Source organism: Leptonotus elevatus, chromosome 8 (genome assembly GCF_054856555.1).
Source record: "Leptonotus elevatus isolate MCC_2025b chromosome 8, RoL_Lele_1.0, whole genome shotgun sequence".
Taxonomy (NCBI): Eukaryota; Metazoa; Chordata; class Actinopteri; order Syngnathiformes; family Syngnathidae; genus Leptonotus; species Leptonotus elevatus.
In genome coordinates, this window is record NC_141246.1 from 1308849 (window position 1) to 1449215 (window position 140367).

Here is a 140367-nt window from a genome sequence, read left to right on the forward strand (position 1 = left end):
AAAAAAAAAAAAAAAAAAAAGGAAGCCGCTCAGCTTGAGCAAATGACGAAGCAAAAGCGGCGGAAGAAGTCAAAAGAAAAAGCTCATCAAGACGTCCGCCAGTCTGCGGCGGAAGTCTTGATGGTGTCATGTGACCGCTCGGGTTGCAGTGATGATGATGAGCCCACCCCCCCCCCCCCCACCCCTCAAAGCTCCCCCCGGCCCTTGCCCCCAATTAATTTACTTGATTGAAGGAACAAAATCCTTCCAAGGCTCAACTCTGACCCGGATTGAATCAAGATAAAAATGAGGCAGTACCCAAGAAACTTTTCTTTTACGTGTGCTTCGTCCAGCGTTCTTTGTTAGATTATACAATTCGGGATTCTGAGAAAGTTGTGCAAAACTTCAGTCGATACATGAAGTCATTTTACAACTCACTTCAACTACCATATTTTGCTTACTCAAAGTTTTTTTTTTTTTTTTTTTTACATAGACAATTCCGTTTTTAACAGGCCCCTAAATTGACACCAATCAGTTTTCAAACTCAGCTCAGTTAAGCTTTTTTTTTTTTTTAATATGCACCAAAATTTCACATGCGCAAAAATGTTCGGTAGTTGAACTGAAGTCACACAACATCCAAGTTCAACAAGCATGCTTTGCTTTTTCTTTGACTTATGTGTTGAATAACTCAATAAATGTGGAATTTAATAACATTTAAGTGACATAAAATTGGGACTTCATGTCGTATCAGACCTCAGCTCAGCGAGCATCTTAATTGTCCTTGGACTTTTTGTGGACGAGTGATGGACAAATGAAGCTTCATGAAGCACTTGAGGATATTTTGGTTTCCTCGTCCTTCAAAATAAAGGTTTGCGTATATAATTGATTACAATTGAAGCCAAAAGTGCCTTCTAGAGTGTGTCATGAAACTACCCGGGATGTCCAAGGATTCCGAGTTTGGCATAATTTTCCACGGAAAAATCTCTCTATTCACGCTCAGCGTTCGCCTACGAACCAACCAAAATGAGAGAAACTTTTACCAGCATATTAGAAAAATAAATCCAAACTAATTGTGAGAAGCTTTGGTCTCGTGCATTGAGGGGGGGAAAAAACACACTCGGGGGGGGGGGGGAAAGTGGAAGAGTTAAGACTGGCCAAGCCAATCACCAGACCTTAACCCAACAGAGCATGCATTTGACCTCCTTAAGAGTAAACTGGAGGGAGAAACCTCCAGAAAGAAACAAGAACTGAAAGAGGCTGCAGTAAAGGCCTGGAAAAGCATTTTTTTTAATGAAGAATGCAAGATTCTGGTGAAGTCAATGAGTGGCGGCCTTCATGCGGTTTTTGCAAGCAACAAGACATCGTATTCACTTGAAGTCCCTTAAAAAGGGTCGCTTCCAATACGTTTGCCTTCAAACGAAAGCTGACCTGACCGAACTTCCGATATTGATTGCACGCCAGGATAATCAGCTGGTGAACAATACGCTGACGTTATCCTTGCGAGAATTAAAAAAAAAAAAAAAAATCCTGTCTGCACATTGTCGGCTTTCAACAGCAAGAGCGGCGCATTCTTTGGAAAGCTCAAGTGTGTTTTTGTTGCGGGGCAGATAAAAGGAGCGGCGGTGGCGCCGGTGGCGGCGGCGGCAATGGCGGCGGCAATGGCGGCCGTCTGCTTCCAGGCTGATAAGTGACCTCGCAGCGCTTTGAGTTAAGGACCAGCCGATCCGCACGCACGCCTCACTTTTCACCACTTGCTCGTTCCGCCGGGATGCTCGAGTGGCGCCTTGACGGCGTGCGTCTTTTGGACGCAATAATAGTTCGTTTGCATCTCGGACATGATGATTTTCGTTTTTCCTTTTTTTTGGTTGCAGTTCGGAGATTTGACCTCGTGACTTTCATTCACTGTCTTTGAGACGCTCTCGAGCGCCGCCCGTCGTGGAAAAAAAAGACCGTTTCTCATGATTTCCGATCCTGCGCGGGGGGGGGGGGGGGGGGGGATTCATCGCATCGCGTCAGCGTGAAGCTTCATGAGATTTGGCCAAAAAAAAGGTGTTCAATCAATGCGACGAGAGAACATCCTTGGAAATGCTCGAGCGCTCCGCAGAAAGCTTCTTTGGGGGACGCAGTTTGTTTATGATGATTTCAGAACTCCGCGGGAGATGCGACACTCGACGACATTGTGATACTTTAACATTTGACCAAAACAATCAACTCTCACATGGCAGATACATTTTTCTGTGAATAGAGAGCGTGGTTTTTTTTTTGGGGGGGGGGGGCTCGAGCACCGCCCACAGTGACAATTTCAATTCCACTGCTTAATGAATTTGACCAAAACAATCAACTCTCACATGGCAGATACATTTTCTGTGAACAGAGAGCGTGTTTTTTTTTTTTTTTTTGGAGGGGGGGGGGGGGGGCTCGAGCACCGCCCACAGTGACAATTTCAATTCCATTGGTGAATCAATACACAACATCAATGTGATGCTTAATGAATTTGACCAAAACAATCAACTTTCACATGACAGATACATTTTCTGTGAACAGAGAGCGTGTTTTTTTTTTTTTTTGGAGGGGGGGGGGGGGCTCGAGCACCGCCCACAGTGACAATTTCAATTCCACTGCTTAATGAATTTGACCAAAACAATCAACTCTCACATGACAGATACATTTTCTGTGAACAGAGAGCGCGGTTTTTTTTTTTTTTTTTTTTGGGGGGGGGGGGGCTCGAGCACCGCCCACAGTGACAATTTCAATTCCATTGGTGAATCAATACACAACATCAATGTGATGCTTAATGAATTTGACCAAAACAATCAACGTTTTCATTTCCCGCGCCCAGTGTGTCTTTGAGGACGCTCGAGCGCAGCAGAAAGCGTCTTAAGGACGCTCGAGCGCCGTCTTTTGTGGTGAAAAATAGTTTCAACTGTTCGGTGGCTTCTACTGTAAAAACCACATCACAATTGAAGGAAACTTTTTACCGGTAATGATCAGCTTTCAACTGACCGTCCCAAATCTCCGTGACTTTTTGGGCTGCCCGAGCGCCGCCTTTTGTGACTAAGACTGCTCCGGGCATCGACGGGGGAGCCTAACATAACAATGTCAAAGTCCATATTTAATAATAAAATAATAATAATAATAATAATAATAAAACAATCAATTATCTTTTACACGCTGTCCATAGCGCCAGTTTCATTTTCATGGTCTCTTTTTTGGCTGCCCGAGCGCCGCCTGGAATGAACAAAAACAGTCCAATCATCGCAGGCTTCCGTGGGGGGATTCCGTGCACGACAAAAACAAAAGGTGACATTTGGCCAAAATTCATCAGTCGCGTCGTCTGTCTTGTCGAAGCTCGAGCGCTGCCTCGACAGCCCCTTTGGGACGCTCGAGTGTCGTCGGTCACGACAAAAGCGTCTCCGATGAGTTTTGAGCCAAAACAATCAACCTTTGACACCAAACGGATTTCTTTCCGCGCCTTTGCGATGCCCGAGCGCCGCACAGATCGCCACTTTGGGACGTTCAAGCTCCGCCCCCTTTGCAACAAAGTTTGAGACGCTCGCTGGCTTTTTGGGGTTTAACAGATTAACATCCGCGTGGAACAACCAACGTCCATTTGCTGCTTACGCCGCCGGTTCTGGTCTCAGCGCATTTGGGCCGTTCCCCTCGCTTAATGATTTGTCTCATCGTCACATGCGCTGGACAGCCGAGTGCCTCGTCGTCCGTCACCCGAGTGCCTCGTCGTAGGGACGGCCTCTATCTCAGGCTCCATTCTCGGGGGGGTTATGACCCGAGGTTGTCATCATCGGTTGATTGTCCGTGTCTCACTCTCTCGTTTCATCTTTTGGGGTTCTCGAGTGCCGCATTGAGAAGGTCTTGGGGGGATTTATGCAACAAGTACCGCCTCCAATGATTGTTGGCTTCTGGCCAGAGAGCAAAACCTAATGACAAAATTCATCAGATTGGACCAAAGCAATCAACATTCACATGCTACACACAACGGCCGTTTCCAAGAATGTCTTTGGGCTTCGCGGACAGCATCTTTGGGATGCCGACTGCCGCCCGTCACCGTGACGACCGTTTCCGGGGTTTTTGGGAACGTCACGATTCGCTAATGATCAACACATGCGACGGACCGTCTGACTCCCGAATGCCTCCTCAGGGGGAGAGGATCAATTCCAGACTCCGTCCTGGGGGGTAAAGACCCAAAGTCGTCGTGGGCCGAGTGTCTCCGAGACGGCAGCAAGTCCAGCCGAAAGGGGCCGAGGGAAGGACGGCGTGCGGGATCGAACGTGCGCCACTGGCAGGGGAAAAGGGCGCCGTTATTTTCGCACACGCTCGGGCTCGACCGGCACCAGTCAGAGATGCTGTGGTCCGACCCGCCGCGGTTGTCCGAGACCCTCCGGCCGAGTCCCTTGGCTTGCAAGCTCAGCAGGCGAGGGACGGTCGCCACCGAGGCGGAGATGCCGACTGCCGCGGCCACGTGGTCCCGCTCTGCCGCGGCGGCGGCGGCGGCGGCGGACGGGGAAGCGTCCGCCCCCGAAGTGACGAAGGAGCCCCCGAAGAGGGCGGCCACCTTCTGGTAGTACCGGGTCCGTATCACCTTGGCGGAGCGGTAGAGGTCCCCGATGAAGCAGTAGCAGATGGGGTTGAGGCTGGAGTTGGTCAGGCCCAGCCACTGGGCGAACGGTCGGGTCTGGAGGAGCCAAGATGGCGGCCGGAGCTCGCGGTCGATCCACAGGTCGGCCACGTAAAGCGGCAGCCAGGAGGCGGCGAACAGCAGCACCAGGCACACCACCATCTTGGCGATCTTCTGCCGGGTTTTCAGGCGGGAGGCGTGCAGGGCCTGGCTGCGCGGGTCCAAGTCGGCGAAGGCCGCCCGGGTGCCGCCCCACAGGCGCCGGCCCGTCAGGAAGCCGATGGTCAGGTTGAAGGTGACCGGGAGGCAGTAGAGCATCGCAAACAGCAGCACGTTGTATCTGCGCGAGAGGAATCAGGCGGGTCAAACCTTGTGCAATTATTCACCACGGTACGACCAGCGATTCCATCGGAGGAGCTGGCTGAAGTGGCTAGGGAGAGGGAAGTCTGGGCTTCCCTGCTAAAGCTGCTGCCCCCGCGACCCGACCCCGGATAAGCGGAATTGAAGACGGAACGGAACGGAACGGTACGACCAGCGATTCATTGTTTATTCTGTCCCGGCACCTTGCAGATGTCATTGCTACGCGACGGGTCAAAAATGGACCAATCCTCTGCAAGGGTCGATTTGAACCAACTTTGAGTCAAGAAATGGCTCTTTCGGTGTAAAACTATTAGTCAGATCCTTTATTTGGGTCAAAAAATTGGGTGATTTTGTTTAAAACAACCCAGAAAGTCGGGTCAAATTGACCCATAAAAGATGGTGGATCACTCCATTTTTCATCCGTGTCCCAAAAACGTCAACAACAACAAAAAGTGTTATCGTGTGAAGTGAAGGTCCGTAATGCCCTGGCACGTGGGCAAGGAAAGCCGATGCCATTTACGTCACGAACACGTCAAACGCACAAAATGAAAACACCCGCAAAACACCCACACCGGCATCTGACCATCACTCACTAGGCCACACCCCTAAAAAGGAACACATCCAACAAATGGTCAGGATCTGTGACTGTTTTGGATGACTTTGTAATAGATTTTGTTTTGCTTCCTCTCACTCCATAATGTTCGCGTTTCCACCTGTTGTCAGACCTCCCGGCAACCAATCAGCTCGTACCTTGTCGTCTCCTCAGTTTGCCTGAATTTTGTTCCCTGGCTTTGGCACAGGTCTCAAACTCCGGTCCTCAAAGAGCCACGCATGTTTTAGAGCTTTCCCTTTCTCCAACACGCCTGATTCAAAGGATCGGGCTCATCAGCAAGCTCTGCAGGAATTCCACAATCATTTGATTCAAGTGTGTTGGAGAAAGAAAAAAGCTCTAAAGCATGCAGGAATGCGGCCCTCGAGGGCCTGAGTTTGAATTTTGTCGATTCATTGCAGAGGCGTCAAATTCAAGTCCAGAAAGTAAAAACCCTTTCTGGACCTGGATTTGACACCTCTGATTAATGTTGCTGTCATGTGTCAGGCTAATCTCGTCTTGTTATGTTTTCCTTTTTTTTTTGGGGTTATTCTGTGCATCGACTTTTTGGGACAATTTTTGACTCTTCCAAATTTCCTTGTTTGCTTTTTCTTTTCTTTTTCTTTTTTCTTTTTTGCTGTGTTTTTGTTTTGTCTGTGGTTCGGCTTACGTGATCTCAGCCGACAGAATTTCCATGCAACTAATTGCGGCATTTCCTCCAAGAACGGCCGGCGGGATTCATTTCCGCATCTTAAACCAAAAAACCCGGCGTCTTATTAAATGAACACGGAGCTCAGTGACGAGAACTCCCGTTAAAAGTCTCGTCACGGACGGAATGCTAACGAGCTTCGTGTTCGGAGCTTCCTCTCGGGGGGGGGTTTTCTCTGATGTTGCTCCTTTGTTAGCTTGACTTAGCCGCAGAGCAAATGCTAAAGGGCAGCCCGTGCCTTGCCCCCGGAGAATCGTGACTTGCCGTTCATTTCGGCTTTCGATTGCGCGTTGTGGTCATTAAAGACGTAGCGTTTATTTGTGAAACGAGATCGGCAGAGCGCAGGCCGCCATTTCGAGGAAAACGGATGAAGAAGCGTGTCCAAGTAAGTTCCCGTGTGGCTTTAGCCAGTTCATTGTTATTCCGCAGCAAAACAAGCCCTATATTAATTTTGAAAGAGGTGAAACTGTGAGTCAAAAGGTGATTTCTTTTTTTTTCTTTTTTTTTTTTAAAATAAAATAAAAAAATATATAAAAAAAAGCAAAAAAAAAAAATAATAATAATAATAAATAAAAAAAATTAAAAAAAGTAAAAAAAACAAAAGGTGATTTCTTTTTTTCTTTTTTCTTAAATAAAATAAAAAATATATTTAAAAAAAGTAAAAAATAATAATAATAATAATAAAAAATAAAAAAATAAAAAAAAAAGTTAAAAAAACAAAAGGTGATTTCTTTTTTTTTCTTTTTTTTTAAATAAAAAAAAAAAATATTTAAAAAAAGTAAAAAATAATAATAATAATAATAAAAAATAAAAAAATAAAAAAAAAAGTAAAAAAAACAAAAGGTGATTTCTTTTTTTCTTTTTTTCTTTTTTTAATAAAATAAAAAAAAATATTTAAAAAAAAGTAAAAAATAATAATAATAATAATAAAAAATAAAAAAATAAAAAAAGTAAAAAAAACAAAAGGTGATTTCTTAATCGTGATGAAAGAGGAAGAAGTCGTTAAAAAAAAGTTTTTTTTATGCTTCCAAAAAAAAAAAGACCACTGAGAGCAAAATGCAAATGGCCGCCAATCCCGAGAGACGTCGGCCATGAATTTTGATGAAGCAGTCTTCCTTTTTTTCTGCGCTGCTGCTTCTTCTCCTCTTCAGGGGTCACGCACGAGCTGCAGTCCATCCCGGCTAATCGTTGGCGAGAGAAGCAAAAGCCAACAACCCGGACTGGTCGGTCGGGAACGGCGGGTCCAGATCGGCAGAGGAATGAAACACGTCGCGTACGAGAAAAACGCAGCGTCCGCCAGCGTCCAATCTGTCAATATTTCAAGCCCAATCGCATCGTAATCAGCAACGATCCGTCATTCGTTAATTGCTCGGCAAAATGGGACGTCCGTCATTGACAGATTGTCAAATTTATTGACGGATTGACGATTATATTGACCGACAAAAAAAAACTTGCGGCAATGCTTAGATTGTCCATTTTTTCCCGGCAATCGGCAAATGTCAACAAAATGGGCATCCGACATTGACGGATTAAACGACCTTCCGTCAATATTGAAAGAAAGCCCAGCTCTGCCGATCACCCGAACCCTAACCGCAGCCCCTATTTCACACCCGCAAACAAAATGACATCCCTTTTCCCAGTCCGCACAGAATCGTTTCACCACGGCGGAGAAAACCAAATCTCAGATTTCAACATGGTTCTTACGTTTGGAACGTTGCCAAAAGCTTCCACGTTGACATGGAAACCGGGTTCGCTCAAGTCAGAAACAGAACGTGAGAAGAAATCAAACACGGCCACAGGGAGGACGACTCCATCAACACCTCCGTTTCTCAGAACGTCCTCCCCACAACCTTAATAAGACCCATCGCGGCATCCGGAGTCGCCGAAGCAAACAAGGTGCGACTTACAGGAAACGAGCGCAACGGGAATGAAATACAATTTGGAGTCTGAGCAACCTTTGTTGCATTTGTGGTGCAACGGATCACAAAATCAGATCACGGATCGGATCGTTTTTCGGATCAGCAAAAGAAAAATAATAAATGAAAGAAAAAAGATAAATGACACTTTGTCTTCATTTATTTTGTAAAATGCTTTTCACCGTTAAATAAATAAAAAATATTTTCAAAATGTCTGACAGCCATTTAGGATTTGGGAATAAAACTTCAAGTGCGATATGATGCAGAAACGTTCTTATTTTATGTGTAAACGACAAGGTACTAAAAGCTTAAAGTTGCGTTCCTAAAATCGAAACGGCCAAGTTTGACATTTTCAGTTGAATGTTTTTCTTTTTTTAACGGGCAAAAGTGTGCAATTCAAGGCTCATTCGCTTCCTTCCAACATGGAGAATGAATTACAAAGTAGTCTTGGTTCAGGATATTGAAAAATAATTCAAGTAAGACAGTTAGCAGCTGTCAAACGCTTTTTACAGCTACCGGCCACAGGCACTTGTTGCTAATGCTAACAGCTAGCTGCTAGCTACTAGCCACTTACCTCGGAGGCTTCGGCCATAGCATAAAATGACAGCGTAAGTAGTTCGTGGTTTCTTAGCGTCCTAAATTAGCAATTGAAGATGAGTTCGGGATAAAGTTGTGTTGATGTCGGCCGCAACTTTGATGTCAATCAAAAACTACGAAAGTCGCACGCACGCACGCACATACACACAAAAAAAATAAAATAAAATAAAAAAATAAAAAAATAAATAAAAGAGCAATGATGATGACATTTCCGAATGAACAATACTGAGCTCTTAGAAAAAAATAAAAAAAATAAAGAAAAAATAAATAAAAATAACTACGAAAGTCAAGCCAGCCATCACGCCACGACGTGGGCCGCTTTCAAAGTAAAAGTCGACTTGCCGCCGACGTGTTATTATTTTGGAGTTAGCCTGAACGTAAGCGCTGCGCTACGTCGAGCACGTTTCCGTTTCCGTGACGCGTCTGAACGCGCTCCGCTGGCAATGCGCGCTTTGTTGTTGTTTGTTGTTTTCCCACTAACCAATCGCGGATGTTACGCAATCCATCAATCAATGACGACCCGTTGCGCCACTACTGCGTATATATATTGGCCCTATTTGTAAGACGACGTCAATAAATATTTTTAGATGCAGCCGTGCCAATGTAGAGAATCGGCTCCGAATGCTGTCCCTCATCCTGACCTTAAGTCTCGATGAAAACCTACTTGGACTTTTTTCGTACGTAAGCTTGTTCAAGGCAAGGCTTGGGCCACCGACCCGAACATGAACCCTGAACCTCACCTTAACTGCCAGCCATTTACCGGATTTTGACTGATTTTGCAAGGCCCACAGAATATTATGTTCAATTGCTATAAAACATGGAACATACCAAAATAAAAGAAAATTTCCTCGGGAATAAAAGTATTCTGTATCTGTTAGCTGTTAGCATTAGAATATAGCTAAATTTCCTCATTATTCACAAACCGATTGAAAACAAAAAGAGCTTGTTTGCAACATGGCCCTGGTTGATCTCTTACACCCTGCTGCCCCCTGCTGGCCGTTTTTTTGTAATAACTATCATTGCTCTCTTCGGGTCCGAGGCTGCATCAAAGCCTTCTGTATGCGCTAGCATAAAAAAACAAACAAACTTATAAATACGTTTTTGGGACCGTGGTAATATTTAAAATAAAACCCGTTGACACATTTTTGGGCGCAAATGAGTTAAAATTTCCAAGCATACGTACCCTTGCTTTAGCCGAGGCTTGGGCCACTCCTCCTGACACACCAGGATGGAGAAGCTCTCGAAGCTGATCTCCTGCCGGCGGTTGACGACGGCGATGGGGGCGCACATGGCGGAGGAGGCGGCCCACACCGCCGCCACGGTGGCCAGGATGCGCCGGCGGGTGAACATGGACCGGGCCCTGAGCGGCGAGCGCACGCTGTAGTAGCGGTTGACGCTGATGACGGTGAGCGTCAGCACGCTGGCCGACACCGACACGGCCTGCGTGAAGGGGACGGCGCGGCACAGCAGGTCGCCGTAAACCCAAGCGGTGTAGATGCGGCTGGCCAGCGTGATGGGCATGCACACGCACACCACCGCCAGGTCGCACACCGCCAGGTTGACCAGCAGGCTGCGGGTGGCGCTGACGCCCGCCAGCCGCCGACCGCGCCGGCTGGCGAGCACCCGCAGGGACATCAGGTTGCCCACGAAGCCCAGCAGGAAGGACAGGACGTACATGAGCGTCAAGGCGATGGTGCTGGGTTCGTGCAGAGTCCACAGCAACATGCTCTCCAGGTCCGACGGGTCGTCGGGGGTGCCCGGGCCGGAACCCGGGCCGGATCCCGGGCCGGGCGTGCCGGGCGTGCCGTTCAGGCGGTCCTGCGGGGGAGGGAAGCTGGGCCGGGACGAGGTCCAGTCCAAGGGTCCGTTCTGGAGGGAATCCATGACGACCCCTTGCATCTAAAAAAAAAGTGCTTGCAACGCTAAAAAAACGTCAGGGAAATTTAGCAAGCATTAAAGAATCCAGAAGTGACGGCGACAAAAAAAAATCGGCATTTTTGGCTCCAAAATGTGTCCACTGTCCTGCGTCTTCTTGGGGAGACTTTTTTTTTGTGGGTCAACTCATTATTGCTAAGATGAAAACTGTCTTTGGGGGCTGATCACTTCTGAGCCAAAATGGCCGCTTTCACCCAAAATGGCGGACGTTCTGTCTCGTTTCAGGCTCGGCTTCTCGAGACTTTTTTTGCGGTTCTGCTCTTGATCGACGTGTCAAGCGAATTTCATGCTCTCAAGGGAAAATGACTCCCGGGCCTGATTATTATTTTTTATTTTGAAGTACGGAAAAAAGCGCCTCACAATTTTGAAGAGGAAGAAGACATAATGCCGGCTAATTAATTGGAAGGACGATAGCGATCAGGCTTGCTCGACACTTTTAAAGAAGTAATATCCTCTAATGAGGTTTTAATGAAGTGTTTCCATTTTCTGCACGCCGACACCCATTTTATGGTCTCACGAAGGCGTACGTGTGGGCAGGCGATCTTTCCGCCATCTTTGGAGTGGCAACGCAAACTAAAAAAAATAACGCTCGTAACAAATGCTCGTCGACTTTGCAACTTCTTACAAAGTGACGGAAAAAGTAAAAATCACAGCCGTCCGAGAGTTATCGGTTTTTGACAAATGTTTCCATTTTGCCAAACTGGGCTTAATGTGATTCTTTTAGGCTAGTTTGAAATGTTTTTTAAATGATTTAGGACGCTCGATGGTGCTTTGAAATGAGCCAAAATGGAATTTTACACACTCCAAATTTTTTTTACTGCGAACAATCACAATACACGATTTAAAAGGCCCGACAAGGCTTGAAACTGGTTCCGATGAAGTCTTCGAAATTGGTCTTATTAACAACGCAAATGTTTTCACGTGTTGCTTGAAACCGGTTTGAAATTGGCTCCAATTGAGTCAGCCATGATGAAATTGGGCTTGAAACCGGTTTAATTAGCTCAATGTTTTTAAATGTTTCTCTTTTCTTGCTATTTGGGACCGACAAATTACATGAGAGGACTTATGATGCTCAACTAGGCTTGAAACCCGGACTACGGAACTGGTTCAGTTTCCACACAATTTGGTTTGAAACCGGCTCAACTCATGACACTTTTTTTTTTCTTTTTTTTTTATCAACTGTTGCTTGTATGACTTTTCCACCGACATGAACGTTTTCTTTGCTGCAGGTTTTTCCGATGAATGCTTTAAAATGTTTTAGTTTCTTTTATGAAACTGCAAGTTGTGGAACGTCTAAATTCAATTGACGTTAAATCCGATGAGGAAACTTTCAAAGGAACCGCACAAATCTCCCCTGTTTAAAATCCATAAAGAGAACAAAAAATAAGGGGAAAAATGTTAAGCTCTCGTTTCCTGGGGGCGTCTTTAATCTTTTGAGCAAAATGGGTGAAAAAAAAAAAGAGACCCCCCCCCACCAAAAAAATGTCTGAGGTCCACCATATTGATTCCTGCGTTCCCGCGGGCGCGCGTCAGCGTGGGATGATCCAACATCTGCCTCTAATAGACTTTCTTACCTTCCAGGCAGGTGGACCTCATGTGAGAGACCCCCACAAACCCCCCCCACCACCGCCGCCGCCGCCGCCGCCGCCGCCGCCGCCGCCACACTGTGGAGAGAAAAACACACAAGATATGAAACACTTTTAATATGACCTTTAAACCTCATTCTTATTCTGCTGGTCTTATTACGGCATCCCCACTTGCAGTCAGTTATATTTAACACGGCAAAATGCAAGAATACACGAACAGAGAAATGCATTTTCAATGAGGAAGTAAAAACATGTCCAAAGCTGTCGTTTACTGACCAGCACCGGCTGATGACAAAAAAAAATTTAAAGACACGTCACGATATTCCTGGCTCGGAAGTCAGCGTTCCGAGCAACCGCCGAGCAACCGCCGAGCAACCGCCGAGCTCGCCTTCGACCGAGCGACTGAGTGTCAAGTCGGCGAGGGAGGGAGGGAGGGAGGGAACGGGGGAGGGAACGAGGGAGGCGCTCACAAACACGCACACACACGACTAAGCAGATGGAGCTGGAGTGAGCGAGCGTATGTTTGACGGTTCTGTTTGTTTTTAGCGTTAATGCAGATCGGACCAAGACCGGGAAGTTCAAATTTGACGCTTTGAATGACTTTTTTGCTGGCAATGTAGCCAACGTTGTTGCTATTCGCCACTCACGTTTATTGACAAAAAAGAAAACTAATGCTTCACAGTTTCGATCCATCGTCGACAAATGTTCCAAAGTGAAACCTCATTTGGGGGAGGAATTTTTAGATGCTTCTGTTCGCCGATACCCAGTCAAAATATCCACTTTCTGTATCTGTTGGGTTGTGGCTCCTTAAGATTTTTTTGTGGGTTTACAGATGACAGACACGTCGACCAAATTTGAAGTTGCCCAGTGAAATAGTCTTTGTGGTTTCAATCATTTTTGAAAAGTCTGGAGACTGTTGTTAAGCAGAAAAGGTCAGATTCAAACCAAAATGGCTGCCTGAGACTTTTTTTGTGGGTCTGTCACGATAGACATGTTTCAAAGTGAAACTGCCTTTGGGCGGGGCCACATTTTTTAATGTTACCCGAGGCCAAAATCCAGTCAACAAATCCACTTTAAACCAATAACGAAGACTTTCTGTATTTGTTGGCGTGTGGCTTCTTGATCTTTTTTTTTTTTTGTGGGTTTACAAATGACAGACATGTCGACCAAATTTGAAGTTGCTCAGTGAAAGTGTCTTCATTTTTTTTTTTTTTTTTTATTTGGAGGCTGTTGCCAAGCGGAAAGGTCAGATTCAAACCAAAATGGCACACTGCCTGTGTTTTTGTTTGGGCATGGCTTCTTCAGACTTTTTTTGTGGGTCTGTCACAATCGACATGTTTCAAAGCGAAACGGCTTCTGGGCGGGGCCACATTTTTTAATGTTACCCGAGGCCAAAATCCAGTCAACAAATCCACTTTAAACCAAAAAGGAAGACTTTCTGTATTTGTTGGGTTGTGGCTTCTTGATCTTTTTTTTTTTTTTTGTGGGTCTACAGATGACAGACATGTCGACCAAATTTGAAGTTGCCCAGTGAAAGAGTCTTTGTGGTTTCAATCATTTTTGAAAAGTCTGGAGACTGTTGTTAAGCAGAAAAGTCAGATTCAAACCAAAATGGCTGCCTGAGACTTTTTTTGTGGGTCTGTCACGATAGACATGTTTCAAAGTGAAACGGCCTCTGGGCGGGGCCACATTTTTTAATGTTACCCGAGGCCAAAATCCAGTCAACAAATCCACTTTAAACCAATAACGAAGACTTTCTGTATTTGTTGGGGTGTGGCTTCTTGATCTTTTTTTTTTTGTGGGTCTACAGATGACAGACATGTCGACCAAATTTGAAGTTGCTCAGTGAAAGAGTCTTTGTGGTTTCAATCATTTTTGAAAAGTCTGGAGAGTGTTGTTAAGCAGAAAAGGTCAGATTCAAACCAAAATGGCTGCCTGAGACTTTTTTTGTGGGTCTGTCACGATAGACATGTTTCAAAGCGAAACTGCCTCAGGGCGGGGCCACATTTTTTAATGTTACCCGAGGCCAAAATCCAGTCAACAAATCCACTTTAAACCAAAAAGGAAGACTTTCTGTATTTGTTGGGTTGTGGCTTCTTGATCTTTTTTTTTTTTTTTGTGGGTCTACAGATGACAGACATGTCGACCAAATTTGAAGTTGCCCAGTGAAAGAGTCTTTGTGGTTTCAATCATTTTTGAAAAGTCTGGAGACTGTTGTTAAGCAGAAAGGTCAGATTCAAACCAAAATGGCTGCCTGAGACTTTTTTTGTGGGTCTGTCACGATAGACATGCCTACCAAATGTCATGTTCCAAGCAGCGAAACTGCCCGTGGTGGCGCGTTACGCGAGGCCGATATCCAGTCAACATTTCCAATTTAAACCAAAGAGGGAGACTTTTATGTGTCCGTTACGACATTTTTGTGGGTTTGTTCATGAAAGACAAATCTCATGTTGTTAAGTCAAACGCTTTTCAGTGGCTTGATTTTGAAATACGGCAAATCGCATCAAACTTGACAAAAAATTGATAAAAAAAAACGCAATGCAGGCTCACTAACTTGCAATGCTGAAGGGAGCAGCCCGGCCCAGCATTTGTAAATTAATCATATCCTGTCATGCGACATATTAATCCAAATGTTTGATTTGTTGCCCCCTGCAGGCTGACGTCAGCACGTCACGCCGGCGCCGCCTTTTGTCTCTTGGCCTTCGTCATTCGAGGAACTCCAGGCGGGCGGCCAAGGAGCCAATCTGCACTCGGATGGCAAACCACCTAAATCAGGCCGCGCGCATCTTGGGCCACGCCTCAGCAAAGACGCTAATTCCCACTCGGGATGCCCCGCCGCCGCCGCCGCCGCCGCCGCCGCCGCCGCCGCCGCCGACGATCGATTGAAATAATTGCAATTTAATCAGCGCTCACGTGACCGATGGTGCGACGGCACATTGCCGTTCAGTTTCTGAAATGGGACAATGTGACCGCGTCGTGCGAAGCAACCACAATGTCACATTTTGAAAATAAATTACATTTTAAAAAAATCATCGTCAGGCGATGATATCGTCGGTGAGTCGCCTGCCAAACTATTTTTATCTATTATTGTATGTAATATTTATTTCCATTTTTATTAGATCCCCCACTGAGCGGCTTCCCACATTTCCCTTGTGGAGTTGATATCACAACACATTTTGCTCAAAAGGCCACTGTGTGTGCGTGTGCGTGTGCGTGCGCGTGCGCGTGTGCGTGTGTGCGTGTGTCATGCATTAATGCCCACGGTTCAGCCCTAGCGGGTGCACAGTATCCCCCCCCGCTGGGAGCTACTCATCTGCATTATTTATAGATCTTTTTTTCTATGTTTAGAAATGATAAACCCTCCAACACATAATTTCTCTTTATTATTAAAAAAAAATTACAAACCCCTGAAATATGGATTCTATTGCTATAAAAACGTGGAACCTTCCGCAATTAGCATGAGCGTATAGCTAAGTTTCATCATTATTCACAAATCTGTTTAAACCAGTGGGGGAAAGGAGCTTTTTTTTTTGCAACACGGCCCTGGTTGATCTCTTATACTCTGCTGCCACCTGCTGGCCGTTTTTTTTTTTTTTGTTATAACTTGCGCGAAAATGCTAACTCGGATGGCATTTTGAGCACACGTGAAGGGGGAAATAATTCCGGACTGCACAAACTTTTTGTACGATGAGATATGAAAGCGCGCGCCGGCACGAGAGGAGGTCACGCCGCGAACGAACGCACTCCTGACCCTTCGTCCTTGTCTCGCTCTTGGGGCGGAAAGTTGAGGGATAAACGCTAGCTTTAGCCCTCCTCGCCTCGTTCCTGCCGCTGGGGGGGGGGGGGGCGTGTCCGAGAAATAGTCACGTGACGTCCGGATCTCTAAAAGGGGAGCCGCTTGAAAACTTTTGAAACGATTTGATGTTTCACCTTGGATTCTAATTTGCTTTTTTTGTTTTTAAACTTGAATTGCGTCTTCATGGGCAAGGATGGTCTTCGTTTGTGTTTTTTTTTTTCATTCCAAAAAGCGATGGCGGGGGTGACAAACAAACACTGGGGCGATATTTAATGAGGCGAAGCCAGCGTGTTCTCTTCTTCCTCACACACGCGCGAATGCAAGGACCTCCGCGCGCGCACACACACTGATTCGGCGTCCCTTGTGCGTCGTCGCTTACTGCGAACCCGTGCGCATCTTTCATCAAGGTGAGCGAGCGCGTGCTGTTGTTGCGCCGGGAACGAATGTGGGTCACCGTCTGATAATTGGACATCCTAATGAAGAAATAAATCATTTGAATGTATTCCTCGCAGCGACATCATAAGCGTGGAGCGAACGCAGAGCGACTTAAGGTGATGAGCCACATGCTGCTTCACCACAGGCATTGGACACAAGTCAACTTAACGCGTCAAGGGGGGGAAAAAAAGTGCTTGAAGCTGCTATATGGAACTTTTTTCCTCAAAATATCTTGATAATAGCCTTTTTATTTGATCATTGATCAGATTGATACGTTCGTTGTTCCCAAGGCCAAAAGTTTTCAGACTGGATTCGGGTTTGAGTATCCCGCCGTCCGTCTCGCGGATGCGACGTCATTTGCGCATCGTGTACGTGTGAAGGAGGGTATGTGCCGTTTGATTTTTGGTCAACAGGTGGCAGTAGTGATTGATTTCAAATTCACACATTTGTTTCAAAATACATAAACATGTTTGAAAAAAGGTTTTCGTTATTTATGATTAGAACTTTGTAGTCACTTTTTTTTTTCCCAGACAAGAAAAACACAATCCAAGTACAAATGTGCATCATTTTACATTTTAAACACTTGCAACGAGAGGGAAAAAAGAAAAGTAAATAATAACAAAAACAAGTCTCAAATCGGGCAGATACATGCAACAGTATATATATAAATAAATAAATAAATAACGAGGTCACCAGATACGTTACATGATTGGTCGTGGCTATAAAGTGTTTTCAATTAAGGACTTCCATAGTCAGATCTGATTCCTCATATTATACTTTTGTCGACGACCAGTCAATTCACATTTGAAAGAGTAGACCAATTGTTAATTGTTTACATTTTTTTTTTTACTCAAATACAATTTGTGTCCATATTATTTGACAAAGTGACGTCTATAACAAAAACTGACATTATCTGAAGACAAAAAGATGACGTCTAATAAACCTTCAAAGGATCCACATTTTGCGAATGGCGCGATCTTCATAACGGTTCATTCACTGACTTTTGGAGATCACCCCGAGTCACGACAGTCACAGATTGACTCTGGCCGGGTACGAGTCCCATTTCAATCCAAATCCCGCGTGATTGCCCAAGAGTTGAAATGGAAGGCGCTCATTTTGCAAGCATTTGCTGCCGCAAGTGAATTTCCACAAAAAAGGTTACAGTTATTAAGAAAACTGATGTAAGAACGACTGAAAAATAACATTCAATAAAAATGAAAATGCTAAAAAAAAAAAAAACATAAATCTGAATACAAGTGACTGTCGTTGTAGCGAAAATGTGCTTTGTTTTATTTTCAGAAACTTGTGAGAAAGACACGTAGCGTAGCTTTAGCCTGGACAAGGAAGCTAACGTGAGGATCCGTTGGTGGTTAACGTTTCGGATCGAAAACTATTTCACATAAAAATGTTCTCATCTTTTTTTTGATGAAAATCCACTTGACACACAATTACAGGACAGAATATCAACATGTGGCTACATGCTAACTAATATTAGCTCGTATGTTAGCCAGCGCTCGGATTAGCATTCGTCTTGGAGCGCCGTTAGATTCATGTTACGTTATAACTATAATTGACTCTTTTTTTTTTTTAACCTTTAACCTTTAACCTTTAACCTTTAACCTTTGAATCCACCTTTTCTTCTACGCGTTTGCGGACGTTGCACTCGCTAGCTGCAGGTGTGTCACATGACAGATGAGCAGAGGCAGGATTTTACAAAATCATGTCATCTTCATCTCGTTTTTGTTTATGAACTCAAATGTCCATCGATGTGAGCCCAGTTTTTATAAAGTGAAATACATTTTCCTCTCGTTTTCATCAGTAGATGAAAAGTGCCAGTTATTGTATATTGACGGCGATTTGAGTCTCGTCTTAGTCCGGTGAAAAAGTGTGTGTTGACGAAATGATTTTTGGTTGAGTTTTCATCGACAGAACGAACACGACTGCGCCTTCGCATCGGGTTCGCCCGGCAACATAAATGTGAGCGATTAGCGGTGTTGATGGCGACGCCGTCCCTCTTTTCACGGGAGGTGCACTTTACATGCGAGCGAGATTGCTGGCGTGCGCGTTTGTGTGCGTTTGCGATTAGCCACCCTATACATCTGGTTTCCTTCGTGCTTCTCGTATCATCCCACTGAGTCGTCGCCCCCCCCCACTACCCCCCCCCCCCCCGGTATAAACCACGACAACAAAGAAACGGCGCTCAAGAGAAGAAGCAAAGCTGGCCTCTCAGCTCTAATTAGCACGTCACTGAGCTGCCGCTAAATTGTGTTTTTTTTGCCGTAACCGTTCATTTTGAACTCATTATTGTCAACTCTTGTTTACGAGGCCCGGCACACAAACGAGGAGTTTTCAAGTCTTAAAAGACGATCCGTTACAGGCTGGCAAATCCAGGACAAGAAATCTTCATTTCGTTGTAGTATTTTGGCTAAAATTAATGAAAAGTTTTAGTCATAATTTAGTCATCTGATTGTATTTTAGTTTTGACTCATTTGCTCCCAAAAATGTATAAATATGTTCTATTTTAAATATGGCCATGCTCCCAAAGACGTATTGATATGTTTTTTGTATGGGGGGGGGGGGGGGGGGTTATGCTAGAGCATACAGAAGGCTTTGATGCAGCCTCTGAACTGAAGAGAACGGCTGAAGCAATGGCCAGTAGGTGGCAGTAGAGTATAAGAGATCAACCAGGGCCATGTTGCAAAAAGCCCCACCTCTCCCCCACGGTTTTAAATAATTTGTGAATAATGATGAATAATGATGAAAGTTAGCTATATCCTAAAAAAAACAAAAAAACGTATAAATACGTTCTATTTTAAATATTACCATAGGCCCAAAAAGGTATTTTGTTTTGTTTGTTTGTTTTATGCTAGAGCATACAAAAAGCTCTGAAATGAAGAGAATGCTTGAAGTTATTACAAAAACAGCCAGCAGGTGGAAACAGAGTATAAGAGATCAACCAGGGCCATGTTGCAAAAAGCTCTTTTCCCCACTGTTTTAAACAGATTGGTGAATAATGATGACACGTAGCTATATTCTAATGCTAATTGCTGCAAAACGGAAACAGATCGAAATCTAACTTTTTTTCCTGATGAAAGAAGTGACTCAAATCTTTCTTTTGGTAGGTTCCATGTTTTTGTAGCAACAGAACACAATATTCTGTGGGCCTTGCAAAATCAAAAGTCAGAATCCAGTCAAACAGCTGTGAGCGAAGGTGGTTGCTTCAGGGAAAATGGCTGCGAGTGAACGCGTTAATTAGCGCTGTTAAAGTGCTAAATCATTTATTGGTCACAAAAAAAATGATTGCATTAATCACGTATTAACGCAGATAAATCTAATAATCGCACTATCCATTTTGACCACAGATGATCACAGCAAATGGTTACGTTCGAGGTCGCACAGGTTACGTTTGAGCAATAAACATAACGACACGCATTAAAGCCAAGCATAATAATAAATGCTTGCGTTTGACATTCAGAATATTTTTGTTCATGTCAAACTATTTGGGGTCATTTTTTTAAAAAACAGGAGGATGAGAAAATGTTGAAGACGTCCTTCGAACATTGAATGTCGAAAGAATTCACATTCTCCTCTGATGAAAAGCCTTTTTAATGAAGTGATTAATCATAATCATTTTTTTAAAGTGCATAATTGCTTGTGATTAATTTTACAGCTGCATGACGAATGTAAACATGTTTGAACATTTATTTTCTCCCACCCGCGTTTCATTCCGTCTGATTGGATTGTGTACATTTTCGGCACTTAAAAATCCGGATCAGGTAAAAAGGAGGGAAAACAATGACAAACAAGGTCGTCTAATGTATTTGTAAAACAAATTCATTCCCGTGAGTAGGGTTTAAATATGTGTCTGTGAAAAGTGTATCGTTACATTTTAAACGGAATAAACGAACATACAATATTTGCGTCAGCGCGTTAATTTGATCAAATATGAGACGTTGGCGCCAAATTTCCATCGCATTTTTATAATTACACTTTATAATTCATTTATTAAGAGCTAAGCTAGGCTAGTAACCCTCTAGCATCAGAGGCTAACTTCAAGAGTTAACTTATTTTAGTCGGCCTTTGTTGAAAACAACAATGACTCCAATAAAACGATCATCTTAAGACTGGTTTGCCCTCCGTGGTAAGCTAGGCTAGAAGCGGCCTGCTAAACTTATTTCAGCTAGCATCAAAGGCTAAATAATGCATTAGCTTAACTTAAAAAATAAAATAAAATAAAGTAAAAAAAGTCCTGGTTTAAAAAAATCTGTACGATACATTTGGCTCTTCTTTCTTCCTTCAACTGATTGGACATTCTTATTTAAGAGTTTTGATCTTGCTAACGGGGGGGGGGGGGGGGGGGATAGAGCTGGCCTTGACTGTAAGAGACATTTTTTTTAATGGTATCGGAATCCGTTATGCTGCCTTGTCACGCCATTCACCCGTCAATAGCAATAAATACGGCATTGATTGAAAGCATATTTCTTTCGGGCGGGGGGGGGGGGGTTGGTTTTTTTGTGGTGCGAACGACGCTCGCTCTGTCGAGGTTACCAATCAAAATAGTGGGGGAGGACGGCCCGCGATCAATACGCATTGATTTACAAATAGCAGCTAATTACACTTACAAACAGACCTAATGGCGCTTGCTAAACGTGCCCATTTATTGGCATTACGCATGGAAATGGACAAACTGACAAGACAAACAAGCTAAGTAGCTTGTTAAGCACGCCAGATGATTCGCATTATGTGTGTGAATGAGCAAACAGATGCGACAAGCCAAGCTCGTGTCGCTGGTTCGTATTCCAAAGTGTGGGAAAGGAGAAAACCCGTGCGACAAACAAAATGAAGCACAGCAATTTATCCTGCGCCTGGAAAGAAAAAGACAAAAAAGCACTGCGATAAAAAAATAAAAAAAAGCACACCAAGAGGCTAACAGTCAAGCTAATACAAATGCTACTGCGTAAACATTGTGTGTAAATGTTGTAGCTTATTAAATATCTACTGTACATTTTATACGCTACAGACTTGAAATGTTCAAATCGCCATTTGTGAGGAAAATTAGCATTTTCATCAAAACTCAATGAACAGCAAAACTGAGAATCAGACAGTCCCAAAACGTTTCGCTTAGCACGTGTAGCTCATCATAGCGCATCAGCTAGCTAATACTCGTAGCACTCATGTGGCTACGCTGCGATGAAGCATTTAGCTAACTTTTTTTTGTCTTTCTGAGCAGAAGGAGGAGGAGCCTCTCCGCTTCTCCGCTAGAAGTTGTTCCCGGTTGGAACCTGGCGGTAATCGTCGCCTCCGTAGATAAACTACGGCTCGTGCTAATTTCTAAGCTAACCAACGGGTTGACACGGCTAGCGAGTTTCACACCGAAGTGCTTGGGTACACTTTTGGCGTTATCCAACTTTGCACGGCAAAATAAGACGTCTGGATTGTGGACTGAAAATCTCAACGCTAAACTGAACTAGAAGTCGGAAATTAATGACTGTAAATTACGACCTAAGGTTAAAAAGTATCTTAGTATGAATATTTATGTTGTTTGCTTTCACAATTTGCACACATAAATGTCCTCAAATGTTGTTGTTTTAAAATCAGCTTAGCTTAGCGTCGAGACAAGAAAATAAACTCTAATTCAGTACATAAATACGAAAAAGAAAAACAATTGTTCATTCATGATATTGTCATATTTTCATTGTTTAATAAATGATTGTTATTCCCTAAATTAAAAAAAACATTTAATTCATAAAAGTAGCACGCATTGCACTTGATTTGTGTTAAACTTAAACCCGCCAATTTATACACAGAAAGTGTAGCTTGTAAATGTAAATAATGAAAAAGGTCAACTTGTATTGGCTAATGTGAGCAACTACGGTGGCCCACGAGGGACAAAAAGTCCACTGAAATAAATTGTGAAAAAGAACGTCTTTCCGTACGGATTTTCTTTTTTTTTTAATGATGAAGCGAATAGTATATTAAAACCATCCACAAATATTACATTACGCGAGGGGAGGCTCGCTGATATGGTTTATTGATATAAATATTAATTATGCGTCTCCTATGCATGATGCGGGGATTGGGAATGTGTTGCTATAATCCTTTGCGAATCAGCAGAAAATAACAGCGGCGCAATGTAAACACGCAAAATGAATGCGTGGTAATAAATATTCTATATTCGGCGTGTGGCATTTGTGTATGTGCGCAACGATATCTCCTTACATCTGGAACTGCATTTTGAAATACATAATGAACCTTTTTTTTATATCAGGAAGGGCGTATGGCAGATGTGCATGCGTGCAACTGCAGTCCGACAGCAAATACTTTGCGGAACACCGCAAGTGAGAGTGTCATTCCTCTTCCTCCACGGGTTGGCGTGTGATTTCCGCCGCCTTTCATGCAGCACGAACCAAATGGATCATATCGTCACAAAAAACGTCGCCGAACTGCGGCCAGCGCAACCTGCTGCTGTTTTTCACGATAAGGAAAAATGACGCATGCGGGATTTTTTAATGCACGCACACAAACGCACACCTGTGGGCCACTTCATTAGGTACGCTTGCAGCAGCCATCTCGTCTTACACGAGAGCGGCGTGCTGTTATGTGTGAGAGGGGGGAACATGTTACATGCATGTTATATGAACGCAGCCACATCGATACAGCGACATAGGACGGTTGCAATCACGTGATTTCGGCGAAGTCGTTTTTTATTTATTTTTTATTTATTTTTTATTTTAAGGCTATTGACGAACCTTCATCTGAACAAAAAAATTTTATTTGGCGACCAGTCTGCCGCTAATTGCCGGTGGAAAAGTCACCTGCGTTGGCCACTGTCATATAAGGACTATATGCACTGGACTTTACGACACTAGTCCCGACATGCCGTAAAGCGCTGCTACGGGGTTTACTATGGCAACTCCCGCACGCACGCTTCAGAGCCGTGAGTGACGTCACGTTACCGCTCGAAACTGGATTGTACTGTTTTTCTGCGCGACAATAAAAGTGTTCCCTGTTAACGACAAACACTTGCGCGGACATTGGATCACTTTACAGCCACAACTCATGCTGTTATGTTGGGGGGGGGAAATGTATATTTATAACTTGTGGAAAATGTAAAACTTTGTTGCTTCATTGAATTAAATGGTGTAAGCAAAGAACTTAGCACAAGATGGTGAGTTTTCAACAAAGACTTTTATGTTAAACGGCCTAAAAAAAAAATACAGAGTAGATTTCCCACCCCATGTAAGCAGTTCAGTTGTACACTCGTGTCGTGTGTCTCGTGTTGTGGCCAAAGCGCTTGTAAAAGATATTTAAGACGCGTTAGCGCCGCCACGTGGTGACAGGATGTTACAACGCAGCATCAGCAAAAGTTTGCATTGAAAGTGATGAGGAGTCAAGTCAGCCTTGCTGAGACCGACAACTTCTTCACGCCGCAGTTGAGCTGATGTCAGCATTGCAAGGAGAAAAAAGGGATCAACGGATGAAGTGCTTTTATCGACAGGGTCGGCGAAGGGGCAGGTAACAAAAAAAACAAAAAACAAAACCTGGCATTTTGACTTTGAGGCTGCTCACGACCCGCTTTGTTACGCAGAGGTCGTCGTTTGTCATTCATGAAATCAAATGAACACATTTACAGAACCTTATATATATATATATATATATTTATTTTTTAGCGCAGGGTCAAATCCCAAGAAAAAACCTTGCAAATTGGCGATTTTCGAAAGTGGCAAATTTGCAAGAAATGCACGTAGCGCACGCGTCGGATGTTTGTGCCAAAACTTTTTGGTCAGGTTTCCAAATAAGGAGATAGAAATTGCTTTCGTACTTTGAAGCGTTGGGTTCGGCCGGCGACAAACACGCCTCGCTCAAAAGCCAGCACTTTGTCCAGACTATTGCTACGCTACGTGCATTTCTCACAAGTCGAGTTTTTCTCTCTCGCAAATTAGCCCAATTTTGGACTTAATAAAGTTTTTCTTGGAATATTAACCCCTCCTCAAAAAAAAAAAAAAAAAAATTATACATGGTCTTAATACGCCATCGTATGTTTAAAACTAAAATCGCCATGTTCGTTCCAAAATTGCAGTCCTTTTTTTTTTTTTTTTCTAGCAAGCCAACTTTTTCTGAGCAAAATTCCACTGATTAGCTGTAGTAAGACTGTAGTAAGAAGAATGGATTGATCAGCTTGACAGCAACTCGCTCCTATCAGGTCCGTCCTACTCAACAGAAAGCTAGCATCGTTAGCAACTACAATGCTAGCTTTCAAGTTTGACTTCCTTGGATGTATTTTCTATGTTTTCGTTTTTTTTAAACTTGTAACTATTCCATCTTCGTGTTTTCTTTACGTACTAATATGCTAACGTTGTCATTTTTCATGTCGAATGAACGCCTTTAAAAACGCATTTTGCAACTTGCCGTCAACTGAAAATGAGGTCACGTGGACTCGGCTAACAACCAATCACGGCCCGGTTGGTCAACATCACATGACCAAAGCTGGACAACAGGTGAGCCCCGATTGGTCGTTACCCGAGCACCTGTGATGTCATTTTCAAATCGACAGCGAGCGCCAAATGTGTTTTAAAAATACAAAACAATCAAGTCATCAAATTAATTATAAACATGTTATTGTTGAAATTGGCTAAATGTCATTTTATTTGTTTTTGCTTTCTACTCGTGCATTTGCTAGCCAGAGATTTGCATATTACAATGGCCGCTAAACATTTTTTTTAAATTCTTCACAATTCTTAACCACGTTTTTGCTCCCGCTTGCATTGCGAACGTGTTGCGCAACATTCAGGATACGAGAATATTTGATGACACCAAATCAAAGGAGGACTTCGCAGTCGTCGTGGTGTGAAATGAACGCACGCGATTGACATGGAATGCAGCAATCAAACGTATTCCAGCCAATCAGGTCGCTTGGTTCAGTTTGCTGTCGGTATTTGGAAACGGGTTCGTGGGCTGCTCCCTCTAAATTGGTGGCAAATGGAGGGAAATAAACACCGCATGAGGAAAAAGAAATAAAGTTGAATTGTGTTCTGAAGTGTGCGAGCTCAACGTGGAGGAAAAACGCCGACCGGGTCCAAGAAGCAGGCGAGGAGGAGGCGGAGCCGGCAAAAGCGGGGGTTGAAGCATCTGCTCATCAAAATGAATGAGCGCGTCGCGCGCGGGGGCGCGCGCGGATCTTATTGCTGCGCTCCGTGGAAAGTGTTGCGAAGGCAGCCATGTTTGCCGCGCTCGGCGCGAAATAAAGCTCCGATGGCGCCGCCGCTGACGAGAACACGCGTCGCATCGCGAAGACCAGCTGAGAGTCAAACGAGGGTTTTCGTCGACGGCGGGCGTGTGTTAGCGAACACGCAAGTCACACAAGTGCGCGAAATGTTAACGTAATCGTTGAGCAACTTAATCAATCGACTTGTTTTGATAATCGATTAATCGTCTTGTTAGCTTGTTTCATTTAAAACTGCCCAAATCCTCGACATTTCATGCTCTCAAGTGAAAATTATTTTGTGTGCGTGTGTTTTCAAAAGAAGAAAACGTTTGCTTTAAAACAAAGAGCAACATTTTTTGCCCGTCTTCTGACATGTTGCAGACCAAATCAGTAACCGGATCGTAACCGCTTTGTTTACATTGACTTCCAATTGGAAATAATGTCACGATTTTTAATAAAGTTGCTTTTTTTTTGGTATCTGATTCATCAATCGATCGACAAAATAATCGACAAGACGAATCGAAGATCAGAATAATCGTTGGTTGCCGCCCCGCACAACACGTAAGACGCATGTGACAAACAATCTCTGAACACTCGGGGCGTGCAACGTTGCGCACATCGTGTTTGGCGAGAAAGTCACACGACGACGAAGCTGTAGCGAGCGCAGCGTCGCGGAGGTTTTGATGCGCGGGTGTCACATTGATGAGACGCCTCCACCAAGGCCGTGTTTCAAACCCGTGCCCTCCGCCCCCATCGATGAGGTCACGCACTCAGCTCCTTACATTCTTCACGCGCTGCCCTATTTGAGGCGGTAGCGTGTTCACAAACACACTGAACTCCACAACAAGGTTCTTCTAAAATTGAAAAAAACAAAAACATTTTTGTTACAAGACCGTATAAAAATGACGAATTGAACCAATATAGCAGCGGCAGTCTGGAGGTGAAACCGCTGCAGGGGAAATCTATCGGCCTCTAGTGGTGACGAATGGGACTGCAAGTCCTAAACAGACACTTGCCAGCGAATCCAACGTCATTGTAGGGAAATATACATTGCGTATCGTATTGTAATGGGAGCAAAGTCGATTGTAATCGTAGTCGAACTGAAGTTTATCGGATTGCGGTTGGAGAAAATTGTATCGTAAAAAGGAGTATCTCGTATTGATCATAAGGAGTCAATCTTATGATTGGAGTGAATCATATTGTGATCGGAGAAAATCGTATTTGAATTGGAGTGAATGAGGTCGTAAATGGAGAATCGTACCGTAATTGAAGTGAATCATGTATGAAAATATGAGCCAATCGTATTGTAATCGGAGTAAATCGCATCATTGGATTGCATCGTCATTGCTGTAACTAACAAAACGTGCTTTTCCTCTTTAACACACACAGATGACATCATCTTTGTCGCGCCATTTTTATTTATATTTCGACAATTTTCATCATGTGACCATTTCTACTTGCGCACACGCGCGCGCGCGGCACAAAGGAAGGTCCAACTTAATCCGATTATTGCACAAAGCTGGCAAGTCATCCAAAAATATTGAATACACTTTTCATTAATCCACATGATAGCCATTTTTACTGAAATCATTTAATTATAATTAAAGGAACACACACACACACGCAGCGTATTGCAGATATCAAAGTGACTCCTTTTATCCAAAACTATTTGAACGAGACGCGCGTGACCGCACACTCCTGCTTAAGACGACAAGACTCGTCCCCACAACTGCGCACACGCGCTTTTCCATCCAAATGTGTTTTGTTTTGTTTTTTTCCCAGGAGGAACTTTAAAAATGGACTTGCCTCCCAAAAGTTGTTCGTCTGCTACCAAATGTCAACCTTTTGTATGAGACAGATTAATAATAATAATAAAATAAAATAAATCATTGGTCAAGTCATGGCGTGTGATCGTAGCGTGGTGGACATGTTGAACTCATTTGCTTCTAAAAACATATAAATACGTTCTATTTGAAACGTTACCTTGCTCCCAAAGACGTATTTATACCTTTTTTTTTTATGTTTTTTTATGCTTTGGCATAAAGAAGGCTTTAATGCAGCCTCTCGACTGCACAGAACGGTTGAAGTGATGCTAGTTATTACAAAAGCGGCCAGCAAGTGGCAGCAGAGTATAAGAGATCAACCAGGGCCATGTTGAAAAAAAGCTCTTTCTCCACTGTTCTAAACAGATTTGTGAATAATGATGAAACTTAGCTATAATCGAATGCTAATTGCTGCAAAACGGACACAGACAGAAATATACTTTTTTTCCTGATGAATGAAGACACTCTCATCTTTCTTTTGGTGGGTTCCATGTTTTGATAGCGATAGAACACAATATTTTGTGGGCCTTGCAAAATCCAGTAAAACAGCCGGGAGCGAAGGGGGTTGCTTCAGTGAAAATGGCTGCCGGCCAATGAAAATTCAAGCCCAATTTGGTTAACGTGTCGAGTATCATGAGTTGACAGACAAAAAAAATTTGTTTAACGTTTGTTTGTTTTTCTCCCATTTTTTCATGGAAAATGAATTTTGAATGTTTATCAATGTTTTATTAATCAACTTGAACTTTTCTTTCCAATTCAATGGTGATATATTTGCGGATATTTGCCATTTCCTGGCTCCTAATTTATGTATTCGTTAATTAATTAATTAAAGGCGCAAAAACAAAAGATTCATCACTTCTTTTTTTTTTACTTACCAGAATGAAAATGTGATCCGGATCTCGCCAGCGTCAGAATGTTGCGGCAGGTTGCATGTTTTTGATGTTCCAGCGGTTTTCCAGAGTCTTCCGGAAACTCGGCTTCCATCTTTCTTCCGTCAAGCAGGAAAGCTTGAAGAGCTGCTGCATCCTGGACCACAAAAAAAATCCATTCCATTGCTATAAAAACATGAAACATACCAAAAGAAAGATTAGTCTCTTCTTTTGTGCTGTTAGGTGTAACGATACAAATGTCAGGAAAAGCCTACCAGAACATCTGAGCTTTATTTGGGGTTAACTTTAAATGGCAGCCAGCGTGTGCGGAACCCGGTTGAACACGAGTTTGAATGGAATCGTTTCATTCTTGACGCAGCCGCGTCCCTACTTAAGAGGGTGTGCACACTTGTGCAACTATGATTGCCATTGATTATTGTCATTTCCCCTCTCAAAATGTTTGCTTGACTTGTGCACGTATTCGATCACATTTCTGGTAAAAAATAAAAAATAAAAAAAAAGTTTGGAAATGATACCAAAAGCTGCCGTTTGAACAGGGGTGTGTAAACTTTTCCTATCAAGTCAAGTCTATACCACCAACGGTGTTACATGAGTTGTGTGTGTGATCTTTGACAAAGAATTAAAACACAAAATGTTGCTTTAAAAAAAAAAAAACACACACAACAGACCCATTGTGTCCATGTGCTTGTTTTGTTTTTTTGTAAAAAGACGCACATTGTGGCACTCGAACCCCCTGACAGCACCGCTGACGCCAGTGCGACCACAAGCCAAGCCCCCCCCCCCCCTCCCACCCCCTCCCACACACAGTGTGCCCAAACATGTAAGAAAGCCCCCTTTGTTCGTTTGTCTTCCTTCTGAGAAGAAGCTCAAAGCTAAGTTGAATTCAGGACTTTCGACAGGAAACACAAGGAGGGGAAAAAAAAGGAAGGGGGCGGGGCCAAAGCGAGGCTCGGAAAGCAGTGACCTTGCTGGCGCGGGGACAAAAAGGGGAGTCGCACAAAAACACATAAAGGAAACTTGCATGTCGCAAACATGAAATCTTGCTGGACTTTGTTTGAAGTCACGGGTTCGGGAAAAAAGCAGGGGTGGCCAAGTCCGGTCCCCCGCAGCCCCTTATCCAGCCTGCTGTTTTGCATGTTTCTCTCCGCCAACACACCTGATTCATGATCAGGATCGTTGTTAGGCTTCTGGCAAAGCTTGCCGACGAGCGGATGATTGGATTCAGGTGTGTTGGAGGAGGGAGACATGCATGGAAAACAGGCGGGATCGAGGATCTGGAGGAGCGCACCTCTGGGATGAAGTTGACAAAATGATGGAATCGTTGAAGACAAACGTGTCATGTGAAGGTCGTTCGTGTTTGGCACAAGATTTCAATCCGGTAAACCAATACAACAAAGACAAAAAAATTAAATAAATTAATATATGGGCTACAACTAACAATTATTTAAATAATGGACTAATTTGTCAATTAATCAAATCAGATTTAAAAAAAGTTTGTATTTCCAAATCTATTAAAAAAAAAACAGGACAACATTTCAAAACGTTAATTGGTGTTTTCCAAAGTAAAAGCAAAAAACAATCAGCTGCTCTCACGAAGTATAAAAATCCGGTATTTTCTGTTGAGAAATTGAAATTCTGAGGATTTAAAAAGGTACGTTATCTAAAAATGGTCAATTAACGAGTTGATTAATGCCCTGCTAACACAGGCCGCAAAAATGACGTTGTTTAATATGATATAACTTGCCATATTTTCATACAACACCCGACATGTACATTCTTTGTGATTTTGTCTTTTATTCATTTTGCATTGAAATTTGTATTTTTTGTATATTAATCCTGGTTCATTTAAGTTTTTCTTTTTAACTTGTAATTTATATTTAATTTATATTTATTATTTATATATAAATGTTATAATAATTGTATTGAACAATTTTTTTTTTGCAGTATATTTTGATTTAAACTTTTTTTTTTATTGTGCTTTGTGTGCATATTTCCTTTTACTTTTTTATACATGGTTTGGTTTTGTAATTAGGCTTATATTTCATGATCTTTTTCTATGTACTTTATTTGACTGTATCCCTTAAAAATGTTAAAAAGTATTTTTATTTTGTTTGTATTCATTTGAGTTGGATTTTGTGTCATTTTTTTAAAACTTATAGCATTGCTTTTTATTGACATATTTACTCAGCCCCGCCCTAAAAAGCGCTCACGCCCCCCATTGGTTGGTTAAACCATCCGGCACCGCCCACCGGCGGGGCTTCCTCGGCAAGAGCACACTTGAAAACGCAACCGCAGCGTGACCTGAACCCGAACCGAGCCGAGCCGAACAACACCAACCGTGGCGTTGCGCACTTCGGTTCGGCGCCAGATGAGAGAAGCGGCGAACTTCTTCACGCACTCGCCATGTGGAGGTCCGCGGGGGGGGAGGAGCGGAACCAGCGCCGCCGCGTCGCCGTCCTCGGTCTGCTGCTCGCCGGCGTGCTCGCCGTCGCGCACGCGCAGGAGGCGGCGGCGGCGGCGGCGGAGGGCGCTCCCGCGAGCCGCGCGCTTTTCACGGACTACTTCAAGCAGCTTCGCCGGGAGAGGAGAGCCATAAGCCGGCCGGCGCCGAGCGGCGTCCCGCCGGAAACGGCGGCGGAAGTCGTGAGCGCGCACGACGTGTTCGTGGCGGTCAAGACCACCAGAAAATACCACAGCAGCAGACTGGAGCTGCTTTTGGACACGTGGATCTCCAACAATATGCAACATGTGAGTTCATCGTTAAGAAGGCCTTTTTTTTTTTCTCTTTTGGACTTTTTAAAACGTTTTTTTGTACACAAACGAAGTCAACTTGTATCTCTAATAGTTCATATATTTATTTATTTATTTGCCTGATAATGTCATTAAACTACGACAAAAAGTGCATTAAAATGGTACACTCGAAAACAGTTAGGACAAAAAGTAACCCAACTTTGGGTAAAAAAATGGACCGATCCTCTACTTGGGTCGATTGGACTTAAGTTTGAGTCAAGAAATGGATCTTTTAATGTAAAACAACTCATAAAAAATATTGCTCAGATCCTTTACTTGGGTCAAAAATTTTCATTTTGTATAAAACAACCCAGAAAGTCAATCTGTCCCCTTTTGACACAACTGTTTTTAGAGTGTCGGCACATTCCAGGTGTGTCGTTTCACAACATGTCGTGTGCGGACCATTGGCGGTCCCCGAGATACCCGGTCCGCACATTAATCTCATTTTTGAAAATTTCCATATCAAGCGATGGGAAATTCAGATGAACGACCCCACCTGAAGCTCTCGGTCTGGTTTCATCACAAGCAGACCCTAAAAATTAGGGCTAGGGAACCCTGGTCCTCCAGAACAACCGTCCTGGTCCTGTTTTCAACGTCTCCCTCCACCAACACACCTGATTCGATGAACAGGATTGTTATCAGGCTTCTCCAGAGCTCGCTGGTGAGTTGATCGTTTGAGTCAGCTGTGTTGGTGGAGGGAGACATGGAAAACCGGCAGGACAGTGGCTCTCGGGGACCCCCCCCCCAAAGGGTTTTATATTGGCTCCAGTAGATTGGATCAAAAAGACGCAGGAGACATCTCCGCTACTTGTACGCGACAACGCTTGACCCACTCGAGACGACCACGTGACCACATCAGAGGTGGCAAATCCAGGTCCAGAAAGTAAAAATCGTGTTCATTTCTTATTTTTACTTGTTAAAAAAAATAGTGACCATCCGGCCACAATCCCCCCTAACCCCGCCCCCGGCCCTATACTAACGGTCTACGAGCTGTAGATGTCTCATCCTCATCTGTACGTATACTGTATCGTTTATACAATAGTCTCCTCGCGAGATGAGAGGAGCAAGATGGCCGCCCTGTGACTTCAACGGCTCGCGGCTATCCAGTCGTATATTCACATCAGCGATGCCGCCTCGCTGGTCCAAATACGGTATTTTAGTTAGCGGTTAGCAGTTATGCAGCAAAATGCAGCCGTTTTTATCCATCTCAGGGGGCGGCCATTTTGTAGAGTAAAAACGACATCGCAGTGGCTGAGGAATCAGGTAACGACCAATCACGGCTCCGTTTCAGAGAACAGGTGAGCTGCGATTGGCCGTTGCCTGAGCAACTGCGATGTCATCTTCCGTCGACGTCAAGTGCCAAAATGGCCGCCCCCCTGAGATGGATAAAAAACGGCTGGATTTTGCTGCTCAACTCGGGTTCCACGAACACAATATTAACTCGAATACTGTATTTAGACGAGTGAGGCTGCAGAGCACGAATTGTTGTCGAGAACTTCCCCTTTAAGACGAAAAGATTCCATCGGGGTACGTTCAACCCCGAAGAGGTCGCGCGATCGTTTCTCGTGCTGTCGGGGGTCAAATCGAACTCACTCTGTTCTGCTAAGTGGCTTGTTATTTATGAGGCTGGAGGGAGCGCACGGCAGGATTTCCTGAGTCGTTAAGTCTGCGGGAGGCCACGCGGGCGCGCTTTGAAGCAACTTGGCCTCCGCATTGGAAAACAACAGGGGGGCCTTTTGTCATGCGCCGGCGGCGGCGGAGCGGCGGCGGAGCGGCCGGCAAACGCCGCCGGGTCACAACCAACGGCTTCAAATGTCTTTTCTTAATAGCTCTGGTTTACACGCACGCACGCACGCAAAAAGGTTGTTATGCATTACGGCTTCAATTATGTAATTACCAAAGTGTTGTGATCCGCTTCACCTTTGATGTTCTGTAGAAAAAAAAAATACATTGTTTTTATTATTCATGGTGAACAAGTAAAAAAAAAAAAAAAAAGTTTAACAAGATGACTCTCAGCTACAGCAAAGACGAGAATAACACCATCCACCTCAAGGGACCGTTTTCAATACAACAAGATCCAACAAGGTAACCTTTATTGCAAAGTTAGCTTTTAGCTGTTAGCTTTCAAACTTGACCTTTCAGCCAAACTACATTTGAAGTTTGTCACATTGTGTGACGTTATCTCCTTGCCATCAACCTTGGATGGATCGGTAGTTAGTTAGTTAGTTAGTTAGTTAGTTAGTTAGTTAGTTAGTTAGTTAGTTTCTGTGGTGGTTTTTAATTTGTATCTGTCACTATTTATTCAGATATTGAAATATAGTTAGCGGTTTTGTTTGTTCGCTTAGAAAAAGTGAGTGACTTAGTTCTCATCATCTCATTTTATTTAGTTAGAGATTAAAAAATGGTGGATTATAAAAAAGTCGGTTTGTTCATTTTGGTATCACTTAACCATATTTTAGCAATAGTTCATTTCTTTGTTCACGACGCATTTGATGTTCTGTAGAAATTTTTTTTTACATTGTTTTTATTATTCATGGTGAACAAGTAAAAAAAAAAAAAAAGTTTAACAAGAATTTTTTTTTACAATAGTTTATTAATTGTTATGATTATTTTTGATCCATTTTGTAATGGACATCATTGATGAACGTTGATATTTCTCTCCAAAAAGAAATAGTTGGATACCAAAAATAACTTGACGACAAAAACAATTTCCAATCATCGATCGACTGTTTGTGAGCGGACGTCGCATTTTCTTCAAGCGAGCCTGCGAGATTTCGTCCCGACGTCTCGGAGGTCATTGGCGTGTGCGTTTGTGTGCAGTCAGCTGATTGTGTGTGTGAGAAATTCTCACGATCGAGCGTTACCTGTTTCCCACGCACACCTACATGCTTGAAGAATGCTGACTCGTGGAAATAATGCGCGCACGCGCGCACACGCGCGCACGCACACGCACGCACACCCTGGGAACCTCAGCTGATTTTTCATGGGAAGTGGCAACTGCGGCTCATCACACACACTTCAAGGTTATTTTAGTTCAGGAAAAAGTAACAAAACAAATCAAACTCAAATAAAAAACAAAAAAAACAAAAATTGCACGGGAAGAAGATTTTAAAATAAATGACGTATTTTTAATTGTAGTTAAATGCCAAACGAATAAAAAGACAACTTGAACTGCAATCTGTCTAAAGTCAGAGAAATTATAATGTATGTATGTCAAGGCATTACCGTACAATGATCTGACGCAAATGGTGCTAACGCTAATCTTCGCCAACTCCGCAGCTCTGCTTACCTTTTGTTGATGTTCTCGGTTCTCGTCAAAATGGCTCTTTTTGCGCCGGGGCGTCGGCCATTTTAGCCGATCGCGCCCTTGGTGGGGAAAGTGTGTGAGGGCAGGATTATGCAAATGAGTCAAACTGATTTAACCATTCAGTACAATTGAAGAGGATCGCCGAGAAGTGTCTTAAATTCATTTCTAAACTCCATTAGAGGCCTTTTTTTTTTTTTTGCGTTTGTATTTAATGCGCAAGAATTACGTGACAACAATTTATACGGAAACTAAAAAAAAAAAAAATCACTGCCAAATTTGACTTTCACTTGCCTGGCGTCCATTTTGTCCTTTAAAGTCAGTAACCCTGACAAACAATTGGGAACGCTCCACTAAATAGATATTTCGTTTGTATATTAGTAAACGCATGTTACAGCCTGCAGGTGTTCGTTCCGTTCACGCGGGACTGCGGCCATTAAGTGATTTATTGGCGTCTCGTGACGAGGCCTTTTTATGCGTGTCACATGACATCACATGACTTGAGGAATGTATTAAAACACACACACACGCACGCACGCACGAGACAAGATTTTAGCTGGACACGAGTAAAGGTTTGCGCTACTTCCTGTCAAGTCCGAAGACTCGGCTTGGTTTCCGGCATCCTCGCTGACCCCCTCAAATGTCACATAAACTAAACATAACACATTCATAAAATCACAAAAAACACAAAACGCAAAAAAAAACCACACACACACAAAACAAAAGCACACAAACACACTCAAGTAAACGCATACAAACAAACTCACATGCGCACAAACACTCAAAAATAAGTAACCATGTGAAAAAAATTCATGCACAAACAAAAACATGCACACAAAAAAAACAGACACAAAAGCATTCAAAAAAGAAACCGCAAATAAATAACATACACTTTTTTTCTCGTGCAGACATACGTGTTCACTGACGGCGAGGATGCAGCCCTGAGGAAGCGGATGGGTGAGTTTTACACACACACGCACACACACGCGCGCGCACGCACACACGCACACACACAACAGTGTTACGAGCATCCGGAAGCAGGACGCCGCCGCTGCTGCTGACATGTTTCCATGGCGAGCAGCTGACAGGAAGTGACTGTCATATCGAGTTTGCGGCAGCGTGGCCTGTGACCCAGAAAGGCCCGGAGGTTCGATTTTTTCAAACGTACCGCCTCAGTATGTAAGCAGGACGGTTAAGTACGGATCACCGGGCGTCACATGAATATTGCAATGAATGAATGAATGAATGAATTGCGGCCGCGGGGGAATCGCGTCCGAATCAAACATTTGGATGCTAACAGCAGAGGCAACGCCGGAAGCTAACGCTCAGGCTGACGTTAGCGCAAATGTCAGACGCTAGCTGTAGCGCTATCATTCGCAGTAATGAAAGCTAGCGCTGACGCAACATTGGAAGTGTTGGATTATTAACATTGTTTTTCTGTTTCAATTTATATTTTTCAAAGTGTTCCCCATATGTTAGTTAATCTACAGTCTTTGTTCTCTTCCCTGTCATAGTAAGGTTTCTTTCAATAAAGGGGGAGGGAACTGTTTTATGTATAAATGAGTGAGTGTATTTTGAGAACATTACAATTGTTGGACCAGGGCTATTTGAGCCGGGTTCTAGAGATGTCTTTCAGACTCTGAAATAAAGCTAGCAAAACTTCTCCACGAGACGTCAACTTTGAATTTTATTTGAACACGCAGAAATCAAAGAAATGATTTCCAACAGAAGCTAACATCAAGGCTAACGTTGACACAAATATGGGAAGCTAACGGAGGCGTAGACACTTAACAGTGACACGTTGAGTATGTTAGTCGTACCACGTTAGCCAAAGACGAGCGAGCTAGCGTTGGCCGCCAGGCTGTTGACGGCGATTCGCGACACGCGGTTCCGACGTCAACTTCGAACTCAACTGCAGTCAACAAGTTTTAAGATGCAATGTTTTTTGTGGTCATAAGGCGTCCACCTGATCAACACCAACTGCTCGGCAGCTCACAGCCGACAAGCACTCTCCTGCAAAATGGCCGCCGAGTACGACGCATTCCTCGCCTCAGATAGCAAGTAAGTCCCACGCGGTGTCGGTCGTGAAGGCGCTAACTCCAAGCGTGTGAAAGAGATTTGATGCTAGCGGATGAAAGTTCGAGTTGACGGAACGCTTTACTGATAACAAGTCATAAATACGCGACAGTGTTTCTTCTTAATTCTTGAATGTATTCTGATAAATGTGCGAGCAATTACATAAACAGAAATGTCCATTTATTTATTTTTATTTATTTTTATTTTTTTATTTTTTTAAGAGCTCAGTATTGTTCATTCGGTAATGTCATCATCATTGCTCTTTTTATTATTATTTTTTTTTTGTATGTGCGTGCGTGCGAGTGTGTGTGTATTTGTTAGCTCACCAAAAAGCTATTAGAAAAAAAAATGTCCATTTATAATCACTAGGCTAATGTCAGGCCACTTACTAATAATTGCTATAATAGCTCGATGAACTCCAACTACTATTTATAATATCATAACTACATAAGTGGTAACGTATTGCAACGACACTAACTCCTTATTAGTCATAATGACTTTGACAAAAAAACTACAAACGTGCTGACTGCTTTATGGCATTCGTCCCCATTCGTTACAAAGACGGATGTCAACTTGAATGTCGACGCACGATTACTACTTTCCTGGCAGAAGCGGCAAAACACCTGAAAAGTTTTGTCTGAGGAGACAAAAAAGAAAAATGGAAGCGACTCGCATAAAAGGACAGTCAAGGATCAACTTGACTTCCACTCGCTGGCGTGAGCTCAAAAAAAACGATGCAACGCGCTTGTCTTCATGACAATCGTGGTCTTCCTTCAGGCATAACATTATGGCTTTTGTCCATATGGCGGCGCCATAATCAACATAAATGAATGTTCTTTAGTGTTGCTTTTAACATTATTGTAACTACGCTAACTGCAAATGTGACATATTAAATAGGTCGATAAATTCCAGAAAAATGGAGACGAGTCGATTGGATTTGGCCAATTGCGGCCTCAAGGCGATCCAGGCAATTGTAAACAACAACAAAAAAAAGGCTGATTGCAATAAGTTGTTGTTTTGTTTCACTAAACACATTTTGCAAACCGGTCTGTTAACTAGTCCTTAATGATGCTAATATTGCTAATTGCTAACCCGTGCGGTTGTAGGTGGTTTTGTCACATGGACGACGACAACTACCTGAACATGGACGCCCTCCTGACGTTGTTGTCTCAGTACAGCCACGTGCAGGACGTCTACATGGGACGGCCCAGTCTGGAGCACCCCTTGGAGGCCATCGAGACGCTCCCCAATGCTGAAACGGTACGTTAGCAAATGTTAGCCATCGGACGCAGTGGCGATTAGCATATTCGCATCTTATTAACAACAGCTTGCGCATTTACAACGTAATAGCAGATAGCATATTTACAACAACAAAAAAAAGCGGCTAGCCTGTTAGCACAACACGCTGTCAACAGCATCAAGCACTTTTTCCGACAAGTAACGGTTATTTATTGAGGACGATGTTAGCACATTAGTGGCACGTTAGCTTACTTTTCAGCGCATTTCTAACACTAGCAATTAGCATATAGCTATTAGCTTTTTTTTTAGGGGGCTGGCATTTAGTGGAGCTAAGACACACTTAGCATGTATGATACTCAACACATTAGCATAGCATTTCAGAGAAAGCTAACCAGCGTGTGCGCGTGTGTGTGCGTGTATGCAAGCAGCGGAAGGTCGTTTTCTGGTTCGCCACAGGGGGCGCTGGATTCTGCCTGAGTCGCGGCCTGGCCGTTAAGATGCGCCCGTGGGCGAGGTACGACGTTTTGTTATCAGTACCAGCGAGTACGCTGGCGTTTTATGTGGGATGATTTCTAATTCTCAACTTATCTCTATTCGCTCGTCCATTGTAGCGACGGCGCCTTCTTGTCGACGGCCGAGCGTATCCGTCTGCCCGACGACTGCGCCGTGGGCTACATCGTGGGGGCGCTGCTGGGCGTGGGCCTCACCCGCTCGCCACTCTTCCACTCGCACCTGGAGAGCCTGGCACTGTTGACGCGGGTGCACGAGCAGGTAACACGCGCACACACACACGCACGCACGCACACACACACGCTGTGGAAAGAGTGGAGATATTTTTCAAAAGCAGACTGATGCTATTGCTAACTAACTTAGCGACTCTTTCATGCGACTCAAAAGTGAAATCTGTGATTGTATTGAGTTGAAGTTGATATCCGTTAGCGCTAACAATGACGCCATTGATGTTTTGATCAGGTGACTCTCAGCTACAGCAAAGACGAGAATAACACCATCCACCTCAAGGGACCGTTTTCAATACAACAAGATCCAACAAGGTAACCTTTATTACAAAGTTAGCTTTTAGCTGTTAGCTTTCAAACTTGACCTTTCAGCCAAACTCCATTTGAAGTTTGTCACATTTTGTGACGTTATCTCCTTGCCATCAACCTTGGATGGATCGGTAGTTAGTTAGTTAGTTAGTTAGTTAGTTAGTTAGTTAGTTAGTTAGTTAGTTAGTTAGTTTCTGTGGTGGTTTTTAATTTGTATCTGTCACTATTTATTCAGATATTGAAATATAGTTAGCGGTTTTGTTTGTTCGCTTAGAAAAAGTGAGTGACTTAGTTCTCATCATCTCATTTTATTTAGTTAGAGATTAAAAAATGGTGGATTATAAAAAAAAGTTGGTTTGTTCATTTTGGTATCACTTAACCATATTTTAGCAATAGTTCATTTCTTTGTTCACGACGCATTTGCCCAAGGTTCGTTTGTTACGCTTTGACCATCATTAGTTAGTTAGCAAGTGAGTTAGCACGCTAGGGACTTAATAGTTAGCTGCTGAGTGAGTGCGTGAGTTTAGTAAGCTTTGTTCTCGTTTGTTTCAGGTAGGAACGTATGCAAGCTAGTTAGTGAGCTGATTGATTAGCTAATGTGTTGAGTTATTTGGTTAGCTGGTTAGTGACTTTGCTGGTTGTTAGTTAGCAAGTGAGATGGTTGTTTTGTCAGACAGTCAGTTAGCTAGTGCTCAAGTTGGTCTGCTGTTTGTCGGTGAATAATTAGCTGGTCGAGTTAGTTAGCTGGTTGGTGGCTCAGTTACTTGCAAGTGTCCTTCACAATTTGCAAATACAAAGAAATGTTCCCATTCAAGTCGTGTTGCAGTACGATTTGTTCCTGCCTTTGGCCATTGTTGCTGTCGTCTTATTGTGAAATGACGCCTTCCAGGCATTGTGACACTCACGTTCTCCGTTTTCTTTGTGTGCGTGTTGATTTTAGGTTCAAGTGTGTGCATTGTGTGTTGCATCCACACACGCCCTGGTGCCAGCGCTGAAGGCAGTCAGACAATACAAAAAGAAAAAGTCCCATTTTCCATTTTGGGGGAATTAAAGTGCCGAAGGATCTGGGAAAAGACATGAAGGTCCAATTTGTGTCAAAAATGTTTTTTATCACGTATTCTTGGCAATGTTTGCGGTAACAAGCCACATCATACGTCATACGTGAAATGCGTTCACTTAACAGCGTTTTGTTTTCTTTTCTTTGTTATCCGAAGCCAATGAAAGTCATTTTTCTTGTTTTCTGAAATTATTTTACTGTATTTTAAGTACTTTTTCATGTTAATGTATAGTTTTCTTTTTGTACAACTCACCAAGAAATGTTTTGATTATTTTTCTCGAGAAAAGCTAAAAAATTATTTGCGTTTTTAAGTTCGTTTTCGTTGTAAAATCAACAAAATAGATTTTGTGAACGTTTTTTTTGTTTGTTTTTTTTCAAATTCACCAAGAACGGTTATTTTCAGGTTTTTTGTATAATTTTTTTTATCTGCATATTTTTTTCCCCCAGAGACAAAAATAATTGGATAACACAAAAAAACTAAACAAAAAAAGGCTACAAAGTGCCAGAGAAGCCATTTTTATATACAACGCAAACCTTTGTCATATTCTGAATTGACATCACTTTAAAAGACATACAGAAGCTTTAAGGTCGACTTTATTTTGTGTTATTTTTTACAATTGGCTTTGTGCTTAAACTGAACTGCAACTCCTGATGAATCCATCACACTTATTTAAAAATCAAAATATGAACGTAGAACTGCGGATTCTTCCAATGATCATGTGTTATCTGTGTCTTTTTAAAGAATGCAAAATCATTCTTTAGGAATTTTTGGAAGATTCCGAATAATGACTCACGTTGGGTCATCATGCATGAATAAAGTTTTGTTGAATTGTGCCTGTATGTGATCAACTGTTCCAGCATCTGGACTCGATTTTATGGATGACGATGATGATGATGATGAAATAAAACATTTTGCTGAAAAGTATGTTTTTGACGACATCTGGTGGATGAATGTGGTACTGCAACAAGCTTGATGGAATTGCACTGGACTTTGTGACTGATTCCAGAATCTATCGTGGACTCAAGTCTCAATGTGTGTGTAGGGAAGTATTTTATTATACAACGAACACTACAAATTCTCTGTTGGAGACTTGCCTAACCGTGTGTGTGTGTGTGGGGGTGGGGGGGGGGGGGTAAAACAACTTAAAAACCCTTCACAATAAATTCCATTTTAGTACTGCATTAAACACCAAATACAGTATATGACTGAAATACAACAAAACTGGTGATAAAAATACATTTATTACTAAACAGAATTGAAAATACTAACGCAAATGGAAAGTTTGAAGACTATATTAAACACTACAATTAAAACAATCAACATCACTTTAGCTTTACCTTTGCTATCAACCTCAGAATTTTTTTATTTTATTTTGGTGTCAAGTCCACCAATTAAAATACATGAAATTCTATGATCAAGATTACAATCAAAATATTTTGCAAGAACAAGACTTCACTTTGCTTGTTTGACAATTAAGATACAACAATAAATATTGGTAAATGTTAATAGGGGTTTTATTTAAAATTGAACAATTAAAATAGATTAAATAACAGAGTATTACAATTAAATTACTGCATTCAAATACTTACCAGTGAATTCTTGACAAAAGTAACTTAAGCGATTATTAGCCATCCATTTTCAATCATTCTGCTTAGGGTGACATCCTGAACTTGACCACTAGATGGTGATAGAAAGAAAGTCAAACCTGAGAACACATTTATGTTAAAGTTGTTTTAATGTCACATCTTTTGTTTTTCAACATTTATTTTCCAGCTTGAATTATATCGTCAACACAGTTTGGACATGTACATCTTTAATACTTGTTTTTTTTTTCTCTTAGTGGAATCATGGGGGGAAATGAAAACAGCCATTCTGTAGAAAAACATCTAACTAGCATTATTTTGTATATTAATATTTTTAACGTCCATTATGATAAAAGACTGGGAGATTATCTAAAAAAAAAAAACAGGTTGTGATATCAGGAGCATGGAACGACATTTTAAAAACATTATGAAAAGGCGGCAAATGCTCGTTGAACGTAGCACGACGCAGCTAAGAATAGTTAGCCTAAAAATGTAAGATTGTCTCGCTAGTACGAGAAGTGATGTTTAAACCCATGAATTCAAATGTGCTAATGCTGTACAGGGTCGGAAATTAGGCGACCTTCCGAGTTGACCTACGACGCTCACAATGCTAATTCTAACGCTAATAACCGGGCGATAAAACAAGGTGGTCGTGGCCCGTTTGCTGACGCCTGCAGATTTCTTTGAAAATGTTAGCATCCCCGTCCAAGCACTAAAAACTGTGATCTGTAAATGTACAAGTGTAACACAAACGTCCCTTCTCTGGCAAGGTGTGCGATTTAAGTGCATATTAACAGGATGTTAAGACAAGAAAAGCTCAAAACGAGCTTTTCAACGGCAAGTCTAAAAACGCAAATATTTGAAAAAAAAAAATGGCGACTAAACTCTGAAGGACAAAATCACTCTCGTAGCAATTTGTTGCTGGCAATGGCAATCGGACAAAAGTCAACATTTGCCATGTGCGTCGCCAACTTCAGTCATTGTTGTATGAGGTTGTTTTTTTTCATGTGAAACGTCAAAAACACACCCAAAAAAATTCAGTTGCCAGGTTGTTATGTAAACAAACATCAAGTGTGTGTGCGTGTGTGTGTGTGAGAAAGAGATCGTAAAAACATCCTTTCATTGAAACATAAAATGTAAATACATGGAAAAAGTGGGAGTTACAGTTCCCAACTATATGCTAAAAGACAAAATTGCGTGTTTATGCTAACGACACAATTGTGATGCGTATGTGCCTTTCTTCACGCAAAGTGACATCGCCAACTACTGGCCTGGCATGCATATTACACAGTCTCAGTTGTTTGTGTATATTTGTGTGGCGATTCTTTATCGTTTTACCTAAAACAGTACGTTTATGCTAGGTTGCTATCGTGTAAATGTACGCTTTGCATGTTTGCGTGGTGATCGCTCTCAACTAAAAGTGGGTATTAGTTGTTGTTTTCTTTAGTCGACAGGCTAAAGAAGAAAAAAAAAATTTAAATAGGAGGGTACTGTTCCCTAATAAGCAAAACAACAAAAACGACTGCATAATTGTTGCCACCTACTGGTCCGGCATGCATATTACAGCCGTTTTGGGGCATCTATGTGAACAGGGATCATTTGAACTTTTATCTAAAATCACCCTGCAAAAAAGATGCCATCGCTTAAAAAGTATGCTTAGAATGTGTATATGACATTGTTAATGACTAAAAACGGCTTTTTTGTTTTTGTTTTTACACCAACGTCCTAAAAACAATCATTTTTGAAAAGTGGACGTCACCGTTCCCGACTAAATGCTAAAAACCAAAAGCGCTATTCAAGTGTTTATGCTAACTGCGCTTTCCCCAACAAATCTACATATGACACAAACTGGCACTGCCACCTACTGGCCTGGCATGCATATTACAGCATGTTCTGTCTTTTTTTTCCCACATCTGTTTGACAATTGTTTAGCATTTTACACTGATTTACGCGATGGTTAACGGCTAAAAAAAAAGAAAGAAAAAAAAGCGGCCTTTCGTTTGGGAATACTTGGAAAATGTGTAAGTTACCGTTCCTGACTAAACGTTGACAAACAAACGTACACAAAAACTTAAGCATGTAAGTGTGCGTACGCGCGCACACACACGTTCACGACAATTGTCTTCACATACTGTACAGTAGCAGGAGCAACGTTGGCAGTGTCCCATTTAGCCGTCAGAAAGTCGCCGCCAAGAACAAAAATTGTGCTTCAGAAGATTCCAAAAAAATCATCACAGTATCACTTGTGGTAAAATACTTGGGGGGGGGGGGGGGGGGGGGTATCTATTAAAAACAGATTTTCCCCCCCCCCCTCGCCGGCTCATGTTAGCACCAAAACAATTTCCTGCTTTTCCCAGAGTCCGTCCTCGTCCTCCTCCTCCTCCTCCTCCTCCTCCTCCTCTTCTTCTTTTTCCTCCCACTGCAACTTTCATTCTTCGGATTTGTGTTTTGTTCTATTTACACGGAAAGCGAGCGTCTTCCTGGCATCATTTTCAGGCACCCTCGTTCATTTTGGCACGTGGTCGCCCTCGGTTGAAACCACCCCCGAGTGCTTGAATTCCAGAAAAAAAATGGGAGACGTATGGACGAGTCTGAGGTGTTTATGATGATGTTGACGTTAAGACTAAACAAGTGTGCGTGTAAGTGTGTGTGTGTGTGTGTGTGTGTGTGTGTGTGTGTGTGAGATACAGCAACATAAATAAGTGCACGGCACAGCACATCACCAGTTATTAAATCAGTGGCGGAGTTAAGATTCATATTTACAGCTTCTGTAATCTACACAATGTGTGTGTGTGTGCGTGCGTTTAAGTGTATTATGATTGGTCACTAGTGGACCGAAGACTGCGGCCGGGCGGTGGCGTGGGGCCGGCTGGCCGGGTCCAGCTGGTCGTTGGGGACGGAGCGGCGGTTCTGGTCGGGGCGGTTGGTGGCCAGGTACTTGGCTCTCATACTGGAGGTGTACTGAGGACCGCCAGAAAGGAGGGGGTGGGCAGAGGTCAAAGGGTAGAAAGGAAGAAGACCAAAAAAATTATAATAAAAAATTTATGGGATAAAGGCAGATGAGTTGTGTTTGGATAAATGCGATGAGTGCAGGTAGGCAGATTCGGAGGAAGATGGTAGAAGGTAGGTGAGTAAGTGGAAAACTGGTAAGTTGGTTGAACACAAGGGTAAGTGGGTAGATCGACAGGTTGGTAGAGGTTGGTCAGTCGGTCGTAATGTGGAGCACATAAGTTGGTTAACGGGGAGGCAGGCAAGTGGAAAAGTAAGAAGACCGGTTGGTCGATCAGTGGGTTGGTAAGTAGGTAGAGCCGGAGGTAGGCAAGTAGAGGAGATCAGTCGGTCATTCAGTCGGTGGAGATGGTAGGCAGATAGGTCGCTTGGTAGGTGAGGGGAACATACGGTAGTTAGGTGGGTAAGGAGGGCAGGCAGTCGTTCGGTTGTCTGGTTGGTTTCGTAGGTCGGGTGGAACATGTGGATGAGTTGGTAGGCAAGTAGAAAAGTGGGGAGAAGATCAGTTGGTCGATCGTGGGTAGGTGGAACATCACACCACCAGATGGTAGGTAGGTAGGTCGATTGGTCGAGTCGCGCCATAGGTAGGGTGGAACATGTGGGTAAGTTGGTAGAAAGGGAGATCGGCAGGAAGGTATGTCGAGATTGATCAAGGGGAGATCGGTCGGTCAGTAGGTCGATTGTCTGGTCATAGGTAGGGAGCAACACGTGGGTGTTGAAAGGGTGGTTGGTTGGCAGGGAGGTAGGGCAGGTGGGTTGGTCAGTGGTCAGGACTATTGGTTGGTTGCTCAGTCGGTTGGTATGTAGGTAGGTAGGTAGGTCTATTGGTCTGGTCGTGCCATAGGTAGGGTGGAACATGTGGGTAAGTTGGTAGAAAGGTATGTCGAGATTGGTCGGTCAGTAGGTGGGTGGAACACATGGGTAAGTTGCCAGACAGGGAGGTACGCAAGTAGATGGGTAGGGAGAAGATTGGTTGGTCGGTCTTTTAAAGGGTCGGCAGATAGTTGGAACACTTCGGTAAGATGGCAAGTAGGTTGGTCGGTTGTCTGGTTATAGGTAGGGTGCAACACATGGGTAAGTGTGTAGAAAGGGTGGTAGGTAGGCAGGTAAGTAGATGAGTCGGGGGGAGATAAGTCAGTCAGTGGGTAGGTAGGTATGTGGAACACAGGGCTAAGTTGGTTGGCAGGGAGGTAGGCAGGTAGTTGGTCAGTGGTCAGGAACATTGGTTGGTTGCTCAGTAAGTAGGCAGGTAGGTAACACATGGGTTAGTTAGTAGGTTGGTGGATGACATCATGACAGAAATATTTGGACCAGTCATTTGGACAGCCGGGGTTTGATTACATTGATTAATTAACAATCAATTAGGTGGAGATGATGTTATTGTCAATGACTCATTAATTAAATGGTTAGTGCTCTAATTCTGACGTTAGCCTGCTAACCAGTTAGCCGCAGACCACCTGCTACATCTATTGAGCATGTAGCAAGCGCACTCCAGGACAAGGACGCACACACCTCCACTCAAACGCACACAATGAAACACTGTGGAGCTGGGGGGGGGGGGGGGGCGAGGTGGGTTTGGGATGGTTGGAATCCAAGAGGAGGTAGGGTGGACGGGGTGGGTGGGGTTCGACTGAAAAAGTGGACTTGGACTCTCCCTAGTCAACCTGCAGACATCAGAAGTAGAGGACTCGTCTATTCCCGTTTCCCCAGGCTGCCAAAATGACCCTGATCCGGATTGTGGTGGTCTAACATGGGGGGGGGGGGGTGGGGGAGCTACCTTCCAATATCCGCGCTTTAACCACAGGTGACAAACATCCAATCGTTGGCGTGGCTTATTGGAAGGCAGCGGGCGTGCAGGGGGGGGGGGAGTGTTCTAGAAAGAGTGCACTTACAGAGGGTGGAGGGGACTCCCTGCCAATCAAGGGGGTGTTCTCACACCGGGGGGTCTGAAAGTTTGCGTTCTGGTTCCTGCGTTGTAGAATCAAAGGTTACTTGCGGGCGGCGGGCAAACGGCTCGCGGCTAGCGGCTAGCGGCTTGGCTTACTCAACTGCAGCGTGTCTAGGCTAGCAAGAAATAATCTAGATGTTCGTCTTTTGGATTGCGATTTGGTGCGAAGCAGGCGGGTCGCAAATTTGCCGAAAGACATCGAGGCACGTTTCCACCAAGCGGTACAAGTTTGAGGCGGGACGGAACTCGTCATAGAGAGTGACGTCTTAAAGTGTTACGTTACTTTGGTACCCGTACTACTGCGCCTCACGCGCCAATTTAGGGTACCAACCGATATTAGAATGTCAGAATGTGCTGCGCCGTAGGTTATCTATTTTCGTACCGCTCAACTGAAAGTGGGACCCCCAATATTGGCACGGAAATGTGAACTTATAGTTGGGTGTCAAAATGTGGTCTTCAGCCATTTTGGTTTTGTCACCTTTGAGTTTGGCACGCCAAAGTAGGGTGCCGAAAAGCGGTACGCTCCAATTGAGGGAGGCCAAATAGGGGTCTTCTACAGAAAGGTTAATTTGGTGCTGTGCAAATATAGGGCGCCAAAAAGTAGTACTTAGTCTGAGCACTGGACAATGGATACCAAAATGGGTAAGATATAGTTCAGTTATTTTCATATATTATATATAAATTAGTACTATAAAATAAAAATACACCATACAAGGCTGGCAACCAAAGTTAGGGTGCCAATTTTTTAAAATTATTTGGTAACTTATCACCAAAAAGTGGCAATTTGTTCGAGCCATTATTTTGACACCCTGATGATGGGTACCAAAAAGTGGTACACTAACACTGTGGGTGGCACCTAAATAAAATATATTATTTTGTTGCCGTATCACCGCAGAAGGCACCGTAATGATGGAAGCCAAAAAGTGGACTTCAACAGATCTATTTTTTATTTTTTTTTAACTGATGTTTGGTGCCCCAACACTGACTATAGGGTACCAAAAGGTGGAACTTTACAAATAAATCATTTTGGGTATCCTACCACAGCGGCAGGATGTCCGGCTCCAAAAAGCGGCACTCTTCAGCGCCATTATTTTTCATACAGGGCCACTATGAAAGGATCGGGGGTACCAAAGATTTTGGTGCCCTATCACTGCAGATTTAAGGTGCCAAAAATTGGTCATTGACATAGCAGAGGGTTTTTTTCTGTTTCCCGACCATAGGGTACCAAAAAGTGGTACTCTTGTTTGGCGGGGAAGGTGTTTAATTTATTTGTAAATACATTTTTGATACCTGAATGTGTGGTACTCTACAGGTCAGTTACTTTGGTACCCTTGGAGGACAGCGACTGGTACAAAAAGTACCCTAGCACTGCAGATGGCACCCACGTACTGGGGTGCCAAACGGTGGTAACATGCGGATCTGTTATTTGTATTTTATTATTATGCACGACCACCGCGGCGCCAATGTTGGATGCCAAAAAGTAGAAGGTTAGCAAAATCCGCCAGACCGTACCCAAATGTAGCGTACTTGATGGAAAAGCCTCTTTTTTTTTTTTTCCCTTGTTACGACTTGATGTCACTCTTGCCTATACTAACTTACTCCAGGCCGGCGCTAGCTAGCGCTTAGCTAGCGTGGTGCGCTAACTCACATGTACTCAGTGACGGGGGCATTGCTGACGGTGTGGGCGGTGGCGGGCAGGCTAGCTTCGCTACCGTAGCTGGAGCCGCAGCTGTAGAGGCTGGGCATGTGAACGCGGTACAGGTTATCGTGAACGCCGCCGCCCCGCGAGGCGCCCGACTCGTCCTCGCCGTCCTCCTCATCCGTCCTTTTGGGGAGGGGTTAGGGAGCGGCGGGGAGGGTGGGGGTGGGGTTTTCGGTGGTCAGGAGGGGGAGACAACAGATTGTAAACAAACAGCAAAGAGGAGAGGGGTCGAGGTCTACTTAGCTCGTCGCTAACATGCCTGCAAAAGCGGCAGGGCAGCTCGATGCTAACGCTAACGCTGTCATTCAGGAAAACATGCAGCCAATCGGCGGACATGCAGCCTTTTGTCCCTCGCTGCTGTTTATGAAGCGTGCTCTCCATGGAACGTCAAGAAAATAATAATAAATAAATAATAGTCATCATAATAAATCATAATAAATAATAATATGGGCTAGTTGAAGGGGCAAGCAAACCATTTTCGGGCACAAAAATTTAAAGCAGCCGTAAAAAAAGGAAATGAGAAATTTAAAGTAATGTTGGTGCTGATTCGGAAGGTGGATCTGGAACTGCGACAAAGCACAGGGCAAAATATATATATATCAATTTAAAAACATTGATTATACAGTAAATAGGGGGAAACAACTGCTATGAAATAAATTGTTTAACTTAAAAAAATATATATATTTTTTTTTAATCTAAATTTTACAATTCAGCGTTCCATGTACAAATTCAGATTTTTATGAAAATAAATACATAATATTAAGTGACAATTTTTATTCTGGTATTTTGAGTAAAAAACTTTAATATTCCAAGAAAATGAATCATCACTCAACCATAATAGATTTGAAATGCCAAGGAAATAAATTGTGCATTTTTTGACAATCTATACATACAAATATATCTCATGTATTGAGGAAACGTGGGTCCACCTTCCCATGGGCTCACCACCAGTGGGAGGGGCCAAAGGGGTCGGGTGCATAGTGGGCTGGGCAGCAGGTCCCCGCGACCTTGGCGGTCCGATCGCCAGCGACAGAAGCTAACTTTTGGGACATGCAATCTGGCGGGGGGGAGGAGCCTGAAGCTGGCGTGGGAGGTAGAGAAATTCAGACGACACATCGTGCCATCCTTGAATGCTTAAAAAGGTTTGATGCACTGCGGAAATGTTTTTACAGTATGTGGTTTTGTTTACTATTTTTGGGTTAGGATAGTCCATCTTTTATACATGCATTGGAAAATGTCATATGAAAAATTACATATATTAAGAGTGGGAATTTTGCACGTATGTACACGTTTTGTCCATATTTAAAATAGCATTTTTGTCATAAATTGCTGGATTAAAGTTGGTTTCCTTGCAGGAACCTAAATTATACTGATTGGCATCAAATTTACGAAACTCGAGTCTGTCAAGTCTGGAATTATTATATTTAGTTATATACAAAAACCTGATGAAAATGTAGTGAGAATAAGTCATCCAAAAAAAGATATAAATCTCGCAAACGTGATTGCATCATAAATCTAAATCACGCACGCGGGAAAAAAAAAAATATATAGTAGCTAGCCTACTCTAAAGTGGTCTCAGTGGCTGAATTAGCATTGCTGCTAACAACATTGAATCGATTGACCCCACAGGCTGGTCTTTTACGTGATCATACGCAGCATCTCGAAGCCCCGAGCTTTTCCAAATCAGGACGTTGGTTGTGGGGAGGGAGAAGAAGCAGGAGGAGGGAGGGAGGGAGGGAGGGAGGGAGGGAGGGAAGGAAGGAAGGAAAGAAGCAACAGAAGGAGGAAGAGGTGGGGGTGGAGGGGATAATAAAACACAATCTGGTGCGAGCAGAAAAGTCAACGTGGAGCGAATAAAGGCTGAAGATGGATGATGCAGGGAGACACAGCGCCCAAGGACAACATGCAACGACAAGCCAAGCCTCCTACGAGCGGCCCGTTTGCGCAGCAGGGCTTCCCAAACGGAAATGGCTTCACATTAGGCGCGGGCCCCGTTAACACTTTGACGCTTTACCGTGGCTTTTCAAAAGTCGAGGGTTCGATAACCGCTAAGGCGGAAAAATGAGGGGGACGTCGTCCAAGCAGGGCACACGATTGGCTGCTTGCAGAATTGAGTAAACAAGCCAACCTCTTCGTTAATTGCCTCCAGTTATTTATTTTTTATCTCCATCTGGCCAACAGTTAAGCATGGAGGAAGAGGAAAGAGGGAGCAAGATGAAAGAGACACCACAAACAGAGAGGCCTTTTTGCTCTGTGCACTGTCCTAATAAAAATAATAATAATAATAATAAATGGTGCCAGCGGGTACTATTTAGCCCCAAGGACAACATGATGAGCCCATGGGTCCATTCTAAAAATAGCTCACAAGTGTGGGACACTGTGACTTACGAATTATTAAAAGAGAAGAAGGATGTTAACGTGTATTTATTTAAACATGATACATATTATTCTGCAGCAAATATTTATTATTTTGTTAAATAAAGTGGAAAAATGCTGCCCTTTTTTTTGCACAAATATTTTTAAAAGGTCATTTTAGAGAATACAGAGATATCGCAATATTTTTGCTCAGTTGTCGTTCCGTCAGAAAGTAAGATCGGCCCAGGCCTAATTGCAAAATTTGCATCTTTTTCAAAAGGATTGAAGTCATAATACTGCGGGTGTAAATATAAACCTGTGACAAAGACAATTACCTGAAAATAAAATATGATAGCAACCATTCCCAAAAATTATTATGCAAGTATAAAGATAGAATTTTGCAGGATGGAAGAAACTACTGTAAAAAAAAAAAAATAATTATAATCTACATTTTGTAAGAATTAAGTTGTATTTCCTTCAGAACAAAGTCGTAATAGTGTGCAGATTATTTTATGGAAAAAAAACTTAAATAAAATACTGATTTTACAAGGTCATAACTGAAAAGTTGTAATACTACTAAAGTAAATGTAAACCCGTGTAAATGGGGGAATAAAGGCTAACATAAAACATTATTATTTTTTTTACTTCAAGTTGACATACTGAGGGAATAAAGTCAGGAAATCGCGAGAATACATTTAGGTGATGATATATAAAAAATAAAAAATAAAGGATAATGATATAATTTTACAAGGAAGGAGTTTGACATTTTACGAAACACAGTAACAAATCATAACAACTCCAATTAAAATATTGATTTTTACAAGGTTGTAATTTTCAAGTCGTAAATAAATGTAATCATTTTTGGAATAGCAGCAAAATGACGGAAAAAAATTAATCTAATTTTAATTTTGAAAAACAAAGTTGTATTTTCTTTGAGAATAAATTCATAATACAACAGAGAAGTAATATGAGGAAAAGAAATCTGGAATAGTTCCAAGAAATTAACATTAACAACGTCATCATTTTACAAGAACAAATATACGGTTAATGAAAGTTATTTTATATGTCGTGGGGTTTACAAGAACAAAGTATTGTGTTGTAAGTCGGAGTACGTTGTCGCCATTTTGCAAGAGATTTTATTTCTAATCTGAGTGTTGAGCCAAGAAAGTTGAGGAAACCCTGCATTGGTGGTTAGTAAGTAGCATGTTAGCTGTTAGCATAACCATTCATGACACACCGCGATGCAAGTGTGTGCGTGTGCAGGCTCGCATACGCGCCGGCGTGCGTTAATTACCTCTTGCCGGGCCAGGTGTGCGGGACGCTGCAGACGATGGAGGAGAACATGAGCGCCGTGACGAAGGAGAAGAGCACCAGGTAGATGACGCCCTCCACGCCGTCGTAGCACAGGCCCGTCAGCGCCTGCACGTAGTCCTGCAAGACGCATGTAGGGGGCGCCCATGAGAAAAGCGCACTCTGTGTACATTGTCACTCTTTTTTTTTTTTATTTAAGTGATGCCGATTTGGCAGAAAATTAAAAAAAAAAAATCTGATAAATGATTTGACTGTTCCCAAGTTAACTGTCACATGACCAAACCCAGAAAGCAGCTGAGCCATGATTGGTTGTTACCAAGCCCCGAGCATGTGACGTCATTTTCAGTCGACGACAAGTGGAAAAATGGTTGTAAAGGTTTTAAGTGTACATGAAAAATAATGAAGTTATCAAATTATAGAGAGAATATCAGGGGGGGGGGGGGTGGTGGGTGGGGGGGTTTCCTGCTGAAGATGGCTCAATAAGTAAAGTATTCCTTTAAAAGAAGACAACTGGCAGACAGTCTTCTAGTTTGTTGGAGACTGGTCATCGAGTCATCGTCCAAAAGACACATCTGACAAAAAAAAACCCAGAAGAGACTCCACAACTATAATTCAGGACTGAAGAAGCCTTTGGGATTAGCAACTAATGTTTTGCGGATGTCCGACGAGCGAGACGGCGACCGCTCACCATGTGCAGGCTGCGACAGTCCACCAGAGCCGTCAGCTGGTGCAGGCCCACCTCCGTGGAGTTCAGCACCGACTGGATCTGATCCAGACTGGCCTGAACGCCACACACAAGTCAACAGCAAAAGTGCTCCGTTTAGGACAAAAGACTCACAATAAAAACGGCATTTTATAGGCATAAAGTCCAAATATTGCAAAAATAAAGTTGGATTTTATGGGAAGAAATTGCATTGAATTTTATGACAGAAAAATATTACGCCTTTAAAAAAATATTAGTGATACAAAAATAAAGTCATTTATACAAAATTAAAAAGTGGAAACTATTTGTTAATTTTACACAAATAAAGTCTTCTTATTTTTTTTTTAAGAAAGTCTTTGTAATTTGCCCAGAATTCACAAGAAAAAAAAATGTATGGGGGGAATCCAAATTTTGATTTAAAAAAAATATCATTACAAAAATAATCATACAAGGAGAAAAACAATATTTTCACAAGAAGTTTAATTGTTTGAGGGGGAAGGAAATCATATTAAAACAATAATTGTGATTTTATGAGAATTAATGAGAAAAAGAGGTGAAATATTTTAATAAGCTTATTTAACAATAACTTGACAAAAAGGGCATGAGAAGAAAATATGGATTTTTTTTAAGGATTCCTAGAGTTTTACGATAATAATTAAATTTTAAAAAATTAAGCAGAATGAGGGAGAAGAACAAAGTCAAAATTGTACGCGGCCAAACTAATAATGAGGATGAGAAATAATCAGAAATCGTACAAGAACATAGAGCAGTCCTAATTTTAGGAAAAGAAAATAATGAGGACAAAAAAATAGCTGTAATGTTAGAAATTATATTTCGTGTTCCATTTGTCAATGATAAAAATCATTATTTTTGTGATCGCAGGAGAAAGAAAATGTGAATTTAACAAAATTAAAGTCAGAAATTCATGGGATAAAAGTAATACTCAGGGGGAACAAAATATTTAAATCTGAATTTTACAAAATTTAAGTGTCAACATGAGGGGAAAACATCCTGATTTTACAAAATGAAGTTTTCTAACAACAAAAGAAAAAACCTAATTAGTACATCAGGAAAAGTGGGACAAGCTGTCGTAATCCGACGAGAAGAAAGTAACATGGGGATAAAAATTTGGTAACCTCGCCTACGTGCGTGGGAAACGCCGATAGCTAACGCGCACGTACGCACACGCACGCACGCGCACGCACGCACCTTGGTGTTGGCGTATTCCCGCGTGGCCGACCGCAAAAGCTCGGCCACGTCGTCCTGCATCTCCACCAACGCTTTGTGACTCCCCGACAGCCTCTAAACACGCGTGCGCACACACACGCGGATATTTAAGACCAGATGGCATCTTTAATGCAGTGAAAGAATAAATATTCAGTTTTGCCTCAAAATGATAAAAGTCTCTAGAAGTGCACAAGGGCTTCACTTTTTTCTTTTCTTTTTTTTGCACATGAACTTAAAACGAGACAATGAAATTACATGTCGTGTCATTATAGCTGTGCTTATTATTGATACAATCTAAAGCATCTAATATATATACAAACATAAAAAATGCAATACAAAATATAAAATATTAACATCTTTTTGAAGACTTTTTGGTGTTCGATGGGCCAGCCAGATCAGCACCGGCAAATACGAATGCACTTACCTGCTGGAAAGGGTTGACTTGTCCCGGGCTGCACTTCAGGTAATACTGCAGAATATCTGAGAACGAAACACAAGCATGAATTAAGCGCGAGAATCTTTTGCCTATTCACACCACAAAAGGTTGTGACTGGGAGGCGAGTCACTTCGCATAAACAGCTCCATGCAACGTGTGTGCGTGTGCGCGTGTGTGTGTGTGTGTGTGTGTGTGTGTGTGTGTGTGTGTGTGTGTGTGTGTGTGTGTGTGTGTGTGGGTGTGTGTGTGTGTACAGTCAGCCAGAGCGGAAACAAATGCGAGACAACAGATCTCATTAAGACAAGAGGAAGCGAGGGGGAAACGGGGAGGCCGGCTCAAAATGGAGCGCGCTAAATGTAAACGTAATGTAATATGTGATCATTAAGAAATATCAGATGATGTTGCAAATGGATTAAAAGCACATATAACATTTGATTTGCTCCATCAGGGGCAGCCAGGGTGGCGACCAGCGCGGCAATCACGCACGCACGCACGCACGCACGCACGCACGCACGCACGCACGCACGCACGCACGCACGCACGCACGCACGCACGCACGCACGCACGCACGCACGCACGCACGCACGCACGCACGCACGCACGCACGCACGCACGCACGCACGCACGCACGCACGCACGCACGCACGGCCGTGCTCAAACAGAACTGAAGTGAGGTCGCGATCGGACGCGAGCGCCGCACGCCGGCTTTGGCGCTGCTACCTTGATTGATGACGGCGTTCTCCTTGGTGGCGCGAGCGACGTACGCGTCGGGAGAATCGCAGAAGTCGCTGGCCGACTGTTGAGCGCGCGCGCACAAACACAAGGAGGTTACATCACTGCGGCGTTGCCTCTGCGACGTTGCCGTGGCGACGCGCTTACCGCAGCCACCGCCAGTTCCAGGCCCAGAGACGCCCAGCTGATGACGAGCGTCAGCACGCCCAGCAGGCACACGCTGCGGACGGTCACACACACACACACACACACAACATGATTGATTGATTACTGCGCGTTCGTGACGGGGGAGGAAAACATCAACGCGCGGACTTTTGGCGCGGACCGCGCGTACCCGATCAGGGTTCCTCTGGAGTTGCGAATGAGGCCAAAGAGAACCAGGAGGCAAATGAGGACGTCGAACAAGAGCAGGCCGAGGTAGCCCAACCACCTGCAAGCACACGTTATTGACAACGCAATACCAAAAGAAAGAAGAAAAATCCAAATTGCTTCACAAACTTTTGAGCAGCGTGTAAATATATAAATAAATAAATATATTCTTGAATATTTTGCAATTTACAGTAGATTCCTTTTGAATCATTTGGGAAAAGTGGAAGGATAAAATTTGCTAAACTGTATCATTTACATGGGATTTGTTCTGTTGAGAAATTGAGGGAGGAGTTAAATCAAAATATGTAAAATACCTTTTTTATATGTGTGAAATTTAGGTAAAATTAGAAAGTGTTGTGAATGACGCAGTTGAACAGTTTGAAGCTGAAGCGCGAGTGCAGATTTTTATTTTTATTTTTGCCAAATGTCTCATTTACTTTTAGTGTTTTTTTTTGGAGTGCGGAAAATTCTGCAAAGAAACACAAAGGAATTTTTTAAAACGCTTGAAAGAGTCCCAAGATGTCCGGAATTTTATGAATGGTTTGAATTGCAGGACAAACGTGGGGAAAATTCTTTTTTTTTTTTTATCTAGATGTCTAAATTCCAGATTTTTGCGATTGTTGAAGTTGAAAAGGGAAATGTGAAAGGAGCAATTAAATACGTAAAACATTTTGGAGATTTTATAGCAGCCAATGTGGAATTCTGCCAATGTGGGAATTGCTCCACTGTGGAAAACGCTCGCTCAACATTGTCCTCAATTTTGTGAATATTTTCAAGATGGAACGCTTCGCATCAGTCTGGTAGTAATTGCAATAAATGTCCAAACTTGCGCTGAAGACCAAAACCCAAACTTCAGCATTCACACAATTAATAATATCGTGACCTGTAGAAATCGAAGGCCTCGGTTTGGCGGGCCAGGTCCTCCAGAGACACGTCCGCGTTGGACCAGAAGGGGACGTCCACCATGAGCTTGACCAGCTCGTCCAGCTGTCCCTGCAGCTTCTGAACGATGGACACGTAGTCCGTCTGCTCCTGGTAGGTCGTCTCCAGCTGGGCCAGGTTCTCCTCCACCGTCTGGTTCAGCGCCGTGGCGCTGTCCGACACCTGCGGCGAGGACACGGGGATTCGTCACGGCACAAATGATACCACGTACGGTGTGGCTCCCTCTAGTGGCATGCGGAGGAGTCACTCAAATATCGCAATGGCGAGTTGCAGTGCAAAGTTTGTCATCAGATCTTTTGCTTCGGGATGATTTGTTTTTTTTCTCACCAGTTTTTCGATCCCCGACACGGTGCGGTTGGCGTGTCGCAGGGAGTAGGCCAAGCGACTGGCGCCGTCGCTCGACTCGCCGTTCCCATAGAAGCCCACAGCGATGCCGGCGCTGTGAGGGAAGCAAACGGGTTCGGATGATTCGGAAAGCAACAGTCCTGGCTGACGTTTCTGTCATTCGTTCATTTATTAATTAGTTAACAAAAACAATAACAAAATAAAACATGAATGTAATAACAATATATCATGAGATAAAATAAAAATGCTTGCATTTATAACACTAATTACCAATAATTATAGCGAAAAACTATACTAAAATGAAGAGTTAAAAAGAGCAATAAAAACTAAAACCTGCTCTAAAATCCAATCCAAACTGAATTTAAAAATCAAAAGTCAAATGAAATAAAAATACCTTTCGTAAAAAATCCTGAACTTTTATAATCCTGACACGCACGCTCACACAAATCACTCAACAACTAAACATTTTGGAAAAAAAATAATAAAAACTAACAAAACTGCCCTGAAAACTAATCAAAATTACATTTGAAAAAACAAAACTCGAAATGAAATGAAATCTAACAATACTGAGAATGACTAACTCAACAACAACAAAATCGCGATCGGCAGGTCAGACTTTTTAAAAGATCAGTGATTGTGACCGGCGGGAATTGTGATCGGTGCACCCCTACTGAGAATATCTACTCAACAAAAATAGAAACGCAACACTTTGGTTTTTGCTCCCATTTTTCATGAGATGAACTCAAAGAAGTAAAACTTCGTCCACATACAAAAAATATCAGCATTTCTCTCAAATGTTGTTCACAAACCTGTCTAAATCGATGATAGTGAGCGCTTCTCCTTTGCCGAGATAATCCATATCCAGATGATGATTGGACACCATGAGTAGTGCACAGGTGTGCCTTAGACTGCCTTTGCACTAAATCACGGTTTCTAATCAGCATCTCGATATGGCACACCTGTGAGGTAGGATGGATCATCTCGGCAAAGGAGACGTGCTCACTGTCACGGCGAAATGGTGATATTGTGTATGGGGAAAAAAAAGTGTTGCGTTTATACGTTTGTTGAGTGTAAATAATAGCAAGTCGATTTCAAAAGGGGCTTTTTGAAACTAATGGGCAGGCCGGAGTCGCCTGAACGCCATTTTCAGAATTCCAAAGAATGTCCACATTACTCACACCGGGCCGGTCAGATCCAATTGAACAAATGTTCACGTGACTGCCTCGTGACCATCATTTCTTCCTAAATCTTGTCCTTTCAAGCGCCGTCGTCGAACCTGCGACGCCCATCATAAGTACGCAAGCCGCAAATAAAATAAATAAATAAAATAAAATAAAATAAAGAGCAATGATGATGACATTTCCGAATGAACAATACTGATCTCTTTAAGAAAAATAAAAAATAAAATAAAATAAAATAAAATAAGTACGCAAGCCCCCACCCGGGCGTGTACTTTGCTGTTTGTGCTGCTGTTGCTCGCAAAGGTAAATTAACGGCGACAGTTCAAGGAAATTTATTGTCGGCCGTTAGATTCTTCACACACGCACACACACACACACACGCACACACACGCGTGTGCGTGCGTTAGTACAGCTACGACATAAATCCTCATCTGCAGACGGAAACAAGAAGGAGTGGAAACGAGCATCGATTGTAGTTTATGGGATGAAATGATTTTTTTATGAGCGTCTTAATGTGGCTTCGCGCTCGCACTTCATCATCTCACCACTCTTCAGCCTTCAACCTCCATAACGTATACAAACGTCCATTTATGGCCTGGCAGGAAGTGACATTTATTCAGATAGTCATTCACTTGAATAAATAAACACCACCCCCCCCAAATACATATATGGGAAAAAAAATAAGGCTGCTCTCTGGGGGGTCTCGAGCCTACGAGCTGTGACATATGATTTCACTTAAATATGTTGAGTTAGCACCGAGCTAATAAACGCCTTACCCCCAATTAGACGTCTGGCACTCTCTGCAGTCGAATAAATAAACACGTCTGGCCACGACATGAGGAAATCTGCATTTATAAGCATGACTCGTGCTTCCCACATCAAACAAGGTCTCTCACATAATAAACGCCTTACCCCTAAGACACACGCCAGAAACAAACACCACCTGCCGCAATATGCATCGAGCACCACTTTGCCTTTATATTTAAATCCCCCACAAAAATGATCGTGAGTTTGGCCACCGGGTCACACAAGTCCTCTAATTAATATTCACCTTACCCCTAGTAGGCATGCGGGACTACGTGCAGTTGTGTAAACAAACAGCCCCTTGCCACATTTAGGACAATTCTGACATTTTATTGAAACCCCGATTTTATTTATCAGGTCTTGCGGCACTAAATCATACAAGCCCTCACCACTACTTCATGCCTTACCCCAACAATGATGCCATGCACTCTCTGAATCTGAGTTAATGAACATATACAGCCACTGTAAGAATTTCTAACCACTGCGAAACCCCCCCCCCCCCCCCGTACTTTAACGCCTTAGCCGTTAAGTCAATCACTGCTGTAAACACATATAGTCAGTAGATGTGTATATTGTGAGGAAAGTTAATCATAATAATAATCATAATCATAATGACAATGTCATGTTTCTGGACAGAAAATTGATACCCACAGTTATTTTAGCTAAAGATGAAATATTGAAACCTGCAAAACTCAAACTCATGCCAACACACACACGCACACGCACACGCAGCTTTCCTCGTGACGGTAAAATTCACTTCTGTTCTCCACATTCAATCTGCTTCTGTCGCCATGGCAACCTTTCTAGGCCAGCGAGAGGGCCAAATAGAGAGAGGACCAATGAACAGTAGAGCGCGGCCGACGAAAGGAGATGAAGAGAAAGGCAGCTGAGGAAGAGGAGGAGGAGGAGGAGGAGGAGGAGGATGAAGTGGGAAGCCAGAAAAAGAAGACCGGCGTTCATCTCGGTCATCTGCCAATCAGATTTCACACGTGCGGCTGGCAATAACAAGCAATCTGGTGCCGCCGCACGACCACTTCCTGTTACGCCGCACGACCACTTCCTGTTACGCCGCACGACCACTTCCTGTTACGCCGCACGACCACTTCCTGTCACGCCGCACGGCCACTTCCTGTTACGCCGCACGGCCACTTCCTGTTACGCCGCACGACCGCTTCCTGTTACGCCGCACGACCACTTCCTGTTACGCCGCACGACCACTTGTGGTTGCCCTCTGTGAGAATGATGGATGGCATTTGAAGGTCCCAATAAAAGTTTGTTGTTGTTGTCAAAGTACAGCTAAATTTGCTGCTTTCTGTGTAAAAGGCAAACAGAGGTCAATGCCAGAATTTTTTGACTGACTTTTTTTACAAAACAAGGCATTTTGGGCGCTTTTTTTGTTGTTGCTGTGTGGCCAAATTAGCTGGGTTCTCTTCCGTGTTAAAAGGCAAACACAAATAACATCAGATTTTTTTGCTACGGCTCACATTCACAAATTCTCTGTGAAGAAAAAACACACATTTGACAATTCCTATAAAATGCTGACATTTTGTTGTTGTGGCGATACGAGCAACCACAGATGCAATGCAAGAAATTGCAGAAACTCTCACCTGCACACCAGGGTGGCGATGATGACGCACCAGGCAGTGCAGCAGCAGTCGGCGCTGGGCCGCTGCGAGCGCGCGTGGTGCGACGACGCAGACGAAGACGACTCGTTGCTTTTGCGGCGGCGGCAGCAAAGCCAGAAGGAGTAAAAGAGGAGGAACAGGAGGTCCAGACCCAAACACAACAGAGCCACCGAGCCCAGCAGCAGCACGGACTGGGAAGACACAAATAAACAATCATGAAAAAAAAGGTGGAAACGCAGTCAAAATGGTTAACTTCTTGCGCTAGCTGCAGACCAGCTAGCCGCAACTGGACATTAAAAAAAATCCAATCAGCTGTGTTTGTGAATTGAGATTTTTTTTCAAAAATTTAAGAATTAAATAAATAGTATGATAACTAAACCACAGACATAAAAAAAAATAAGTAAACAGAGCACAGAATAAAAATGCACACTGCTCAGTTAGCTTCCAGCGCTAGCCACCGACTCACTAGCTACTATTGCTTGCCACTCAAAGTTTTAGTAAATAAAAGAGAAATGCACTAAAAAAATAACATTGAATTAACACCAGCGATTGTATAAAACAATTAAGTCAATGGACCACAGAGTAAAAACATGCGCCGCAAGTTTAGCTTCTAGCGCGAGCTGCCACGCTGGACATGAAAAAACAACTAATAGTAATTACTGCTAGGTTAGCTTCACATGCTAGCCAACAAGCGCTAGCTCAGCTGCCATATGCTTGCCACTGGATAAAAAAAAATTACAAAGCCACATAAAACAAATATGTAATCATAAACGGTAAAGACGCAATCTGCCGAATGCTTGCTGCTACAGATTTTGCATTATGTATTTATATATATATATTTTAAAAAACAAGTCAGAGACAACTGACATTCACACAGAAAGCTTCGTAATTGCTTAGATGCCACAAGATGGCAACAAAGCACATTTTTTAAACTCATTGCTGCATACAACGTGCTGTACACGGAACACAAATCAGTCATGTAGTAAAGATAAACAAGAATAACAAAACAAGCATTACAAATAAATAAAGTTTATTTCAATAAGTTAAAAAACAAGGTAAATAAATAAGCATCAAATTCATAACAGTGCTGTGTGGCAAACAAAAGAATACAAAGTATGAACAGGAATAAAATATGTTTAAATAATGGATTATAGGTTCCCTTCGAAAATGTGGCGACGGTCGGTGGCGAGCACATGTTCTGCCCGCCTAGCCGCGATGCTAGCACATTAGCACGCCAAAGAAGCGCTTCCGAAATCCACGACGACGGGACACAAACGCGCGACGCAAGCCACTAAAAGCTTTCATGTGTAAACCAGGGAGCAGGTGGCGGTAGGCGGGAGGAGGCGGGAGACCAAAAAAAGATGCTCCGTCTGAAAAGCGGTCGTCGCTCGTCATCGTGGACGCGACGACTCGCCACTGCAGGTGGGGAAAATTTATTCTGGACACTGTGCAATAATGTTCAACATTCAGTACCTATCGAGAGTCATCCATCTCTGATGGTTAGTCTGCCAACGACACGACACCCCCCCCCCCCCCCCCCCCGTAACCCCCTCCCCTGGGATGGCCTGGAAAAGTCATTGTGAGGCAGGAGCACACGAAGAACATTGCGCGCTTCCAGAATGCTTCCGGCTTCTCCAGCAGACAAAAGCAGCCGGAACATTCTCAGGACTCCATTTTGGATCGTCACCAAAACAGCCCCCCCCCCCGAAACAACGACTCCTCATGACCTCGTTTGGATCCAGCCAGGGTTTTTTTCACTCCGCACAACATATGCACGTGGTTAGTGGTCATTTGCATTAAAAAAAAGAAAAAGAAAAAAAGCCCCATTCCCACTGGGAAATTCAGAAAGTCAATAAATATATACATATATATGTGTGGCATTATGCAGCAATAGCACCAACCTTGAATATTAATGAGAGAACAATGATTCGATTCAAATGTATTACACATAAAGTAAAAGGCAAAAATGTTTTCAACTTAAAATTTTTAATACAACTGAATTGCACTTGGACGATGATTCCCTTGTGTACCACAAGAGGGAGCGTGATTATATAATTTGTTTTTTTTTTGTTATGTACGATTAAGCAGCATATCCATACATCTCATTACTGCCAAATCGTGAATGAGGGAGTCAACGGTACACATTTTATGTATTTGTTTACAACGAGAGTTGCACTGGTGGGAAATTGCGCAACATTTTCACCATCTTGCCGACGACATCAACTGTTAGCTTTTCCTTTCTAAGTGGAGGACGGGCAGAAATGGAAAGGAGGGGGGGGGGGGGTCGGGGGGGGATAAGCGGTGTCGATTCCCAGCCTGGTGGTTTTATCCCGTGCCTATTATCTATAGGCTTACCGCCGCAGACCTTGCGCATTCTGCACTAATGCGAATTGTTTCATCCGCTGAGGACTTTCAAATCAACGTCGAGGCTTAAATCGCATCACAGGCGATAAGCACGAGAATCCGGTGAGTTGCATGCCAGAAACACGGACTTATATGCACATGTACGAAATATGTGAAAAAGGAGAAGAAGAAGAAGAAGAAGAAGAAGAAGAAAACCGATGCACCTTTCAATCGAGGTATCCCGAATACTTTCGTACGAACAATAATTCCGGTTAAGAACCCGGGGGTCGTTTTCAGGTTTTAAAAACCCCGAGTATCATATTCAGGCGTCTTTACATGGCCTGGCGTTCAACACCAAATATTGCTCACGTTTGGGCTTTAAACGGTTTTCTGACTTCGTGTAAACGTACTCGGTCCAAATCACTTCAGCATACTTCCTTTGCACCAATTGCTAATTAGCCAAGGCTTTGGCGGCGTTTTTTGAACGCGGACAAAATACGCCAATTGGCTCGATTTCACAAAAGAAATCCGGGAACAGGAGAATTTGTGAAACGTGAACTGCCAATGAATTAATTTTGGTGCCTTTTCAGCCAAACGTTTTAATTACAATTGGTGAGAATTTACCGTATTGTCATTAGTAAAACATCACAACAATAACATATTGAGACGACAAAGACTGTTTGACCTATTTCATCAACCGTTGGACCCAAAATAACTACGCTTTTAAATGCATTTGCTCCCAAAAACGTGTAAATAAATTCTATTTTAAATGTTTTAAGTGTCCCAAAGACACATTTATACGTTTTTATGTTGTTGTTTTTATGCTCGGGCACATAGAAGGCTTTGTTGCAGCCTCTCAATTGCAAAGAACGATTGAAGAATTTTTTGTTATTACACAAACTACCAGCAGGTGGCAGCAGAGGAAAAAGAGAGATTAATAAATAAATAGATTTGTGAATAACGATGAAGTTTAGCTATATTTTTAATGCTAATTGATGCCAAACGGAAACGGATACAAATATACTTTTTTTTTCCAGATGAAAGAAGAGACTCATCTTTCTTCGAAGGGGGTTGTTTTGGTGAAAATGGCTAGGATTGAATGAGTTAACCACAAACACAACACATTCATCTCGCTGGTGCGACATGCACAAAAAAAAAGTGATGCCTGTTTAAAAAAAAAAAAAAAAAAATGCTGGCACGTCCAACCTGACAGAGTGAGATTAAAACGTGAAGCCGGCAAAGCGTCGACACAGATTAAGCGAGGACCAATTAGTTTGTAATTAGCCCACTCACTGGGCGCGTGCACGCGCGCATGTGTGTTAGAACGGCTTGCAGAGTGGAGGAGGGGATTTAGCGGTCAGACACTGTACCGTGATCTACTTTCAATCTGTGCTTTTCAAGCGTGCGCGTGCGTGCGTGTATTCTGACAGGATCAATCGCTTCCACTGCACTGACTCGCCCTTGCACCCTTGCACCCGCCAGCATTGCACGACGAGCCCGCGCCTGGCAGACAAACCGCAGGTCTTCTTCCCGAGGCGTTCACTGACCTCCAGTTCATCCCCCCCAAGTCAACGAGAGGCGGCCGTTGCACCCGTGAACGTGAACGCCCCGCGCTTTCAAAGGCCTCGAAAAAAAAAGGCTCACGAATGTGACCCGTTAAAACGCAAAGCCAGCCGAGGAGTTTGTGTGTAATTACGCGTCACGTGACTGCCGTGTAACGTTCTGCAGCTGTGCTACCGCAAAAAAGCTGACTCGGCGCTTCCGTCGTTGTACACTAAACACACACGCGCGAGTTCTATTCTGAGGCCCCGACAGAACCTCAGGACACAATCTCCAATTTCAGCTTTCTAAGGAGGAAAAAAAATACACGAGAGAGAGAATTACATTTAACGGATTTGAGCCCGTGTTTGAGCCAAAATGGCTGCCACAACGAGGCCACTTCCCCCGAAGAGGGAAAACAATCCTGAAACGATGTCCTTTGGGTCGCTTGTTTGTGTGAAAACGCAACCATTTTAGGCACAACTGAACTTGTTGACAATCTTAGCAACCATTTTGGCTGCTGGCATTTTCGCTATAATTCCAATTCGTTTTAGTTAGTTTTGTAAAAATAAAATGTAGTTTCGTTGTTTTGTTTTTTTAATTAAGTAATTTCATTTTTATTTTGTTAAAAAAAAAAAATTCAATTGTAGTTTGTTCTCAACCAAGCTTGTCAATGTACGTGCTGGTTGAAACAAAATGGCAGCCAGACTTTTTCCAATTGTAAATAAAAATGTGTGCAGTAAGCATGTGTCGTCGACGAGAAGGAACGACATCGAAACGTCGCCTTTTCCGGTCTCTCGATGCCAACGTATGCGTTTCAACGACGCTTGATGACGTTTCTGCTAACGTTTGAGCCAAAATGGCTGCCAACACCAGGTTATGCTAAGGGGGTCGGCATATTTGTTCCTGAAAAATGCGTATGTGTGCGTGTGTGTGTATGTGGTGGACGCATGAAAGCGCCCCCCCCCCCCCCCCAGACGGACATAGCGAGCCAATCGAAAGAGGGCTCGCTGTGAAAAAGTGAAAGAAAAGAGAGAGAGCGGTCTTTTCACAAAACACACTCTCTCTCTCTCCATCTAATTCAACCTCCTCGTCATTCTCACCCACTTTGCCTCCATCTCCCCATCGAGCCGCAATTAATGATTGCACCCTGAATGGAACCCCTATATTCCCACCCACCCCTCACACAAACGCACGCGCACGCACGCACGCACGCACGCACAGCGAGACACGCATACCCAAAAGCCCCTGAGGGAGGTTTGTGACCTCACCTCTTCAAACCACCGCTAAGTGCTAAATACGCACTGACACAGAAATGCTGCACACAACATGTGATGACATACAAGAGGCTAAATAGGGGGGGCTCCAACATGCGGCACGCGGGCCAGACTTGGCCCGTCAGGGGGCCCAATTCAACAGCAACGTATGCAGCACTTATGAAGGCTAAAAGACAAAGTTGCCAGAACCCACTGGACCTGATTTAAAACTGCATTTAAGAAAATAAATAAATAAATGTTTTCTCTGTCTTAAAAAAAACGGTTAAAAAAAATTTTTAATAAAAAAAAGAAAGAATGTATATAATAAATATAAATTAAAAAAATTTTTTTATCTAAAATTATAATCATAGTTCACATTCTTAAAAAGGAAAAAATCTATTCTTAAAAATTATTTTTTTTTGCAGTTTCATAAAAAGATAAAACTCCTTTAAAAATGTATTTAAAAAAAAAAAGGTTAAAAGAAAATAAATACTTTTATGTTTATCTTACATTAAAAAAATAAAATCACTTGCATGTTTCTTAAAAGAAGAAATAATTTTCCTGATGTTATATGTATTTTTTTTTGTTTTTTACAATTTTCTGGTTTAAAAAAGGAAAAAAGTTATTCAGATGGTGGACGACTTAAAACATACATAAATAAATCAACTTTAATAGGTTGCTTTGGTGGAACTCCTCTTTTTTTCCCCCCCGTGGATGCATGCAAAAAAAGTACATTTAAAGTGGTTTCTATATTCTAAAAAGGCACATCCAATATGCTGATCCACGGTGATCTGTAAATTGCACGAGAAACCAAAAACCTGCTTTCATAATAGTGTTGACATTTTCCTATGAAATTTCAGATCACTCAGCATTTGGAATAAAATAATCAATGAATATGATTTTTTTTTTTTTTTTTTTTTACAAATGTAATTGTCATTTCTTGCACCAAGAAAAAAGGAAAATAACTTGGAATTGCAGTTTTTTTCCCCCGATTATTAGAGCGAACGTTGCCCCGGAAATAAAATGAGTTTGACACCCCTATAGTTTAAGTAACTGGGGTGGGCTACTTAAAATTCCACTGCTCGAGCGCGCGCACACGCACACACACACAAAGAGCCTCAGTTAAGCAGTGAATGGCTGACAGGAAGTAGCTATTTAGAAGAAAAAGCGCCTCCCACGGCCCATCAAGCCTGCGCCTCTCGAGCCTTTTTATCCTCTTCCTCCTCTTCATCTCTCACCCCCACCACCATCATCGTCATCATCGTCATGACCACCACCAACCCCCACCCCCATTTTGTTTTGTTCACAACTGCGGTGGCGCTTCGCCTTCCCACGCTGTCAGCGCAAATGCCGCAAGTGCAAGTCACCTTCGGACTTGCGTTTACTCAACTGCAGATAGGCAAGGCGTCTCATGGAAGGGAGGCCCGCACGTTTTTTAAGAGTAAGAGCAGAGTTTGATGGGGTGAGGTTTTATTGAGGCATTTCCACTAATCTGCATTGACGATCAAATATAAATCAAGAACGTTTTCTTGGAAAGAAAAAAAAACAATCAAGTGTTTTTCCACTGCCGTTGACGGCTCCATTTTAATTGGGTCGGCAGTGAATGAGTTCAAAAGAAGAAAAAAATCAGCATAAGGAAATCATATTTTTGTTCTATTAAAAAAATAAAAAATCTTTCTTGAAAAGATAAAACTAATATGTTTTTTGTCTTGAGAAAAAAATAGTTTTTTAAAAGAAATATATAATAAAAAATAAATTAATTAAATAAAAAAATCAATCATATTTCACATTCTTAAAAGGAAAAAATCTATTGTTTTTTTTCTCTTTCAGTAAAAAAACATTCAAATTTCCTTGTTAAAAGATAAAATAAATACTTTTACATGCATCTTTCTTAAAAGAAAAAATCTTGACATTTACCTTCTTATGTTATGTATCTTTAAAAAAAAAAAATCGTTGTTTAAAAAAAGAAAAATTTTACAATTCCTAGGCCGTTTCGTGAAATACATTTAAAAAAATCAAAAATCAATTAAAACAAATGTTTTTTTTCTGTCTTAAGAAAAAAAATAGTTTTTTAGAGAAATATATAATAGAAAATTAATTATTTTATTTAAAAAAATCAAAAATCAATCATATTTCACATCCTTAAAACAAACAAAATATTGACTAATTTTTTTTTTACTGATTCATAAAAAGTTAAAAATTCCTAAATTTTCTCTTTCCTAAAAGACAAAAAAAAAGTTCAATTTTCTCTTTCAGTAAAAAAAAATCATTCCAATTTCCTTGTTAAAAAGAAAATAAATACTTTTAAATGTATGTTCTTTAAAAAATAATAAAATCACTTGCATGTGTGTTCAAAGAAAATATGTATAAATGTTGTATATTTCTTGAAAAAAAAAATTATGTTAAAAAAATAAAAATAAAATAGTTTTGTTCAAGTACGGCATCAATTTGAGTGGAGCTGCCAAATAGTGGCTCTTTATATATATATGTATATATATATATATTTTTTTTAATTGTTGGGTGCAAGGGCATAAAAACAAGCATCCACGCTTGGCGAACTACGCACACCCCCGTGCACGTGCTTACTATTCCTAAACGCCGATTTGAGTCAAACCTCGTTTGCGTCAACAACACAATGGCGATGAAGCGGGGCGTCCGTTGTTTTTGATTACCTTTTGATACTCGGGGTCTTCGGGCCGGAAGTCGCTGCTGACCACCTGGAAGTCCAAGTTGAAATGAGGCAAGCGGTGGAGCAGGTTAACCCACCACGGCGGCGAGTAGTTGACCACGGCCGCCATCTTCAAGACGTCCACTCGCTAAAACACGATCACTCGCGCAGACACTGCGGGAAAGGGATAAAAAATAAATAATCCCTTACACATGAAAGAAAACATTTCTTGAAGCACACGATGTCACAGTCCAACTTACATTACTGAAAAAGAAAGCAAAATTCAAGTCTTGTTCTTAAAGGGACAGTGTGCAAAATGTTTTGACATCTAGTGGTGAACTAATAGAATGCAATGACCTAAATTTAAAGTGTATGCATTTTGATGCAATCACCAATTCAGTTTGCTAAATTTGTCTCCTTCGGGTATCCATAGCAGAAAGATGGCGGTAAAAACAGGTTTACTTCCTGTAAGGCTTGGCCTATTTAATTCACAATTACTAGAACTATAATTATATTAAAAAAAAAAAATTGATGCTACAGAACTTTTTGGGCATATTATTGAAATGAATAGAGTTTATTTTTATTTTTATATATCAACATTGAAAAATCAAATATTTCTAAACACTGTCCCTTCAAAAAGTTGATTTCTACTGAAGAAAATTGCATTTGTCTTTCTTAAAATGATTTGTGTTTCTACAAAAGAAAAAAAAAGTCTCAAAAGTCAACCCATTTTCGTCATTTAAAAAACAACTTGCGTGTTTCTTAAAACGAGATTGCATTTTAATATAAAAAGAAGAACAGGGATGTGTTTGTGTTACAAAAACACACACATTTCTCAAGAATATATATATATATATATATATATAAAATCTAGTAGTGTTTCCTAAAAAGATTCCCCCCAATCCCCGGGATGTCGCAACATGGGGGGGCTTTAGGGTTGTTATAGCCCCCTAAACCCCGTCAGAAAAAGCGTGTCGCCCCAGTTAAGACATCTGATTTGAAAATATACCGATAAACATGCTGGGGTCGTGCCTGCTTGTTTTTGCTCATTCTGCAAAAGAAAACCAATCTGTGAATTTCACCAAAGAAGATGTCAAAGTCTGCACGTCGACTTTTTCTTTTTTTCTTGCATTTGACGAGTGGCACACGTCTGCCTGTTTTTTGTTTTTTGTTTGTTTTCTCCTTTCCCAGGTGAGTTTCCTTCCTTCCAATCTCACCCACGTGGATGAGTCACCTGCCTTCTCGTTTCACGTCCATTAATTCCACGCCAGCAGGCTGACACCACTTGACTTTCCCATCGATTCCATTCCAAGTAAACAGCTCTTGGGGACTGGGGAGTGGGGGGGGGGGGGTATTCGCAGGCGAAAAAGGGGGGGGGGTGTTCTTCAACAAAAGAGCTCATTGTGTATGCACGCAGACACGTTGTTTGGACTTGAACGCTGACAATAGAAGACGAAAACGAAGGAAGAAGGCCGATTCAATGCCGGCTCGCCCGCCGCCATAACGAACAAGGAACCACGAACATGGCCGTTGAAGCACATCGACGGTACACAACACATCCAACCGCGCGCGCGCACAAGTAGGTCAAGCAAAGGACTCGACTCGACGCGACGCGACTCGACGCCTCGACTCGACGCGACGCCGGGCTTCTCGCATTCGAGGCTCCGTCGTCGTTTTTAGTCATCGCGGATTAGCTTGCGTCAGTCCGGCTTTGTCCTCCCCGAGTGCCGCAGTCTCGACCGAGTCGCCACGGCAACACAACCGCGCGGAGAATCCGCGGAGCGACCACCGCCATCCCGTCCCGCCGCCTACGTACCTGCTCGCTCGGCGTGTCGCCTTCTCCGTGCCGCATCAACGCGGCGGCGGCGGCCGGACGCTGGCTCGCTCGGGCGGGCGGTCCGTCGGCGGGTGGGTCGGCGGCGAGCGTTCACCGGCGGTACCCGGCGACCATTTCCAGCCTCCAGGGGGTCGCTCGCTCCAACCGCTTTGTGTTGTTCACCGGGTCGCGATGACGCCCACCGGCCCGCCGCTGCTCATATTAACCGCGGAGGTGCTCGACTCGCACGCGCGCTCACACATCAAGTGTTTAAAGAGCCAAGAAGACTCTGCGCGGAGGCTTTGCGGTAGCGCACGAACCGTGCGAGTGCGCGCGCGCTATTGGGAGAAAGAGCGAAAGTGGTGACCCCTAGCGGACACCAAAATGCTGCTTCTGAGTTGTAAAAAAAAAAATAATAACGTCATTGATTGCGAAATCCTACGGAAGCCTACGGTTGCCAGATCAGAAAAAAAATCATTACTATGACATGATTAACGTCACAATCAATAACATCATTACATTTTGACGAGATAAATTTGACGTTACGTCATAAATTTCGTGTTTTCTTGTGAGTTCATGTTATGACAAGTTCCACGTTATAACGTGACAAGTTTCACGTTATCACGTGATAGTTTACATTTTTTTCTCCCAAGGAAAATAATGTATCACATATCTCATAAAAAGAAAAATATACATACAATTTAATGTCAACTTTCTTAAATATATTTTTTAAACTTTTCATTAATAGATTGCATGTTAAGAAAGTAAAAATTATCTTTAAAAAAAAAAACAAGAAATAACCCATCCATTTCTTGAAGACATTTGATATTCAGGGGGGGGGGGAAAACGTTGCAAATATCTATAAAAGAAAAATACATTTTCTTTTAAATGGAAAAAATGCAATTTCATTTCCCTTTCTTAAACAGACAAAAATCATATTTCTTTAAAAAAGAAACAAAAACATTCAACTTGAACCTTCAGAACCACTTTTGTTTCTTGAAAGTGAAAGGGAAAAAATTCAATGATGTCTTTAAAAAAGCTAAACAGAAAATGTTCCATCTGAAAAAACGATGAAAAACACGTCTCCTGTAAAATGGACAGCTGGCTTTGATGTAATAAAATATCGCATCACGTATTCGTTGAGCTCAGACCTCCTCCAAGGCCAAAAGGTCCAAATCTGGACCCGTGCTTCATTTTTGCGTCACATCCAAACCACACAGCGTTCCGACATGTCCTCCTTTTGATTTCAGTGTCTGGAAAATCATTTAAAAGTACTGCACTGACATCAATGATTCTTTTCATTTTTTGCCGTTTTTGCTTTTCAGTTTTCCAAGCTGAAGTGATGCTCATTTAGCTTTCCTGACTTGAAATGTGATGGAAATCCCTTTTAAAAAAAACGACCTTCAAATGTTCCTGAAAAGTAGAAGAACGTAGCCTTGTAAGAAATTGAGCTGCACCCGTATTGGAATAATAACATCGCCGTGTAAATAAGGCTTTTCGAAAGGCGTCACGAAGGCTCATTCAAACCGTTTCCAGTGCGGCTTTCTCAGTACAAAAAAAACAAATGTTTTTATTGCTATCGGCTACCGGAATCTCCACGTTTGAAGGCACTTTGGCGGCAGGAGCGATGGGATTTCACGCAAGCGTTCCGTCGCCCACGGGAAGTCCAGAGATGAATTTACGGTCCAGAAAACACGGCACGAATCCCGAGGTTTTCCACACTCTTTGCAGTCACACGATTCTGGCTTCTCGGTTTCTCCGAGGGTACGACTCGGCCACGATGATGTCGTCCGAATCGTCCGAGACCTCCGAGTCCTCCGACTCCAGCTGTGATCGGGCTGCGTCTGAGACAAACCGGATTGAAAAGCGTCAATGACAAATGGAAGCTGAGCTGACGGACGTTCCCGACTGTTACGGCAGCTCCGATTAGGGGCCGCCGTGTTCGAACTATTGCATGGACAGTCAGTCAACAGTAGGTGGCACTGTCACGTGACAGACCCTGAAACAGATGAAATAGCATCTCTTTAAGTGGTGTGCGATAATGCAAATTTTGGTATCAAAGACAGGGCCAGTATCGCCAACGCCGATATTTTTTTGAAAGTTATCGTATCTAAAAAAATTTTGGTGAATAAAGGTAGATGCATCATCGGATTGCTTATTCACAATCAATTTTCAACCTTTAACAGTTTTTGTGTTGTTTCCGTTTTAAACAAAGGATACATTTAGGACAAAGTTTTACGGAAGTGTATTGCATTCACTTGAAAAAAAACCTCCTGTTTTTCTGACTAATTTTTGGGGGGAGCTTTGTCTTTTTGAGTTTTTTTTTTATTTTCTTAAAACAGAGCTGGTGATTTTATTTTATTTTTTTTACCTCTGAACTCCAAGTGACTTGTTTGCAGACTCGCTAATAGTGGAAGCGGAGACTTTTCCCGTATACCCCCAATGATTTTTCTGGCTCAGTTAAGGTAAGGCATGTACCGTCATTAGTAACACACACAGTATTATTAATGTTTTACTGTAAAGTATTCAGAAAATAATTGTCTTTTTTTTTTTCAGAAAAACTGAAAAAATAAATAAATTATAAAATGACTCAGAAAAACAGGGATTTTTTTTAAACAAAAAAAAAACTCAGTAAAACAGGAAAAATAATCTGAAAAACAGAAAGAAAGAAAAAGCTCTCCCCCCAAAAAATTGTCAGAAAAACAGTTTTTTTTCCCCAAGTGAATGCATAACGCTTCCGTTAAGTGGATTAATAAATAGAAAATAACAATATATATTATTATTATTACTTTATCAATTTTACCCCCAGAAACATTACAATTTTTTTAACTTTCTTTAGGTGCACAAAGTGATTATAGGAAAATAAATTTAAACAAATACTTTATCATACTGTTCAGAAACTATAAATACAAAAAAAAACTAAAAATGTTGCCTTCATTGCATTTATTTTTCAACCTAAATAAACAAGATGTTAAAAATGATCACGCAACAACAAATATAAAACATAAAACAACATAGCAAAACAATAGCAATCTTTTTGAAGTACATGACTGATGTGTTCATGCAATCTGCTACAAAGATGAGATGCTAAGATGCTAAGATGCTAAGATGCTAATCAAAACCCGAGGAAGGAAAGCGAGGACGGAAAGCGGGAGCAAGCCTGCCTGTTGGCTGCTGTGACTTGCCTGTTCTCTGTTTGATCGAACCCAAGCAGTGCATACGAGTCCGGCAGCACCCTCAAACCAACTGCTGATTTCCCCTCACTAACCTTTAGGGGGCGTCAGCGATGTACGAGTCCTGGAGACGGGCCACAGCGCTTCCTCGTCCAAGCTGCTTTTGGCGGCTGCGGCCGCTGTGTCGTATTCCAACTCGGGTGACGCTCCCTTTGGGAAACTGTTGACACGGGTCGCGCACGACTTTAGCGCGTGTTGGTGAAAGCAAGCGTGTGCAGGTGCGTTGCAGGTGTCTCACCTGTGCGCAAGGTGATGCATGCGAGCCAGATGGCCCCTGAACGCAGCCTGGATGCTGACCAAGGAGACCTCGTCCAGGACGCCTCCGTCCAGCAGGTTGATGAAATCCCCAGCCTGAAGAGGAATTGTTATCGGCATGAATGTGTAACGAGCAATCAGACAAGTATAGAGAAAGATCATCGGGTGTGTCGCAGGTAATTATTTGATTGATGTTTATTTGCTTTATTGAAAAAGCAAAAACCTACACTAAATCCATCTTCTTCTTTTTTTCTTTTTTTTTTACAAAAACATGCTATTTGTGTTGTTTGCGGTTGTGGATACAGAGACCACACTAATCCATTCTTTCTACAACCAAAAACTTTAAAAATGTAATGAATTGATGGATTTTAACGGCCTTAAAATATTGTATGAAGCCCATCATGAAATGTTACCAATTAGTATACAAACCAAATTGATGAAAAGGGAAAGTGAGTACAAATTAAGAGGAGAAGACATTTTTTCGTCTGAAATCGGCTGATGCAAGGCACTCACACTCAACACTTAGACTGGCTAATGGTTAGCCAGTTAGCAGCCCACCGCAAACAATGTTAAAAACTACAGCTTGTATTTGCCCAGTCCAAAGTCCTCGCGCCTGTTGACATACTCGCACCTCCCACCAGAAAATCCAGCGAGGAGGGCACTTTATAATTATTTTTCTCGCAAATATGTCACTTTATAATGTGGCAAATTTACAAGTTTTTTTTCTTGCAAATTTGCCACTTTATAAAGTGGCAAATTGCAAGTTTTGTCTCGCAAATTTGCCACTTTATAGGCAGACTTTGCATTCAAGAAGCAAATGTAGGTGGATTCTTTTTAGACTACCCTGAGCATGCAGTGTATGCAGTCATGTGCTTAAATATACTGTCGATGAATTTGAGTGTAGTTTAATAGCTGGTCCATCACCACAGTTGTGATATTTCGATGGTAAATTGTATTATTTGACAGACTTTTTAAAAACAATTTACAAGTTTTTTCTTGAAAATTAAGTCGCAAATTTCAAAAAAAAAAATTGCAAATTTGACACTTTATAATTATTTTTCTCGCAAATATGTCACTTTATAATGCGGCAAATTTACAAGTTTTTTTTCTTGCAAATTTGCCACTTTATAGGCAGACTTTGCATTCAAGAAGCAAATGTATGTGGATTCTTTTTAGACTACCCTGAGCATGCAGTGTATGCAGTCATGTGCTTAAATATACTGTCGATGGATTTGAGTGTAGTTTAATAGCTGGTCCATCACCACAGTTGTGATATTTCAATGGTAAATTGTATTATTTGACAGACTTTTTAAAAACAATTTACAAGTTTTTTCTTGCAAATTTGCCACTTTATAGTGGCAAATTTGCGAGAAAAAAAACCCTAGTTTTTTCTTGAAAATTAAGTCGCAAATTTCAAAAAAAAAATTTTTTTGCAAATTTGACACTTTATAATTATTTTTCTCGCAAATATGTCACTTTATAATGCGGCAAATTTACAAGTTATTTTTCTTGCAAATTTGCCACTTTATAAAGTGGCAATAAAAAAAAAGTATTATATATTATTGCCCCGCCCTCTAAAAAATATATATCTATACGTGGCCCTAATACGCTGTCATAGTGACAGCTCCGGTTAAATCCGCCATTTAATTGTTCTTCACTATGATGAACAAAAATACAATTATCTGTTGTAAATAATTCCTAAGTGAGAATTTGGTCATTTCCTACACATAGGAACAATAATCGGCAAGCGTCGCGAGTCAGGCCCCATACCTCCGTTTTGTGCTTCCTCCTGCTTTGGCGGGTCTCCGGATCTGATTTCACACATTCGTGTCCCTCTTCCTCTTCATCACTGTTGTCGTGCTCGTCGTCCCCTTCGTCCCCTTCGTCGGCCTCATCCCCGTGTGGTCCGGCCAGGCCTTTGTCCCGGGGATCGTTTCCTTGGTCCTTCAAATTCTGGACTTGTGTCCTCAGCTGCTCTCTAACGAATATCAATACAAGTGCAATCAGGCCGACAGCTTTTAAGTTTATTGGTAAAACAATGTCGTGTTCCTTGCTTTAAAGGAGATGTTTGTCACACTCTTTCGTCAACATTTTTGCATATGGAATTAGAACATCATTTGAGTATTGACCAAATCCAAACGCAGCTGTGCTTACCTTTTGGCTTGGTCATGATATTGTTTCAGACTGCAAAGTGGAAGCGAATGTTGGGCCGGCTTAGCTGCCAAGTCGCTAGCTTGAGAAAATGGGTGTTTTTTATGTAAATGAGCCAAATTGGCTGGCAACCAGTTCAGGGTGTACCCCGCCTACTGCCCGAAGCCAGCTGGGATAGGCTCCAGCAACCCCCGCGACCCTTGTGAGGACAAGCGGTACAGAAAATGGATTCTACCACTAGAGCCGGGAGCGCTCTAGCGCTTTTCTACCTTTAAAGCCGGGAGAGCGGATACGTCATTTTGTTTAGTTTTGACCAATTATTAGTAGTCAAGGAGGCCGATAAACGATATTTGTAGCCGATATTCGTTTTCAGTAAAAAGGGGGTAAAAAAGTGTTGGCGTAAAAAAAAATTCAAAATACAGATGCCCATCTTGACTCTGTTGAACTTAAAGCATGTTTATTAAAAAAAAAAAATCAGACTTTTCAAAATGTAGAAGTTTTTTTTCTTAGACAAAAACCTTTTAAATTTCTAACAAAACGTTTAAGGAGCTCCCAAGATAATTAGTACGTCTTCGAATGGAAACTTAAGCATGTAAATACCCGATGCCCTCTATAGTTTTCTACAGTAAATATTTTCCCCCCCAAATTTCTAAATACCTGAAATCTTGAACTTTCACATTTCTTTGTTTTAATGTCAAACAAAAACAAATGGTTCAGAAGGTTCCTCGGTAGCATCTCTTATAAAGTTAAATGAAAAATTCAATAAATAGCTCCCTGAGATTAAAATGGTTTTCGATTGACCTTTTATTGTACGTCAGATTTTGAAAACAGGCCGATACCGATATTCGTCAAAATGCTCAGTATCGGCTCTACTTGCAATTTGATTTGAGCGTTCATGGCCGACGCGCAGATTGGCGGGAGTTACGTCATAAATGACGCGATTGACGACGGCGCAGCAGGACTTCGAATCAGCGTAACCAGCTGACAGTGGGATGTCGCTCAGAAATGTTGGTCGACAATGAAAATGTTGACGGCTCTGTAACAGAATGGACGACGAATAATTTACCACTCGATCCCACCGAGGTTATTCCGAGTGCAGCTGAGTGTTGAAGGTAAATATACCCGCAGACACAACACGGTTGTTTGTTAATTTGTTGTTGTTCAAATATTGAAGGTCTATAATAATAAACGTCGGTTTGTGTGAACGCTCTGAAATTTTTTTGGAATGTTGTTTCTGCTTCAGGAGCTGAGATATCAATTATTTAGTCGGCATTGACAATATTGTTGAATTTGCGGGAAAAGTTCAGGTTTTGGAGTTTTTCGAGACATGTTTTGTCAGGCGCTTTAGGTTCATCAAGTGTGTTCCAATATGTCCAAAGCCAAACATACTCGTGCTGCTGCCGCTCTCTTTCCAGTAGGTGTCGCCATCGTTCAGCCTCGTCTCTCCTTTCGCTCATCAGCTGTTGCACTTCCTCGCTGCGAAAGGCAAAACTTTCAAAAACGGAGGACGGCGCCGTCGCCGCATTCCGACGCGCGCGCTCCGGCCGACGTACCGCTGCCGCCGCCGTTGCAGTTCCCGCTCGCTCGTCTGCTCGGCTCTCCAGCGTTCCAGTCGCTTCTCCAGCTCTTCCTTTTCCGTCCTCAGCGCTCCCACTTCATCGCTGCCGACAACGAGATTGCGCGGGCGGATGAGAAGGGCTCGCGCTTGACGTGCACAAAATGGCCACCGCATTTTTCAACATACTCGCGCTGCCGTCGATTTTCTTCTTCCGCTTCTTGCCGCCGTGTCCTCGTCTGGCTCGCTTCCTCCCTGGAAACGCAAACACAACCCGCTTTTGGACACGGAGGACAAAACGACCCGATGCTGCCGGCGTCGGCGCCGCCGCTCACTCGTTCCTGGTCAGCGTTTGGTGCAGCTGCGTCCGCTCCGCCTCCAGCCGTCCCACGCGTCCTCGCAGCTCCGACACGTCGTCCTCCTTCGCCGTCTCCGTCCCCGCGTCTGCCGTGTCCACGGGCGCCGTCTGGACCGCCAGGTCCAAGAGCTGACGAGGCGAGGTCTGAGCCTGCCGGTGCGCAAGGTGAGCGGGCGTGGCCTGACAGCCCCGCTCCAATCGGTTCCTGGCTTTCAGGTGGTTTCTCTCTTCGAGCCTCTGATTGGACACAACGCATGTTGATGATGTCATACGCATCGCAGATCAAGTTTGATTACAGCAGGTTTCCCGCAATCCTGGTCCTTGAGGGCTGGAGTCCCGCAGGGTTATTATAGTTTTGGAATTTTCATTTTAGTTTGTTTTTATTTTGTGTTTTTCAAATGTAGTTTGTTTTTATTAGTTTTAGTTATTTTCTATATTAGCTTTGGTTTCAAAAATAATGTGTATTGCTTTTGTGCAATATTTAATAAACATCCTGGTAAAATGATAAAAGTAACACATTTCTTACCTAGCGTTGTATTTCGGCAGAGTTAAATAAAAAAGCATGCGAGGCGAAGCATTGGAGCCAAAAGTCAAGAAGGCAAAACTGTCGCCTCGGAGCACTGATCTGAATATATGACTGGATAGCCGATAGGCCAAGACTTTTGAAGCCGCGAGGCCGCCATATTGCTCCTCCCAAGAAACGTTTCTCAGCATACGATCCTATACATTTACAGTATCGAAAAGGGAGAACATTTTGAGACGGTACTTAATAGAAACAGCATTGATTTATCACGCTTTAAATTTGTTAAACATAAACAAGTTTTACAACTTGCCTTAAATACATGTATAAACTATGTGCTTGATGATGTTTACAGGAGGAAACTTGTATCATTTTTTTAATTAAAGAATTATAACTGTCATTCAACAAACGATGCCTCTGCCAAATCTAATATTGGGGTCGAAGGAACGGAGCGATAAAAGAAAAAGAAGGTCTTCGAAGCAGCAACCGTCCACTTGCTTTTTTTACTTGTTAAAAATAGTGACCCTATACTAACTGCCTACGAGCTGTATATGTCTAATCTGTAGCTATACTGTACAGTTTATACAGTAGTCTGCTTGCGAGATGGGAGGAGCAAGATGGCCGCCCTGTGACTTCCAACGGCTTGCGCGGGCGCGTGCGCGTTATCGGCCATCCAGTCGCATAATCACAGCAGTGCCTCAGAGCGACGTCATCTGAAGGTGCTTTTCTATTGGCTGCTGCGAGATGATGTCACTTCCTGTGTGCCGCAGCGACTGATGAAGATGAGCGCGCACGTTCCCGGCCCGGATGTGCTTTCATTTGATCAACAAATGTATGAATTCATACAAAGTAAAAGTCTGAAGTGTTCATTGAATTGAAACGAGGGTACAAATTGAAAATTTACAACGTAGGCTGTAGAGGATAAAGAAAACAAGACGGACTTTTGGGGAGAAAGGATACAATTAGAGGGCGAGAAGAAACTTAAAAGTAATCAGTAACAAGTTACTTTTGACAGGGAATAATAAATAAAGTAATTACTTTTTCAAGAAAGTGACTAGAATTAAGTAATCTATTACTGATCTTGAGTAACTTGCCCAACACTAATTACTATTTCAACCAGAGGCGGCGGGTCAAAAGAGGGTGCGAGATCGCCACACTACCCGCTCAGCTAAGTCACCTCGAATAAGACGAACGTTTGCAGTAAGAATACAAATGAAAACAATGTAAAATTGCTTGTTGAAATAAAGTACGCGTTTAACAACAACAAAAGTTTCAACTCACCTTTTCCAGTTCAAGCAGTCTCCTCAAAAGTCTGTATTTGCTCCACTCTTTATAACCTGCACGCACACAAATGGGATTCATGTTGGCACAAACCGATTATGACGAGGGATGAAACGATATCCAAACATCACGATACGATATTATCACCGTATTGTGGGGAGGTTGGCGATATAAAATAAGGTCTTAATATCGTGACGACGACGATGATATTGTGACCGTTTTAATATCGCGAAAACACCACGCTGCCGTTATCGTTACATTCCTAATTATGACGTGATGCAATCAATAAATACCGCGGGTTTGGTTAAATAATAGAATTAAACCTTTGAATTGTGAGAAATGAGAAGCGACCTCACATATTTTACCCTAAAAAAAATTTTTTTTTAAACATGTATTGTTTACAAAATAATTGATCCCTACTGAAAAATCGAATTCAAATGTGAAAGTAGGGCTGCTCAATTATTTTGAAAACATTCATCACGATTCATTTGGTAATAATTGAGTTTAGGACAATCCTTTTTTTTGGGGGTACAAAACAAGAAAATGTTTAAACGTAAAAAATATGAAGACAAATAAATTTCTTTGAAACACTATAATTATGCAAGATTGATTAAATTAGTTACTTTAAAATAAAAAAGGAAAAATATATACATTTAAACAACTTAAAGTTAATAATCTTTTATTTTTGTTTACGATTATGCCGATTTTCTAATAGTGGAGTGTAATCATTGAACTTGTCATCGAATTTTGATGAAATTTGCACAGCCCTGCGAGAACTGATAAGCTGGTGAGTGCGTTCAAACCTTTGACGCCGGCGGCGGGACTTTCTGTGTCCAGCTCCTCCCTGAGCGCGGCGTTGTCCAGCTGCAGCTGTTTGAGGTCTTCGGACAGACGCAGCACGGTGGAGCTCAGCGCCTTCTGCTGCTTGCGGAAAACTTTACTCTCTAATACACCACTGCAGGGGGGGGTTAGGGGGGGGGGGGACAAAAAGGGGGGCGAGAGAGAGCACATTTGAATTGAATTCATTTATTCTGACCTATTTGTATTTGTATTGTATTTTGTCCAGAATTAATTTGATAACTTCATTCATTTTCACGTTCAATTGATACCTTTAAAAAAAAAAAAATTCCACTTGCTGTCGACTGAAGATGACATCACCTGTGCTGAGGAAGTAGGTAACGACCAATCATAGCTCAGTTTGCTGACCAAACCCGATTGGTCGTTACCTGGCTTTCTCAGCACAGGTGATGTCATCTTCAGTCGACAGCAAGTGGAAAAAATTGTTTTTAAAGGTATTAATTGTACAAGAAAAATAATGACGTTATCAAATTCATCCCGGACACAAAGTATTAACTTTTTACTGCTGAAAATGACTCAATGACTCAAGTATCCCTTTAAAGATTTTTTTCTTTGAATATTTCGCACATTTTGGGATAATTTTTTTTTTTTGTAACAGGAAGTCAAACTAATAAATTAGTAGACTTAACTTAAGATGGAGAAAATGTGTTATTTAAAGCAACAAACACCAGTAAAAAAAAAAAAAAAAAAGAGACAGTACTGTACAGGGAAGTTGAAAATTAATTAGTAATTGGTAATAAAATCCATTTGCCTATTCCAAATGTATTGAAACAATTGGGAAAATGAAAGTAAATCTTAACATCATTACTTAATATGTCAACCTGAGAAGCTGCTGTGTCAACAGTAAACAGTCACGTGACCGTCCTTCTGGAACATGAGCAATAAAACAATAAGAAATCCCCGCTGGTGTCGTCTATACCCTCGTAAGGAATTTGTCCAATTTTTGCTTTTTATTAATATTAATATCAAATATAAAACATATGAAAAAAATCAGAGCGAGCTGAAAATGCACCCAATTGTTCAGAACATGTTGAAGTTCAAAATGGCAGCTGCACCGTCCCAAAATTTCAAAATTATTATTGTCATTATTATATGTGGCAACAAAAATAATTATAGTACATGTGAGGAAAAATGTCCAAATTTTGGCCCATTGACTCCCATTATAAATCATAATTTTTCTTGCGATGACCTAATTCATCCCTTCACTGGGGCATCAACTAAACGTAGATTATTATTTATTTATTTTTTTACTTTAGAGTCATAAAAGCCATAATACACCAGATGGCGCTAGAGAGCTAATTATCATTTTTGGTTGAGCTGATTTATGTGCTTTACGTGTCTCCATTCTTATACCAAAACAAGAAAGCAGGGTCGGGATTGAGAGCTCAGGCCTGTGACGCGCGTGTGGACGCGCGTGCGTGCATATTCCAATTTGAATGCGTTTTTTATATATATATATATATATATATATATATACACATATATATATATATATATATACACACATATATATATATATATATATATATATACACATATATATATATATATATATATATACACACATATATATATATATATATATATACACATATATATATATATATATATACACATATATATATATATACACATATATATATATATACACATATATATATATATATATATATACACATATATATATATATACACATATATATATATATATATATACACATATATATATATATACACATATATATATATATATATATATACACATATATATATATATATATATATATATACACATATATATATATACACACATATACATATATATATATATATATATATATATATATATATATATATATATATATATATATATATATATATATATATATATATATATATATATATATATATACACAGGTGATAGTTAGTTGTGCTCTTAGGACAATATTGCTTTTATTGTCCATAAAGGGCATCAAAAACAAAAAAATAAAAAAATAAAAACTATTTATGAATGGATAGGTCTGACGCCACTAAAGATTTTGAGTGTTTGCAAGTAAAAAAAAAAAGAAGACTTAGATATCACACTTCCAATCGTGAGCCAAATTTTGGCTCATTTGACTTATGTGTCGTAAAAAAAAAAACATTTACGTTATGAGGGATTTATAAAATGTTTTCTTGATGACGTCAGTGATGGGCCAGTAGAAATTCTCTAAGCAATGTAATTACAATTCCAACACAATAAAAATACTGTATGTTTAAATTGTATCCATCCATTCATTATTCATGGACTTTTTTTTAAATGATCCGATTTGAGAGCATTTCTGAGTATAAGCGGTTTGGATAACGGCGGCATTTGTTAAAACCGTCCTCTCGTCGCTGTGCCGGAGCAGCGCCCCCAGAATCTCCCCCTTTAAAAAAATGACACCTGAACAAGCATCCTCACCTTCAAGCAGAAGCGGGTGAGCAGTTTTGCTGCAAAATTGTAAAATAACAGCAAACAGCAAACCAAAAATTGGGCAGAAGGAACCCGAGCAAACCTTTTCTCTGAAGCTTCCAGAAGCAACTTCAGTCTCTGGATCTAAAAAGATGGAAGAGGGCGTGTCCCATTGATGCATGAAGGCGTCCCAAAAGCGTGACGGACGTCATTTTTTTTATGTACCTCCTCGTAGTAGTTCTTCAAGGTCATCCTCATCTCCTGCAGGTTGGTGGCCCTCAACTCGCTCTGAAGGTTCCTGCGGGATTCCATTTTTTTTTCCCCCCCTTCATTTTTAGCATCAAAGACAGCAAAATGCCAAATATTTTAAATTCCTTACCCGATGGCGTTCTCCTTCTCTCGGCACTGCTGCTCCAGCTTTAGTATTCTCTGCTTCAGTCCGTTCATCACCTGCACGAGCGGACCGCAAGCTTTCGTTTAGGGTTCGTTTCAATCCAATGTTTTTGGGATTTCCTCGCTTGACACTCACCACGCTGCCCTCGGGCTTCTTGTCCACCAGGCTGCGAATAAACTCGGAACTCTGCGAAGGGGCGTGTTAAAAGGTTTGATGCCCTATTCAATCTCTTTGCCATGAATGCAATAATTGTTACAAGGCCATCCCCAAAAAAGGCTAAAAATGTCAATTTTGCCTGGCAAACTGCGATGTCGAAAGGAATTGTTTCAAGCCTGGCCATAAATTCCTCCGCGCTTGTGCATCACGAACGCTGACGGGAAGTAACTAAGTACAAATACTTGTCAATTCCCCGCCGGGGAGACCTTGTTTGTATGCGTGTGTGTTTGTGTGAGTGTGTGCAAAAAAAAAAAAAAAAAAAATACAAATACTTCCTTACAGTACTTGAGTATTTTTTTCCGGTACTTTGTACTTTCCTGAGTATTTATTTTCGAGACTACTTTTAAATGTTATCCATTATACTTTAACATGAGTATCTGTACTTTTTGCTTGATACATTTTCAAAACAAGGTCGTTACTTTTGTTTTCAATTAAAATACTTCCTCCCAGCTTGTGATTGGCTCTACGACACGCTCCATGTTTGCTCCATTGGCTAATATCTTTTAAATTGATGTAGAAGGAAACATCCGGTAAAATACTTTTTACTTCTACTCGTCAAGTACATTTCAGAGCCTGTACTTTACTTTTACTTGAGTAATTATTTGAGTGAGTACTTTTACTTTTACCATTTTACTTGGGGTGTCAGGCACTATTTTTTTTTTAATCGTAATTAATCGCATGACTTCAATAGATAACTCACGATTAATCGCAAATTTTATATATGTTCTAAATGTACAATAATTTTCATACTCTAGTTGACATAAAAGTAGAATTTTTTTTAAACTAATAGAAATATGGCTGCACTTTTCAGTCATCGATACGGTAATTTCATAATAATTCCTAAAATTGAGGTCAGATGTACTGTATTGTAAAAAACAAGTGTGATATTGATTTGTGTTGAAGTAATTTCACTGCCACTAGATGGCATAATTGCATTTGTAAGATGTTGATGACAGCTCAGTGCATTTTTCTTTTCATATTCAGAGCTAACTAAACTTGCACATAAAGTAACTTGTGAAATTCCGTAATTTTTTTAAATTGTAAAATACAACTTGACCCTTCCTACCTCTGATCACAAAAACAAAAACGACCATAAATATTCCAAAAGGTACACGAGGTGAAAGCAAAACACAGTAAGAGGAGAAAAATGCAATCACATTGGCGGGATCCAGGAGCTCCTCCAGCTGCTTCTCTCTTTTGGCGTTGTCCTCCTCCAGACGCCGAAGTTTGACTTTGATCTTCTGATTGTCCGACTTCTGCTCGTGGAGACTCTGTCGGCCATTATGACAAATTAGCGTAAAATCCCGTGCAGAATAGCCCCCCCGCCTTGTTGGTTTACCTTCTTGAGGAGCGTGATCTCATGGTGCATTTCCTCCTTATCTCGGGCAACTGCAACAACGAAAATGAAGCACGCCCGTCATTCACAATGCCTCCCGCTCCCGCTTCCCAGGCGGGGGGGGGGCTCCGCTTACCGTTGGGCGTGGAGTGATGATGCCTCCTGGTGGGCAAAGTGTGTCGGGGAAAGTCTGACGTCATGTCCCACTCGGATCGCAGATCTAAAAAAGAACATAAAAGAAAGTACGACGGCATATTAGTGCTACATATAATTTATTTTTAATTTTTTTAGAGGGTGGGGGCAATTCTGAGTTGAAGCTCGTCTTTTTCACACAAATTTGCCGCTTTATAAAGTGGCAAATATGCGAGTTTTTTTTCTCTCAGAATATTGCCCCCTCCCCCACATAAAAGAAAGTACGACGGCATATTAGTGCTACATATAATTATTATTTTTTTTTTTTAGAGGGTGGTGGCAATTCTGAGTTTAAGCTCGTCTTTTTCATGCAAATTTGCCGCTTTATAAAGTGGCAAATATGCGAGTTTTTTTTCTCTCAGAATATTGCCCCCTCCCCCACATAAAAGAAAGTACGACGGCATGTTAGTTTCACGTTAAAATATATATTTTTTAGATGGTGGGGGCAATATTCCGAGGAAGAAAAATCGTAAAAGTGGCAAATTTGCGATTGCAAGTTTATAAAGTGGCAAATTTACAAGTTTTTTCCTCAGCAGATTGCCCCCACCCTCTAAAAAAAAAAAATATATATATATTTATATGTGGCACTAATATGCTGTCGTTCTTTCTTTTATGTTCTCCTGTTAAATTTTAGATCATCATAAACTTACGACAAATACACACAGTGTCTAATGTGAGGATTTGTTGGTGATTAATGGGACACTGTTTATAAAATAAAAAGGCAGGATGGCGACAGATTCATTCTTAATTTAATTTTACTCAACACTTCCTGGTCCCCTATCAGCTGACTAACACTAACCAATCAGAGGCTAGCATACTTTAGGTGAATGCAAGTAGATGACGGAGAGCTGCAGATTCGACACATCAATTTTAGCGACTTGCACAAAAAAAAAATATATACAAAAATGCATGAATGTGTAAATAATAATTCTGGAAACATAAATGTACAAGTGCATTTTTATTTGAACAAATGAACTTCAATGCTTGATCCTCGGGGTGCGGACCTTCGCAAAGCGAGGCGTCATTGTCGCTGGCCGTAACCAACGCTTTAAAGATGCTTAACATCATATGATTAATCTCTTATTTGAAAAGCCGACCAAAATTTATTGGCACAAACGTCCGATTAGTACGCGATGTGCAGTTCTCGTACGTTTTGGGAGTTTTTTCTCTCACAGATCTGCCACTTTATAATGTAGCAAATTTTCAATTTTTTTTCTATTAAGTGGCAAATTTGTGAGTTTATTTCTCGCAATCTTGCCCCCACCCTCTAAAAAAATATACATTTATACGTGGCCCTAATACGCCGTCGTAAGAAAATTCTGCAGGTTCAGATTATTGTAAATCCTTTCAAATTTGCATATATTGAACTACCGGAAATGCCCAAAAAGGTTTACATTTAAAAAAATAAGACTACCCATAAATTTCCCAAAAGTCAAGCAGGTTACAATAAGAGAATCGTAACCCCCCCCCCCCCCCCCCCCCCCCCGCCCCCCCCCCCCGCGAGGCTTGCGAGCGCTACCAAGGGTCCACCGCGGCTGTTGTGAAGATGTACCGTGGTGGTTGCTGAGGGACGTGAAGCGAGTGGAGTACGTCTCCCCGCCGGGGGTGTCACACAGCGACGCCCACGGCAGCTTCCAAGCCGACATGGACGCTTTCCTGGGGTTCACATTCATGCTGGAGAGGTACGGCGACCCTGGGCGGGAAAAAACAAGGAATTTTTCAAGTGTCGGTTTATGTTCCAGTACAGAAAAAAATAAAAAAATAAAAAAAATAAGTAGTGGAAGAGGACGCACTAGTGAGAGAAGGCGGCGGCTTGCCCGGTTTCTTCTTTGGTGTCTGAGAAAAAGAAATGTGCAGAATTGAAATGGAACGTTGACATATATAAGAGAAATGATCATGTGAATGATGAGCTGTACCTTTTTTGAATAATCACCAGGGTACAACAGGCCATTGCCGGGCTGAATCACATGTAGAAAACACGCATTTGCCTTAGTGTCATATTCAGCGGTGTGGAAATAAGCCCACACAAAAAAAACAGCAGTCGCACAAAAATGGGCGAACACGAGTCGTAACAGGAAATGCAAAAATCTTAACTGTACAACACGCATGCAATTCCTTTTAAATATCAAACAGGGTTCCTGTATTTTAATGTGGTATTTTAGTCACATGTTTTAACTGTACTGTCTTTTTTTTTTACTCATTACATTATAAGACAAAGATAACGTCATTCAAAGATTTTCAATAATCGGTTAAAAACAAGCAAAAAAACATAATTTTCTTAAATGAGCTGATTTTTGTCTAGTTTTGTTTTTGTTCTAGATAAACATCTTATAAATATGTTATTGTAGTCATTTACCACTCAACCAACCAATCAGTTATCTGAATTTTATTCTGCCAAATTGACACCAGTCAGTCGCTAGTGATAAGTGGAATGTCACAAATAAAATAAATAATTGATTAATCAACAACTATTTTAATAATCGAGTAATTGTTTGGAGCCATTTTTTTAAATTAAAATGGTCCAAATCCTCAACATATCTGCAGTAATTGTTCACCGATTTCTGGCTGATTATTTATTTTCTGTGTTTAATCAAAATAGGACATTTGCAAACATCTGTTTTTACTTTGGAAAACAATAACCAAACTGGTAACGCGGTACAATTTTTTTTTAAATCACTATACGACTACGAAGTACGAAATAACCACCAATCACTGGTTAATAAACGGTAATCGGTAATTCAAAAGAATCCAATTGATTAATCGATTGAATAATCGATGGATTTGATCGATGCTAAAAATATTCGATGGTGACAGCGCTCGTCACAAACTAAAGTTTATTGTTTTGGGACTCGGCGCACTGCAACTCACCAGCGCCTCGCAGTCTTCATCTGTCGGGACGTCACTCGCTCCCGCTGACATGTTGGCGGCCGACGAGGGAGCGCGTTAGGCGGACATGTCAGCCTGTGCTGGCACTCGAGTGGACTGGAGACATGAGGAGTTGGCTGCCGGGGACACGCAGCGTGACAATAATGTTTCGCTGTCCACTTGTAATGAGGGAGCCCCAATTAAACCCTAAAAGCACTCAAATTATATATATGTATAAATATAATTGAAAATCATTGGACGGCGCTTCACAGCGCAGATGGACAATAGACTGGTTTACACGGAGGCTTGCATTCTGAATAGAATCAGGTTTGAATGAAAACGCTCCATATAAATAATCGGAATAATCAGGCCCAAGCCGAATGGAATTTCATTTGCTTAGACAGGGGGTCAAATATCCCTTTTACCAACGCGACCGGGTCATTTCTCGTCACGTAAACTATGAATCTGAAATCTGTCAGGCTGCATTCTGTGCATGCTCTTTCTTAACAAACCGTAAATGCAGAGTGACGTGACACCTGATTTCCTACGATTTCCTTCTTGCGGGCCAGTATGGTACAGAAAGTCTTTTGTCGTTTGGATATATGAAGTGTAGCTCAAAAAAAGATGATGCCAGATGAGGCAACAATCCACAATGGCCGTTATTTGCATTTCAGCAGGTAAATTGATCAAAACAGACCCAATGGTGGCAGAATGCAATAGACTAACCATTGATGTGAGCTGAAAAAACATTGACAAATTCGTGTCGTTACCCCTAAAGGTTCTGTTTTCATACCCTCAATTTCCTTCCCAAAAAAATCAAAGTGGATAGTTGTTTCTGGATTGGAAATACTTTACCACCCGGAAGTACCAGTGACGTCACGGTGAAACCATCCCTACCGAAGAAAAGGCGGGGAAGCAAGTAAGCGCTAACATGGCGTCACTAGTTTGTTTTTGACGTCACACTAATTGTTTATTTTGCTGTCCACAAGTGATAATTTTGACATTGTCTTGTGAAAAAAAAATATATATATTTTTAAGAGAGCAACTGTACCTTCGTTCGCCTCGTTGGTGGTCTTCATTTTCTTTGTTTTAATCTCCAAAGGGGGCTTGCACAACAGTACGGTAGCATCGCTAGCATAGCTAGCATAGAGCCATTCCCTTTAAACGGACCGCGGCGTCAGTTTAGCACTGGTCGACTGGCCGTCCGCGTTCACTTCGCCTCGACTCGTCCGCGTTCTCTACCCAGGGGCTGCCGGTTTGCTGGCGACATCGCGTCTCCAAGCTACGGAGTGGTTGTTTTTGTCTCGCCGAGGAGGTTACTTGTTTCACATCGGGTCGTCTAGCAACCAGGCGACTGGGGACAGGCGAACGGGAAAACGGCAGGGTAAACCGGAAATGGAACAATGACGCCCGAAAAATAAAAGCGTAACAGATAACCCGATGTCAAAATTTTGAGTCTTTGTGTTTATGTATTCATCAAAATAGTTTGGTTATATACTTATCCTTTGATAAATATGTAAAAGCTAGTAAAAGTGATAAATATATGGAACATTTAATACAAACAAAAACGTGCCGTGAAAAGCAAACGTTTGTAAAAAGTTTTGTGGCTTGGGGACAGCTTCCGTTTATTTTCCTGTTTTCTAATTGGCTAACAACGCCACAAAAGGCGGGTCTCGAAGTACTGTCCTCCAATAGAATAAAGGGAAACTACGAACGGCAAAACTGCGTGACCGATGTCCAGTCAATTTGAAGATCATCCCAAGAAAGATACAGTCTGAAACTCCCAATTTCATCACTCAAAGTCGTCCATAAACACCATTTACTACGCGACATGACACTCCACTCATAACTTTCTCCTGTGTACTGGACACTGTGGACAGAGACAAGGAGGCTACTTCACTATCAGTTATTATTGGTATTGCCCATGGGCGTTTCTAGCCCATTTTAGGGGTGCTAAGCACCTCTCAAATGAATACCAGCATCCCGGAATTTTAAGAGAATTTTTTTTTTTTAATGTATGTCGTTTTTAAACAATCAAAGGAAGTGTGGTAACATACAGTACTTTGTTGACATTTTGTATTTTACCCATGACAAAATTACTGCAATTATGTTGTTAGGTTGGTGTGCGTTTAGAGCTGCATGAAGGCCTTAAACGTTTTTTTTTTCAATGTTTTTTTTTAGCATACTTAAGTATGTTCCTCCTCACAGCAAACAACCCAGTGTGGCCTCATGTTTCTGACTCAGTGTATTTGTACAGGTGTAGCCCCAAAGAGCCCCCCCCCCCCCCACACACACAGACCAGCAAACTTCATCTCAGCCTGAACAAATCTATTGCAGATCAGATGTCACTTTTCTGCCAAGATAGACACACCATGATAGCTCTTTAAGTAAACCGGCAACAGTGAAAAGTGCACACCGTGTCCACACACTTGAAATACGCCTCAAGCGAGACTTTCGATTGTACTCATATTGTAGTTCATGCATGAAATTTCACCTTTAATCCAAACAAAAGATTTCTGGGTCAGTGGGGTAAAAAGAAAAAATAAGTTAACCACCAGAGCACTTTACTGTCAAATGTGATCCCAACAGTCTTGCTTCCCTTTGATAACAAGCGATACAGCCTAATTTTTGCAACATATATACTAATACTAATAATAATGCATTGGACTTATATCGTTTTCTTTCTCTATCTAATCAGATACTGAAAGACGCTTTACAATGGAACAAATACATTATTCATGCGATCACACATTCATACTGTGGTGACGTTAAGCTACTTACGTAGCCACAGCTGCCGGAAGCGTGGCTGCCAGCGCGCGCCTACGGCCCCTCGCATACACCAGTGTGAGTAGCACTGGAGGCAATGCGTGTCAAGTGCCTTGCCCAAGGACACGACGACACATGACTTTGTGGAGAGCGGGGATCCAACAGCCGACCTTCTGGTTACCAGTAACCCCACTTTGGTCAAACACGTCAAAAGCTCAAAGGCGGAACTTTAGGTGTCTGAAGTCAGCCTGTTTTGAGGGGGCGTTGATTTCCACGGCAGGTTGTACGTCTGACATGTCTGCACACAGACGGAATTTTCAAGCATCTGAAAATGACCAGCCAGGGATCTTCAGACTTTTTCGTGCGCTCTCTTCCTATAAACATGAATGTCAAATGTCATGCCAATTGGTCAAACTGGTTTTGTGTTTGGGACTTAAAAGGCATGAAATGCAGTAAACATTAACTTGAAACTTTATTTAAACTTGGAACAAGAACACTTCGGGGGGGAAAAAAATATAGACTTTTCTTTTTCTTCTTTTTTTAAGCGGGAACTGTCCAATGTTTTAAGACTCATAAAAACCATAAGAACAAGAAAGAACACAAACGAGATTTAAAAAAAAAAAGCAAGTTTCAACCAGAAAGAACAAGAGAGCTGAGGGGCCGCGAGAAAATTGCGTGCGTTTGTGCGCGTCAGTGCGCTGCCTTGCTGTTGTCCATCAGCCTCTCCACCATGAGTTTGGCGTAGCGGATGCGGCTGAAGAGCTCCTTGGAGCAACCAAACTCCTCCAGCAGAGACATCTTGTACGTGCGGAAGTCCCGCCGCTCGTCGATGTACGTCACCGCCGACACCAGCGGGCACAGAATTAACTTTGTGTGGTCCTGGAAAAAGAAGACAAGAAAAGAAAAGAAAGTGGTCCTTTAATAGGAGGCACGCATTGGAGAAGAGGCTTTATTTGGACAAAAGACACCGTGGATGTGCGTATTTAGCTGAAATCGGCTTACTGTACTGCATTTTTAAAGACCTTATCTGACAATTGCAATATGGAGTTAGCTGGCTCGCTACGTTATACACAAGCCGGCCAAATACATCTTCCTTTCAAATCGTCCTCTGGCGTGGCAAGTTAGAACGCCTCGTTGTCGGCCATGCATGTATACAGGTAACACACAGAATTGTAAAATAATTTTTTTTTTGGGCTGTATGTTTCACACCCATTTGCTCCCAAAAACGTATAAATACGTTCAATTTTAAATAGTACCATGGTCCCCAAAACTTATTTATACTTTTTTTTAATGATTTTTTTATATGAAAGAGCATAAAAAGAGCATTAAAAAAAGAGCTTCGATGCAGCTTCTGACATGAAGGTGTCTTAAAGCAATAGTGTTATTACAGAAACGGCCAGCGGGTGGCAGCAGAGTATAAGAGATCAACCAGGGCCATGTTGCAACAAGCTCTTTTCCCCACCGATTTAAACTGATTTGTGAATAATGATGAAACTTAGCTATATTCTAATGCTAATTGTCGCAAACGTTAACAGAAATATACTTTTTTTCCCTGATGAAAGAAGAGACTCTAATCTTTCTTTTGGTAGCTTCCATGTTTTTATAGCAACAGAACACAATATTCTGTGGACCTTGGAAAATCTGTCAAAATCCAGTAAAACAGCCAGGAGCGAAGTGGGTTGCTTCAGTGAAAATGGTTGCAAGTTAACACCACTAAATAACTTGTATAGTACAAGAAAATACACGCATTTCTTTCAGTAATCACTGGTGTCGTAAGAGTCAAATTCACAAGATGTTTATTGTCACATACCAGGGACTTGAAAGTACGACAAAAAATCCCACCTGGAAGAAGTTTATCTGCAAAGTGCCGTTGCTGAGGTGCAGCACGATGGCGCTCTTGGTGCGGAACCACACCGACAGGTAGGGCAGCCGAGCCAGCTCGTCGCCCTCTCGCGGCGCCATGTTGGCGCCCGCCTTCAGCAGGTGCTCGCTCATGTAGTTGCGGAAATACTTCAGCAGGGTGATCTGGGAATAGGGAAGGGGGGGGGGGGCACGATGAGCGGCAAGATTATAAGCAAGAAGAATGACCAACAACACGAGATCGAGACCAACCAGAAGAAGAAAAAACAGCAACGCACCAAAAAAAGAAAAACAAAAATAAGTCAAAGATTAAAAGGTAGAAAAGCATGAGGAGATTTTTTTCTTTTTTTCTTTGAAATTAGAGATGAGAGAAGAAATAAAAATGTTTTGCTTCATTTTGAAAAAAATTGCAGTAAGGGGGAAGTTCAACAGTAAAATTGGAGCCTTTGAATCTGTAAAAAATAAAAATGGTAGGAATTAGAGTGGGGGGGACGGGACGGGGGTGACTAGCTTGAATTTTGTAATGTTTAAACATTTTGCAGCAGGTGAACAGTGTAATGTTGGAAAGGTTTGAATTGGCCCAAAAAAGGTAGAGATTGGGAAGGGGGAAAAAATATCATAATTTTGGCTTTTTTTTTTTTTTTTTTGTACCCCGATGGCATGAATTTTCTGAATATATTGAAATTGTGTGAATCGAATGAAAAATGAAAAAGCAGTTGAAGGACAAAAAAAGTAGGAAAAAATAAAAAAATCTGAATCGGATTTGTGAAGTAACCTGGCAAGAGCCAGATTTGTTCATGTGAATCTCTCAAAGGAGTTAAACATCAATCTGGGACGGCGCCAATGTGATCTGCTCGGGACAAAACCTCGAGCCGATTGGGCAAACGCGGCAGCTTGTGCGCGTCGACCAAACGTTTTGTTTTAATGGCAAGCGGACGAAGCCGCCATTCGTCTCGCAGGCGAGGTTCATGCGCGAAGGTCAAATGTGAAACCCAAGCTCGCGGCGACATCGGCGCGAGGACATTCGTGGCCCTGGCGTTGCGCTTTTTTGCTGTGTTCCGACCTTTTTGTTGAGGGTGGGCGGGTGCAAGCCGACGTTCATGTACGTCTCCTGGGTCGCCTTGTTGATGTACTGCAAACTGTCGCCGTCGGCGTACATGATCAGCCGCGAGCAGTCGTTGAACAGCACGCCCACGCTGTTGTCGCACAGCTGGTAGCCTGCAACGCCACAACGCCGCCTCACATTTACTTAACTGCAGACGGGAGAGGCAACCAATCCAAGCGCCACTCTGATATCTACTGCTTTTCTTTGGTGTAGCAAACAAACCTACCTTGGTGCTTAAAAATGTCTTCATCCCTCTCCCAAAAAAGAAAATAAATAAATAACATGTACATTTCTTTCTCTTCTATTCAAAAATTACAAATGTGCAAAAAGTTATTAAAAAATTAGGTTTAATTCCCACAGAAAAAAACAAGCATCACATTTGTCATAAAAAAAGATGAACTAAATAAAAAAATAAAAAAATCACGATTTGAAAACCTCCACCCCCACCATGTCTCAAAACGACAACCTGATGGTGCTTAAAAGATAAATTTACATTTGAACTTTTATCAAGTAAGAAAAACAAATTTAAGATGAAATAAATTGATGTATTTATTTATTTTTAATCCCCAAACTACAATTGTCACTCCTCGGTGCTAAGAAAAACACATTTGAGCTTTCATTGAGTTTGAGAGAAATGCAAGTAATCTGATTTTTTTTTTTTTTTTTTGTAAAACTCAAAAGAGGCCTCTCGGTGTTGTGTATCAAAAAAAAATAATAATAACCCTGCTCCACCCATTTGGCCCCACCTAAGTGAACTCTGACTTAACATAGACCGAAACGTTAATGGCCGCTTGCGTGCGTCCATCTTACCTAATCCGTATTTGTCCGAGTAGTCCACCCACTTGCTGATCCAGAAGATGGGAATGCAGGCGGGATCCTCGGCCTCCTCTGCAGCAAAACAAACCACAAACCACAAACATAGTCCCGTTAACGGCGTTCGGGAGGTCAAGCGGTCAGCGGGCCGAAAACGAGCGTGTCGTCACCTTGGCGTACGAGCGGCCTCTCCGACGGCTTGGCGGCCATGATGCTGTTGAGCTGATGCAGCAAGTCTTTCAGGTTGTTCTCGGGTGCTTCCATTTCCCTAAAGCACAAATCGCGCATCACTTGCAGCGTCCGCGAGTGGCACAGTAAAGAAACACGTGAGCTTTTTTTTCTTTTCTTTTAATTTTGAAAGGGATACTTGACTCATTGAGCCATTTGCAAAAAAAAATTAAATATAATTTGTATAATCATGGTGATAGGAAAAAAAAAAAGATTTGATAAAGGAAATATTTTTAAGTGGTGCTTTAACTAAAAAAAATGCTTAAATGTGGGGGAAATTATTATTATTTTAAACTGGAAAAGGTAACTTTTTTTTTATGCTCCATCACCTTAAAATATTTGAATTTATTAGATTTCTTGCATACAGAAAATTCACCATTGTGTTCAACTGTGTGAATTTCTGAAAGTATTTAAAAAAAATGTAACTTAAATTTTACAGTAAGAACATTTAACTAAAAAAAAATTCATATTTACAAAAACAAATAAATCTCAGAAAAATATTTTTTTTTTAACAGGTGAAATTCACATTTATAATTAAGCAGGCTTGGAAAAAAGGTGAAATGGCTTGTGGGAAAAAATGGCTAGAATGTGTAAATTTTTTTTTTTAATTATTTATTTTATTTAAATCAAGGCTAAACAGCTGTGTTGCAAATACATTCAAGCACTTTACCTCTGCATCTGGTCTTCGCTCGCATCCACGTTCTCCGGCCCACCTGCAAAAACAAACAAAAAGCCGCCGTCAGCGTCACCGCGCCGGGCGCCGAGAGCGAAAAAAGGGCCCGAGCGGGGGAGCCCACCTTTGCTGCCGAGGGGGGTGAGGGGCCGGCGCTGAGCCGTTTCGGCGAGGGTGGACGGCGCGATGGAGAAGCGCGGCGCCACGGTGAGGCAGGTGGTGGGCAGGCGCACCGGGATGTAGCCCGACGTGAAGAAGTCGTCCGTCAGCAGTTGGAGGATGTTCGGCCGCTGGCTCGGGTCGGCGTGCAGCATGCGCTTGATCAGGGAGTCCGCCGTCGCGCTCACGTGCTGCCGGAGGCAAAAATAAAGCGTTTGTTCCTGTTTTGCGCTCGTTCTACTATCAGGATATGTTTTTATTTGCTAGAACTCAGTTTGGGCTAAATTGTAACTTTCTCCATTACGGCATTTCACGGCAAGCGAACTCGCTGCCGGTGGGAGACGAGAAGTTGCGGTTACCCATGGGATAGTGTAGTTGTTCTTCTTGATGCGGCTGTACGTCTCCTTCAGGCAGGACGTCTCAAACGGCGGCTTGCCCACCAGCAGTGTGTACCTAAAAACAAACATTGACACATTTTTTATCTTTTTTTTATTTTTTTACGTTCAAGGTAGAATATTTGCAAAAAAAAAAAAAATGCTTGAATGTACTTGACATAATTTTAGAGACAAATTATACTATTTGTCGCGGCAAAGAGTTGGTGGTGGTGGGTGATATTAAAATATTTTCATCTTCCTGAAGGGGGGGGGGGGTTAAAAAAAAAAGAAGATAATTGAGAACCCTTTGCCCTACACTATTATATATCAAAATACAATACACACACACTATAACTATTCAACAGTCATATATTGAGTGGTGACAGAAATGGCACAAAATGCTTGCTTGGCGGCGGCGCCGTGTGGACAAAAGCAGTAATGTTGTGCCTGAAGGAAGACCACGTTTCTCATGAGGACAAGCGCAATGCATCCTTTTTTTTGAGTTCACGCCAGCGAGTGAAAGTCAAGTTGATCCTTGACTCTCCTTTTATCCGGGTAGCTTCCATTCGTCTTTTTTTGGTCTCCTCAGACAAAACTTTCCAGTTGTTTTGGGGGAAAAAACAAGAAGGGAAAAAAACAGACGCTTAAAAAAACACTTTGCAAACAAGTGCTTTAAAAATTCAAAGTGAATTACAGTTTTTCAAATGCATATTTGCATCAGTCCAATATGAAACTCCAACAACCAAAACATTAAAATTTCTTTGGCATTTTTTTTGCACAGTAAAACTGTAAACGCTTCTCAAATTACAACCAAAAACAAAATGACAAAGAAACTTTGTATGAAGAACGGAAGTGATTGTGGCTTTTTTCTCTCGCTCTGAACATTATTTGCATCATTTTATAATAATGCCTTTCAACTTGATAACAGTTGACTTTAAAAATTGTGGGTCAACATGAGCAAATGGCGGGTTTTTGTATAACCAATTTTTGGTATTATTATTTTTTTCTAATACTTTTGTATGCCTTTAGGATAGGAAGAAACATTTCTCAATCGATTGAGAAACTGTATGGCATAATCCCTTAAATATTTGTAGAGCTGTCAAAATTAGTCGATTAGTCGACAAGTCATCAATTATCAAATTAATTAATCAACAACTTTTAATAGTCGAGTAGTTGTTTGGAGCCATTTTAAAATTTAAAATGATCCAAACCCTCCGATTTCAGCATCTCAACAGTAACGGTAGTCCTTCATGAAATAATACAGATTATTTTCTGTATTTAATCAAAATAAGACATTTGCAAACATCTGCTTTTACGTTGGAAAACAACGGCCTTTTTTTTTTTCAACCACTCTACAAATACAAAGTACGAAACAAACACCAATCACTGGTTAATAAACAGTAATCATGAAAAAAATGTTTTTGCAATACAATGCACAATTAAAATGAATCAGATTAGTCGATAGAATAATCCATTTAAAAAAAATATTCGATAGTGACAGCTCTAACTCTTTGTACATGCATTTGTGAATTGAGAAATGATGTGCTTGATGCATTTTGTGTGCGTGCTTACAGTATACACCCGAGCGACCACACATCCACCTCGTAGCTGTGACCTTTCTTGGACAGAATTTCCGGCGCGATGTAGTTTGGCGTCCCGCACAAAGTCTTCTTACGCTCGCCGTCAAACTCGATCTTGGTGGCCAGGCCGAAGTCCCCTGAGGAGAAAAAAAGACTCAAGTCTTTTTTTTTTCTCTCTCCCTTACATACAAAACAGCCATAGCTTCTTTTTATTTTTTGCGCAGTGTTTCATAAGCTTTATTGTGCAAAGTTACATACGTGATCAGAAAAATCCCACAGAGCATAAAAACAACAACAAAAACGGCATTTTAGGTCCCAACCAATGTGGGTATTTTGCAGATTCAGATATTTGGCAGAATAAAATTCCGATCACTGATTTTATTTTATTTTTTATTTTTTTTATGAATGAAATAACTTCAAAAGGATGAAAGTACCTATCTTGACGTCCATGTCGTCGTTGAGGAAGATGTTCCCCAGCTTGAGGTCTCTGTGGATGATGCGGTTGTTGTGCAGGTACTGGACGCCCTTGAGCAACTGCATCATGTAGTAGCGCGCCTCGGGCTCCGTCACCGCCTTGCGACGCTTGTGCAGCTCCAGCAGCGACTAACCAAAAATTCTAATCAATCAACTTGACAATACGCGACCGGAAAATGACAGACTCCAGCATAGGCCAGCGGCGGGCAAACTCGGTCCTCGAGGGCCGGAGTCCGGCGGGTTTTGGATGTTTCCCTTCTCCAACATAGCTGATATATGATCAGCTCATCAGCAAGCTCTGCATAAGCATGATAATGATCCTGTTGATTGGAATCAGCTTGTGTTGGAAGAGGGAACCCTCCAAAAACTTGCAGGACTTATAAAATACAAATATTGTCCAACTCTCCGAAGCAGGTTTACAAGTTGGATCGTTTGTATCCTGGATCCCTAATATTAGAACCTTGACCGACTTTTTGTGGCCGATTCCAAAATGTGGCAGGTTTGTTATGATTGTATTACCGTGACTGCTTTATGTCATGTTTTCTGTAAAGCTCTTTATTACAGCGATAGCTGTTGTGAAAGTGCTATATAAATAAAGATGAGTTGAGAACTAAATTTCATCAACCAATTAATTGGCCAGTTTTAGGCATTTTTTTTTTAACAACAGCCAAAAAAATCGGCCGATTTCTGGAGGGTGGGGGGGGATGTTTAAACAATTGAATGTCCTTCTGACTTATGGTGAAAAGCATAACATATATTTTTAGGTAAAAAAAACCAGCCAATTATTGAAAATTAAGAGCTAATATTGGCTGCTGATTAGGTGGTCGGGCCCTACCTAATATATGCACAATTTCCTCTTCAGGGGTGTTTAGAAAATTTGGCAAGTTTCTGACTTAAAGGTCCAAAACTCGACTAGCTTTAACAATAAGAATTCAAGTCTCAAACCATAATTTAGTTGCCAGAGTGAAATTCAAACCCTCGTCTGCCACAAGCTAGTACACAGTTGCCGATGCAAAATTTGTACTTGTGATTCACAGGACAGTTGCCGATCATGTCAAAATGTCCACCCTCGTACAGCATTTTCCTTTACACCTCGCAAATAGCAAAAATAACATTTTGACTACTGTAACAATGTGCCTGGTTTTTATGCTAGTCGCATTAAAAAAAATAATACAATACGCCGTCTGTTAAGACCTTGTAAATGAAAAATGCGCATACCAGAAATGGCCGGATGTGCAAAACGGTCCATTCGAGTTCAAACCCCGTTCTTTCAACGCACCTATAATGGTGGTCAGGTTTATACGCGGATTTCGCCAGCCAACTGGCTCCCCCATAACCCGCGAATAGCGGGGGTCCACTGCACTGTACTCACTCTCCTCTTGCAGATCTCCAGCACCACGAAGACGAAGTCTTCGTCCTCGAAGAAGCCCCGGAAGCCGACGATATTGGGGTGCTCCAGGCTCTTGTGGATGGCGATCTCCGAGGTCATCTTCTCGCGCTGGTGCGGCTTGACCATGAGCGACTTGGGCACGATCTTGCCGGCGAACACCTCCTGGCTCTCCACGTCGGTAATCTCGTAGCATTTGGCGAAGCCGCCCTTGCCCAGGAAGCGGCCGCGAGTGTAGCACCGCTTCGTCCGCTTGTCCACCAGCACCTCCGGGATCTCCTTGAGCGGCGTGGAGCCGGTGGCCAACGACGGTTTGCCGCCGTTCGCCACCTGCGGCGGAGGTTGCGGCTTCTTGGCGGTCGTCGACGCGCTCATTTTTGGTTTTCGCCTCGAAAAGTCAGTCGCTTCGAGTTCGGTTAAGTAGCCGGAGAAACGCCGACTTCAAAAGTCGAAAATAGGCTTGGAAGTCACCGCGTTTCGACGAAAAACGTGAGCCGAACGCTTAAAAGCTCGGTTTAAAAAGTGTATCCAACACTTTAAGCAGGTGAATGTAAGGTAGAAAACTGACCGCCAAACTTGTTCCTCCGACGTCAGCCAAGCTTGTGATAACTGTTGCCCATATGAATTTAAAAGCGACCACGAGTAGCGGCGGCTTCCTATTGGTCCGCGGGATTTGAATTCCAACGCGGAACCACGATGTATCATGGGAACTCCAGTGCGAATGAGCCAATGGGCGATCGCGTAAGGCAAACGGTGCGATCCGATTGGGTGAGTGTGTTTCCTTTGACGCGGTGCTCATGGGAACTGTAGTTTACTACTAGTGTAGCGCTTTAATAAATGCACGACTGGCAACGTTTTGAAAATAGTAGTCAGTAGAGTGCAACAAACATTATGTATGGCGGTAAATTAGCATAATTATGCATTTACAAAGATAATGCTCATTTCTATCTGCTTACTGCGCCAGTATTGAGATGTGATATGAGGGCTGTTGTACGGACGGTGGATGACCGGACAAACGTTGCAAAAACACTCAATACAACCACAGCCTAACATTCATTAAAAATGTTTGATTAATACATTTAAAATGTAACGACTCATTTATGTTCATCTACACATATGTATATCCTCTTCTTTTTGAATGAATCGATGCAATAAAAATGGTCACGTGTGTATTTCTACAGCTATGTACACAATACACATTAGTGAACTATGTAGAATTATTTGCATATTTTTACTATTCTAAAGACGCATAAATTGCAAATAACATCCATTATCTGAACCACTCATCCTCACAAGGGTCACGGGCAAATAACTTTTCAATACAATACAAATTATATACATATTTGAATTAATATTTGAACACATTTCTTAAAACATGACGTTACACAAAATTATTTGAACGTTTATATTTTTCTACAAATTAGTTGGTCCATCCATTTCCCGAACCGCTTATTTCATTACTTTATTCATGTTTTAGTCAAATTAAAATTAACATTAATAAGATATAGAACACTAATAAGCCCCAATAGTGAGTTCAGAGAAATCTAAATACCGCTACTTTGTAATCATAAAGTGTCATTACATTCAAATAAATATTAAGTTTTAATTATGAAAACTGACACAAAATATAACCACCTTACTGAAACAAGTGAAAGCAAATCAAAGAAATATGTCTGATAAAGACATTAAGGCAAGAGACCAATGGTTTAACAAAACGTATAAATTTAATGCATATTACAAAACTTTTTTTTAAACCAACATAACAAGGAGAGGCGTGGTTATAAAATTGTACAATCAGTGGTCAACGTAAAAGTGTAGTTCAGTTCGAGTGCGAGACTGCCGCTCTAAAACCCTTCAAGCGGGTGTTCATAAAATCACATAAAATGGTCCTGAGCGGCGAGGTCAAAGTGCAAAGTGACGTCGCCGTTGTGATGGCCCGTCACCAGCGTGGCGCCGTCCTGCGCCCAGCGGGCCAGCTGCCAGCCCTCGCCGTTGGGGGCCGCCGTCACCGCGAATCCGCCGCGACGCCTCAGGTGCCATACGCACACGCAGCCGCTCCGACTCCGGCCCACCGCCGCCACGTCGCTGACGTCTGCGGCGCTCAGCCTGCGGGAAGCCGGACATCATCAAAAACTCACAGAGCAAAGAAGGCCCGTTGGCTATTTAACGTGCTTGCGCAATTGTGTTCCGAACAAGGGAAATGGCTGATTTAACTGATCGCATTTACATATCCGCATTGCCGGCAGTCAGTCGAATTCGTTTCCTGTGAGGGTCGGACTCCGCCAAGGTTGCCCTTTGTCACCGATTCTGTTCGTAATTTTTATGGACAGAATTTCTAGGCGCAGCCGGAGTGTCGAGGGGGTCCGGTTTGGTGGCCTCAACATTGCATCTCTGCTTTTTTTGCAGATGATGTGGTGCTGCTGGCTTCTTCAAGCCGTGATTTCCAGCGAGTTTTGGTTTGCAGCCGAGTGTGAAGCGGTTGGGATGAGGATCAGCACCTCCAAATCCGAGACCGTGGTCCTCAGTCGGAAAAGGGTGGAGTGCTCTCTGCGGGTCGGGGATGAGGTCCTGCCCCAAGTGGAGGAGTTCAAGTATCTTGGGGTCTTGTTCACGAGTGAGGGCGGGTTCGAGCGGGAGATCGACAGGCGGATCGGCGCAGCGTCTGCAGTGATGCGGACGCTGTATCGGTCCGTTGTGGTGAAGAAGTAGTCGAGCTCTCGATTTACCGGTCGATCTACGTTCCCGTCCTCACCTACGGTCACGAGCTGCGGGTCGTGACAGAAAGAACGAGATCCCGGATACAAGCGGCCGAAATGAGTTTCCTCCGCAGGGTAGCCAGGCTCTCCCTTAGAGAGGGTGAGAAGCTCGGTCATTTGGGAGGGACTCAGCGTCGAGCCGCTACTCCTCCACGTTGAGAGGAACCAGTTGAGGTGGCTGGGGCATCTGGTTCGGATGCCTCCTGGGCGCCTCCCTGGGGAGGTGTTCCGGGCATGTCCTACCGGCAGGAGGCCCCGGGGACGACCCAGGACACGCTGGAGAGACTACGTCTCACGGGCTGGCTTGGGAACGCCTTGGGATCCCGTCGGAGGAGCTTGCTGAAGTGGCTGGGGAGAGGGAAGTCTGGGCTTCCCTGCTAAAGCTGCTACCCCCGCGACCCGACCCCGGATAAGCGGAATTGAAGACGGACGGACATTTACATACCCCTCCTCAACTATTTGCTGGAAAAGTGACCTGTTTGCATGTTTTTTTTTTACGCTTTCTATAGAAAACTGGAGATTTTTGTATATTGCAGAAGTACTAAGTTTAGCCCGAGTTGTTAGCACAGCTGGTCAATCAAACTCACTGGAAAGCTCACCAAAAAAAAAAAACCCCAGGAGAGCTCACCTTCCTGACCAGGACGCGGGCGGCTCCAAATGGGCCACCGGGACGCTTCTGCCGCTGAGAGGGTTCACCGCCACCAAGGAGAAGAGCGCTGGCTCTTTCTTTTCTTTTTGCTGACTGAACATTTCATCCTTGGCCAGGTTTTGCTTCGTCTGGAGGCCGCCCAAAAACTCATGCTGCAGGAGGACGAACAAGGCACCCTGGACAGACACAAAGACAGAACAAGAGAGACATTAAACGACATTCTGAGATGCAGTGGACCCACAAGTCTTTATTGTATTACATGACCTGACTCCAATTTTTGTTTTTAATTATTATTTATTAACTCTTTGGCCGCCATAAACGTTATAAAACGTTTAGCATAAACCTACGGAAGGGCGCCGAGGACGTTAAAAGACGTTCACTATGTTTTTTTTTTTGTTTTTTTTTGGAAACGGGTGGAGGAAAGCCTTGGGCAGCTGTGCTGAAAGTATCAAGCAGATCTGGTTAGTATAATGACTCGTTTTGGCCCCTAGATGGCAGCGATGACTCTCTTTGCACAAGGTTGGATGGGCCGCCCACCGTGGGCGTCAGTAGGAGACGTGAGGCGGAGCTAGAGTGTTGAGGGGACAATGGCTGATGAAGCCACAATGGCTGACGAAGCAACCGGTTGCAAGCAGCTCACGCTTGAGCATTTTTTTCAAAGACGGAAAGCATCGATCAATACTAAAAAGCGCATTGATGTCGACGATGATGATGATGACTCCGAGCTTGACGCCAAAGTTGGAAGCCTTGACGCGACCGTTACGATCACGTAGTAAGCCTCGCCGGCTAAGCGCGGCTAGCGCGCACAATCGGGTGAAACTAAGCATTTTCTATTGTTGATTACTAAAGAACGGAATAAGGTAGAAACAAACTTTTTTTTCTGATGAAAGATGAAAGTCCAATCTTTCATTTGGTAGTACGTGTGTTTCCATAGTCCAAACAGAACATTTTCTGTGGACCTTGAAAGATCAGTCAAAATGCTTAAATCGGCTGGCACTGACGTCATCCCCTTTTCTGAAAACGTCTGGCAGTCAAAGAGTTAATTTATTTTCCTTGAGAATGTACATACTTCTTAAATTTGGTCATGTCTGTTTTTGTCATTATGCAGTTTGCATTGTTTGTTTGCTTGCTAAAAATTAATTAAAAAAAAAAAGTTTAAAGTTTACATTTTTGGTTCTCAATTTGGCAGCAAAAAAAAATCTCTAGGACAAGTTAGTCTTTGCAGAACCCTGGAAACAACTTTAAAATGTCTGCTTCCAACCAAAATGGCAGACTTCCTATGTCTTTAAGAGCGTGGCTTCTTGAGACTTTTATTTATTTATTTATATGCGACAAAGACATTTTTTCACCAAATTTGATGTTACTAAGTGAAACTGGCTCGAGGGGCTGAATTGTTTGGGATCTCGTGCACTTGACATTCGAGGAGGTTTGCGTTTTTTATGGCGAGTCATCAAACGTCATCGCCACGTTAGGCCCGCGCACAAACATGAAAACTCGTATCATCTGACGAGTGTGTGCTTGAAATGTTTCACGTCTCTGAAGGACCCCTAAAAAATGTCCATCGTGAGTCGCTGATTCCAATCCAAAATGGCTGCTTGAAATCAAAATGGCAGACTTTATGTGTGCAGGCGTCCACTTACGCGGCAGGAGAATCCTTTTAAACAGGACGTGTGTGATAAGCTGTCATCGAGCTCGATTTTCCGCAGCAAGTGCCCGCTCTTCAAATTCCTTGCAAAAAAAAAAACACATGCACAAAATACAGTTGGAGGTCGGCGAGTATTTAGTCACAAAGAAATTCTTTCAAAATCCTACAATGTGATTTGTTTTCACATTCTGCCTTGCGCAACTAGTGGCCGACAATATACTTTTTTTTTGCCCCGCAGTAGCGCAAACGGTTAAATCTCATTGGACGATGTGCCTAATAAAGTGTCCGTGGCACGGAGCGTTTCATCCTACCAGACAAAGAGTCGCCCTCTGTCATCGGTGGCGAGCAGCGCGTCGGCCAGCGCGTCCACCGGCGCCAGCGCCTTAACGCAAACTTTGGGCGAGGCAAGCGGGAGACAGCAGGAAGCGCTGCGATGAAAAGAAAGAGCAAAAAAGAACAGAATAAGGCAATAAACATTTGTTTTTGCTCGTTTTTTTTCTAAATAGGACAAATATATGGACGTGACTTCTGAATGTTCACAAAAAGGTAGTTGGGTTCACAGAAAACGTGAAAAAATTTACTTTTAAGTTTTTGCGAGGACAAAATGTTACTAACAAAAATGTGCGTTAGCTTCGAAGTCTTCGTTGTCGCTGATGTTCATTAAAAAAAAATCGAAATTATCTTTGCCGAAGACAGGACATTAACCTTCTATGTTTACAAAGTATGTTGGCTTCATTTAAGACGAGATTTTCTGCGAGGTCTGCTTTGGAAAAAAACTTGAAAAATTTGTGTTCAATCTTTCCGAAAACTCGACTGTTTCTGATGTTTACCAAAATGCACACATCAGCTTGTGTTAGGGAAAATAATTATTTGGCACGTGTCAACATACGTTTATACTGTATTGCGGACACCTGTATTTTCTTTAACAATGAGTTGTTCACTTCTTATACATGAAGCAATATCGAAGTGACCTTGACTAATAAGCCTGCTCGGAACAGACTGCTCGCTTTCCTGTCTAGCTGACCTCCCCTTCTCCTCCCAAAACCACCTAACCAGGCGGCATAAAAATCTTCCCATAATAATTTCTGAAGCTTCAAATATATTAGCGCTGTCAAAGTTAAAGCATTAACTGATTGATTAAATCACAAAAATGTTTCGCATTAATCATGAACTAATGCAGATTAATGGCACTATTAATTTTGACCACAGACGATCACAGCGGATGTTTACGTTAAAGGTAGCACAGGTTGTTTGAGCAATAAACATAATTCCATGCTTTAAAGTAAAGCATTTAATAAACCTTTGCGTATCACATTTAGAGTATTTCAAAATATTATAAGTCAATATAAGTCAAAATATCGGGGTCATTTTAAATTTTGAAAGTAATTGATGAGCGTGTGCAGTGGATCCAAAAATGTTGAAGACGTCCTCATAACATTAAATGTTAAAAGAATTAACACATAACCGGAGCTCTTCAAATTTGGCGGGGGGAAAATGTTGATCAAAAAGCCTTTTTCATGAAGCGATTAATCGTGATTAATCAAAAATTCTAAGATGTGATTAATCAAAATTCTAAGATGTGATTAATCTGATCCAAAAATGTTGAAGACGTCCTCATAACATTAAATGTTAAAAACACATAACCGGTGCTCTTCAAATTTGGCGGGGGGGGGGAAAATGTTGATCAAAAAGCCTTTTTCATGAAGCGATTCATCGTGATTAATCAAAATTCTAAGATGTGATTAATCGGATTCAAAAATGTAATCGTGTGACAGCTCTAAAATATATTTAAAAAAAAACAAATTGTTTTCCAGACTCTTCTATTCGTCTGACCCAACGACTTACCTGCCATCATTTGAGAGCGTGAACACCTGCAGCGTGCAGCCGGTGGCCGAGCGGGAGGAAGTCACGACCCTGGACTGGGCCACGCCCACCGCAGCCTGGACGTCGCCGTCGAGGAGCAGCGCGGGCTCGCCGCCGCCGCCGCACGACAGCACCCTGATCGCACGCGGACGTCGGTAAACGTCTCATAGAAGACGAAACTTGACAAAACGGCGGGTCGCTTACCTCACTTCTTTGCGCTCCAGCCGACCCAGAGTCACGCACACGAGGCCGGCGCCGCCCGGGACGGGGAACACGTTAATCAACGGCTGCGTGGACAAACAAACGTCATCAAGAAAACGGACAGTCTGTCAAGTTGAAATTGAGTCCTGTTTTTGAATAAAAGGCATGGAAATTGTTTCTGATCCGTGGATTAATGAATTGAAAAAAACAATTGGCAGATTACTCGATTATTATAATAATTAGTTGCAATTATCGGCGCCGATATTCAGCATTTTGATGAATACTGGCATCAGCCTTTTTAAAAATTCTGACAGCCGATAAGAGATCAATTTAAAATGTTTTAAACTGGGTTAACTTAAAGGCAAACTTAACTCATCAAGTTCATATTTGGTCTATAATTAACTCATTCAAACTCCCAAAATTTATAAATACACTTTTTAATACTTTGTCCTTCACTCCCAAAACCGTACATTTTTTAAAATGTTTGTTTTGTTTTTTATGCAAGAGCATACAGAAGGCTTTGATGCAGCTTCTGACCTGAAGAAGTCGCTTAAAGCAATGGTAGTAGTTCTTAGAAAAAACGGCCATATGGTGGCAGCAGAGTATAAGAGATCAACCAGGGTCATGTTGTAACAATCTCTTTTTGACAGTGTTTTCAGCAGGTTTGTGAATAATGATGAAACTTAGCTATGCTTCTAATGCTAATTGCTGCAAAACGGAAACAGATACAAAAATACTTTTTTTTTCCCGATGAAAGAAGAGACTCTAATCTTTCTTTTGGTAGGTTCCATGTTTTAGAGCAATAGAACAGAATATTCTATAGGGCCTTGCAAAATCAGTCAACATCCAGGAAAACAGCCGGGAGCAAAGGGGGTTGCTTCAGTGAAAATGGCTGCGAGTGAACGAGTTCGTGTGATAACTTGATCATTTTTCATGTACAATGATTACCTTTAAAAGCCATTTTGCCACTTTTTGTCAACTAAAAAATGACATCACGTGTGCTCCGTTAACCAATCATGTCTCAGTTTGCGAACGTCATAAGACCAAACCCAGAAAACAGGTGAGCCGTAATTGGTCGTTACCTGAGCTCCAAAAACCTGTGATGTCATACGCCAAATGACCCAAAATGCAGTGTGTGAAGCAGCCTGCGTGTAAGGGAATGACGACTATTACTTACGTACGTACTGCACACTCACCTCAGCGAAGGGCCACACGTGTCGCCGTGTCCAAGCGCACACTGACGACGCCCGACTCCACAAAGACACCGCCCACTTTCCTGCCGCGGCGACGCATAAGTGGCCGCCCGAGTCCAGCAGGCAGCATGCGTCCACCAGACCACTTCCTGCCGGGGCCTTAACACACATTAACACAAATCGCTATTAGCATAATTGTTGACTTTTAATGTACTGTCACAATATCAATAAAATAGAAATGTGCTTGCTAAAAAATTATTTTTTTTTTTATATGCCTGCAGAGATCCTAAACCATCCAAGCTTGGGATGTTTTTTTTTCTCCCCTCATGTTCATCTTTTCATCTAAGAAAATCAAGGCGCCGTTTGGTGACCCGTCAGGCTTATTTATTCCATTGACCTCTTTTGGTCTTTCTTTTTTTTTTTATGACTTTTGAAAACTGTGGAGGGATCTACTAAAATGTTAAAATATGACTGAGGTAGCGCTGTCGCTGTTAATATTTTTAGAATCAATTAATCTATCGATTATTCAGTCGATTAATCGGCTAATCTGATTCATTAGAATTTTTTGTTTAAGTGTATTACAAAAGCATTTCCCTCCTGATTACTGTTTATTAACCAATGAATGGTGTTTATTTTGCACTTCGTACAGCATCTGGTCATTTTTTCCAAAGTAAAAACAGATGTTTGCAAATGTCAGATCTTGTTTACACACAGAAGATAATCAGTCTTCTTTCATGAAGGACTACAGAAATCAGTGAACAATTACTGTTGATTCCCTTAAATTAGAAGATTTGGAAAATTTAAAATTTTAAATGGGTTGCAAACGATTACTCGATTATTAAAATAATTGTTGATTAATTTGGTTAATCTTTTACTCGATGAATTTTGACAGGTGAGTGAATTCTTGTATGCTACAAGGCTACCGTAAAATAAGACTTTGCATAAATGCAGCACCAAATGGACTGCGAGTGGTTTCACTTTATTCATCCTGAAGGCAAATAAAAGGGGAAGTCAGCACGGAATGTTTTGGTGCCTTTGTCGCGACAGCATTACCCGGAATATTTGTTGCGTCACCATTTTTTTTTTTTTTTTTTTTGGGCTACCCTTTGTTGTTAGCTTAAAATGTCACCAAATTATTTTTGTGTCTAAAGCCCTGTTCAATATTCAAGTAATTGCTTTGGCCCCATCTTGTGCCGTGCCGGCTGCTGAAATGAGTTGAGGATCTTCATTCGCACAAAAAGTGCATTTGCTGATCGGTCCCTGCTGGGGAAAACGGTACCATGTATCGCCGCCGACCCAAAACGTTTCTTACCTTCAGCGTACAGTTTCCGTGCTCCTCCGCCGCCGCCGCCGCCGCCGCCGCCGCCGCCGCCGCCGCGAGCACTCGGGCGCCAAGTGCCGGCGCGGCCGTTTTGCGAGTGGCCAGGATCGGCGGCGAGAAGTCCCGTCCAAGCAGGGGTGAGAGGCAGGGAGAGGGGCCGGCGGCATCGGAAGGCGACGCAGCGAGCGGGGTGAGCCCCAGCGAAGGCAGCGCCGGGCTGGTAGGGAGGGCGGCCGAGGTCGGGGGTCGTGGGGCGGAGGCCACCAGCGGGCTCAGTCGCAGCTGAGAGTCCATATTGTGTGTATGTTCCAAAACATCTTGAAGCTTGTTATCCTCCTGGCCGACCTCTAGGGGGCGATCCCAGATGGGAAGCGCTTCCCGTTGGCGGTCCAAACCCTTGGATTCTTCTTCCCCCATTGGACTGGGATACGCGTTGCGGGTGCCCAAACGTGGAGTTCCTGTAAATTGCATGTCTGCGTTTCGGGGGTTATCGTCCTCCGATTGGCCGGATGAATTTCCAGTCGCGGGTTTGAGGCGCGGCGACGCAAAAGCTTCCATCCGAGATTCCGTGGCCACTTGGCGGAGTTTGCCGAGCTTCAGCGAAGCGAACTGGTCGTCGGGCAAGTGGAAGTCCTGATGGAGGTCAAAGGGCGACAGGTCGCCGACGAGCTGCCTGGGGAGGAGATGCGCAGGTGTCGGGGAGAGCTTGGGTGAGAGGAAGAGGAGGGAACGCCAGCTCTCGGAACCTGCAAGGACACGTTTCATCAACAATTTCAGTATGTTCAATACTTCTGATGAATATTTTGTTTGTGGAATACCAATCAAGCAGCGGCCATTTTGTGGCCTGAAAATGACATCACAGTGCTCAGCTTGCGGACGTCACGTGACCAAACCCAGAAAATTGCCGAACTCGGGGGGTTATTCTTTATTTATAACGTTTCACACTTATACAGATGTTCTCACGGGCAAAAATATGCATGTCATCATTAATCCCTAAACAAATTCCAATCTAAAAAAAAGGAAAAAAATAATTTCAATTTAGCACAATATAAACAATATGAGCATCATGAACATCAGGGAGTGAACGTACCATCAATTTTCAAATGATCCTAATTCAAAATTTGATTGGGCTTTTTGATTTTCATCCAAAAGTAACTTGAATCATTTCAAAGAATTTTATTTGTCTCCATTTCAAATCCATTCTCAAAACTCTCTCTGACTAGGACTGCTTCGTCTTTTATTTAACGTTTAAACATTTTCTTGTTTTGCACCCAAAAATAATCGTGATTTTAATTATTACCGAAAAAAATCGCGATTCATATTTTCTTCATAATCGAGCAGCCCCTAAGGCGGACCCTGCCGGTTGTTACCTGAGCCCTTAGGCACTGTGATGCCATTTTCAGTCGACAAGCAAAATGGCCGCCCCCTCAGATGCATAAAAATGCTACTAAAGTCAATATTTATGAAACGCTAAATTGTCTTTTTATGAAAGCACACATTAAGTTTAAGATCAAACTGTCTGTAAATATAACAACACATAAGCATACCATGAACGATGTTTGTAAAAACAATCTCACTCATTTGCTCCCAAAAACGTATAAATACGTTCTACTTTAAATATTGCCATAGTCCCAAAACCGTATTTATAAATTTTTTTGTATATATGTTTTGTTTTATGCTAGAGCATACAGAAGGCTTTGGATGCAGCCTCTGACCTGAAGAGGTGGCTTAAAGCAATGGTAGTTATTACAAAAAACGGCCAGCAGGTGGCAGCAGAGTGGAAGAACTCAACCAGGAGCATGTTGCAAAAAGCCGTTTCCCCCACAGTTTTAAACAGATTTGTGAATAATAATGAAACTTATCGATATTATAATTAGTGCTGTCAAAGTTAAAGCGTTAACTGTTTAATTAATCATGAAATTGAAATGTTCCACAGTGTCATGCGAATCTTACTTGAGACCACCGGGGTGGACTTGGCAGTCTTGTGAAAGACGGGAAAGACCTTCTGCGATGCGGATGACGGTTGCGTGCGAGGGGACGCGGACTTGGGATGGTCAGAAGGTGGTTCGACCTGCTTGGGAGTTGGGTGGGAATTTGGAGAATCCGCCTCACGGAGCGACAGGCCAGGATAAGGCGACGGCCTCTGCACCCGAAGGTTCCCCCTGCCGCCCCCTCTCCGACTCTTCCGACCCCTCCCCGGACGAGTGACCCGAGTGGGCGGAACGGCCTCCGCGGGGGTGACACCCCCCCCGCGCATCGGAGCGGATGGCCCGCCGGAGCTGACCGGGCCGGCTTTCCTCCGGCGGGGTCGGCCCGAGCTCAGCTGGGTATGTACGACGGCCCGCAGGTCCGGCTGGCTCTGCGAGAGCGTCATGCGCCGGGTGGTCCGGACGTAGTACTCCGCGGGGAAAAGTAGTCCTTCCACCAGGGTGCAGGACTCCAGCAGACCTTTACCCTCCACTCTTACTCCTCCCGTCGATTCTACATTGCAAGAACTAAGCTGAAAAAAACAAAAAAAATAAAAAACACGAGTTGAGGAATATATGACTTGAGTCAAATGATATGCTAACAGTACAGGACTATTGGACTTAGCAAAGTTTTCTTAATACAATAATTCATATTGCATTGGGAAAGACCAAGCCATTATCGTTTACAAAATTGTTTTTTGAATTTTTGGATTTTTTAAAAAATAAAATAACCTTGCTTAGCACCAAAGCACTATTTTTATATTAGATCAGGTCTTGGCCTGAGCACCCATCGTCGGTCGGTTATTCACTGAAAAACTCGCATTTGCCATTTTTTGTACCCAGTTGTATCCAGTCTAAAAATATTGCTTTGATGCCAAATGCTGTGTTGGAGTGAGGTGAGGAGTGTCCTTCAGTCAGGCCACAGCCGAGTCTAATAGAAAATAAAAGTAGAAAGACCATTTTGTGCCATCGATAAGCAACTTTATACCTTTTTGGGTGGGCATCAATTACTCCCTATTAGCAGAGAGGTTCATCGTTTTTCTTATTTTAAGATCAATTTACTCATAATCAGAGATGAATTATTGACAAAAACTTCCTTGCCAAAAGGAATAGTTTAGTAGATAAGGAACAGTAACACATTTTGTCTTGTTTTTAGAAACGGCATTTTCCTTTTAGTTTTGGTCCCGTACCAGGTTCGGTGAATTTTCCGGAGGCTTTTCTTCAAACGCGAGTCGTCCCTTTCCCGTTCCGCGGACATCATCGGGCACGTCTGCTTCCCTTTTCCCGTCGGGTTTCTCAGCCTGGCGCGCCGGAACGTTCCAGTGCGACAGCAGCAGCGACGACGACGACGACGCGGACTCCCAACTTTGGCTTCCGCCGGCGAAACTCGCCTCGCCTTGCGACTTCCCTCCTTCCTCGCTGCGCCTCTGCCAGCGCATGCGGCTGCGGCGGGAGCGCAGGCGCAGGGTCGGGCTGGCCCTGGAAGCGCATGCCGAGTCGTTGGCATTCTGTTCCGGCGTGGACTCGAGCGGGGTCCCGACCGTGCCGCTACAGCTGGAGTCGGCGGGACCTGGCGAGAGGTACGAAGTTGGGTAGGCGTGTCACGGTAGCGGCAAGATCGCGATATTAAAACTGCCACAATATCGTCGTTGTCGTGTCACGATATGAACTCATTTGCTCCCAAAAACGTATAAATACATTCTATTCTAAATATGACCATGCTCCCAAAGACGTGTTTATACGTTTTTTTATGTTTTGATGCTTTAGCACACAGAAGGCTTTGATGCAGCCTCTCAACTGCAGAGAACGGTTGAAGAAATGGTAGTTATTACACAAACGGCCAGCAGGTGGCAGCAGAGCATAGGAAATTAAACAGGACCATGTTGAAAAAAACCTCAATTACTCAGAATTCTAAATAGATTTGTGAATAATGATGAAACTTAGCTATATTATAATACTAATTGCTGCAATATATATACTTTTTTTTCCTGATGAAAGAAGAGACTTTAATCTTTCTTTTGGTAGGTTTCATGTTTTTATAGCAATAGAACACAATATTCTGTCGGCCTTGCAAAATCAGTCAAAATACAGTAAAACAGCCGGGAGCGAAGGGGGTTGCTTCAGTGAAAACGACTGGGAGTGAATGAGTTCATGGATTTTATCGATAGATGATTAAGAATTGTCTTTACATTTGATTCAAATCTGAAAAAAAACATCTGACATTTGATATTTTAAGGAAGCATCCCCCGGCACGACAAAAACTTACATTGGGTTTGTTAAAGGTTCCGTTCACATTACAAAAACAAAACGCGACCGAATGAAACGCGTCCATGATGTGACATGCACGCGCGCAAAACACGACGTCGTGTTGGTCTCGCATGGACTTGCCCATTTTGTGCGTAATGGACTTTTGAACATGACCTCTTGTTTTTCCACATACTTGCGCCATCGGTCGGCTTGCACGCCGCGTCTGGGTCCGCCTGGTCCAGGCGGCGGCGGCGATCCCCCTTTGGAGCGACATCGTTCTTCACGTGTTTCCGCACCGCCTCCAATTGCTCGGCACGCTGCCAACGCATACGTACAAAAAGTCTTTCACGTTCATCTATTCAAGCGCCACCAAAAACATCAATACATTCATTTTTGTGCATCATGCTTCATTTTAATGTTACTTGTACATTTGATGACGAAAGATATGTTTTCGATAAAGAAAATATGCCTGTGAGTATTTTTGTAAGCGCTGTCTGCATGTGTTGCTACCACTTGTGTTCAAATATAATTTCTTTCGAGGTTTATAACAGAGACATCGATGCCAATTTTCTTAGGCCGTCAATGGCGTTTCCCAGTATGTCGCTAGCCGATTTACGATATGCACCGCGGTTTGTAATGCCTCTTGTAAAAACAAGTGAACTGTGTTAGCTTGATTGTGTGAAAATAAATAAAATGCTTCTTTTAAATCAATACATTCCTAAATGGTGGTAAATTGCTTTTACCTGGAGTTTCTGGGCTGTCTTCACATATTCCTTCCTGAGCTGGGCTAACTTCCTCCGAAGCTGTGAAGTGAAAAATGTAAGAATGTTTTTGCGTATTACTGATGCCTTCAGTGGTTTAAAGTTAATGCAATGATTAACGCTATTCACAGGAAATGCAATAGCTTTAAAAAAAAAAAAAAAATGCAAATAGCTTTAAAAAAAATGCAAATAGCTTTAAAAAAAAAATGCAAATAGCTTTAAAAAAAATGCAAATAGCTTTTTAAAAAAACGAGTAATTGATCCCAGCATTTTGACACGCTGTCCTTTTTTTTTAAAAAATAAAAAAAAATCTTGTCACGTTGCTACAAGCCATTGACTTTAAGGAGTGATGTATGGTCATGTTGAAAATATTAAAATGTTTTGGCATCATTGTGGTGTTCAGTTAAGTATTATAGGAAAGTCTCAAGATTTGAAGGGAGAGGGTCTGGCCATGGGTGCAAGCGTTCACTGTAGAAGCTCAATAATTAATAATAAGTTTTGTGATTCTGTGAATGATGATGATGATTACATTGTCCTTGTCATCGCAGTAGAGAGTGGACCTCAGTTGCTCCTCGCAGCGCAGGACATCCCAAACGGCACCGCTCTGCATTCTGCTTATCTACTAACACAACACACACGTAAATCACACAAAAACAAAGTAAAACAAAACTACACGTTAGACTACGTAAAGCTAAGCTAGGCTAGGCTACAAGCAAGGCAAGGCGGTTAGCTTAACTCGAAGCTATCTGTTACCGTTCGCGTCGCGTTCACGCCGTAAATACGAACGTAGAAAGGTTACAACATGATATGTTCAACTTGACAATAAACCACCTTTAGCTGTCAGTTAACGACGACAAAGTTATTGAGACACATACGCGGACTCCGTGAAGGTTGAGGTGTCCATCGGTGACGCCGACGTTCGATTCGATTACAAATTCCCGCGATTGGCACTCCTGCTGCCTGAAAATCAGATGAAAGCAGTCGAGCTCCGATAATTCGAGTATTTTGCTCGCCGCGCTGCTTCTTCTTCTGTGGGGTTTGTTTAATCGGCGGTTGACAAAGCAGCTGAGTGGCGCTACATCGCCACCAACCGGGATTGGAAAAATGACAGATTCTTAAATAAAAAGACCTAAACATTAATCAACCAAACTATTTATATAGCACCTTTCATACATTAAAATGCAACTCAAGGTGCTGAATTAAAACATCCATAGTACAAAAAAAAAAAAAATCCCTCCCAACATCCCCATGAACAAACCCGCACACGTACAATAAAATTAAATTAGCATTTTATACATTTGGTTGAAAATTTATTAATTTTAATAAACACACCATCCCAATGACATGAGCACATTCACCTCAATGACATTTAAATATTCTAACCTTTCCATAAATTTCACTTTATTTTACAGTGCTTGAAAAAGGGACACTTGCAGGAGTTGCATCACACACAAAAATGTATTTTAACAGGTCTATTTGAGTAGAAGTTGTTAAACGCACAACTTTACTTTGCCAATTGCTGGGCTCCAGGTGGAGGCGTGGTACCTTCACTTGCCTACAATGCAAGTTGGCATGAGTTCACTTCCACGCCTGGGGGACCATGTTTGTATGTGTGCGTCTGAGTAAAAAATAAAAACCTTGCCAATTGCTAGTATATTCTTCAAGTAGCCAGTAGGATCAATTTATATTTTGAGTGGTCAAATGAATCCCTATTTATTTATTTTTAGACCTAGAGTTATTTGTTTAATTAAAACCAGATGTGCCCAAGCCAAATTCTTAAAAGCCCCTATCCAACCTTTTTTTCCCCCTAATCCAAAACTAAATCATCATCAGCTCAAGAGCTTTGTACAACCAGTTAACGATCCTGAATCAGGTGTGCTGTTGGCTTTCTAGGACCAGACTTGGCCATCCATGATTTAAAAAGGACTTCACCAGTACTTGCATTTATATAGTTGTTAAACTTCCTGCCTTGTTGGTCAAATTGAGTTTTTCCATTTGTGTTGTGCTCTTTGATTAAACAGCTGATCACAATGACTCATACTTTGTTGGTAAGGTTTTCCTCAGTATGCAACTTTCAAAATACAGCACCATTAGGGTTAGTCACTGAAAAGCAAAAAAAATAAAGACAAATGTGAGCTAATGAGATCTCAGACATGTGCGCTTTATTGGGTTGTCATGTAACCTGAAGCTTGGCAAGCCTCACGTACAAACCTTTCTATCACCACCTTACAAAGTACAAACTTTGTCTTCTTATTTTTGCATATTGACAAAAACTGGAGCAAATATTTTAAGGCTGAAAGTACAAAAACAAACAGATGACAATTTACATAAAGCAATACTAACAAGGTCTGCCGTGACAAGAGGAAGGCCCGGCAGCGCAAGTTGGAAACCTTCATAGAGGCAAATAAGGTGGTGAACAAACAACTAAACCACACAAAATCATATTCCTCACATTCACACTGCCTGTGGTGGGGGTTGGGGCTCCGGAACTCCTGCAGAGCTCCTCGGTGACGAAAGAAGAAAAAAAAAAAAAAAGGGGTGGGGGTGCTGCAGGCTCAGCATACAGTGTTGATGGGAGCCACTCGTTTGGGTTGGTAGCAGTGTGTGTTTGAGGGGGGTGGGGCGGGAGGGGGCGGGGCGTCCGACAGTCTCTTTAGAAACACTTCCTGTGGACGATGCTGGGGCCAGACTCGTCGTACTCCTGCTTGCTGATCCACATCTGCTGGAAGGTGGACAGAGACGCCAGGATGGAGCCGCCGATCCAAACAGAGTACTTCCTCTCGGGGGGAGCGATGATCTGCAGAGGCCCAAAACAGACGTTACTCATGTTGGCCACCGAGGGGCAGCAGAGTGACAGTACGAGATAGTCGGTAATTTAAAAAGTTGCCTATGTAAATGACATGTGTAGTAGTAATTTGAAAAGAGTTGCAATGATTGTTATTTTTTTTTTAAAAGACTGCAGAGGCCCAAGACAGACGTTACTCATGTTGGCCACCGAGGGGCAGCAGAGTGACAGTACAAGATAGTCGGTAATTTAAAAAGTTGCCTATGTAAATGACATGTGTAGTAGTAATTTTAAAAGAGTTGCAATGATTGTTATTTTTTTTTTTTAAAAGACTGCAGAGGCCCAAGACAGACGTTACTCATGTTGGCCACCGAGGGGCAGCAGAGTGACAGTACGAGATAGTCGGTAATTTAAAAAGTGTCCTATGTAAATGACATATGTAGTAGTAATTTGAAAAGAGTTGCAATGATTGTTATTTTTTTTTTTTTAAAGACTGCAGAGGCCCAAGACAGACGTTACTCATGTTGGCCACCGAGGGGCAGCAGAGTGACAGTACGAGATAGTCGGTAATTTAAAAAGTGTCCTATGTAAATGACATATGTAGTAGTAATTTGAAAAGAGTTGCAATGATTGTTTTGTTTTTTTTTTAACTCTTAAAAAAGGTACCTGTACATGTAAATAGTCTCATGTGTGCCACCAACATTACCTTGATCTTCATGGTGGTGGGGGCCAGAGAAGTAATCTCCTTCTGCATGCGGTCGGCGATGCCCGGGTACATGGTGGTGCCGCCCGACAGCACAGTGTTGGCGTACAGGTCCTTACGGATGTCCACGTCGCACTTCATGATGCTGTTGAAGGTGGTCTCGTGGATGCCGCAGGACTCCATGCCTGCAGAGATATACGTCCGTCAGGTTAAGATTTTCGGATTGGGGGTGGACGAGGACCGCGGGCTTACCCAGGAAGGAAGGCTGGAAGAGCGCCTCGGGGCAACGGAACCTCTCGTTGCCGATGGTGATGACCTGCCCGTCGGGGAGCTCGTAGCTCTTCTCCAGAGAGGACGAAGAGGCGGCCGTGCCCATCTCCTGCTCGAAGTCCAGCGCCACGTAGCACAGCTTCTCCTTGATGTCGCGCACGATCTCACGCTCGGCTGCAACAAGCACACGCACAAAAATTCCATGACACATTTCCTAACAAAAAAAAAAAAATGTAGTGCTACTTTCTTTGCGTGTCACTGACCAGTGGTGGTGAAGCTGTAGCCGCGCTCGGTGAGGATCTTCATGAGGTAGTCCGTGAGGTCGCGCCCGGCCAGGTCCAGCCTGAGGATGGCGTGCGGCAGCGCGTAGCCCTCGTAGATGGGCACCGTGTGGGTGACGCCGTCCCCGGAGTCCATCACGATGCCGGTGGTGCGGCCCGAGGCGTACAGGGACAGCACGGCCTGGATGGCCACGTACATGGCGGGCGTGTTGAACGTCTCGAACATGATCTGATGGGACGACAAAACAGCGGTCAAGACAATTGCAACGTCACGTTAAGCGGGATAACGACGTGTTGGTTTAGTTCGCGTCAAGTTAGGACTGAAGAAGCCAGTGGTTTTCAGCGGGGTACATGGGCTCCCCCTAGCGGTGTGCAAAATATCAGCAACTTAAAAGTTCCAAGGGTTTAAACTTTTAATTCAATTCAATACTTTTTCAATGTGCAGTTATGTTCTACGTTTAATTACTCATCTGCGGCCATTTTTAACTGGTTTGTAGACTATTCTGAAATGTCTTTAATGTAAATTTGATTTACCCATGTTAAATACAATTACACATTTTTCAAGTTTCAACAGGTCACTTGACCTGCTAAAATGTTTAACCAGGCAAGTTTGGGATTGTATTTTTCTTCTACTTCAAATTAAAAATGACAAAATCCTAGAAAAAAAAATACACCTTCTTAGATCTGTAATTAGGCCAGTTTTGAACAGTTTGTTAGTTTTCAAAATAAACATGAAATTTAAAGTGATATTCGTTATGGATTAGTTTTTAAACTTAAAAATAAAAATGTATCTATTCCACCAAATTAACTTGAAAACTGTTAGCATTTGAGTGCAATGCAGTCACACCATGCTGCACGTGACGCACATAAGGAACCTGAAATCTCCGCAAAGATGGAAAGGGAGCTCAGGAAAAGGACACCTGGAAGTTCAAGGAGGAAACAGACTAAAGCAAGGGAACGAGCACGACAACCACGCGTGTACTAAGTGTGACGGCGGCGGGCGTACCTGGGTCATCTTCTCGCGGTTGGCCTTGGGGTTGAGGGGGGCCTCGGTGAGCAGCACGGGGTGCTCCTCGGGGGCCACGCGCAGCTCGTTGTAGAAGGTGTGGTGCCAGATCTTCTCCATGTCGTCCCAGTTGGTGACGATGCCGTGCTCGATGGGGTACTTGAGGGTCAGGATGCCCCTCTTGCTCTGAGCCTCGTCGCCCACGTACGAGTCCTTCTGGCCCATGCCCACCATCACGCCCTGTCGTCGGGAGAAACGTTAAGTCAAAAGTCAAAAATACACTCCTCCCCCAAATGCAACTGATTGTCAAGATCAGATAAAGGATCGATTCAGCAGTGGCGTACCTGATGTCTGGGCCGTCCCACGATGGAGGGGAAAACGGCGCGTGGGGCGTCATCTCCAGCAAAGCCAGCTTTGCACATACCAGATCCATTGTCCACAACCAGGGCGGCAATTTCGTCTTCCATTTTTTCTGTAATACCAGGAAAAAATAAATAATAATCATTGAGGGGAAGTAAGAAGCAAGAGGAGGAGGCAGCTGCGCCACATCTGCAGCGGCGAGCCGGCTCGTTCTGCTGCGTGTCGCAGTGGCGCCAAACCCAAAAAAAGGCAAAGGGGGTCCCGGTCGTGACCATATATGGAGAAAGTGAGGCGCCTCAACTCTGCAGCAAACCAGGTCCCGCAAACGCAACCGCTCCCAACACCAACCTCAAATAATTAAAGGCTGGGCAAAGGAAACATGCACATGCACCACATGACACCCTTGACAATCAATTACATCATTCACCATCCTCCAATATTTGTTGCATTCAATCTTGGGATCAACAGCAGCACATTTTAACATACCAAAAAAACTACTATAAAAAAAAATAACCAATAGTTAACTTTATCACCAGTGATTCACAACATTAAATTTGTTTTCCCTGTAATTAGAATATATTTTTTAAATACTTTTATGAAAACCATTTGTATAATCAAATGACAAAAAAAATTATGAAATTGTTCCTAATCAGACATTTTAAAATTATATTTACCTTTAAGCAGTAGCCAAGCCTCTAATATTAATTTCATACACAATTTTAAAAGCATATATATTGAAATACTAGTCAAAAAAAAAATACTAATGAGGTTGAATTACCTACTTCATGTATAAAACTATTTTAACTATTGGGTTTTCTTAATTGGGTTATGGGTTCATGCCCGCAACTTGTGTCCATTCCTGCTCTAATCGAGGTCTCACCTTGACACGAAGGAATTTTATCTTTAAAGTAATATTTGAATTCACCTCAAATCAAAATCAGGCTGCTCGCGTTGATGCTAATGGTTCAATCGAGAAGATTAACTGGTGGGTGATCTCGGAGCTAATCCACTTCTTGTAATCCGTCTAGCCGCCGAGCCGGTGGGGAGACTATGGCGTGCTAAAGGGATGCTGGCGACCGGCCGGGGTGGGGGGGGGGGGGGGGGGGTCGGTGACGGTCAAAGCCTTCAAAGAGATAAGGGAGGGGAAATGGGGTGAGGGGGGGCCCCTTCGTCATCAGCGCCACCGGGTAACGGCAGCCGCTGCGTCACCGAGCCGGACGGACGTCGCCCCTTCGATGCCGGCGTCAGCGCTTTGCCTGACGCCCCGGCGGCTAACAAGCTAAAAGGGATGCTAGCCTAGCGGCGACGACGCCGGTCAAAGCCGTTTTGAAAGGCCGAAGGAAAAAAGTCAAAACGCACGACGGTATCAATTTAGCTTCCCAAACATCACTTCGGAGTGAAAGGAAAATGTCTTCCTTACCTGCGTTGAGAGCTGTCTCGTTGTGAATGCGCGAGGTTGCGTGACGGCTGTGTGTATCCGGCGAGCTCCCGAGCTTGACTGTGACGTAGCTTGGACTGAGCGCTGCGCTTTTAAAGATGCTCGTGCTGCAGCCCCCTCTCCATATAAGGAGAACTTTCCTCACGGCGGCCTCCGATTGGTTCCGCGGCGTCCAATGGGTGTGGCGTAAGAGGATCACCCATCAAACTGAACTGACCCCCCCAAATCTTTACATTGTGGTCAAAAGGTGCCGTGACCCCCCACCCCCCCCCCCTCCCAAAAAAAAATCAGTTTTCTATCTATATCTAGCCAATCAATCATATTTGGTGCACTACAACATAATGAATGACATTTCAGTGAAAATGTTGAAGACGGAAAGGCCATCTGGAGGTCAGTTAGCCCATTGCAGGGGTCGCTGAACACACACACACATGTACACGCACAGATTAGAGTGTCAAGTGATACCAGTGTTAACGCGGCGGTATGTTTACAGTCAACATGTAAATCTCACCACTCATCGCCCACACCAGGAGTCTTCACGATTGAGGGTTATTTTAGTTTTATTTGGACACGTGATGAGAATTGATCAAATCTGTCTAAATTGTCTTGATGGTTTGTTTATTTTTGGGAGAAGAACATTTCTAATTTGCGTTTCTTAAGTGTTTGATGTTTTATGAAACGTAGCAAAAAACCAAGTGTTTCTTTTTGCACATTGATGATGAGCAATTGTGTTTTATGTATGTTTATTATTCCTTTGTTTAATAAAGCAAAATGTGGCAACAACAAAAAAGAGTTTTGGGCTTTGTGATGGCATCATTTATTCCTTTGATGTTTTATGATGTAAACTGCTGCAAATGTAAGAAAATAAAAATAAAAATAAAAAGGTGGCTTAATATGACTAGCATGATGATTTGGTTGATTACATTTCTTAAAACAATTGACTCCATTTCAAAGTGACTTTTCCAATTTTGCGCAATTTTTTTGTGCCATTTTTTCTGTATTCGTCAGTTTAGCTGAAAAACATAATTTGCATGGTTTACTGGCCACTTTTAATATTGCTTCATGGTCGTCTGTACTTTGCTGTTTATGTGCTAAATGTATGTTTCATGTTTTCTACCTGTGATTAAAAAAAAAAAAAAAAATCACATCACCCTGGGACTTGCATTTTCCTGTTGTTGCCAAGTCGCAAACCATTTTATTGAAGTTAAAAGAAAATTTTTCTATGCACTCCCACGAGTCTAAACATGGCATTCAGATTAATATTGCATTTGTGGAATATGATTTAAGCAGCAAAACGCAGCTGCTTTTATCCATCGCGGCCACTTGGCTGTCGACTGAAAATGACATCACGGCGCCTGAATGCTTAAGTAACGGCCAATCACGGCTCACCTGTTCTCTGAGTTTGGTCACGTGACATTCGCAGGCCGAGCCGCAATTGGTCGTCACCCGACCCCTGAGCAACTGTGATGTCATTTTCATCGACAGCCAGTGGCAAAATTGTAATTTGAAATTGAGTTTAAAAAAATACATAAAAAATGGCCGCCCCTGTGATGGATAAATACGGCTGGATTTAGCTGCTTAATTCATAATTTCGCAAACTCAATAATAATCAGAATGCCGTGTTTAGATGACTGTGGCCGCATCGAACATTGCAAATTTGTCACTTTTTTTTTTATTACTCGCGACTGCCATCTCTGGCCTAAAGCGTAACTGCAGCATCTGTGTCAGGTTCGTTCATGACGCGCGTGCGAGTACGTGCACGCTCTTAAAGCGACAGCCACAGTTGACAAACTCAACTTTATTTATAAAGCATTTTAAAACCAGCGCTGCTGTTTACAAAGTGTTTTACATGGAACAGAAATCGGTCATGCAGTAAAGATAAGTAAAACTAGAACAAAACAAACATTGTAAGTAAGTACACAAGTAAATACAATTTACATCAATAAATTAATAACAAGAAGTAGGTAAGTGAATAAATACAGAAATAAATATGAAACTAGTTTTTTTCTTGTTCTAGATCAATTAGGATTTCCCAAATCATGTCTGCCAGAATAATGAGGGGATTAAAAAAAAATCATATGTCATGTCTTGGAAAACTTCTGATCGGATTAACAGCAGCATTTGAGTTGTATTTTTGCACGTCAAGAGAAATGAAAATATTAAGAAGATAACGGCGGACTTGCACGTCCGGCCGCCATTTCCAGTTGCCTGTCCAAAGAATCCAACAACGGATGGCGTCTGTGTCCCACTTGAGCAAGCAACGCAATAAGAGTCATCGATCAACCATCGGCTGTAAACCGATTGGTTGATGACAATTGTTCTTTTTCAAACTCAAAAAAAAAGTGTCATCTTGATTAATATCTCCTATTTTAGTTCCAAATATTTGGGAAAACTCAGCTTTTATTTGTTTGCGAAGGAAAACCACAACTAGAACAACGTGCTGTGCACAGATACAAACCAAAACAAAAACAACAACAACAACAACATAAAACAACAGAAACAAAAAAGAAAAAGAAAAAAAGTACTTTTTCAACAATCAAACAAGAATAATTTGTTAGTCAACTTTTCAAAGGCAATTTAAACTGCACATGTTTTTGGTACCGTTTGGTTTCAAAGGCTAATTTGGATGCTTTATGACATAAACAATAAATCAAAGACCTCAGAGCATCCCCCCCCCCCTCTCCTTCCTTTGTTACACCAGTGGTTTCCAAACTAGGGCTCGGGGGCCATTTGTGGCCTGCCATCCATTTCAACGTCACGGCTCTCCTGTTTTTGGAGTTTGGACTCATAATTTAAGAGACCGTTATGAGTCATAACTTTTGCAATGCGAGTCTGAGGCTACACTGGTACTTTTAATACATAACCCCCCCCCCCCCCCCCCAAAAAAGACAGATAATTCTAAAGAAAGACCCATATATCCCAACTTAGCATTTCCCTTAAAATTGCAAGAAATTAATGGTAATTATCTATGATCTTTTTTCCATTGCTTCATTAACTCATTCAAACCCCTCAAAAATATGTTTTTAATACTTTGTCCTTCACTCCCAAAAACGTATTTATACGTTTATGTTTTGTTTACACGAGAGTACACAGAAGGCTTTGGTGCAGCTTCTGACCTGAAGCGGTCGCTTAAAGCAACGGTAGCATTCTATTCTGGTGGGATAAAAAGGACAGCACGGCCTCTCCAAAATGTTGAAACGTCACATTTGCTAGGGATGGGCGAGTACCGTAACCAGGTATCGGTACCGGGCCAATACCCCAACCTTATTTCAAGGTATCGGTACTTGTGACGGCGGCTGATACCAGCATCGCTTGTAATGGAAAACTGCCTTCAATTGCATGCGATTTTCTCGACTATTTGCCCTTTGGCCCTTCAATTGGTCAATACGTGGCCCTTGGGGAAGAAAAAGTTTAGACACCCCATGTGACATAGTCCACTTCCTCCTCAGGAATATGACCGGATGCTTCTTTTCATGCGTGCGTGTGTCACAGTAGGTGACAACATCCAAGTGTGATGTCATGGGAATGCAAGATGATGACACGCGTGGATCTGAAATACCTCAAGTTGCGATTCCACTTGTAATTGTCCGAGTGTGTGTGTGTGTGTGTGTGTGGGGGTGTGTGGGCGTGTGTGTATGCGTGCGTGCGCGCGCGCGTGTGTGTGTGTGTGTGCCCGGACAATGACCATAAAGCAGGAATTCTCTTTGGCTCTCTTTCGTGTTCCTAATAAGGACATTCGGCCAGCAACAGGGGCAGGAAATAGCTTTTTTTTTCTTTTCTTTTTTAACCATGCTTTCACCTCTAATGCATACAGGAAGTGAACACACATCCACTTACAAATACACGCACGCACGTCGTTTGCATGGAGAGGTTAAAAGGTCAACAAGCCAATCAGGGATTTATCCAAATCCACACACACACACACACACACACACTCAGGCTGGTGCCTTTGAGAGGACCTTTGGATGACGTCCATATAAGGAGATATCGGCGTGAGTAAGTCACATGACTGCGATGAAGAAGAATGTATTGCTGCTCCTGCAGGTCATGTGACCAGCAGCGTGAGGAAATGAATGAATCTCCCTTTTTAAACATGTGGATGCAGATGTGTGTGTGTGTGTGTGTGTGGATGTTGCCACACGCACACACACGCCTGGTTCGTGGCTCCGAGACCATATATGGAATGAAGCTAAGCTAACAGGTAGCGTCTTTGCTACTTTCTTTTATCTGCATCATTCGTTGCCGTTCCCAGTGTGCTCGATCCGCTTGGGCCAGTTTTCCCGTTGCCCCGACGTATCTTTTATGCTTTTATGGTCCGGCATTCCAGAGGGGGGGTGGCCAAAAGGGGTGGGGGGGGGGGGGCGGAAAACGCAAGATGGTCAAATGGAGTGTTTCATAACAGCGGAAGTGGATTGCTGGCACATCAGAAGAAGAAAAAACAAAAACTAAACAATGATCAGGTTATCGTGTGAAACTTTTTGTGATTCATTTGACTTTCACATTCAAATGCCATACATATAATATTTTGACCCCCAGGTAACATATTTTGTTTGCTTTTGGCCGTACGAGAATAAAAGTGTAGTTGAACATCCACGCCAGTAGGCGGCAGCGGCGCTCTTAGTGTCAGCGTGCGCCATCAGAGTTAGCTCCTCTGCAGATGTGTACTTGCAACAATTGAATAGACAGATAATACTATTTAGTCGTGTTGGTCATTAAGTATTTATTTATTTCTCAGCGGCTCGATATACACACACGGACACACGGGCACAGAGCGAACGCGTCTGGTGGCCGAAGAGGATCCGAGTCATGCGGTCCAGCTGCGGCTCATGTCCACCAGCTCCATGCCCTCGCAGTACGAGCGCGGCCTGGATGTCCGAGCCTGGACAGCCAACACAAGGAAAGATGCTAAGCTAACGTAGCAACAGGGAGTCAACGTATCGACGAGCAACGCGTTGTCTTCAATTTCATCTTAGTTTCGTTCCAAAAATGCCCGTCAGAACAAAGTAGAGTCAGCCTGCCAAGCTCAGTTGGCTGATGCTAATGAGTTAGCATTACGTGCTAAAGTCATTATAAAGGTGTTGCGTGTAGAATTTTGAGGACATTTTATTCCACTTTGGGATAAGCCTTAAATGTGAATCTTGATTTTTATTTTGAAAACATTTCCTAAATGTGTTTGACATTTTTGTCATGGGATGTAATAAATATTTAAATGTAGAATATTTTTTTTCCACTTGACATAAATAGTGTTCACGTGAATAGTTTCCTAAATAGAAAATTAAAAAAAAAATCATGGGGTGTTGTGATTAGAAATTTAAGGGGAAAATAAATAAATAATTGTGTTCCATTTTAGAAAAAGGCTTAAACATGAGCAAATGTGCGAGAAGGTGACAAAATTAATAGATATATCTTTAGAAATCATTCTAAAGACTGTACGTAAATGTGATTTTTTTTTTTTTTGGATTAATTTTTTTATTTTTTTATTAATTTTACTTAAAAATATTTTTTTTTAATTTAAACACGAACAAATAATTTTTTTTCATGGTCTGTCGTGCATAGAAATGTTTGGGGGGAAAATATTTTTGCACTTTGGAAAACGGCTTTACTGTCTAGAACAGGGGTGGGCAAAACTGGGTCCTCGAGGGCCGGAGTCCTGCAGGTTTTGGAGGGTTCCCTCTTCCAACACAAGCTGATTCCAATCAACAGGATCGTTATCAGGCTTATGCAGAGCTTGCTGATGAGCTGATCATATATCAGCTGTGTTGGAGAAGGGAAACATCCAAAACCTGCAGGATTCCGGCCCTCGAGGACCCAGTTTGCCCACCCCTGTTCTAGACAGTAAAGCCGTTTTCCAAAGTGCAAAAATATTTTCCCCCCAAACATTTCTATGCACGACAGACCATGAAAAAAAAAATATTTGTTCGTGTTTAAATTAAAAATGTATATTTTTAATTTAAACACGAATAAATATTTTTTTAATTAATAAAAAATAAATCCAACAAAAAAAACAAGAAATCAAATTTGCGTACAGTCTTTAAAATTATTTCTAAAGATATATCTATTAGTTTTGTCACTTTTTTCCACATTTGCTCATGTTTAAGAATATGTCAAAAATTTGGTTTGATTTGGTCAAGAAACGATGAAGGAGGGAATAATATCAAAGTATGACACAGGGGGGAAATTATTGTTGGAAATCGGTCATTTGGGAAATGTTTCAAACATTTTGAATGAGCTTGGAATAGGAAGCGCGGTGGGGAAAAAAAATAATTGTGGAACACATATTATGCCTCTATTAGAAATTTGAATGCAATCCCATGATGAGAATGTGTTTGGATTTGGTGAAGCAGCACGTGGCTCGCGAGTACTCACGGCGTGGGGGGGCTGGGGGGCGGCCAGCTGCCGCAGGAGCGGGAAGGGCGTCCAGTGGATGGGCTCCACGGGCCAGCTGCACACCGACAGGTCGCTGGCCTTGCCCGAGTCCAGCACGCCGTCGCCGTCGCCGTCGCCGTCGCTCAGCTCGCTGCCGCACCAGCCGTACTGAGAGCTGACACACGCGTTCGCTTCTTTTTACACTTGGGTGACCGTTCAGACTCAGGAAGAATGTGACGAGCCGACTTTTAGATTGTCCCTGAAGGCAACACCTGATATAGATCATTAAAATCAATGCGCTCAGACTGTCTGAAGGCAACACTTGACTTAGTTGGATAGATCAAAGAGGAGAAATGAGAAATTCAGACTGTCCCTGAAGGCAACATCTGACTTTGACGGATAGAGATTTTAGATTGTCCCTGAAAGCAACGCCTGATTTCAATTGAATGATTGAAAACTGTCATTTCAGAGTGTCCCTGAAGGAAACACCTGATTTAGACTGAAAAATGTGATTTCTATTTGTTCCTGAAGGCATCACCAGATGTACACAAGAGATTTCAGACTGTCCCTAAAAGGCAACATCTGACTTAGACGGAAATAATCAAATCAGAGAAAGCAAAAATTTCCAACTGTCGGTTAATGAAACACCTGATTATGATAGATGTAAAATTATGATGTCAGACTGTCCCTGAAGGCAACATCTGACTTTGACAGATAGCGATTTTAGATTGTCCCTGAAAGCAACGCCTGATTTCAATTGAATGATTGAAAACTGTCATTTCAGAGTGTCCCTGAAGGAAACACCTGATTTAGACTGAAAAATGTGATTTCTATTTGTTCCTGAAGGCATCACCAGATGTACACAAGACATTTCAGACTGTCCCTAAAAGGCAACATCTGACTTAGACGGAAATAATCAAATCAGAGAAAGCAAAAAGTTCCAACTGTCGGTTAATGAAACACCTGATACTGATAGATGTAAAATTATGATGTCAGACTGTCCCTGAAGGCAACATCTGACTTTGACAGATAGCGATTTTAGATTGTCCCTGAAAGCAATGCCTGATTTCGATTGAATGATTGAAAACTATCATTTCAGAGTGTCCCTGAAGGAAACACCTGATTTAGACTGAAAATTTTGATTTCTATTTGTTCCTGAAGGCATCACCAGATGTACACAAGAGATTTCAGACTGTCCCTAAAAGGCAACATCTGACTTAGACGGAAATAATCAAATCAGAGAAAGCAAAAAGTTCCAACTGTCGGTTAATGAAACACCTGATTATGATAGATGTAAAATTATGATGTCAGACTGTCCCTGAAGGCAGCACGTGACTTGGCTGGATGGCGTGTACCTGTCAGGGTAGATGGTGTTGAGGCGCGCGGTGCGTCCGGTGCATGCGGACGAGGCGGAGGCGAGCGACAAGGTGTCGTCGTGGTAGCAGCAGGGCCGGTCCAGAGCTCGCATGTGCAGCAGTTCGTCGGAGCGCGTAAACGCCGGATTGTCCATCGAGTCGGCAGAAGCCGCCGACGCCGAGCGCGGCCAGAAGCGAGACGACAGCTCGTCAAAATGGTTGAAGCGTCGGTAGCTGCAAAAAAAAAAAAAAAAACAGTTAGACTGACAATGTAATATCACAATTCATTTCAATCAACAAGTTAATCATATTTTATTGAATCAATTAAAAAAAATCTTAATTTAGAATTTACAGGACATTTACTGTGTAATTTTTATCATTAAATTTTTTTAGTCACCTGATTTAGTTTTTATCATGTTAAATTTAAGTATTTTAATTTTATAAATTTGTATTTTCCATTAATTTAATGATTTTTTTCTAATATACAAAAAACATGTTTAGTTTAAAATGATAGACAATACTACATTGTCACATTAATTGTAATTTAAAATAAATAAATTCATTTTTCCATGATTTTTGAATGATTTACAAATATTTTTAGCTTCGAATTACCAAAATAATATATAATTTGTCATTAATTTAATGAGATAATATATTTTTTGGGGTGAGTTAATACAAAAATATTTCTAGTACTGTATTCAAATTATAAAATGTACACAATGTTTTAAATACAAAACAAATCCCAGCTGCTCTGTATGAAAGACAAAACAAAATAAAAGCAGCCTTATTTAATTTTTTATTAAATGAGAATTAATAATCTTGAGTTAGTGTGACATCTAGAGGCCACAGTTGGGACTGCAGTTTAAAAGTCACTAAATACAATTACAAAATAATACAATTAAAAATATTGACGTTAAAATAAAATAAATCATAATTTAAAATTGTTTGTTTGTTTATTGAACATATAAGTCAGCAACATTAATACTTAAATTAAAATCTAAAGATTTAAAAGAAAAGTGTTTTTTGTTGTTTTTTTATTAAGCACAGTTTACATGTTCAAAAGGGAGTAGGAAGAAGTAAAAAAAAAAAAAGTCCTAAAAGAGTCCTACCTCCTTACAAGGAAAAAAAAAAGGGGGAGGGGGGATCACATAAACTTACACATATAAACAGCTAAACCCAAACCAATGAAATGTAAAACCAATTTAGTGAGTAAATGGAAAATTGCTTGTGTACAAAACAATGAAACTCCATTAACTAATAACATTATATTACCTACAATTAAAAATACATTTTAATAATAAAAAACGAGAGAGAGAGAAGGAGAGTGGGTGGAAAAGTGGAGTAATAACCCACCATGTCCAACAGATGGCAACAAAGGGGAGGCAAAAATAAAGAAAAATCTGCCTGTGTATGGGCATCCATTTTGTACTGCACACTACCACCACCTACAGGACTGGAGTGAAACAGCACGACTGTGCGCGTGAAGGTACCTGCTTCGCGTCTGGTCCACTTTGGCGAGGATAAGAGCAGCTCGGTAGCGTCTGACGGCGACGAAGGCCAGCGAGCCGATCACGGCCACGGCCAGCGCCAGGATGGACGCGCACGTGCACACCAGACGAGCGCGCGTCATCCGGACGTCGCACCGTGAACCCATGAACCAGAAGTCCTCGCCTGCCAGGCAGCTGACGTGAAGTGAAGAAGTGAGAAACAAAACTGGACTTTGACGACGCGTGCGCGTTCTTACCGACAAATGGGAAGTTGTCTCGGGTGGTGGGTGCACACGCCGTGATGATGGCAGAAGTCAAAATGGCAGACTGAGGAGCAGCTGTAATTGGTGGTGGTCCGAGACACACAGTGGAAGCCTGCCGGGCACCCGAGCAACCAATCGCAAACGTCCGCCTGCACCCCTGCATCACGCACGCACACACACAATTGTCTTTGTATCATCGTGGGGACATCTCATTGACATGATGCTTTTCCTAGCCCCGCCCCCTAACCATCAAAAATGATTGCCTACCCCCATTCCTTACCCGAACCTCAACCATGACCCAATTCAAACCGAAACTCTAAAACCAAGTCTTGACCCTCAAAAACAGGTTTGAACTTGTTACAAGTCGGTCCCCACAATGGTACATCAACCTGGAAAAACACGCGTGCATGGGCCCCACAATGTAGCAAAGACAAAAGCACACCATTAGCCTAGCTTCGTTTAGCATTCTTTGTCCACTCACTTGTACTCAACAGAACTCCAAACAGTTTGGGAGTTTCTTGCTATTTTACGATACGAATGAACTTTTTACCATACGAGTCCTGACAATAACTCACATTTCTGCCCAAAAATACATCAGTTCAAAAAATGAAAAATCCAATTTGATTATCCCCATATTGCGTTTTATCGGCGCCATTTGTTGTCCAAAGCGCTTGATCAAGCCTCCTATTGACTTTTTGGAAGACATATCCGACTACCAAGACCAAACTAGGGAAAGGTTTTCCTCTTTTATTTCAAATAAAAAAAATGTTTTTTGACACTTTCAGTACATTTTTAAATCCATTTGTGTTCTGTGGTACCAGCTAGCTAGCTAGCGCTAAGCTAACCTGGGAGGTTTAGTCTCTCCAGTCCAGCGTCCAGGTTTACAAACTCCCTTTTGTGCTCGGACGGTTCAATTTGATGCACTCGCATGATCGCATCCTTCAATGAAAACAGATTTTTATTAAAAAAAAATATTTATTTTTGTTAAGCCAACCGCCATCAATAGAGAATTCAGTGACCGATTAATTAACCGATAGCTACGTTGGAAGGAGAGGCAGTCGAAAGAACAGTACTCTCACCTCCCAGCGTGACGTTGACCACCTTGGAGCCTCTGAAGCTCCGCCCCTGACGCGCACCCTCGTCCAATCCCGTCTGCCGCAGCAGCGCGGCGGCGGCGGCGCCCGAGGCGGCGAGCCACTGCAGAGCGCCGGCGCTGTCGAACTCCAGCAGCGTCTGCACGGCGCGTCCGCTGCATTGACAAAAAAAGGTGCAAACGCAAGCCCGGTTTCAGTACGTGTGGCGCCGGTCGCGGGATCGGCGCGGTCACTCACCGGCCCCAAACTCCCAACATCCGGCTGAACCCCGGCGCCCTCTGCAGGTGAGGCTCCAACTGCAACGTTGGACAGCGCCAATCTCGGCATGACTACTTCGCCCACAATTCTTTGACGGTTGTGTGATTTACACACAAAAAGCGCTAAGATCCATTAACTCGTTCCCTGGCAGCCATTTTCACTGAAGCAACCCCCTTCGCTCCCGGCTCTTTTATTGCATTTCGACTGACTTTGCAAGGCTCACAAAATATTGTGTTCTACTGCTATAAACACGTGGAACCTCGTCTCTTCTTTAAAAAAAAAAAGAAGCATATTTATCTATCTGTTTCCATTTTGCATTACAATATCGCAAAAAGTATTTTTGTATCTGTTTCCGTTTTGCAGCAATTAGCATTAGAAGCATAGCTCACATTCATCATTATTCACATTCCTGTTGAAAACGCTGACAAAAAGAGCTTGTTGCAAGATGGCCCTGGTTGATCTCTTATACTCTGCTGCCACCTGCTGGCCATTTTTTGTAACTACCATTGCTTTAAGCCACCTCTTCAGGTCAGAAACGTCATCAAAGCCATCTGTAGGCTCTTGCGTAAAAAAAAAAAAAAACATTTAAAAAAGTATAAATAAATTTTTGGGGAGTGAAGGACAAAGTATTTAAAGTATACAAGACGTGTATAATTGTTTCCCACCCACCCACGCGCTGGTGCCCTCCTCAAGGTCGGGACCAGAAACGGCGCTGGAGTCGTCCACGATGATCTGCAGCAGCAGCTCGATGGACTTCACTGGACAAGAACCACAACACAAACGCGTACACAACGAGTTGATACACGCACGCACGCACGCACGCACGCACGCACGCGCGCACGCGCGCACGCACGCACCTCTGACGGCGGCAGGCTGGTCCGGCACCACGTAGACTTTGGGGACGCGGGTCGTCACGGAGCTCGCAGGGGTCGAAGCAGATTGAGCTTTGGGAATCAGACGCTGCGTTGTCACAGCGTCGCCGTCCCGCCGAATGTCTTTTTCGTCGGTTGCCGGCGTTCCTCGCGCGATCGGGGGCGGGGCGGCGGTCGCGCGAGACCGGGTCGGAACGTGCGCGATGGACGGAGACGCAGAAGCAGGGCTTTTAAGCGTAGTCGGGGGAGGTGTCGCGTCGCGGGTGCCGTCCGTGTTCCGGGAGCCGCCGAAACCAAAGACGGATGTCGTCACGGTTCCCGCATGGGACGAGTGTCCCGACGTTCTTCTCGCGTCCTCGGCGCCGCCGAATCGCACAAGCTCTCCAGACGCCGTCACAGTGCTTGCGTAGAGAAAATCTTCGGGCGCTCCCGTCCCGTTGTCAGAACCCCCCAAGCTCAAGACCCCCGCCTGGGTCGCGCGTCCGAGGGTCGCTGCCTCTGCGCCGGACGAGTCCTGAACTCCTGCGGATGACAAAATGGTGCTGGGACGAGGCGAGTTTTCTGGCGTCGCCGTCTCGTCCTTGAGAACCTCCGCTCGGGGCGCGTATCGGGTCGTAACATCTTCAGGACGAGAGACCGTCACGGAGTGTCCAGGCGTTCCCGTCCTGCCTTCCGAGACCCCAGGCGAGTGTCCCAGCACGTTTGTCTCATCCTGGGAACCCCCAAAGCTTAGAAACCTTTGGGAAGAGGTCGCAGTGCTCACGTGGGGGGCGCGTCCAGACGTTCCCGTTCCTTCCTGGGAAATCGTAGCCGTTCTTATCCCTTCTTCCGAACTCGATGCGTTCTCAACCCCGCCAGAGGACAAAGTGGAACTTGGGTGGGGCGACTGTCCAGTCGTTCCCGTCCCGTCCTCAGAGAACCCCGAACTCAAGACCCCCGCCCGAGGCGCGTGTCGCGTTCCCCTCTGGTCTTTCGACAAGTCCGGAACCCCTTCGGATACCAACGTGGTGTTCACATGGGGCGAGTAATTGGGCGTGCTCGTCCCTACCTGGGAGCCCCCCAAACTGAGGACCCCCATCTGGGTCGAGTAACCGGGTGTTCCCATCCCATTTTCGGAAACCCCCAAATTCATGACCCTTCCGGACTCCAGTCTTGGCATTCCCGTCCCATCCTCCACCTCTGACGAGTTTTGGATCCTTCCAGACCCAATGGCGGCATCTTCGGCGGCCACAGTCGAACCAGCGATCCTCGATGGCCCCTCGGTGACATATGGCAGCGGCGAGTCTGTTCGGGACCACGTGAATCCCCAAACAGGGTCTGAAGCGAGCGTCCCGAAATCTTCCATCCCGCTTGTCAATGTCCGGCCGCGGTTCTGTAGATCAACCGTCTCTGTGGCACCAGCAGGGGGCGCTCCCAGCATCCATCTGATCTGCGATGACATCACAGTCGGAAAATCGGAGCGCCCAGAGGTGTGAGACGTCCCGCGCGTCCCTTCTGGCATTCCCGGATTTGTTTGGGCGTTTCGGGTCAGCACCGCCGTCTCGGGAAAGCGGGTGACAGATGTTTCCGCTCCATTGTTCCCAACTTCCTCAGGAAGCGGCAGAGCGTCGCTATCGGGCCTGTCAGAGGCGGGAAGGGGCGTGGCGGGACCGGGCTCAGATCCAGACCCTCTATAGGATTCTTGTGTGCTCGCGTCGTCGGACCGGGCCTGAGAGGGACTGGGGACGTCTCTGTGGGAATGTGGGACGGGGGCGGCGTGCTCCTCTGTGGAATTCCGTGCGTCTTCCTGGACTGGAGGACCGGGACGCACACGCACACACAGAGGAGAGAGAGAGAGAGAGAGAGAGAGAGAGAGAGAGAGAGAGAGAGAGAGAGAGAGAGAGAGAGAGAGAGAGAGAGAGAGAGAGAGAGAGAGAGAGAGAGAGAGAGAGAGTCACGAAGGACACGGACAACAAAGCTTCCGTTTGTCTCACAACACGATGACAACTGTTGGATTTTTTTTCCCAAATGAGGTCAGAGTGACAACACAAATGTTATTAGGACTCTCGTGGTCCAGGCGGGTCTCGCAGATTCAGTTTCTGACTTACAAGCAACCCTTTGGCGTTAGCGAGGAATTCTGTTCTGCAGGAAGTCGGACATTTTGCTTTGAAGCAGTCGTTTTAGGGCCGCTTTTTTTTTTTTTTTTTACAGGGCCCTTCAAAAGAAACGCGTTTTTCCTGAGCCCTAATTGGACATCAAAGTCGTCTCGGACGCAGGTTTTAGCAATGGATACAAGAGGTTTTTTTTTTTTTTTTTTGCCTCATTAGCGGCTAACAGGATGTAAACAAGAGCAAAGACTTCTACCAAGGCTTCAAGGTCTAAAAAAAAAAAAAAATGCAAAGATGCGTTTACACTGCTGCCAAATCTGCATTTGATGTGGATTAAACCTGGTTTCAGAAAAAATAAATAAATAAATAAACGATTTTACGCATCACATTGCACTGCTGCCAAACATGGATCTGATCAGGGTTCAATCTGGTTATGCCTTTTTCACACTGCATAAACAAAGCATATCAAATAGATTTCATGGAAATGGGCGGCCATTTTTTCAAGATCTTATAAACAATATAATAATGTATACATTTTGTCTGGAGTCCAAATCTCTGACCTTAGCGAATTTGATTGGAATCAGATACGATTTCATGAAAATTTGTAAAAATACGATTTTATCGTCAGTTTTTTTATTACGTTTTTTTTTAAAAATAATTATTTACAAATACATAATTAGTGCTGTCAAAGTTAAAGCGATAACTAATGAATTGATCACAAAAAAATGATCCCATTAATCGTGTATGAACGCAGATCAATCACACCGCAGACGATCCTTGCGTTAAAGCGAGCACAGGTTCGAGCAATAATCATAACGACATGCATTAAAACTAAAGCATTTGATAAATGTTTGCGTATGACATTAGTTCATGTCTAAATATTGGGAGTCTTTTTTCCCCTTTTTAATTATGCAAGTAACGAACTGATTAGAGGACGATGAGCGCGTGCAGCGGATGATAAAATGTTGAAGACGTCATTCATAAATTAATTACATTTTCAAAAAGAATGAACGCGTAACTTCAAATTTGGCGGGCACAAAATGTTGACCAAAAAAAAAGCCTTTTTAATTCAGCGATTAATTGTAACGAATCAACATTATAACGCGATTAATCTAATTAAAACATGGCCATCGTAGCCAAAGCGCCAAGTCGGATTGAGCGAAAACGCGAAATCAGCTTTCATAAAAATAAAAAAAGATTTTGTTTTCATGAAATGTTTGGATGAGTGTAAAAGCAAAATCTCCCTTATTCTTAAAAATCCAGATGAATTATTGCAATCTGCGGCCTTGCTACAAATGTCACCACAAAAAAACAAACATTTTGTTTGTTTTTTCAAAATCAGCATTTGAACTGAAACCCGTGCTTTGCTAGCAAACATTTAAAGGTAGCACAAGTGACGGCAAATGTTGAAAAGCGACGATTATTTCCGTTTTCCTTTTTTTGAGTGCGTGCTTACCTGTTGTGACGACGACGACGAGGACGAGGACGAGAAGCAACAAGCAGACGTGGAGCTGCATGTCCGGCGCCTTTCACACATTGCGGGAAGGATGTCTCCAAAATGGACACGCGACCTCCACATGTCACAACTCAGCCTTCCTCCTCTTCTTCTTCTTCAAACTTGTCTGCTCGTGGAAAAGGTCCGCTTTTTTTGCGCCCCTCTTCCTCTCGTCCTAAATGAGATCCACGTGTGTGTGCAGTGCGGTCACAACGGGGTTCGGGGGGGAGGCGGACGACTGCGGGTCCGAGCGAGCTGTCGACTGCGGGTCCGAGCGGGGAGGCGACAAGGGCGGGCACAGATTGAGCGTGTGGTTCCCGGTGGGAGGGCGAAGATGGATGCTGGATGCAGGATGGAGGGAGGCGAAGCTCCGCGCGCGTGTTTTTTTTTTTTTTGACAGCATCCACGAACGCGCGCACCAAGACAAGACAGACCAACGCAACCATTTTACTCTCAATGGCGCCCCCACGTCCGTCTGAGGTCGCATTTGGTACTGCAGCAGGCACGACAGCCACAAAACGACGAGCTCCGTCTTAAAACCCGAACCTTGGCGCGAAAGCTTAATTTGACACTCGAACCTTTATTTGTTTAAAAAAAAAAAAAAAAAAAAAACTCGCCCTGATTCAAAACATCAACCCTGGCTTAATCCAAGACCAAAGCTTGAAACCTTCATTGGAAACTCTAATCATAACCCAAAACTTCAAACCCAAATAAACCCCAAACCTGGTTTGAAGCCCTAACTCTGACTGGAAACCCACTTTTGAAAACCCTAATCATGGACTGAAACCCTACATTAAAAACCCAAACAATTGGCTTGAAGCCCAAATTTGAAACCTGTACTTTGAAACTGTCGGTTGAAAACCCTTTTTTTTCAAACACTTGAAATCATGTCTTACTTTTAAATTAGAATCGTGGTTTAGAACTTTTGAACCCGGACCTTGTCTTGAAACCCTACTGTCAAACCCAAAGCACATATTTAGCCCTACTTTTCTACAACAAAACCTGGTCTTGAAACCCTAACCCAATTTTATAACCTTGAAACCCCATCTTTCAACCTTGACCTCCGCTTGAAACACGAACGCAGGCCTGAAGCCAATTTGACAGTTTTTCCATTTGATATTGTCCTTATTTGGTCATTGGCATCCAACGTCCAAGGTGAGTGATAAGAAGGTCAAACAAGACAACTTCATAGTTGAAGAGGTGAAAGGTCAAATGCAACATTAGCTCACATGTCAACGAAAAGGACATGAAGTGCGCTAAACGGTCCGATGCGACGACACAATCGGCCAAAAACACGTTTTCCCTTTTGGAGCCGCCACCTGTGAGGTCAGAGGTCACGCAAGCACATGTTGCCACGGCAACACTACTCGCTCATCTGCACTCGGCAAGAAACAGACACGTACAATAAAAAAAAAAAAAAAGGGACTTTTATTTTGACGGCTTGACAGTTCACATGGAGGATGGCGAAGCGTTCAAAAGCGGCCGCGTCGTTAACCATTTTTGTGTACGCAGGAAAACTCTCCGGGTTTTTATTTTGGTGACTTGCACATTCAAACTGCGCTCTGATCGGTTCTATTGCGTCTTTGTTGTCAAATATTAGGATCGGCCTTGTGTCTTTAAACCATTGTGATAAAGCAGGATGGGTACATGATGCATGCGTGTGCGTGTGCGTGTGCGCGCGTGGGCGTGGTCAGGCGGTGCGCAGGATCACGTGCACTCCGGAGTCAGTAAAAACAGGACCGCTCATCTCTCCGGTCTTCAGTGCAAAAGAGGCGTCTTCGAAAGGCTTCTGCATTTGACCTGAGGTGGACAACACGCACGCGCACACGCAGTTATTTGAAAATGCGTTGCAGGGCTCCCCCTACTGGTGCAAAGCGCAACTGACTTTTAAAAACCACCAAAAATGAAAGCACAAAAAAAAAAAATGTACGTGGAAAAATATAAAATTGTAATCATTGTTGCTCATTCGTTTTATTAATGTGCAAGTTTTCTAAAATTATTTTTCTAATAGAAGAAACTATATTGTTGATGGTCATTTTGTGTTTCTGTAATTTGCGGTTTCAAAATACATTTAATTCTAATAACTGTTGCTTTTTGCCAAATTATATGATAAGTTTTCTCAAATAAAATGATGAATTGTAATAAATAATACTACTGTATACATGATTAATTTTTAATATAACTATAGTAATAATGTATTTTTAAGTTGCATAATTGTAATAACTTGTTTATGAATTCATTCTTCAAACTCAAGTTTAAAATTAAACATTTTGTTGAATGCAAACAAAAAAGAAAAAACCTAATCTTCTCAATTAAAATATGTTTTTCTAATTTTGACTGCATTTAAACAAACAAATAATTTGTGTTGTTGTATATTTTGTTTGCGAATCTGCGATTGGCTGGCAACCAGTTCAGGGTGTACCCCGCCTACTGCCCGAAGCCAGCTGGGATAGGCTCCAGCAACCCCCGCGACCCTTGTGAGGACAAGCGGTACAGAAAATGGATGGATGGATATTTTGTTTATTTTTCCACATATACTACAGTAGCTGTTTTTAAAAATACATGCGCAATGTTATTTTTTTTTAATTGAAATTATATAATATATTAAACAATTTTGTTACATGCTTCTTAAAATAAACAATGTTTGTAATAATTTTTATAATTTCATAAAAATTCTAATTTTGTTAAAAAAAAAAAATCATTTAGATTAATTTTGTCTTTCATTTTTTCTCAATTGTAATTAATTAGTTAATCATTTTGTATTTTAAGTTCATTTTAAACCACTTTTTTTTTAAATAATACTTCATTTTTCATGTAAGTTATTATTTTAAATGTACATAATTGATGTATACATTTAATCATCGTAGTGAATTGCTATAATGATCTTGCATGCCGATTACGGTCATTCGGCGCACCCGTGTACCGACCTCTGCCAAAGAGTCCCAAGTCTCCGCCATTCTTGGCGGAACTGCAGTCGCTGAACTGAGAGGCCAAGTTCTCAAACTTGTCCTCGTCTGACTTGATCCGCTCAATGTAGTCTGAAAAAAAGCATCCACAAGGACCGTCCAAACAGTCAGGGAACGTTCGACGCAAGCCGACCTTCGTGACTTACTCTGAATCATATCGAGAGCCTCGTCTTTGGATCGCGTGATGTTCTGCTCGCGCCAGGAAGACGGCCGGCGCGACTGGTTGTGCTTGACCAGGAGGTGCGAGCAGCGCACCTGCCGTACAAACCGCAAAATGGACAGTAAGGGATCATTTTGTTGGGACACTTTTAAAAATGAATGGATTTTAAAGACCCTTTAAGAGGATTTGAAATTTGTTTCTAAAACACGACTGAAGATAATTGGAAACAAAAAGTCTGGTAAGAGATTGTTTTGTTTCTTATTTTTCAGATACAAAATATTCGATGGTCATCACATTAAGAAAAGCATGACGACGGCTGTGTCATACGTTGTTGCTGGAATTGAAGGAATTATGAACAGTTCCCAACGGCACGTGAACGCACCTTTTCTGGCTCTGCGCGGGAGTCTCCCGCAGCAGGTCGTTCCCACTGGCTGGCATTGGTGACGTGGTTGAAGTAATACACCTTGCCTGCAGACAGAGGGGAGTTATTTACTACTTTCCTTACAGGAAGAGCACAAAAAAAAAAGGATAGAGGCCACAGAAGAAGAAAAGGAAATTGTGAACATTGAAGGACGAATAGGTGGCGATTCACTGCGTTATACATACTTAAGCCATTTCATTGTAAGGGTAAGAGCCGCTTATTATTATTTTTTCATATTTTTGCAGGTCTTGGTGCACAAACAAGCGAACGGCGCATCAATTTAACAACATCTAAGATTAAGTTTGGGTCTTGATTTGTATTCATATGACAATCGCAGATTTCATGAAGCATTCTCGAGGCGTGAAAACTTCGTCAAAATCATTTTAGATGTAAATCCTTCGTATCGTCTTTTATTTTCTTTAAATGCTTTTATTAACACAACTTTACATTCTAGAACATACAAACACGTCTTGCAAAGATCCCTGACAAAATCTTTTGTTCATTTTAAAGATGGTACCATACAGAAAAAAATTACAAAATTTAATCGACATTTGACAAGAAAACAGGTCAACAATCTTTGGATATTACACAAATGAAGCATCATAGGAGAAAAACATCCAAGAGATTTGACAATTGACTGCTTTTCTTACTGATAATTAATTTTATAGCTTTGAAAATGGTTCTCCATTCCAGAAGGAAACACACAAATCTGGGGTAGGACTTGGAACATTTTTGTTTGTGAACCTTTATATCGTCTTCAGGTGAGCTCGTGGGGCGCAGTGACGTCACGCGGGGCCCAGGGCGGATCGACTCGCACGCCTACATCGTTTCCTAACTTTTATAATACGCAAATAAACTGTAATTGCCACAGTTTACTACACTTAAAAGTAATATCACAAGTGACCTCACGTCGTTTAAGTTTTAGCTGGGCTAGCTTAGCTAAGCGCCAATCAATCAGCCGCAATGCTGATTTGGCTTGCTAGCTCCCAAGCTAGGTTGCACATGACATCGCGCAGCAAGCGAACTAGCGAGCCGGTTTACGGCCTCCCGTCCCGCCTGTTTTGTCACCTGAGTTGCGGCTCATTCTCTTCTCCCAGCCCGTTGGTAAAGTGTCCTCGTCTGCCATTGTTTCTCCCTATCCCGTCGCAGGATTTCCTCCCAAAAGTGACA

At 42.5% G+C, this 140367-nt stretch overlaps 9 protein-coding genes across 19 annotated transcripts in view; 1 reads left to right on the forward strand and 8 right to left on the reverse strand.

Annotated features, from left to right (window-relative positions):
• Nucleotides 1–2685: 2685 nt before the first annotated feature.
• Nucleotides 2686–38624, reverse strand: LOC147169151 (galanin receptor type 1-like). 4 transcript variants are annotated; one of them, XM_086083117.1, is made up of 6 exons: nucleotides 37761–38624; nucleotides 33141–33173; nucleotides 28439–28589; nucleotides 12293–12382; nucleotides 9967–10682; nucleotides 4191–4952 (listed from the first exon to the last, which is right to left on the reverse strand). In XM_086083117.1, the coding sequence occupies exons 3-6, from the start codon at nucleotides 28545–28547 to the stop codon at nucleotides 4332–4334; spliced, it is 1536 nt and encodes a 511-aa protein (XP_085939243.1). In that variant the 5' UTR covers nucleotides 28548–28589; nucleotides 33141–33173; nucleotides 37761–38624; the 3' UTR covers nucleotides 4191–4331. The 4 variants fall into 4 exon arrangements, with proteins under 4 accessions (XP_085939242.1, XP_085939243.1, XP_085939244.1 ...); XM_086083118.1 differs by lacking the exon at nucleotides 33141–33173; XM_086083119.1 differs by lacking the exons at nucleotides 28439–28589; nucleotides 33141–33173; nucleotides 37761–38624 and adding an exon at nucleotides 12581–12708.
• LOC147169152 (beta-1,3-N-acetylglucosaminyltransferase lunatic fringe-like) lies at nucleotides 30751–40887 on the forward strand. 2 transcript variants are annotated; one of them, XM_086083120.1, is made up of 8 exons: nucleotides 30751–31201; nucleotides 35456–35504; nucleotides 36506–36608; nucleotides 37730–37883; nucleotides 38288–38376; nucleotides 38474–38633; nucleotides 38835–38914; nucleotides 39849–40887. In XM_086083120.1, exons 1-8 carry the CDS (start codon nucleotides 30857–30859, stop codon nucleotides 39901–39903), a joined length of 1035 nt encoding a protein of 344 aa, XP_085939246.1. In that variant the 5' UTR covers nucleotides 30751–30856; the 3' UTR covers nucleotides 39904–40887. The 2 variants fall into 2 exon arrangements, with proteins under 2 accessions (XP_085939246.1, XP_085939247.1); XM_086083121.1 differs by having other exon boundaries at nucleotides 38291–38376.
• A 3271-nt stretch (nucleotides 40888–44158) lies between these two features.
• On the reverse strand, nucleotides 44159–70204 carry LOC147169153 (protein tweety homolog 3-like). 2 transcript variants are annotated; one of them, XM_086082186.1, is made up of 15 exons: nucleotides 69861–70204; nucleotides 68049–68218; nucleotides 60221–60429; nucleotides 56611–56722; nucleotides 56225–56445; nucleotides 55307–55402; nucleotides 55120–55192; nucleotides 54961–55036; nucleotides 54229–54284; nucleotides 53787–53879; nucleotides 52563–52655; nucleotides 51858–51994; nucleotides 48155–48331; nucleotides 46451–46526; nucleotides 44159–44510 (listed from the first exon to the last, which is right to left on the reverse strand). In XM_086082186.1, exons 2-15 carry the CDS (start codon nucleotides 68172–68174, stop codon nucleotides 44376–44378), a joined length of 1680 nt encoding a protein of 559 aa, XP_085938312.1. In that variant the 5' UTR covers nucleotides 68175–68218; nucleotides 69861–70204; the 3' UTR covers nucleotides 44159–44375. The 2 variants fall into 2 exon arrangements, with proteins under 2 accessions (XP_085938312.1, XP_085938313.1); XM_086082187.1 differs by lacking the exon at nucleotides 48155–48331 and having other exon boundaries at nucleotides 69861–70203.
• A 330-nt stretch (nucleotides 70205–70534) lies between these two features.
• Nucleotides 70535–88883, reverse strand: iqce (IQ motif containing E). 2 transcript variants are annotated; one of them, XM_086083515.1, is made up of 23 exons: nucleotides 88560–88883; nucleotides 88364–88401; nucleotides 87512–87645; nucleotides 86560–86601; nucleotides 86437–86479; nucleotides 86196–86336; nucleotides 84588–84671; nucleotides 84455–84504; nucleotides 84273–84386; nucleotides 83035–83085; nucleotides 82885–82955; nucleotides 82731–82803; nucleotides 82609–82649; nucleotides 80017–80168; nucleotides 79214–79269; nucleotides 77390–77649; nucleotides 77244–77309; nucleotides 77053–77160; nucleotides 76889–76975; nucleotides 75119–75326; nucleotides 73332–73444; nucleotides 73129–73253; nucleotides 70535–71704 (listed from the first exon to the last, which is right to left on the reverse strand). In XM_086083515.1, exons 3-23 carry the CDS (start codon nucleotides 87560–87562, stop codon nucleotides 71592–71594), a joined length of 2049 nt encoding a protein of 682 aa, XP_085939641.1. In that variant the 5' UTR covers nucleotides 87563–87645; nucleotides 88364–88401; nucleotides 88560–88883; the 3' UTR covers nucleotides 70535–71591. The 2 variants fall into 2 exon arrangements, with proteins under 2 accessions (XP_085939641.1, XP_085939640.1); XM_086083514.1 differs by lacking the exon at nucleotides 88364–88401.
• Nucleotides 88884–90727: 1844 nt separating this feature from the next.
• plk1 (polo-like kinase 1 (Drosophila)) lies at nucleotides 90728–99569 on the reverse strand. Its single transcript, XM_086083767.1, has 11 exons — nucleotides 98913–99569; nucleotides 97501–97669; nucleotides 97059–97203; nucleotides 95472–95565; nucleotides 95078–95303; nucleotides 94951–94993; nucleotides 94223–94320; nucleotides 94050–94127; nucleotides 93198–93352; nucleotides 92117–92299; nucleotides 90728–91153 (listed from the first exon to the last, which is right to left on the reverse strand). The coding sequence occupies exons 1-11, from the start codon at nucleotides 99300–99302 to the stop codon at nucleotides 90965–90967; spliced, it is 1770 nt and encodes a 589-aa protein (XP_085939893.1). The 5' UTR covers nucleotides 99303–99569; the 3' UTR covers nucleotides 90728–90964.
• A 1063-nt stretch (nucleotides 99570–100632) lies between these two features.
• On the reverse strand, nucleotides 100633–114479 carry palb2 (partner and localizer of BRCA2). 2 transcript variants are annotated; one of them, XM_086082899.1, is made up of 14 exons: nucleotides 114406–114479; nucleotides 114060–114149; nucleotides 113513–113572; nucleotides 112963–113086; nucleotides 111713–112092; nucleotides 110509–111055; nucleotides 108547–109301; nucleotides 107238–107393; nucleotides 106045–106127; nucleotides 105823–105975; nucleotides 104289–104405; nucleotides 103973–104060; nucleotides 102312–102508; nucleotides 100633–101033 (listed from the first exon to the last, which is right to left on the reverse strand). In XM_086082899.1, exons 2-14 carry the CDS (start codon nucleotides 114138–114140, stop codon nucleotides 100802–100804), a joined length of 2973 nt encoding a protein of 990 aa, XP_085939025.1. In that variant the 5' UTR covers nucleotides 114141–114149; nucleotides 114406–114479; the 3' UTR covers nucleotides 100633–100801. The 2 variants fall into 2 exon arrangements, with proteins under 2 accessions (XP_085939025.1, XP_085939026.1); XM_086082900.1 differs by having other exon boundaries at nucleotides 114060–114152; nucleotides 114406–114471.
• A 1191-nt stretch (nucleotides 114480–115670) lies between these two features.
• Nucleotides 115671–120501, reverse strand: actb1 (actin, beta 1). The gene is made up of 7 exons (XM_086082406.1): nucleotides 120356–120501; nucleotides 118920–119047; nucleotides 118576–118815; nucleotides 117552–117798; nucleotides 117271–117462; nucleotides 117022–117203; nucleotides 115671–116327 (listed from the first exon to the last, which is right to left on the reverse strand). The coding sequence occupies exons 2-7, from the start codon at nucleotides 119040–119042 to the stop codon at nucleotides 116184–116186; spliced, it is 1128 nt and encodes a 375-aa protein (XP_085938532.1). The 5' UTR covers nucleotides 119043–119047; nucleotides 120356–120501; the 3' UTR covers nucleotides 115671–116183.
• Nucleotides 120502–124775: 4274 nt separating this feature from the next.
• On the reverse strand, nucleotides 124776–136351 carry vap (vascular associated protein). 4 transcript variants are annotated; one of them, XM_086083613.1, is made up of 10 exons: nucleotides 135612–136350; nucleotides 132054–133859; nucleotides 131866–131954; nucleotides 131176–131234; nucleotides 130924–131093; nucleotides 129839–130001; nucleotides 129585–129776; nucleotides 128095–128328; nucleotides 126740–127011; nucleotides 124776–125252 (listed from the first exon to the last, which is right to left on the reverse strand). In XM_086083613.1, the coding sequence occupies exons 1-10, from the start codon at nucleotides 135670–135672 to the stop codon at nucleotides 125098–125100; spliced, it is 3201 nt and encodes a 1066-aa protein (XP_085939739.1). In that variant the 5' UTR covers nucleotides 135673–136350; the 3' UTR covers nucleotides 124776–125097. The 4 variants fall into 4 exon arrangements, with proteins under 4 accessions (XP_085939739.1, XP_085939738.1, XP_085939740.1 ...); XM_086083615.1 differs by having other exon boundaries at nucleotides 124778–125252; nucleotides 126740–126914; nucleotides 135612–136346; XM_086083612.1 differs by having other exon boundaries at nucleotides 131866–133859; nucleotides 135612–136351.
• Nucleotides 136352–137062: 711 nt separating this feature from the next.
• Nucleotides 137063–140367, reverse strand: part of pin1 (peptidylprolyl cis/trans isomerase, NIMA-interacting 1) — a 3371-nt gene continuing 66 nt past the window's right edge. The window contains exons 1-5 of the mRNA XM_086082653.1: nucleotides 140266–140367; nucleotides 139159–139244; nucleotides 138763–138871; nucleotides 138578–138688; nucleotides 137063–137450 (exon numbers count right to left, since the gene is read on the reverse strand). The exon at nucleotides 140266–140367 is cut by the window's right edge and continues 66 nt beyond it. Coding sequence (XP_085938779.1) covers nucleotides 137341–137450; nucleotides 138578–138688; nucleotides 138763–138871; nucleotides 139159–139244; nucleotides 140266–140323 — 474 coding nt within the window. The 5' untranslated portion in view covers nucleotides 140324–140367 and the 3' untranslated portion in view covers nucleotides 137063–137340. The remainder of the gene's footprint in view (nucleotides 137451–138577; nucleotides 138689–138762; nucleotides 138872–139158; nucleotides 139245–140265) is intronic.

Coding starts and splice junctions, on each gene's coding strand:
- palb2 (XM_086082899.1), bottom strand. CDS start 114,140: ATGCAGAGCGGTGCCGTTTGGGATGTCCTGCGCTGCGAGGAGCAACTG. Junction 113,087..113,512: donor AGACAGCCCAGAAACTCCAG/GTAAAAGCAATT, acceptor ATGCGTTGGCAG/CGTGCCGAGCAATTGGAGGC. Junction 112,093..112,962: donor CAAGCCGACCGATGGCGCAA/GTATGTGGAAAA, acceptor ACCTCTCGCCAG/GTCCCGCCGACTCCAGCTGT.
- LOC147169151 (XM_086083116.1), bottom strand. CDS start 10,682: ATGCAAGGGGTCGTCATGGATTCCCTCCAGAACGGACCCTTGGACTGG. Junction 4,953..9,966: donor AAGCCTCGGCTAAAGCAAGG/GTACGTATGCTT, acceptor CCTCTCGCGCAG/ATACAACGTGCTGCTGTTTG.
- vap (XM_086083612.1), bottom strand. CDS start 135,672: ATGCAGCTCCACGTCTGCTTGTTGCTTCTCGTCCTCGTCCTCGTCGTC. Junction 131,235..131,865: donor AGGAGGGCACCAGCGCGTGG/GTGGGTGGGAAA, acceptor CCAACGTTGCAG/TTGGAGCCTCACCTGCAGAG. Junction 131,094..131,175: donor ATGTTGGGAGTTTGGGGCCG/GTGAGTGACCGC, acceptor TTGTCAATGCAG/CGGACGCGCCGTGCAGACGC.
- LOC147169153 (XM_086082186.1), bottom strand. CDS start 68,174: ATGGCGGCCGTGGTCAACTACTCGCCGCCGTGGTGGGTTAACCTGCTC. Junction 51,995..52,562: donor ACTGTCGCAGCCTGCACATG/GTGAGCGGTCGC, acceptor TGCGTCTTGCAG/GACTACGTGCAGGCGCTGAC. Junction 46,527..48,154: donor GCCCCCGTCACTGAGTACAT/GTGAGTTAGCGC, acceptor TCTACAACGCAG/GAACCAGAACGCAAACTTTC.
- actb1 (XM_086082406.1), bottom strand. CDS start 119,042: ATGGAAGACGAAATTGCCGCCCTGGTTGTGGACAATGGATCTGGTATG. Junction 118,816..118,919: donor TGGGACGGCCCAGACATCAG/GTACGCCACTGC, acceptor TCCCGACGACAG/GGCGTGATGGTGGGCATGGG. Junction 116,328..117,021: donor CCACCACCATGAAGATCAAG/GTAATGTTGGTG, acceptor GGGCCTCTGCAG/ATCATCGCTCCCCCCGAGAG.
- iqce (XM_086083514.1), bottom strand. CDS start 87,562: ATGTCAGCGGGAGCGAGTGACGTCCCGACAGATGAAGACTGCGAGGCG. Junction 84,505..84,587: donor TCATCACTCCACGCCCAACG/GTAAGCGGAGCC, acceptor TCGTTGTTGCAG/TTGCCCGAGATAAGGAGGAA. Junction 82,956..83,034: donor AGAAGCCCGAGGGCAGCGTG/GTGAGTGTCAAG, acceptor CCGCTCGTGCAG/GTGATGAACGGACTGAAGCA.
- plk1 (XM_086083767.1), bottom strand. CDS start 99,302: ATGAGCGCGTCGACGACCGCCAAGAAGCCGCAACCTCCGCCGCAGGTG. Junction 97,204..97,500: donor CGACATGGACGTCAAGATAG/GTACTTTCATCC, acceptor TTTTCTCCTCAG/GGGACTTCGGCCTGGCCACC. Junction 95,566..97,058: donor TGGTCGCTCGGGTGTATACT/GTAAGCACGCAC, acceptor GTTTGTTTTTAG/GTACACACTGCTGGTGGGCA.
- LOC147169152 (XM_086083120.1), top strand. CDS start 30,857: ATGTGGAGGTCCGCGGGGGGGGAGGAGCGGAACCAGCGCCGCCGCGTC. Junction 31,202..35,455: donor TCTCCAACAATATGCAACAT/GTGAGTTCATCG, acceptor TTTCTCGTGCAG/ACATACGTGTTCACTGACGG. Junction 38,915..39,848: donor ATACAACAAGATCCAACAAG/GTAACCTTTATT, acceptor TGTTGATTTTAG/GTTCAAGTGTGTGCATTGTG.